The sequence below is a fragment of the Tiliqua scincoides genome, chromosome 6 (assembly GCF_035046505.1).
Source record: "Tiliqua scincoides isolate rTilSci1 chromosome 6, rTilSci1.hap2, whole genome shotgun sequence".
Lineage (NCBI taxonomy): Eukaryota > Metazoa > Chordata > Lepidosauria > Squamata > Scincidae > Tiliqua > Tiliqua scincoides.
The window spans coordinates 66,496,557-66,640,735 of NC_089826.1; the positions used below are offsets into that span (position 1 = coordinate 66,496,557).

General features: G+C 44.0%; 1 protein-coding gene and 4 pseudogenes across 1 annotated transcript; 4 read left to right on the top strand and 1 right to left on the bottom strand.

Annotated features, from left to right (window-relative positions):
• Nucleotides 1-20,931: 20,931 nt before the first annotated feature.
• On the bottom strand, nucleotides 20,932-95,057 carry KIT (KIT proto-oncogene, receptor tyrosine kinase). Its single transcript, XM_066631933.1, has 21 exons — nucleotides 94,986-95,057; nucleotides 67,210-67,458; nucleotides 59,358-59,636; nucleotides 58,486-58,622; nucleotides 54,454-54,613; nucleotides 50,965-51,154; nucleotides 49,241-49,356; nucleotides 41,563-41,677; nucleotides 38,079-38,269; nucleotides 36,494-36,600; nucleotides 36,243-36,369; nucleotides 34,972-35,076; nucleotides 33,764-33,874; nucleotides 32,087-32,228; nucleotides 30,946-31,034; nucleotides 30,483-30,610; nucleotides 28,817-28,939; nucleotides 26,307-26,418; nucleotides 26,069-26,168; nucleotides 23,000-23,105; nucleotides 20,932-21,903 (listed from the first exon to the last, which is right to left on the bottom strand). Exons 1-21 carry the CDS (start codon nucleotides 95,041-95,043, stop codon nucleotides 21,778-21,780), a joined length of 2,871 nt encoding a protein of 956 aa, XP_066488030.1. The 5' UTR covers nucleotides 95,044-95,057; the 3' UTR covers nucleotides 20,932-21,777.
• Nucleotides 48,461-48,580, top strand: LOC136656232 (5S ribosomal RNA; annotated as a pseudogene).
• LOC136656579 (5S ribosomal RNA) lies at nucleotides 48,610-48,732 on the top strand (annotated as a pseudogene).
• LOC136656511 (5S ribosomal RNA) lies at nucleotides 48,762-48,884 on the top strand (annotated as a pseudogene).
• Nucleotides 48,914-49,036, top strand: LOC136656553 (5S ribosomal RNA; annotated as a pseudogene).
• Nucleotides 95,058-144,179: the final 49,122 nt, after the last annotated feature.

The following is a 144,179-nucleotide window of genomic DNA, read 5'->3' on the forward strand; positions in this document are numbered from 1 at the left end:
TAAAAATAATAAACATTGTAGCCAAAAAGAAAATATATTATTGCTTTTATTGGCCCATCACTAGTTGGAGGTAAATGCAAACCAAATTCAAATTTTTAAAAAGTTATCCTCATCTAATCAGTAAAGAAAATGGGTATAAAGAAAAAAACTTTTATTTCAGGGAGCATCTCATGCATCTTCCAGATCCCCTTCACCACACCCTAGGGGTGCAGGCCTCACAGGCTAAGAATGTGTCATGTCCTTGCTCCCACACTGGAAACACTGCAGTGTCAGTATGATTCAAGAGTAGAACTGATGGTACTGGGCTGTGCTCAGCCATGGAGCAATCCATTCTACTGAACCCCACCTGAGTCTGCTGGAAATCCTACCATCACCACCAGATCCCTGGATTCCCCCTTTCTATCCCCAGTCTTCCTTCCCTAATCTTGAGAGCTATTCCTCAGAAGGTGGAAGAGAGGAAGTTGCTACTGTCTTAGCTCGCTTTGCATAGGAACACCTTTCTCCTCTAATCCTCCCCCAAGTTGACCATCACACAGACAATCCCTGGGATTGACCTGAAGACTGCCCTCTCTGTGCAGAGCTTCTGCACAAATCTATAGAAAGTTTAGAGGTACATGATGACTCTAGATTTTCCATTTCTTTGCACACCACAGCTGTTGTTCTTGGAAAAGGAGGGTGTTAATTAGCCAAAAGTGGGCATTAGAAGGGAGTTGGAATACTTGGATGGGACAGGCACCCACCCTGGATATCCTGCCAAGGGGGGTGCAAGATTAGCCTCAGTCTCCACCCAAGTTACAGAAAACGCTGCAACAGCTTCCTGTGCCCCATTCCAGGCCAGGACTTGGCTATGAAGCAACCATGTTCTATTGACCCCACTCCCCCTTGTGAATTTTATCATCATTTAATAATCCCTTCTTGCAGCAATACCCAAATTGTAGCCAATACTTGCTCCCTTTCTCTCCAGTGTCTCTCTGGTGTCTTACCCTGCCCCTTTAGATGTGCAGTTCCACGCTTGGGCTGAACTGGAGAGGGGCACAATGCCCACAGGTTTCCACAAAGCTAGCATGATGCTCTTGAAAACATCTGGACCTTCTGCAGTAACCATGCATTTTTAGTACAGATAGCCTGGATAGACCCTGAACGTATTTGTTAATCAAGACCAGTGCTTTCCCTCTCCCCAGTGGCAGATGAAGCAAGTGGGTGGGGAGTTCCAGGCAGCAGGCCACAGAGGATGCCTGGGAGGCTGTGGTACCCAGGAGGGTTGGCTGGGGCAGCACACCCCCCATGGTGCTCTGGGTATTTCCTGGGTACTCTGTGGGTAATTTAGCACACAGGCATGGAGGTGACATGTTAACACAGGGGTGGTGACACTTTGGCATCACCATGTTGCCCAGCCCTGGGTGCCAGGAGGCTCCAGATTGCAGCTGCCTCTCCCTCCTTTTCTGGAAAAGTCCAATGGAATTTTAAAACTGAACATGGGAATCTAGTAATCTTTTGTTCGTGTACATTTATACTTGGGTCTGGGTTATCACACAAGCCAGAAAATATGCTTTTACAGAAACATTCCCCTCTCTCCCCACAGAACATGGATTAATAATGTATAACCCTAATTTGAAGATAATGCAATAATTGCTTGCTTGATTATGTCGCCAAAAGAATCATTTCTGAGATGTTTCATTTCTACATGGTGACTGCATTCTGTATAATTTGGTGTGTGAGGAGGGCTGGTGGCACAGAGGGAGAAAAGCAGATGCTCATCTATTTGTAATGGTCCAGAAAGCAGCATTAAATTGAGCCAGAATTACTTTAAACCTTTCCAAGCACCTAATTTTACTTTAAAAATAATTACCACACAAATGGTCTGATAATACTTTGGGAAAGCATAGGTAACATTCATGGTTGAAGAGAACAATTTCCTCCACTTAATAATCAAACAGTAACTGTTGACTGTTGGCAACCTTCAGTCTCGAAAGACTATGGTATCATGCTCTGAATGGTGGTTCTGGAACAGCATCTAGTAATTCGGGAGTGACAATCCCTCCCACACTGGGAGCAAGTGCAGTCTGTCCCTGGTCTGTCTCCCTGGCTATGGGCCTTCCTTCTTTGCCTCAGTCTGTTGGCCAAGTGTCTCTTCAAACTGGGAAAGGCCATGCTGCACAGCCTGCCTCCGAGCGGGCCGCTCAGAGGCCAGGGTTTCCCACTTGTTGAGGTCCACTCCTAAGGCCTTCAGATCAAACAGTAACGTGGACAATATATATAGAGATAGAGCTCAATGTTGGTTCTTTCTTTCCCCCCCCCCCTCTTAGGAGCACATTTGTTTGTATTTAGCATGGTCACACTTTTCAGTCCAAGTGAAAAGTGCTTATGCTTGTAGTTTCCAAGTCACACTTAATGGGAAAAAAGACCTACTAAACTAGTTGGATTTCCTTCTTAGTAAACATGCCCAGGACTTCATTGTAAGTACTATCCCTTTCAGCTAGAGAGAATGATACACATCTTTAACTCCAGCATGAAGCTAATAGGAATTTAATGTGCTTAAGGCTGCAATCCTTTGAACTTTTTACCTGGCACTAAACCCTACTGAATTCAGATGGGCTTATTTCTGAGTAAGTAAGCACAGGATTGGACTATAAATTTAGCACACCTGCACTCTGGGTATTGCATGGATGTTTATACAGAAGTAAGGTTGCAATCCTATCCACACTTAGCTGGGAGTAAGCCCCATTGAATATAATGGGACTTACTTCTGAGTAGACATGCATAGGATTGGGCTCTAGATCTCACTCATGACAAAGGGGCTTACTCCCAAGTGAGCATGAATAAGAGTGTAGCCTTTTTTCTGTAAGGTAGTCATAAATTAAAGGTCAACAAGAGAATGAAACATGACCATATCTTCTTTATTACCCATTTTCTCCAATTATCCAATGCATTATCCATATTATCTAATGTCTGAAGCAGACATTGCATGGAAGCTTGATAGGTGGTACCATGGAAAAGGAAAGAAAGCAAAGACATTTCAGTCTACTTGGTCACTGTCCCACCAGAGCAGGCATGATTGGATGATTTCCCACCCACCCCATTCACCACTGAGGACTAAAAATACAGAATACTCACACTTACTGATGCCCAGTGTTATTTCTGCCCTGTCTTACTATTCAGGTTGCCTTACAAACAAAAAGAAATGCCTGTCTATACTGGGCAACTGACATAGAAGTGGGTCTGATCTATACCTGTCTCAAAATGAGATTAGAGATACAAGGTAACCTATTCCACTTCAGATTGTAGGGGTTCAAATATTGAATGCTTTTCTTTGTCAAAAAATAAAAATAAAAAATGTTGCAAAGACAGTAGGCTCTACACCCTAATGTGCTGTTCTTTTTCTTGTTGGACTTTTTAAAATGTGGGAGAGAATTTAAGAGCAGCCACCCCCCCCCCAATCTGAAGTGGCACGCTATGACCTAGTCTCAGGATTCATATTCTCTTCTCCCTGCATATGCAGAGCAGGCTGTGATTGATCTTTCTGTGTACAGGGTGGTTGCATGTGACAGCCAGTAATTGATAGTCTCTGGTAACCAGAAGTTGCTGATTTTTGTTCTTTGGATTTGTTTAACACAATATTCGCTATTTGAGACTTGACACTCAGTAGGGAAAACAGAAGCAAAATGAAACATTGATCTTGTTTGTGCCAGACCTAGGAATGATGTCAATGAATGTTGGACACAAGCGATCTGAGCTCACTCAAGAATTTGGCCACCACCATGGTGTATGACCTCTCCCCTAGGGCTGGCCCATCCATGAGGCCAACTGAAGCGGTTGCCTTAGGCAGCAGCTTGGTGGGGGATGCTCATTTCTGTCTACCTACTTGCTTCCATTGCTTCTCCTTCGACTCCCAAGAAGAAGAGGATAGAGAGGAAGAGAAAATGTGGAGGGGAGTAGAGTACTGACATAGTGCATCTGTCACATCATTGGGGGGGGCAGCACTTGGCCAGCTGCCTCTGGTGTCAGGAAGTCTTGAGCCAGTATTGCTCTCCTTTCTGTTTTTTTTCTGTTGCCTCATTAATATCCTGGTAGTTGGTGCTGTATTACCCTTTCATATAGTATCCAACTCGGTGCTGTCCACTATTCATGCTTTACTTGTATTTTGGATAGAGATCAGGTCAAGTCTACACATCACCTAGCTAAACTGTGGTCACCCAGCTCTGATCACTGGCAAAAAGATCAGCTTAGGTCAGGGGTGTCAGACAAGGCACAGGGGCAGGATATGGTCTGCGGAAGCTCTTTCTCTGAACCTTGGGCTCCCACAGCACCACCTCCACAGCACCTACTCTCACTAAGGTGTCACTGCTGAAAGGGCAACCTGCATGATAGTCAGGCTTTCCCATATCTTGGAAATATGATCAAGATTTGCACATTTTATCTTCTGTTGTTTGCAGCTAATGAGTTCCTGAGAAAACAGTTCTTATTTCTGGTCATCAGCTGTTTAATGATGTCACCTCCTGCTTAGTGGTATCACTTCCGGCCCTCAGCAGACGCCATGCATGCTATTCAGCCCTCCATATGAAAGTGAGTTTGACACCCTTGGGTTAGGTGGTGTTGAAGCCAGTTTCTGTACAGCAGATCAGTTAGATGTGGAAAGGTTCTGTGCTACTAGGGGCTGAAGAATTTAAAAGGCAAAAGCTTAGAAGAATAATTAAGCAGCCATAAAGACCTGAAGTAGTAATTAAAGTCAGAAATGAGTTTTGTGATATAAAGGAAAATGCTAGACTCAGGAAGTGGCCAATTTGGTTTCATGAAGAATAGTTCCAAGTCTGTTGTTCAAAAAGAACTTGCACTGGAAATGAGAATGTGGGTAGGAAAACAGGCAATGAATTATAGTCAACACTTGCACACTAAAGATAACAATGTCAAAAAAAAAATGAGAATGAATGCTTCACAGCTGATGGAAAACAAAGAAGTGTTTCTAGAATAGATTGTTGAAAAAGAGGCCATGGAATCTTCTTGAGAGTTCTAGATCTTATAACTCCCATTTTATGTGAATTTATATTAACATGTAATATAATAATAAAAATTGCTCCCACTCAAGTATTCTACCTTTTATGTTTTGTGGTATAAAGGAAAATGCTTTTCACAGTTTTATGAGAACAGTTGCAGTTTAGCAGATAACATTGTGGATCTGTGTGCCAGGAAGTTCAAATGTCACTTTGGCCAGCTGGTACAGCAATTATTCTAGTCAGCTAACTCTTCACTCCCACTTCTCCTCACATGAGTTATCTACTTGTCTGAGCAGTGAAAGATCTAAAATGGACCTCATAGAACAGTGGTTCTCACACATTTAGCACCGGGACCCACTTTTTAGAATGAGAAACTCTCAGGACCCACCAGAAGTGAAGTCATGGCCGGAAGTGACATAATCAAGCAGGAATATTTTTAACAATCCTAGTCTGCAATCTTCCCCACACTTACCCAGGAGTAAGTCCCATTTTCTATCATTGTTAAAAGAGTATACATAGTAGCTTGTTCAAAGTACAGGCCTATAACATTCCCCCAAATATAGTCATATACCATGGTAGCACCAAGTCTAATATATTCAAAATAAAATATTGAAATGAAAAGGGACCCACCTGAAATTGACTTGCAACCCACTTAGTGGGTCCTAACCCCGAGTTTGAGAAACACTGTAGAAGATGGCAATTTTCCTAATCATGTCCATTGTAATCTTCATGAGTCTACAGCAGGCATACCCCCCCCTCTCTCTCACACACACACACAGAGTAAATCTTTTTAACATTTGTACTGGGTCTCAGTTGCGTAGCTGAGGGGCGTCACAAGGGTGCTGTGACCCCAGGCAACACTCCATGGGGACGGCAATGCCACCACTGCCTTAGCTGCTGGGATCCTGCCCCCCCCCCGCTTGCAACCGTCCCTGTGCCCTCTCTAAATGTAACTGGAACTGTGGTTCGGTCATGTCCAGAAGGTGTTCTGATGCCTCCTGAAGGCTTTAGAATGTCACTTCCAGTTTTGGGGTAAAATCAGAAGTGACATTTTAAGGTCTTTAGAAGGCAATCTGAGGGCCACATGGCCTTCTAAAGGCCTTAAAACCACTTCTGGTTGTGCCTGAAAAATCAGAAATGATGTTCTAAGGCAGGGGTGTCCAAAGTTTTTGGCAGGAGGGCCACATCATCTCTCTGACACTGTGTCGGGGGCCAGGAGAAAAAAAAGAATTAATTTACATTTAAAATTTGAATACATTTACATAAGTATACATAAATGAATATATTAAAGTGAATTTATATGAATGAATGAAGGTCTTGCAATTTCCTTGCTGGCCTTTCCTTTGCTGCTGCTACTGCATCACAGACATGAAACAGCAAGCAGTGGAGGAAGCCCTCATCCCACAGCTCATGCAAGACATCAAACAGTGAGGTTTCCCTCACGCTGAGAGCAGTTGCATCGGGCCAGTGCAGGCTCCAACAAATCTCTGGAGGGCCAGAGGCTCATTGGAGACTGGGGGCTCCCTGAGGGCCGCATTGAGAAGCCTTGAGGGCCGCATGTGGCCCCAGGGCCGGGGTTTGGGCACCCCTGTTCTAAGGCCTTCTTTGAAGAAGACCTTCAAAGGCTTTCTGAGGCCAGGGAGGCCACCACAGTGAGGCAGCAGTTCCGGTCATGTTTGGAGGGGTACAGGTCAGACAGATGCCCAGTTCAGGGGGCTGCCCTGGAAGCTGTGCCCTGGGGCGGTATTCCTTCCAGCTACACCGCTGCTTGGTCTCAAGCAAGCTACTGTCTCTCTGTCTTAGCTCCTCATCTTCAGGAAGGGGATCAGAATGCTGGCCTAACTCATGGGAGTGAGGTTTACTAAACAAATACATGTGAAGAAACTTGCAGACTCTCAACTGCTACATGAAAGCTCAGTATTATTGTGCTTCTTTTTCCACTGCCATTTCCTCATTTATTTTTATCTCATACCTTCTGTTTTTTAACATACTCTTTTAAAATTTGGTGGGGGACATTATTAGCAATATTGGCAATAAAGGCAATACTGTTGCTCTGTTTCTGTCCCTATGGTATGTTACTTCTTAAGGTAAGAGTAGATTGGGCCCAGGAAGGAGGTGGGATTGGTGACCTGATTCATTGGTCTCCGCAGACATTGAGCTGTTGCAGGTTCAAGTTGATCCATGGTGGCTGCCTGGGGCAAGGGAACAAATGTTCCTTTACCCCAAGGAGGCCTCCAGAGGTCAAAACTCCTCCATGGGATAGTGCTACATTGCCATGTGGGTAGTAAGGACTGGGCTGTAGGAAACAATGGGTCCACTGGGCTACACTAATAGGATTTGTTCTCAGTTTGCCCTTTTTCAGTTCTGAGACATACACTGTCTTCTACTCAAGGCAGTTCCCAAGGCAGTTGGCCGGATCCCAAAGGATCTCCTCTATGGAGAACTCGTCCAGGGAAAGCGCCCTACAGGTAGACCACAGCTGTGAAACAAGGACATCTGCAAGAGGGATCTGAAGGCCTTAGGAGTGGACCTCAACAGGTGGGAAACCCTGGCCTCTGAGCGGCCCGCTTGGAGGCAGGCTGTGCAGCATGGCCTTTCCCAGTTTGAAGAGACACTTGGCCAACAGTCTGAGGCAAAGAGGCAAAGAAGGAAGGCCCATAGCCAGGGAGACAGACCAGGGACAGACTGCACTTGCTCCCAGTGTGGAAGGGATTGTCACTCCCGAATCGGCCTTTTCAGCCACACTAGACGCTGTTCCAGAACCACCTTTCAGAGTGCGATACCGTAGTCTTTCGAGACTGAAGGTTGCCTACATGTTGCCCTTTTTCAGTTCTGAGCCATACACAGTCTTCTACTCAAGGCAGTTATCACAGGTCTGTGAATAGTGGTTGATTTGCTGATGGATTCAGTCCTGAATCAGCTTACGTAAGTTCGTACCAATTGGTTTACATTACCAGTGCAACATCACAGGCTACAAAGTTGTCAAGATGCAGCACTTCTGCTGTACCTTCCTAAGGCTGCAATCCTAACCACACTTTCCTGGGAGTAAGCCCCATTGAACAAATTAGGACCTGGTTAGGACTGTGGCCTAAATTTCTACTTGCTGGTGCAACAGGTCATAGGATTGGGTCACCAGCTAATGGAATATAAATTGATTGAACAATGGTGAGAAGCTTGGAAGAAAAACATTATTACACACACAGCAATTAGAATGGTAGCTTTAGAAGAGGAGCACAAAATAATCATCCAGATAATTATTTTCCATTCACCTGTTAAAATTGGCTTCACTGCCTAATGAAAGCACAGAACAAATACTAGAAGGTGAGAAAATATCAATAAGCACACAGAGGGGAACTAAATATTGACCTGAAGGCAAGTGTTGAACAGAAAATAAAAGGAACATGATTACTCCAATGAATTGTTTGGCGATTTTGTGCATCAGGTCACCCCACATCTTCCTGTTATTTTTGTAGACTGAATAAGGCATGAGCTGAAAACAACATTATATACCCATGTCCAAATATCCCCATTGTCACCTATATTATTTGGTAGCTTCAAAAGGCTGCAATCCTATACACACTTACCTCAGAGTAAGTGCCATTGAACTCAGTGGACCTTACTTCTGAGTAGACATGCCTAGAATTGTGTTCTCAGGGCCCAATCCTATCCAGCTTCCCAGCTCTGTTGCAGCCATGTCAATGGGGAGTACAACACATCCTGCAGTGGTGGGGTAGTCACGGAGGCCTTCTCAAGGTAGGGGAATGTTTGTCCCCTTATGTCAGGGCTCCATTGCAGCTGCATCAGTGTTGGAAAGTTGGATAGGATTGGGCCTTAAGTGAAGCTAGTATACTTACCACTGGATGATTCCTTGGGCAGCATTTTACAGAAGGAGAGGGTATCGATGTAAATGTAAGTGGACAAGACTTCTCTTTCCTAAAATCAGCCTTGGACTCAAACACATCAGGGGGTGTAGGAAATATGCAAAACTTAAAACCATAAAGCAATGGTTTTCAATTGGTGTTCTGGAGAAATCTAGTGTTCCTTGGCAGCTTATTAGTTTTTTCAATCAGAAGATGAGTAATGATGCATAAGCTTCCTTGAGAGACAGCTAGGCCACCACTACTGTTTTTCCTCTGTGTTCTACGTAATACAGTGATTTGACTGGATTCTCCATTACTGGAAGGCAGTGAGGCCAAGGGGCCCCACGTGAAGTGAGCATGGTCCTTGGAATATGCCCCAGAATCTTCTGCAGTGAACAGTGTTCTTCAGCAGACAAACTAATATGGAACGAGTTCCCTGAAGATAGAGACTGAAATCCACTGCCATAGTAAGCTTATTTATTTATTCCAGTATTTATATTCCACCTTTCTCATAAATTTGAGTCTTGTAGACTCAAGGTGGTTTACATAGGCAGGCTGACCATAACAATCTCTTTTTTCAAATGGGTTTTTTTTTTTGCATGTGTTATAGAAACTCATAGGATTCTCCATTTCTCCAGATGTTTCCTTTCATGGTGTAATCATCATCCTGGCTGCACAGCTCTTCTGCTTTCCAAGCTTCCACAGGCAGCTGCAAAACATGCCTCAGGCTGGTTCTCAGGATGCTATCCGTTTCTTTCCAATCCACATTCTTTTGTCTGTTAAGCCAGTGGCTTCTTGCCTCCAGTCTGAGACCCAAGCTGCTCCTGCTTAGCTTTTTCAGGCAAGGCTATAGCTTCATCTCCAGACCTGCCCTTGAGAGTTGAGGCATGATACAAGAGTTCCCGATTATAATGGGAGAGCTATAGAACATAGAACTTGGTTTAAGGCATAAATGGGTTGACATAAGTAGTAGGTGCCAGAACTCACTAGAACAGTGTTTCTCAAACTGTGGGTCAGGACCCACTAGGTGGGTCGCGAGCCAATTTCAGGTGGGTCCCCATTCATTTCAATATTTTATTTTTAATATAGTAGACTTGATGCTACCCTGGTCTGTGACTGCATTTGGGGGAATGTTACAGACCTGTACTTTTAACAAGCTACTATGTATATTCTTTTAACAATGTTAGTAAATGGGACTTACTTCTGGGCAAGTGTGGGTAGGATTGCAGCCTAGGATTGTTTAAAAAAAAAATTTCCTGTTTGATAATGTCACTGCCGGTCACAGCATCACTTCCTGTGGGTCCTGACAAGATTCTCATTCTACAAAGTGGGTCCTGGTGCTAAATGTGTGAGAACCACTGCACTGGAAGATATCAAAGAGAGGAGCAGTCTAGGACAGTGGTTCCCAAACTTTTTAGCACCAGGAGCCACATTTTAAAACAATACTCTGTTGGGACCCACCTAGCTTTACCAGACTTTTTAAAAAGGAGGTATAGAAAGAAATAATATTTTATTATTTATTTATAAGTAATAATAACCAGAAAGAAAGACCCACAAACATTTATCTCTGCATATTTACACTTACTTGCAAACTGTAGGAGCTCAGCTCCTTTTAAGACAGCAGCTACACAGTATCTGATGTTTGAATAGCTTCAGGGCTTAGGCAATTAGACACTGATATTTTCATCACCCTTTGGTGACCCACCAAAAATCAGGTCACGACCCACCAGTGGGTCCTGACTCACAGTTTGGGAACCATTGGTCTAGAAGGTTCAGCAGTAAATAACTGTCTGGCGTGCATGAATATTTAAGGAGGATCTGGTAGAGTTAAGATTGGAAAAGCCCACAATTATTTTTAAATATTTTTTAATAGCCCATGCTTGCTAAAAGCCTATAAATAAAGCAGGGTGCTCCAGGGAGCCTAGATAGGCCTCTGTTTTCATCCATCTCTAGTGACACTGAGAATGAATCCTGTATTTGCTGTTGTCACCCTGAACTTCATTTCAGCTGTGCATAGAACTCTTACATTTCCAAAATTTTCTGACTGAAGGCAATTTAATACTGTGCAGTTAAAGCAGAAACAATAAAAGTTGCCTTTGATTATAAAGAAAATGAAGATGCCTTTTCTCTAGTTTAACACTTCAGTCATCACTTATTTTGAACAGCATGGCAGAAGATACAGTTCACAGGTTAAATTTGACAAGGAAATAGGCCATGAAGTAAAAACAATTGATTATTTGGTAAATTAGGGTGTGTTTTTTTTTTTCCAAGAGCCCAATCCTATGCATGTCTACTCAGAAGCTAATTATAGCTACTGGGGCTTACTCCCAGGTAAGTGTGGATAGGATTGCAGTCAAAGTGCTGCTTGTGATATAGAAGATTCTTCTGATGTGACAGAAGTTTCTTCCACTTTATGAAAGTTAAACATCCTGACTTTTAATTTTCTTAGAAAAGAAACCCTTCCTCTTGCACTTCCCTTCTCCAGGGCTGTGGTGCAAGTGTCAACAAATATGTGAAATAATTGAACCTGTCTATTCTCCCACTGCCAAAACAAGGCTGTCCCATGACAGCAAAGTTATCCCACTCCTTTCTGTTAAATGGGAAATGGAAACAGAGTGTTTGTGGCTGGGAGGACTGAAAGATTAGGGTTTTTCCAGATCATACATTTAGTATACTGTAGTTTAGTTTATACTTTAGTATAAAACAGTTAGGTTTGCAAGATGCAGGACTAAGAAAAATTGACAGGATTTGCTTCTAAATGGAACTAAATATTATGATTACATATTTTTAAAGAACAATGAAATCTCAGAAACATCTGGAGTATTAAAATCTAGCACAAGCCATTAAAAATGGTCTTAAAATGTGCTAGAATGACTGGGCAAATTTTTAAAAAAGGCTTTGCTTGATCCCAAAAAGACATCAGCGTCGTGCCAGGTGAGCTTCTCTGGGAGAAGAGCAGTCCATACCTGGGGCACCACAATGCCAAAGGATCTCTCTTCAGTCACCACCTGCCTAACTTCAGGGGATGGAGGGCCTAAAGGAGAGTCTCAAAAGAAGAACACAGGATTGGACATACACATATGTAAGAAGACAGCACTTTGGGTAGGGGGTGCATTTATTTTAGAACATGGGAAAAACATGTTCTAAAAACATGTTCTAAAAACATGTTCTAAAAACATAAAAAAACATGCATTTATTTTAGAACATGGGAAAAATTGGACTACGAGCCCAATCTTATGCATGCCTACACAGAAGCAAATCCCACTGTAGTCAATGGGGCTTACTCCTAGGTAAGTATGGATAGGATTGCAGCCTAAATTGAGCCTATTTGGTTCCTTTTTCATTTCTTTGCAATGACTGAGGAGAGGTCCTAAATGAAATGAAGAGATATGTGCCATTTGTTTCAGAAGCTGCTCCCATTTGTTTCTGTAATAGGATCTTACCCAAGCAGTGGTGGCCCTTTTCTTTTTTAAACTATGGTGGTGGTGACGACCGCATCAGAGCTGTCATGCACTGCCCTGGCTCCTGGGGCAGTGACATCACAATGTCATGTGACAATGTGACATTACTTCCAGGTTCTCTCCAAAGGAGAAGACTCTGGCAGCTTCACACTCCTCCTCCTGTGGAGGCTTCCCTTGAAGAGCCACCACAGCAGAAGGAACAGGGGCACAAAGTCGCCAGCACCTCTTTCTCTGAAGAGAACCCAGAAGTGACTGCCTTGCGCCACTTGCAGTGCAAGGCAATCATGTCCTGGTTCTTGCCAGAGGAGCAGCACTTGCTGTGGCAGCTTCATGTCTTCCATTCCTTTTCCTGTGGAGAATCAAGGGGAAGCTGCCAGTGCCTTTTCCATAACTAGCACCAAGCCTGAGAGGCAGTCATGGGCCACCCCTGCCCAGGGCAGGTGCTCTTCCAATGTCCCTTTCTTTCCAATATTGACCACCATGTCCATTTCTCCCCCCTCCGATGTCCTTGGTGTGGTGCCAAAGAGTTGTGAAACAAAATGGTAACTGCAAAGTTTTTGTGGCAGCCGCTATTCCCCCCCTCCCCCCACTGCTCTGGAGTAACACTGTGCCTGAGAAATTGTGAAGGAAAATGGAAGCTGTCAGGAAGATTCTCTTGCCTCTTTTTTGAAATTTCAGTGATTTAAAAAAGAAAAAAGAATATGCAACTAATTCCACTCCATAGGTGATCCCCCTCCCTGCTTATGTAAATGACTGGGGGTTGTTAATGAAAATGGATAGCATTTATAATGAAATCAATATGATTTTAATGAAAAATGAAACCAAAAGGATTTTAATAGTGAAAAAGGGGAATAGTGAAACAAACAAACACTTATGGCCTAGACTTTCCTTTAAGTAGCCAGGTCCCAAGCTTTATAGGAGTTGCTTATATAGGTTGGCTATTGAAGCTTTATAGGTAACAATCACTGCTTTGAATTGTGCCCAGAAAGAGACTAACAGCCAATGCAGCTGTTCAGAAACAATGAAGTCTGTTCCCTATTGCTGGTCCCGGTGTGTAATCTAGCAGCTGCAGTTTCTACAAAGTGGAGTTCCCAAGAAGTCTTCAATGACAGCCCCCCTCCCCCCCCCCACACACAACAGTAATCAAAACAAGAGGTTATCATGGACTGGATAACTATTACGCATTTAATGGGTAAGCATACTTGTGAACAATTCAGCACATTATCTGAGAAGGCCCTTAAACTACACTGGGAACAATTCTTTCTTTTACATCATTTTCTGAACCAGTGCAGATACGATATCACCCTTCCACACATATGATAGTCATGTGCACCGATTATAACTGTAGTTGCGCTTTTTCTCTCTTGAAATAACAGAAGCTCTACCTCCTTAAGACATTTTCCCGTCGCTTGCTGGCGTCAGTTACTTTTCCTCTAAGCAATACAAGCAGGGGCCTGGCCATATGACAGCACTGTAGTCCTGTTCACAATTCTCTCAAAGCAACCAGTGTTTGAAATCTCCACTTCCTGGAGAAATAGCACAGGAGGGAGTGAAGGGGGATCAAATCAAGCCAGTAACATTATTTGTGGCTCAAGATTTCACTCTGGTTTTATTTTCCAACTACTGTACTGTACATACACTGGGGTTGGCTTTTTAAAAAGCCCTTTCAGGAGTAGACCTGCCCATCCACCCACCTGCACACAGAATGCTATCAATCTGCATGGCTCCTTGCAGAGTCAGAACAAGAACGCATGTCCCTTCGGCAAGGAGGTTGAAATCATCTTGTCTGTAACTGACATGGGAGGCAAGTTGGAAGGAAGGAAGGTGTACATGAGAGTAAATGGGAAGAAGGATATGCATTCAGTTCAGTTAATAATAATAATAATAATAACTATTTATATACCGCTTTTTAACAAAAGTTTCCCAAAGCGGTTTACAGAAAAAAAATCAAATAACTAATGGCTCCCTGTCCCAAAAGGGTTCACAATATAAAAATATGCAAAAGAACACCAGCAGACAGCCACTAGGAAAGACACTGCTGGGGAGAGGTGGGCCAGTTACTCTCCCCCTGCTAAAAAAAAAGGAGCACCCACTTGAAAAAGTGCCTCTTACTAGTTAGCAGGGGTTATGTGTTATGTGCATTTAGATGCATTTGTGCATTTAGATGAAATTTCAAAAAGGGTGAGAATTAAGGTTGTGTCCAAAGCTTTGCAGAAAAGGTGGGCTTTGAGGAGGGATTTGTAGAAAGAGGCTAAAGAGTAAAGAACTGTCACTTAAGTGTTGTGGGAGGGATTTTCAGGCACAGGGGCAAGCAAAGGAGAAAGGAGTCATTTGATGAAGCCAGAGTAAAGGATAAAGCCAGCACGTCACCATACTTTTAAATTTACAAAATAAGGTCATTGTAAATAAGGCCTAAGGTTTGTGGAAGTTGGGTCAATGCTTCCTGTTCTCCTAAGTGGTAGAAGTACTGCAAGTGGCGGAGATGACAGTGTGTGCTACAAGGCCACCAGCTCACATGGTTGGTGGCCATACACGCACCAATGGAGGAGCCACCCACTGCCAGCACTGGTAAGTTGGTGATGGAGGTGGCAGGTGGGAAGAACTGGGTAGAAAGGATATGAATGGGGGAGTGTCTGGCGAGCAGGAGGTGGAACAGGGGAGGGAGGGGTGGATCCTGGTGGCACTGACATGTGCCAGGATCATCCCCATTCACCCCCCAGTTCCCTCTCTCTTAATCTCAGTTTTGTGTCAGCATAATGGCCGGCACAGACCAAGGAGACCCATTGGAGAAGCAGAGACGTATGACATACATTTTGCACCACTGGAGTGCAGGTTCTGGTGGTGCAGCAGGCCCATAGCACTGGCCCCTGACTGTTTGAACTGGTCCTGTGACATAGGTGCATACGTATACATGGATATGGCCAATTCTCACAAACCTAAGCTTCATGCATGTCAAGGTGCTATATGTGCATAGGTCTGCATCTCAAATACATTCACTAGTGAAAGCATGGTCACCTAGAAAATAAAGGGAGTTGTGTTCCATATTTTCATACACTATTATATAGAGAAAAACATATTGGAGAAAAATAAAATTTATTATATACGTTAAGTCAGTGCTGTTAACATAATGCTGTCTGTATGTTTGATCTATGTGCCCAAGTTTAGTTTAGGTAAAAATCCATGTTCAAGCAATAGAGAATGAAAAAAAGAAATGAAGCAGAAAATGTAAGAGGATGAGGAGTAATCAGATGTATTGTTTGGGTATATGATTCTCTCCCCAGCCCCATTGTTTTGTCCATCTCTTAGCTACTAATCTCCTAATTTCATGCCTTCTGTCTTCTCCCCCATGTTTTAAAACCTGGATGTCTTAGTGTTTCCCCTTTTTACCCTAATGTTGACATATAATTGACATACTTGTTAAACGGCTTGACCTACTTGTAGAAGATTAGTTAAGCAAGTGCTAAATAAATGGTGATAATTGATTACTTGTAATAGTCACCAGTGATACTGGGGCATTAACAGGCAGAATTGCAGCTTTTTGTCTATGGATTTTCAACACTTCCACTTGTAAAATTGCAGGATTTTCCCCATAAGACACTTTCAGAGTGACAGCATTTTCCTGTATCACCGCAGATCAGAAGTTACTGTCAGTCTCATAGCTTCCAACCCAAACCATTTGAGAGCAATTTTAGGTATTTAATGAGGGCTACATTCATTTTTTATTTAAAAGTAAAGAAAAACAATGAAAGAATGGCAACTACAACAGATCACACCAGGCAACAGACGGTGAACTTATTTGCCTGCCAACCCTCAGGGGCTCATGATACTCACAAGAGAGAAAAGCAAGTTGAGGCTAGCACAGACACTCTCAAATAAAACCAGTGGAGTAAGGCAGTGGTTCTCAATCTTATTTTGACTGGGGGTTCCCTTGATCTACTGGGCCATTGGCTGTGGCTCCCCATTAGGGCTACAATCCTATACAGTGTATAGGGCAGCAGGTTTTTTTGGCGAGGATTCCGTGGCTCTCCACAGAGCCATGGCTCACAGTTTGGGAACCACCAGAGTAAGGGAAAGAGCAAGTAAACCTCAGTCTCTAAGCCAGGGGTGTCCAACACTTTTCATAGAGGACTGAAGTTAGCATTCAGGGTGCTTGCTGAGGTCCATGATATCATTAAGCAGAAAGTTACATCATTAAGCAGATGATGACCAGAAACAAGCGCTTTGTTCTCACATAGCAACTCATTAGCTGCAAATAACAGACGAGAAAATGTGCTAACCTTGTTCATATTTTCAAGATATGAGAGCCAAATCATCAAGCTGGAAGAACCCAATTATAACTGGGACCAGATAAAATGCTTCCAGGGGCCACCTTTGGCCCGCGGGTCTTATGACATCCCTGCTCTAGGCTTTTCACTGCTCATTATCCACGATCCCTCTTGCCAAAACTCACTGGTACCTAGGCCCTGTTCATATGTTGTGACAACCATGGACAGCACCCACAGTTACGGGGCTAGTGTGTCAGAAACTGGAAGTTGCGTCTTTTTGCCTGCTGGGCTCATGAACAGACCATAGAGGCTATGAACGGACGCCTGCAGCTCAAACAACCTCCGGAGGTGAAGGGAGTAGAGTTCCCCTTGGCTCTGGAGGGTGGGGGCAGGTGTTTGCCTGTATCCATGGTTTTAAGTAACTGAAGGGGGGGGGTTCCAGAATGGACCCCCATGGATACAGGGGCATGTCTCTCTCTCTCTGTGTAATAATAACAAATTGTGTTGGCAACCTTCAGTCTTGGAAGACTATGGTATCGCACTCTGGATGATGGTTCTGGCATAGTGTCTAGTGTGGCTGAAAAGGCCAATTCGGGAGTGACAATCCCTTCCACACTGGGAGCAAGTGTAGTGTGTCCCTGGTCTGTCTCCCTGGCTATGGGCCTTCCTTCTTTGCCTCTTTGCCTCAGACTGTTGGCCAAGTGTCTCTTCAAACTGGGAAAGGCCATGTTGCACAGCCTGCCTCCATAGTCTTTCCAGACTGAAGGTTGCCAACCTATAATAACAAATTAGTCTGATGGATTTCAATGGGAGGAGGAATTAAGCATACTTTAAAATATTTCCCATTGAAATTAATTGTACTTCATAGAACTTAATTTGGGCTGGATTGTGTAGCAAGTCCTGAGATGATATGGAAGGAACTGACAGGAAGGGCAGATATGAAGGATATGTATGCCTTCCTCCGAAGGGAAATCACAGAAGACCTCTGGGGCTGCCAGATATATCAAGTAGTGGCTGGATTAGGTCACTTGGCTGAATTCAACTGGCAATCAAAGGTGACCATACTGATTTGTATACCCAGAGGAGGCACTCATTGCTGTTATGTATCTATCATCCCAAAATATGTGCTGAAATTAACAAGGATATTATGGTGGCATTATAGGCAGATACATGAACACAGATATTTATAATCACTATTTTGATTACAGCAAAAACAGGAATCTTGCAGCACTTTGTAGACTATCAAATCTATTTCAGCGAAAGCAGTTGTAGGCTAGAGTCCGATTTAGCAGGCGTGAACTCCCTCCAACTTAATATTGACATAAACTTTTAGTCTTCATGGTGCTACAAAACTGTGATTTGGTGGCAACAGACTAGCAGAGCTACACTTGTGGAAGTTGTTTCCATTGAGTTGCATTAGCTTCAATTGTACTGAAATACTTAGGTCCTACACATTATTTGAAACCCCCTTGATGCAACCCCCTTGGCTAGAACACACTTCTGTTGCCTCATTAATCCTAGGATCTCACTCTCAACTATATGAAATCCAAATACTTGACCCTGTCATGCACTACCCTGGCTACTTGACCCAAGGGTTCTCCAAACCCAGGCCCGCAGGCCACATCTGGCCCTTGACAACATGTTAAGATATAAGATGAGGCCTGGGGCCAAAGGTTTGGAAACCTTTTGGAGACCCCTGGAGCAAAGGTTCACGAAGGTCTAGTACCAGACCTTGTTTGGAATCTGAGTACAACCCATGAATATGTGCAGGAATGTTAAGTGCTCTGAGTATGTGCAGAGGGCTACTTGACCAGGATTGGCTTTCAGCTGTCTCATTTTAGAAATGAAGCATTAGTTATGCATGCAGGAGTGGAAAAGTAGGCTGGAGGTCAGTGAATGTTTTGTGTATATTTTGCAACCATGTTTTTGCAAGGCAGGGACTTGTGACACTCTTCCACAATGCCAACTGAGCACTGCTCCTGGGGAATATGTCCTAAACTGGAATATGCCCAAATCTGGTGGTTTATTTATTTTTCACATTTTTATACCATTCTTCTTCTAAAGGAGCTCAGGGTGGTGTACATAGTTCTTCCCCTCCTTTAGTCCTCCCAGCAACACTGTGAGGTAGGTGAGACTGAGACATAGTGACTGGCCCAAAGTCACCCAGAAAGTGTCATGGTTGAGTGCAGAATTTGAATCTGGATCTTCATTAATTGTTTGACTCGGGGGGGGGGGGAATATATCACTCTAACACCTATGAATGAATGTATATTATTTACACTTTTATTTAAATTTCTCAACAATGCAACTTTAAAACGTCAACATATTTATACATACAGTTGTTGCATATATATATATATATATTTATAAAAATATTTTTAAGACTGAAGAACCATAAAGAATTGAAAAGACATTATTGCTACATTCCTGCATTCACCTGAAACAACACTCTGAACAATCTGAAAATGTCAAGCTGCAAAACTAAGTTTTCAACAAAAAACAAAATTATAAAAATATAACTTTTGAGAATATTAAAAGGAAAAAAATCTTTCAGTGAAGTGCCAATGAAGTACCGCAGTAACTAGTTATTACAATAAATTTGTTTATATCAGCTATGGAAGCCAAAATATTTTTTTTTATAATGATCACATAGCCTGGGGAAGGGGATAAGAGACAAGTCTGGGTATCACTCTTTATTACACATGTATACGGAATACAACTGTGATAGGGACAGAATCATGCCCACTGAGCTCATCCCCAAACTGTGCAGTCAACAGAAATTGTGACAGGAGCTCTAAGGGCATCATTTATGCATGTGACTGGGAGTCACAATTGTGAACAGTTGCCTATCATGCATTCAGAGCTCATGCCTGCAGTTTCTTTTATGACTTCTGCTAAATCTGCGAGGTCAGGGGCATGATTCTGCTCCCCTTTCACACATGCAAATGTGATAAAGTTGAGAACAGGGCTACAGAATGACCACAACCCAGAAGCTTCAGTACCCATGCACGGTTTTGAGGCACAGAATTTTGTGCCTGCAACAATTTCCTCATTCTCCTCATAGGGGATGGCCTGCATGTGTAATAACAAATCCTGGGTGCAGACAGAATATTTCCCTTCACAAAACAGAATGATAAGCCCCTGCGTATGTGGTGGCTGTAATCAAGCCTTTCTCCCCACACCAAACCTCAGCAAAATCCAGAAAGGTGCAACAGCGTAAGCAACTCCAGTACAAGCGTTTACTTTTGAAAACTGGCAATTTCTGTAACTAGAATTCCAAGTGACAAGAAATAAAATCAGCTATATATCCGATATACAGCAAAAGCTAGTGCTATTCAGTGTAAACTGAGAAGGAATCTGGCAGTATATGCTTTATTTAAAGTTACCTTGCATTTGGGCAAATAGTTAACTCTTAACAAGGAAATGTAAACTCAACAGAAGAGGCTGGTATATTAAGTACAAATAACTGGGCAATGAAATTCTGGCCCACTGCAAATAGGGTACTTCCTCAGTACTCAGTCTATCACTTAAATGCTTTTCTTCAAGGTTTTTACTGATTTACGGAAAATCAAAGGGTTCTCAAAAATTCTAAGCATCTTTTGTGTTCAGGGCCAGTAGGGATTTTTTTTTTTTAAATCAAAAACAACAACAAATCATTCCTGAGTTCACCTGCCTGCTAAATGGAATTTTGGCTCAAACATAAACATGTTCAAGTCTCCAACAGTTACTCTTCTTATCAATATTGCCACCCTTGCAGAACACAAAAAGCTGGGGAATAAGCAAAGCTTCACAGCTGCACAGCAATGAATCCAAGAGATGCTTTGGGGAGAAAGGCAAAACTCCTTGATTTAAAAAAATTTGACAGATGAGCTTTCCCATTTAAAGGTATATAGTTCATACCATTAACATCTTGTCTATTTGCTTATGTAACCACAGCAGCTATACAAAGAACATATGATTGTCTGAAATCCAGACATATGCCTCCACCAGATCTAAAACTGAATTAGATGTTACATTTTCTTACACTTACTTGAGATGGGGATGCAACTATTTTGTTAACTTGGAAACGACCATTCAACAAACAGTGTAGTTCCCCCCCGCCCATGCTGGGGCTCACTGGAAGGCACCCAGAGTGTTGTGTTTGCAAAAGTTGTGCTGGCACAAGCCACCATCCCCAACCCCTCCTTCTTACTGAACCCACTGAGGGTCAGATGACCTTTGGCAATGGCATGACACGTCGCATGGGAAGGCAGCAGAGAGAGGTGGGAACAAATGGAAGTCAGGAAGGGAACTATCAGCAAAGTATGCCTCTGCTTTCAGTTCGCCTTTGCAGCTTCTGCTTGTTTCCCCTCCTGATGCAGCTGTCCTATTCCACGTGGCTGTCAAGCATCATCTGAACCTCAACATTGCACTGGTAAAAAGGAGAAGGTTGGAAAGCTGGCTTGCACTCATGTAAGCATAACACATGGAAATTGATGAAAAGGCTGACTTTTCATACTGGAATGAAGAAAAGTATACTGGACATTCATTCCTAAATTGTAAAATACAGGGATGGATCTGAACCTACAGTATGCATTCCAAAATTTAGGATGGGAGTAGATCATGACTGTCTTTCATGTCACCCTACCCTCACCCAGAATGAGAGCTACAGAACAGCCAAATCATTCTGAGCACCCTAGAAGGTGACCCATCATCTTTACTTGATCAAGATTATCAGAGACTGTTCTGGGTCTCTCTGTTTCCTTCCAGTGGTATCTTCTGCTCAGAATGTCATCTTTTTCTTTCGCTTGCATTTCTAATACTTCAAAGTACGGCAAGTAATTGAAAGTGACTTGAATATTTGCACTCACTCATTTTAAAACATAAACATCAGATTTCTTGAGCTTCAATTTAAAAAAAATATTTTTTTAAACCCCATCCCAAGGTTTCATTATGTTCTTCCCCACTCCTGGATCTGGTTCTATACTAATGCATATGACATAGCAACTATACACATATTCTAGCAAACAGTGTAATACCTCTGCAACTGTGATGAATAATCTACTTTTGTTTCTAACTTTGTAATTTAAAAAAGAGAGAGAAAATTACTGCAGTATTCCCACAACCCTTGATGCAAAAGTGAATAAAATGAGAGCAACCAGTAGTCATTCCTAAAATAACAGTAGATTCTCCATCAGGACTGGACTGGCCGAGTCTATCATCAAGCATTTTCGTGTGTGAGTAGGGGCTGAGTAGATGAAGCACTGCTGCCCACTGAGTTAATTCTCACCAAATGATCTGCAGCATTTCCTTGACCGCAAATGCCACTTGTGATGTTTGAGTACATCTGGAGAAGACATAATTTAAGAGTCATTACTGGATATCAAACCACCAATCAATTCCTTTGCATTTCTTTGAGGAGAGCTCAGTTACATCTGATGGATGCATGAACAAGCCCTGGATTGGGACCCAGGATGGAATGTGGCTTCCTATTCTTCTTATAAGCTATTCAGTATCAGCTAGGTACTTGCAAGCCCTAACCTGTGAGTGCCTAACCTTCCGCGCTGCTTCTCTTGTTTCCCCCTGCAGCTTTCTGCTCCTGCCTTCTGTTTCAGTCCCTCGTTCTCCAGGTTCCCTCTGCTTAGTTGCTCCATCCTAGTTCCCTTTCTCCACATCTGCCCACATCCAGGAACCCACATCCTGCACTTGAACGGCCTAATTCACCTCCCTTGGTCAGTCAAGGACTAATAGCTTCAGTAACCTCTGAGCTTTGTCAAAAAGCAAAGAGAACATCATTGGATACCAGCAATGTCCAGTCTTTTCATATCTTTCATCATCATTGAAATCTAGAAATGATTATGATTTGATGTCTACCTTGCCTTTTGATCCATATGGATCCAAGTGTGTGGCATTTAAAAAAAAAATTACATTGGGCATGCTTTCATCTCCTGACATTACTTCCATCGCATAACATTGCTCTGAGGTGGCCAACCGTCATTAGGTTATTGTGGCAGTTCCCATCTCTTTTCACCCCCCTGCATGACAACTGGATGGTCAGCTATCTGGCTGTATGCTCCCTCCTACCATCTCCCCAGACCAGCATACTATTATGATTGCATACTCTCCTGCATTAACACAGGTCAAACACTCAGGAATTTCTGCAACCAGCTAAGATGACCCCATTGTTTTAAGAAAAGCTGCTGACTTTGGACCACAGTCCATTAAATGCTGTCTGTACAGTAAGGTCCGCTGGAATGGGCAAAAGGTATCCAAGGGCCATATTTAAAGATTGCCTCCTTGCACTTAAAGCTTCCTGCAACTGAGAAAACCATGTGATGCTTATGAAATCGGAATAGAAAAATTTACAGTGTCATAACTACATTAAACAGGACACTCAACACTAATCTTCTTCAGGAAGCCAGGCTGAAAGGCTCAGTGCTTACATGGCTTGTGGTATCTGAAATCTGCTTTTCGATCAGTTGCACAATTTCCTTAAAAGTTGGCCTCTGTAAAGGATCAACATCCCAGCAACTCTTCATTATCTGATACCTGAAAATATGGTTAGAGTTTATCAACTGAGAATCTTACAGCAGAGAACATGTAACTAATTATTATTATTATTAACAGTATTTATATACCACTTTTCAACTAAAAGTTCACAAAGCGGTTTACAGAGAAAAATCAAATAACTAAATGGCTCCCTGTCCCAAAAGGGCTCACAATCTAAAAAGATGCAAATGAATACCAGAAGACAGCCACTAGAACAGACAGTGCTGGGGTGAGGTGGGCCAGTTACTCTCCCCCTGCTAAAAAAAGGAGCACTCACTTGAAAAAGTGCCTCTTACCCAATTAGCAGGGGTTAAATGCGTACCAGCAATCCACAAGTAAAGTGTACAGGACAATCTGAATCATGCAATTGCTTTTAAAACAAACCATTAGTTGGTTGGTGAAAAGTAGGAGCATCAGAATGACTGGCATACACTGTAAATATGTGCTGGAATCCCAAAGAGCTGGTGCAGCACAGTAGCTATATTGCCACCCACCAGTCCCACAGTTCCAACATATTGAATAATAGTGATCTTAGCAAGGTGATATATGCGATGCACTATGAATATGTTGGTGATACATAAATGCTAAAACTACACTCACAGCAGAGTTCCTCTGAAGTGCTTGCATGGCTGAAAGATGAGCCATTTTTAAGCTGAAAAACAGTTTGCCTCTTTAGCTGTATATGTGGCTACTGGAGGAATGTCAAAGAAATGTTCCAACAGTACATGAAACTCTTAGAGCAAGGGTGTCAAACAGAAGGCCTGGGGGTCGGATGCGGCCTGTGGAAGCTTTTTATCCGGTCCTCAGGCTCTCATCTGCTGATCAGTGCTGTGGTGTTATGACTGAAAGGGCAGGCCACGTGAAAATTGGGCTCTCTCATATCTTGAAATATGATCAAGGTTTGTGTATTTTCTCCTCTGTTGTTTGCAGCTAATGACTTCCTAAGTAAGAAAAAAGTGCTTATTTTTTATTATGACCTGTTTAATGACATCAATTCCTGCTTAATGACATCACTTCCAGCCCCCAGCAGTTATCATTAATGCTATTTGGCCCTCAGCCCTTGGTATGAAACACGTTGATGATCTATTACCCTGTACATGCCCGATCTCGTCTGATCTCGGAAGCTAAGCAGGCTCAGGCCTGGTTAGTACTTGAATGGGAGGCCGCCTGGGGATACCGGGTGCTGTAGGCTTATACCATAGTCTTTCGAGACTTGAGGTTGCCAACCATGAAACAAGTTTGACACCCCTGTCTTAGAGGATGGACTTGTAGAGTCGGGCAACCATGCAGGTGTTGTGAACTGGTTTGTCTTTGTCAATGGAATGTTTCTCTAAATGTCTCCCCAAATCCATCTCGTAGAGCTCCTTTGCGTCACTGTTCTGATCTAGGATGCCCCTTGCCTTATTCCCATTCTGCCTTTCCTTGTGCATCATCTCTCCTCGCATCTCTCTCCTTCAGGGCAGGGACTACATCTAACTCTATTTATAAAGGGCCTTGCACAGTGCTGACAGTAAATAAAAAATAAAAGCAACAGGTCCAGAAGAACCAGTTATCAAAACCAGCTGATCCTCATAGCTGGCTTCATCTGTTCAACAAAGTAAGTCAGTTAAAGTGGCAAATTAGGTCAGGTTAACTTTGGAATATCACGTTCTATTTAGCAAGTTTTCTTTATTTGGTTGTTATTTGCTTACTGCAGTTTAGAAAGTGTTGGCTGTATTCCAAATTTCAGTGGTTCAACTTTTCTACCTCAAACTCTGGGACTGCATTCACATTTCTATTCCAGATAGAACAGTGGTTCCCAACCAGGGGTACATGTACCCCCAGGAGTACCTGCCAGGTCTTTTAGGGGTATTTGAAAAAAAATTGAATAATGGCAGAAAAGGACAGATCTGTATTAGAATGCCTTGTGGGGCTGGCAAGGCAAGAAGGAAGGCAGCTAACTTGCTGTGAAAACCCCATCAACTTCTAGTTTTTGGTCATCAATTTGTGTATTATCAGACATGGATCAGTAGCTGAAAAAACAGCAACTTTATTAATTATAAACATTCTGCTAATGTGAGGGGCACAGTTTATGGAAATGGGCTGCCAAGCGAAAAAAAGTTGGGAACCACTGCAGTAGAAGACAGGCTGAAAAATTCATGGGAAATACCTGCTGAATGTTCAAGATGGTGGCGGGCCTTGCATGAGCAGGACTTCCAGTGGTTGGGATGAAGTGAAGGGGGCACAAATATATGCAGGGCCATAGCTCAGCAGCAGAGCACATACTTTGCATGGGAAAGGTCCCAGGTTAAGCCAACTCAGGTTAAGGCAGCTTCATACAGTATGCCTATCATACATCTCTAGTTAGAAGTTGGGCCTCAGAACTGGGTTGGAAAGGGACTTCTGCTGCTTCCAGAGCAGCTTCTAGTCAAAGGTAACAATACTGGGCAAGACTGACCAATGGCCCAATGCAGTGTAAATTGACTTAACATGCTCATATATAAATGTACTAAATTGATATTATTTATAGACTTTACAATCCAGCTTTACTTGGTGAAGGATTTTGTGCACCATGTTACTGGATGCTGTTTTTTGGATTTATTTTTCATAAAGGTTTGACTTTGAGTATAGATCATTACACAAATGTGATGTCCCAATCCTACATATGTGTAGTTGGGACATTGCTTTTGCTGGAGCTTACCCCCAGGTCAAATGTGTTTAGTACCAACTTTAAAGCAATGGTAAGGTTTCTGCGAATATCTACAGTACAGTTACTGCTACAATCCTAAGCACACTTACCAGGAAGCAAGCTTCACTTAGTTCAGTGGAGCTTGTTTCTGAGTAGACATGCATAGGATTTCACTGTTATTCTACTAACTGCAACTGAGGAAAGGAGTAAAAAAAAATCTATTTTTAAATTAACATTTAAAACATTAACATTAGGCATATTTCATGTCAAAATTATGACAAGATTGGTCTCTCACATTTCAGCAGGTGCAAAATCTGGGCTCAACATTCTGTATCCTTCCTTAATCTTTTTATAGAACTTGGAATCTACTGGCATTCCAGGATAGGGACTGCTTCCTGTTAACACAGAAGTTGACTGTTAATATGTCATATCTTTGGAATAAAGAAAAAAAATAATGAATTTATTCAAGGAGGGAAAGAAATGTAGTTTTAGATTCTTGCTGATTTGTGGAAGGTAAAGATAACCACATTTACCTAGAGAAAAGAGTTCCCAAAGCAATATTCCATAAGACCAGACATCGCTCTCAAATGTGTACACACATTCAAAAATACTTTCAGGTGCCATCCACTTCACAGGAAGCCTTGCCTTTACAAAGATTAAAAACAAAAACACAGAAGAGTCTCATATAAAATGTATGCCAATTATTAGCAAAACTGTCAGATTAATTCATTTAAATTATGTAACCGACTCCCTTTTAACCATTAATCAACAATTACAAGCGTGCCCCAGGATTCATGGGAGATAGGTTCCTGGGCCTTCTTGGAAATCAGAAACTACAGATATGGGAGATGCCTATCTCAAGGTCCCTGCAACCCCCCTCAAATGGTCATTAACGCAATTGTTACTTGCCCAAGGCTAAAGTTCTTCCTTAAGCCAGGTCACTCTAAGCTTAGAAGCTCATAGTGACCTTCAGGTTGCCGCCCAGCAGCCTGGTTGCTTGAAAATAATTTGATCTCAACAGGAAGTGGAAGTTATCACTTTGTATCATGATCAATCTAGTTATTTTCAGGGTGACCAGTGACCCTGAAAATGGTCAGGGTGGCCAGTGACCCACACTAGTGACCAGGGTGTCAGAAGACAGCCTGAAGGTTGCTATGAGCTTCTAGGTTTATAGCGACCTGGTTTAAGAAAGAATTTTAGCCTTGGGTGAGTCTAACAATCACACAAATGAGCATGTGGGGGGTGCATCTGCAGATAAGTGAAACTGCAGATATGGAATCTGTTAATATGGCCCCCCTGTAATTACATTTAAATACCTTTTCTATACTACCAAAACATCAACATAGCTGTGTTTTTCAGATCATGACAAAGCTGAGAAAACAATTACATCTGACTTAACAAAAGCTGACACACACCATCAGAAAGGACAAAATTAAGATCTGGCCCAGGAAGGGCATGGGTTTGGCAGCATCAATGGCAGCCGAATCTTAACTTCCCTTCCCAGACCTCCAAGTCTGCCCCAACCCACAGGATGCAGTGCAAGCTGTTTTGACACACCTGCATTGGTGGGAGGGGAAAGCAGAGGATTGGGCTGTGAGTCCAGTATCCCAAGAACTGAGCTATTAGCTTTCAAGGCAGCTTTGTGCTTGTCTTTCTTGAGCAGTGGCTCCCCATACTTCACAGTAAATCATTTTTAAAGCAGAAAAATGCTGCGAAAGCAGTTTATGATCTGGCACTTGGCAAGGGGGCTGCCGCTCCAAGGAAGAAATATCAAAAGTCCTACTAGGTTCCCTTTTAGACACATCTGAAGTAGCTCCCTAGTCTGATTCTTTCTATACAGTTGCCACAGTTTGTCTAGTTACTATACAACCAATTCCAGTTTTGACATCAGTACAGAGTTTATTTCCTGTAAACTACATGATGAACCTTCTCATCTGACATCCAGTGCACACTCTCATGTTGTTATTGCTCCACTTCAAAGGATCACACTGTACATTTCATTGAACAGCTACCACCATTGGGTAGGACAAGAACTTGTCGTTTGGTTTAAGGGAAGCAATTTGTGCCGTTGCTTTATCAAATAATGTGCAGCAAAAGCCCTCAATTAGAACAGTAACCTTAACATCACTGTATATTTGATCACCCCAAGATGACTGAATTGCTCCTGCTATAGACCAAAGTGATGGCTGCTGTCACTTTCCAGAATGATCAGAGTTCCCTTAGCATCTGGTTTGAGATTATGCCAAACTCAATTAAGGGGACATCTTCTGTCCCCAGTTCCTGACAGCTGCAGTTGATTCCTCTTCTCTTTCAGACCATGAAACATCAGGCAACTCAGGACACTGAAAACCCCTAATCTAGACAAATGGAATGTAATTACTTACTGCCCACCTGCAAGCTGTTGCCCTGCAAATATCCTAGATGCAGAAACTTAGCCTGGGGGCTGAAAAACTAAACCTGGACACTCACTTTAGTTTCTCTGTCTGAGTAGATGCTATTAGGGGACACTCAGTCACCAGTTTACCTCATCTCGCATCGCATATTGCAAGGGAAAAATCACAAAATGGAGATCAAAACTGATCTGAGAGGCAGGAATGCAGGCTTCTTTGTTTGAGCCTGGCATGAGATGGATCCTCATTATTTCAAGAGACAGCTTGAACTGCACCCCCAACGTGCAGGAAGAGATTATGGGTTTATTCAAGAGATTTAGTTGAGAGGAAGTTTATTCCAGGAGAGCCCATTTGCACTGAGCTAACTGATGACAGAAGGGTCCTCTTTTGTACCTTCTGTTTGGAAGGTCAGCTCGCTTTGTTTCCTCCGCCTGTTTCAATTCTGACAGTCCAACCCCACGTAAATTCCTGCACAATGATGCAGTGGCGCTGTCACGAGTGACGCTGCATCCCGCAGGTGATTGCTGGCTGCTGGAAATCATTTGGATTGGACTTGCAAATTGTGCTCCTTCCGCAGAAATGATTAGGTGGCTAGCAGATTCATGGTACGATCTACAGTCATGAGAGTCAATGTTTTGCCCAAACATACTTACATTTCCTTTAACCACATAATTGGAGTCATTCTGGATATCTCGTGCAAGACCAAAATCACAGATTTTTGTTATCCGACCATGAGTAAGGAGGATGTTCCTTGCTGCTAAGTCTCTGTGAATGCACTGAAAGAGCAAAACAAAATTTAATAAACCCACAAAAAATCAAAATAAAGAAAAACACAAACAAAAATAACGGTCCAGCAATGAAAATTCTAAACAGTCATGTTTTGTCCTTCCCAATTCTACATAGAGATATTTAAAAACAGTGTTATTTATTGTATTCAGAAGTAAGCCTATTGTGTTCAGTAAGACTTGGGCTGTAATCCTATCTTATTCACTGGAAACAAACACCTCAGTGGAGAATTGCTGATCCATTCTATAAGACCAGCTTGCCAAAGTTAGTTGCCAATAAACTTGCCAGCCAAAATATAACTAGCAAAAAGAAAGAATAGGAACAAGGCTCTTATCGGATACAAAAGGAATTATGCCAAGGTAAACAGCAGGATCCTACAGTTTCTACTCTCCCTTAATTGCATTAATAAGGTGACATACAGAGGGATTTGTTTCACTTCTCCTGCCCTCTGACACTGCCAGCTAGAACACAATTCAAAGCATGTTTATTTGGACAAACGTTCCATTGAAATCAATGATATATGCTTCCAGCTAAAATAGTTAGGACCTGAAGTATTTTTATTTACTTGTTCTGCTCTTAATCATTTTGCTCAGCTACAAGGAGAAGTCATAGCCCAACAAGAGTCATGGATGATCTAATGCAAATTGAACCCAAACATTTTGCATGAAGCAAATAAAGTAGGTGAAGCACTTGAACATTTTCAAAAGGCTGCCTCAGTGCAATAGAATTGACAAGGATCAATGGTATCACTTCCACTAATGACACTTGCTCTAAAAATGTGCTTTTCAACATGTGGTAGAAGGGGAGGTACTTGAGTATAACAGGTGGTACTTGGACCCACTGCAATGGGAACTGCATAAAATTGCTCTGCCTGGCCTAGCCCAGCCAAAAGTGGAGATGACTGGGGTGGAAGAGCACCAGCAGCAAGGTGTGACTGCACAGTGGCCCAGCTCTCAAAAGAGGTGTGGGCTGGGTAAGAAGAATGCAAAATGGAAGAGAAGATGAGGAGAAAACAAGGAACAGAGAAGTTTCTTCTTAATGCACAGACAACCATGAGGCAAGCTGCTCACTTCTACACATAGCAGCTGATGGAAGTGGTACTTAGGCAAGTAGTACTCCTGATGGAAGTGGTACTTAGGCAAGTAGTACTCAGTAAAGGTGGTACTCAAAAGAAAAAGGCCAACTGTATTAGGGTTAGATTTCTTGACCAAAACACTCCCTTGCTGATGCCATCACATGGCCCCCCACCTCAACTGGCTGGGGAGAATCTGGCTCAGACTGAAGAACCAATCTGGTTATGTTCCTAACCATCACAATCTCTTTTTCCCCAATGGGACGTGCAGCTGCCAGGTAAGAACTGGTGACTTGCACTCCTAATCTGGCTTGGGCAGGGGTGGAAGACATTGGAACAAATCAAGTCAGATGCAAGACACCAGTTGGCTCTCCCTCCTTTAAAAAAAAAATCACTCCTTAGTGCCATTATGCACATTTTAATATCACTCTATGCAAATACACCATTACTTCCCAACTTACATTTTTAGAGGCAAGGAAGCTCATCCCCTTAGCCACTTGATAAGAAAAACTTAATAGGTCTTCAATATCTAGAGCCAGTTCATCATCTTCTAAGATAGCAATGGTGACATCCTGATTAGCAAATGATCCTAAGCAACACAAGTGAGAATAATACATTAATGCATTAATTATGGCAGTGTGGGAAGATAGCACACTTTCTATTAACAGAGCATGGCACCAAATTAACATTGATGCGCTACTCAAACACATTATCTATTATCAAATGTGAAGTAATTCTGAACATCCTATCTAAATTCATCCAGCCAATGGAAAACTATAAAATAATTTTCAGCTTCAGTGTACATTGTTAAAAGTTCTATTGCACTGAATTAGATTTTTTAATTGGACGTGTGTTTATAGGTACAAGTAATTTTAAAACTGAAGTAATTTGCCTTTTTTCCCCCCTTTCCTGCTGCCAACTTACCTGACCTCCCTGGGCTTCTATTAGAGGCTTTGGTGTGGATGATCTGAGAAACTCCTGGTTTCATATCCATATACTCATTGCAAGCATCACTGAATGTAAAGCAGAGGAACTATGAAGTCACAATATATAGGTTATTTTTGCAACATAAATAAAAACCAGCTTTTATAAAGGAATCATCTACAGAAAATGTAAACCTCTAGGTACTAAAATATTATTCTGGATCCAGCATCTACACCTAGAGCTCTAGCTGTTTCCCCAGCTCTAGGAGTGGGTGACAGATGGGTCCTCACATACTGTGAATGATCCTGGATTGTGGGCTGATGAACAAATGAACTTGCATTTGGCTTCAAATAATCTGGATACCTGGATATCACATGACATGGTCAAGACAGGTAACAAAGCTGGAAGCCACTTGAAGAAATACAGACTGTGTGATTTCCATATTAAGCTATTATCCTTATAATTTGTATGAGGACCTGAACTGCCAACCCTGATTACTATCCCTGTATTTTCATACTAGTTCTGGAAACATCTGGCAGACAGGTAGACCACTGGTTAGTTGAAGGGTAAGGTGGAATGTTCACGTGAATCTGTAGGAGATTTAGGGCCTAGTCATAGCCAGCTTTCCAGTGCTGATGCAGCCACAATGCAAGGGAACCTGTTCCTTTACTTTGAAGAGGCCTCCATGATATCCCCCCCCCCAAAATACAGCAGGTGGCCCATTGGCACATCAACGCTGGAAAGTTGGATAGGATTGGGCCCTTAAAGACCTAGTCAAAACCCTTGTGTGGAATAATTTCAGCTCCACCAGAAACGAGAACTGGGGTGGTGGACTGAGCCATGAAGCTCAAGATTCAGATCCCTGCACAAAGTTCAGAAGAGGGCAAGGGACCATCTCTCAGTCCAGACTACCTCAGAACGTAGCTGTAAAGGTAAAATAGTGAAAAGTAAAACAAAAGGTAAAATACTGGCCTTTTGTGCACCACCGGAACTACTCAGAAGAAAAATGAAATAGAAATGGATAAATAAAAGGGGCTCCCCCCCTCAGAAAATGGGTACAAATCTATAAAAAGCAAGAACACACAAAAGATGAACTGTAATTTCCTGGCAATGTCAGAAAACACTGGCTCAGTGTCCTTACTATATGAGTTCTTTTTGATGAAGAAGGTTCTTGTAAACAGCTGTTTCTTCATGCTTTGGGCAAATAAAGGAGTCCCGTTTCCTTCGCAGAAAATTCAAAAGGTCACCATAGCAGCAGTATTCTGTGATGACCAAAGTGGGACCTGCAGATGCAGAGGAAGTTTGAAGCAATGGGTGAGTGTTGTATTATGGCTCATACATTTAAAAAAACAAATCCCTTATTTGGCTACACGTACAAAAATGGGCCCTTTCAAAACAAACTAGAATACTGTTTCAGCTTGAAAAGTCATGGTGAAATTTCATCAGCAAGCTTCTCTATTCAGAAGCTGGGCTCTATTTCTAATTAAAATGATGTCATTCCTAATTAATTATTTCCACACATCAATAGTGCTGCATTGTTGTCATTTTTTTTAAAAAAAGAATTAAATAAGTCCTGTGATAACGGTGCAAACCAGACACATCTGTTTCATTTTTGAGCTCTTCCTGAAGGAAGTTATCTGTTCCAAATGTAAGCTTCTAACATTAATCCCTTTGATTCACTCCTGTTTACAGTAGGACTTCTTGCTCTTACAGTAATGTTGTGGAAACGATCTAAAACATTATAGTCCTCAGTATAATAGAAAAAATTATTCAGACAGAACAGCCTTTTGAGACAGAATGCAAAATGCTCCAGACCTTTTAAACTATTAAAAATGAAATTTGACGGTAGGATCAATTCACCAATGGTACAAATGTTTTTAGATCAAATTTATGTTTTCTGAATGCATGGATGCCTCTAAGTCATTTGAATATCTCATAAGATTGCCTAGTATTTCAATTATAAGATTCTGCTCTAGCACTGCTTACTCTGGACAGCTCACTCCCCCACCCCCACTTCACGACTGCCTTAATTCAGTAATGTGAGTTTTTATAATAGTAAAAAACATACTTGTTTATGTCAGGTGGTATTATAAGAAGAGCTCAGACCATCTGTTGTGGTAAGGATGCATGGATCACTTACGGTCTAATCCTCTCTGCATGGTATGCCATTGCAGCAGCCTCTCTACCAATCTGCAAAGCGTTCCTGCCAGCACAAGGCCTGGAAAACCATGTGCTTCTGACAGTGCCCCACAGACCGGCCACCACCGTGGTTTTCCTGGTGATGGGAGACGATCAGGGCAGGGATCAGGGCAAGATGGGATACGTCTTGATGGTACTGGCAGCTGAGGAATGCTTTACTCCATCCCCGGTCTGACACACGCCTTCAGTGTAATGGATCTACATCAGCAAAACACCTATTTAGATCTGAGCAGGCCCATAGGGGATTAGATAGCAGCCAGAGAGGTAAGTAACATGTTTCTTTACTTACCTTTCCTGGCTGACCTGATCCTCTACTGGTGTGCAGAATACAACAGACACTGAACTGGCAGCCCTACATCCTACACACAAGCAGGGGTACAATTGGACTGTTAATCAATTGGTAAGGTTTAAACTAAGTGTGTTGGGGTCCATCAATCATCCTGATGGCCCAAGCTGCCTGTGTGGGGAAAGGGTCCCATAGGAAACAGGACCTGTTTTTTCCAAAGATTACCTGAAACCAGGCATATAGTTACACTCTTAATACTACAGACTCTGGAAGCAAACTTCACCAGCTGTCCTCTAAAGCTACCCAGACAAGGGAGTTTGTCAAAAACCATACCTCCAACAGTGCAGGCTCCAAGTAGATTCACAATGTTAATATGGTTGCCAAGGTAACTCAACACTTTCAGCTCTGACATCAATGCTTCTTTTTCGGTGAAATGGGCACTGGCTAGAAAGAAAACACTGAGGGTCAGTAACCCAAACAGGTACAATACCTGCGAGGTACCACGTATGTGTGAGGTCCTTTCAGATTGCATCCTCCCAAACATGCTCCCACATGCTTTAAGATCAATGGTTGCAATTTCACTCCCCAAGGAGTGAAATGAACCTCTATTGGTTCATTCGATTGCTGTTCAGAAAGCTGGTGAAGATCTGGCTGTAAGACAGGAATTTGCTGCCAAACTGTGCTGTAGATAACTGATTTTCATTAAACTGTGTTCAAGCTGACAATGATGATAGGTTTTATTGTATCTTTTTAAAATTATACATAATCCACTTTGGGACCACTCTAGTGACAAGAAAGTGGACCTCATTTTAGAACTAGTAGTGCTATTATTAACCCAAGTGAAGGGGAACATAGTTAGAGAAACAAAAGCCTACACGACTGTTGCCACAAGTTTAATAAGGGCTAAATAAGGGAAAGATGCTATTACCAAGGCCAAGAGATAATTCCACTCTTGATTTTTCACATTTGTTTACTGCTTTTCTTCCACGGACCTCAGGATGCCTTCTTCCCCTCCTGTGCCTCCTTATGAATTATGTTAGGCTAAGAGATGGATTACCTTGGGCTGGTCACCAATGGTTTGTGAAGCTTTGGGACCTTGCTAAACTTAATAAACTGATTTGGTATGTCTGCTCAAGAAATGAATTAAACCTGGTTAATGGATAACAGAGAGCAATGGGACAGCTGGAGCGTTTATTGGAATACTAAACAAAATTTGGTTGTAGAAAACCCATTCCTTCTTTTATGATATATGGAAGTACAGGCCTTTCTGTTCAATGATTCAGCTATGCCTATGGTTTTTGTAATGTGTGAACTTGAATACAAAAAGATGTTAATGTTATATTAATAACAGTATTAAGAGCTTTGTTCTTTTTTTAGTAGTATCATTACTATTAATTGATAATTTCTAGTACATGTATATCAACTAGTAGTTTGGTCATGTTATTTGTACCTCTCCTGTGTACTTTTGCTATTTATATCTTGTGGTTATATAAAAAAAAAATTAAATTAAAGTTAAAAGAAAACAAAGGCACAGAACTTACGTTTGAGCATTTTAACAGCTACTCTCATGGCCCCATCAGGCCTGAACAAACCATAAGCAGTTGCTTCGACAACTTTCCCAAAAGCTCCCGCACCAAGAATCTTGCCTAAAGGATTGTCAGAGAGCAAAAATAAAATGATAAGCAGCAAAGGTTCTCCCAAAATGGATACACAGTGTGATTAACTATATAATCTAAATTACTTGATCAATTTTAAAGACACTTTTTACACTGTAAAGCAGAGATAAGCTAAGATCTACAGGAAGTGTCCTAACTGCTAAGGCAGGGGTGCCCAAACCCCGGCCCTGGGGCCACTTGCGGCCCTCAGGAAGCCCCCAGTCTCCAATGAGCCTCTGGCCCTCCAGAGATTTGGTGGAGCCCACACTGGCCCGATGCAACTGCTCGCAACGTGAGGGCGACTGTTTGACCTCTCAAATGAGCTGTGGGATGAGGGCTTCCTCCACTTCTTGCTGTTTCACATCTTTGATGCAGCAGCAGCAGCAAAGGAAAGGCCAGCCTTGCTTTGTGCAAGGCCTTTTATAGGCCTTGAGCTATTGCAAGACCTTCATTCATTCATACAAGTTTGTCTTTAATATATTCATTTATGTAAACTTATGTAAATTTATTCAAATTTTAAATGTAAAGTAATTCTTTCCCCCCCGGCCCCCGACACAGTGTCAGAGAGCTGATGTGGCCCTCCTGCCAAAAACTTTGGACACCCCTGTGCTAAGGGATCATTTATAAGTGCCATCACAAACCAGGGGAACGGGTGGAGGGATAGGATAGTAAAGCGGTGAGGGTGGGAGGGACAGAAAGAGTGTTTGCTCCTGCAGCACCCTCATTTAGGTGGCAGAGCCAGTGGTATAGCCACAGGGGGGTGTGAGATTAGTACTACAGGCAGTGCAATGTGCCATGTAGGTGGCCCCTCTCACTTGCCATCAAAGCCATTCCCCAGGAAAATTTTTCTATTCTTTTTCCCAGTCCAATCAGCCCATAGCAGGTAACCATTAAAGTGCTACCTGGGCCATATGCAAGACTAGCCTTTGGCAACTGTGCAAGGTTATGTAGGCTAACTGTGATGGATCTTATGCCGTCTAGTCTTGCTCCAAAGAGGAAACAAGGTCCTTAAGCACAACACGTTCCTTAAACACAAGACATACCTCACACAACGAATTATTAGTCTCACACTTGGGGAAGGAGTAAAATACAATTTGACTGACACAGTCAGATGTCTAGAGGCTTAACAAAGTCTAATCAAGTGCACACAAACTAACCAAAACTGAGCCGGTTTCTAGGAAACTCCCATTTGTCATCGTAAGGAAGCTGCGTTGGGTCTATGTAAACATAGTTGTTTCCATTTATTTCGTCAACTACTTTCCACTGAACTTCATACTTGGGTTTCTAAGAAACAGATAAAAAACACTTTAAGTGCTATAACTGTAGATGTGGATGCGGCCAGTGGGGGGGGGGAGCAGGGGGGGAATAACAGCAGAAGGGTGCTTTAAGCTACATGTCTGGATCTTACCTGGAGATATTTATACACAAGAACTACTACTATGATGCACAAAACTCCTGCTGCTGCTCCAAAGCCACTTAACAAAGGAGTGAAAAGGGTGTGGGGACTGACTTGTTCTGGAAAGAGACGGGGCAAAAAAATAAATAAATCTCAATTTAAACACAGCAATGAACAGAATCTTAATACCAACTTGGCCTTCTCCTACTGCTCCAGAACTGGGAGCAGGAGACATTCTAGCGCAGATGCATCCATAGTTTTGGACACAAGACCCACAGCCCAATCCTAAGCTGCCTGGTGCCTAGAGAAGCAGTGCCAAAATGGGTATCTCTGCATCTTATGGGTGCTGCAGCAGCCACCAGAGGTTCCTTTCGGGGGTAGAGGACATCCATCCCCTTCCCCCAAGAAAGGGTGCTGGCCCTGCAGTGGGTCTCTTCCAGTCTGCGCCAGATTTTGCCAGCACAGACTAGAGGAGCTCCATGTCGGGCTTTTCAGGACAACAAGGAGTATAGGATCTGGCAAAGGCCTCTTCCATTGGTCTCACCCCTCTCCCAGCCCTGATCCTCCCCTCCCTTGTTCAACCCACACTCCACCTCTCCCCTACCCCCAAAAGCCTTACCTCCAGCCAGCACTACAGGAACACCGGCCAGCCATCCCATCATGCTGGGGGTGCTGGCATTCCCTACTCCCAGCGTGCTATAAACATGCTTTACGTCACATTTATGACACCCAGTGCCGGCGGTACCCTTGTACCGCCGGCACTGAAGAGCACACGATTGGGATCTCAGCCAAAAAATGAAATCTGGCTATTAGAATAGTATTATTCTTGCATAAAACATAGTTATTTTTAAATTTGACTTTAATGGGCTCTTAAGTAGATATCTGAACACTGCTTTAGGTTAAAACTATAGAAATCATGCAGATAATTACAATATACAATGTATAAAAGGAAATAAATAGTGTAACAGGTATTAAGATGAAGAAAAGTAATATAAATTTATTTATACAGCACACTATTTATATACTGATATAGGTTGGGGATCCCTCATCAGGAATTCTGAAATGCAAAGTATTCCGAATACTGTGACTTTCTGAGCACCGACATGATGCCACAAATGCAAAATTTCACACCTAACCTCATGTGACAGGCTACACAAAATTATTAAAAAATATTGTATTAAAATACCTTCAGGCTATGTGTATAAAGTGTATATGAAAATAAATGAATTTTGTGTTTAGACTTGGACTCCATCTCCAAGATAACTTGTTAGGTACATGCAAATATTCCAAAATATGGGGAAAAATACGATATCCAAAATGCTTCTGGTCCCAAGTACTTCAGATAAGGGATGCCCAACCTTTATAAATACAGGAAGAAACAGCTATTTCCTGACCTAAGGATCTTGTAGTACAAATTTTAACAAAAAAAGGGGGGAGGGGGAATAAATTGCAAAACACAACAGAGAGAGGAGAGACTGTAGGCTGTGGAGATTAGGAGTTAAATCATATTACAATGTCAATTATATACCAAAGGGTAGCATAACTAAAAGGAGCAGTGTATTAAATACATTGTTTTAAAGGTCCCACTAGCCATTACCTTTAATTGCAAAGTTGAAAATAGCAGAACTCCGGGCAACATCATTGGAAGCCTCACACGCAACGGTGCCATTGACCTTGAACATGCTGGCATCAACTGTGCTCTCAACGACTATTTTGCCAAAGGAATGAAGGGGCGGATCCTTAAAAGGCTTCATGTGCACCGGAGAAATGTTGGGTGAATCTGAACACCTGAATGAAGCAGTGCAAATGGATGAATACAACTCAGTGGGCAGCTGACGAGCTATGCAATTGGGGGTCCAATCCTATGGTTGCCCTGTGCTATGGAACTCTCAGAAATGCAAGGCACTTTCTGGCGGTACAAAAGCTGGTCTGCAGCTGCATTTATGGGTCACTGCTGCAAAGGGAAAGTGGTGCAGTGCACATAGCATTGGCTTCAGAGTCCTTCAGATGTCCCTTTAACTTGGTGGCAGAGGGATGTCATGGGCAAGGAGGGGGAGGGCAAGGGGAGATTGGGGGAGTGCATGGACTGGTTAGGGAGATTTCTTATTCCCTCTTTCTAAGCCACCCAGTCCCTTTTCTTTTCTCACATGTACGCCAGAGAAATGTCTGTCATATGTCCAAGGAGACCAATAGGCAATCAGACAGCCTACTGGGGGGTAAATAAAAATGTTTTTACTTACCTCCTGTAGGCTGTCTGATTGCCCCCTCTCCAGCAGCACATGCTTGGTCAATACAGATTCACAGTGCCAATGGTGGGGGATAGAATTGGGCAGCATATGGCTCTTCTCTAAGGACAATCTCTCCCCTCCCTTTAAAGAAGGGGAGAGATCCAAATATGTAGATCCTTATATGAATAAAAAGGATTTCATCTTGCAGAAAGTTGTTGGCATCCTTCAGTCTCGGAAGACTATGGTATCGCGCTCTGAATGGTGGTTCTGGAACAGAGCGTCTTCTCCAGTGCGCGAAGCCTGGGTAAAGCAGATATGGAGGATAGACTGTTTCCCATGCAGCAAATCCCCCCTCTCCACGTCGCTGGAATGGTCCAATGGAAAGGCAGAAGCCAATACGGTTGTTTCCAGCGGCGTCGCAGGAGTTGCCTGAACGTGACTGTGTTCAGCCATGAACCAGATTTTGCCTCGAGGTTGACTCCTGAAGCCTTTTCCATAACTGGATGTAGCCACAAGGCAGTGGAGGTTTGGGATCAGTTTTTCCTTCTCTCAGATGAGCTGCCTTTCCAGGCTAACAAGTCCCATCTACCTCGTGGCGGTTTAGTTGCCTCTTATGACAAGTACAGCCAAACTGAGGGCCTATTCTTATCCCCCAGCCCCCAGGGGTACTGCAGAAAGTATGACAGGAGATTTCATGTGCTCACCCTATCTGTTTTCAATAGATGTTTTTACACACACATAGGGGGAGAGAGGACACAAAAGTTCAAAGGCTAAAATATTCAAGGAATATGTTCATATTCTAAATTGGCACAAATGAGGATAATTTCCCAATGACTACTTGCCCTGTGTGTAGTGCTATACTGTCAACCAAGTTGGCACAGTCCACCAGGAACACCTCCTTCCTGAGCAGGTTTTATTAACAAGAGGTCAAGCAACTCTGCTGTTGAACAACTTGGATAAGTTTCAATGAATAACTTTCAATAAATATTTAAGTGGGACAAGACACTGATGAACTGTAACCAGCAAAAACTAGCAGAACAGAGGCCACAAAAGTCATCGTATTTTCTATGTAATGATACTGTTCACAGCTGACAAAACAAGCTTGTAACAGTTCACCTGTTATAGGAGAAATGCATATTAGCAGAAATTAATTTGTGTAGAGAATGCCAAAAAAAGGCAGAGCCCAGTACTGAACACTGGACTCCCAGCACCACTGCAAAGGAAGGGTCTATGATGCTGTGGCAGCAGATGGCTGGTCTTTCTTAAACCAACAGGAATACTATTCAAAGGGAGTTTGGACAGAAACCCAGCATGGGATTCATGGGAGGGGTGAGTTTCATAGCCCAGCACAAGGACTTTATTGGGGAGTGGAGCACACGTTTGAAAGATTGGTTGGGAAGAAGCACATGCTGTCTACGTAGAAGGTTCCTGGCTGGGAAAGGTCTCTCTCTAAAACCTTGGAGAGCTGCAGCCAGGTATGCAACTGGACAAAATGTTGTAGGAGGACCAACGGGCTGACTCGGTAGAACAAATTTCATATGCTGTGGTTCTCTTACATTTAGCAGGGGAAGAGCAACTGTCCCTAAGGCAATCCAACATATGTCCATCCTAGTTACCAGTACTGGTCTCTCTCCTTTGTTTCTTTTCAGTTTGTTAGCCCTTCTGAAATAAGAAACCATTTTCTTTCTCCTTTCACACACAAACACTTTTTTGTTGAAAAAGTGGTATATGGTATTCATCTACCCTGTGTTGACTCACTGGGACCCACGGACACAGGAGGGTTGATGACTAATCTTAGAAATTTTATTGTTGAAGAAGAATGTGTCTTTCAAAAGGAAACTTAGGAAAAATAACTTTTGAAAAATGATTCAGAAAGACCTGTATTATCTGCTAGCAATGTCTGGAATTCGGACAAAATATGTATTTTATAATCCAGTTTGCAAATCCTCTACCTGCACTGGAAGCACATACAATCGTCTTAGAAAGTTGGTAATTACCTTTGAGGTTAATTCTTTTTTCTTTTCCTCAAGCTTACAAGACACATTTACCATATAATCTACTGTGTGTAAATGGAAATCTAATTACCCTGTGTTCTGGAAAATTGTGTTATTACATGATAAATCCAAAAGATAATAGTCATACACAGAAGCTATTTTGTAATTGTCATTCTACAGGGTTAAATAATTAGGACCAAGAACAGTGCAGCTGTAAGCAGGTGTAAGTTTTTTTTGAAGTCCAATTTAGCCCTTAATGTCTAGTCATAAATTACAGTGACTCCTTCAAGAAAAACAGCAAAAAAAAAAAAAAAAACCCTTCTCCATAAGCAAAACTACTTGTAGAGTGTGGAGTGAGCAACTAGAGGTCCATCGGCTAAAGCCGCAACTGTTGCCCTGCACATGCCTCATCTTATCTGATCTCGGAAACTAAGCAGGGTCAGGCCTGGTTAGTACTTGGATGGGAGACCGCCTGGGAATACTGGGTGCTATAGGCTTATACCATAGTCTTTCGAGACTGAAGGTTGCCAACCACATCGACTAAAGCCAGTGGTCGTCCCCCCCCAAGGATGCTGATTGGTTGTTCCGTCCCCTAACCCCCAGTTCCAAATCTAAAGGCAAAAAGACACTTGTGGCAATGGAACTTCCTGGCAGGTTTCAGAGGACAAGAAGGATAAATTGGTGATCAACACTCCCTTGTTTGCTTCTCAGAATATACTAACTGCTGACAGGTACTGTAACCTACAAAAACCATGCATATATTTGAAGAGAAGGGGATGATTCTATTGATTTATTGATCAATTGATTCCAAATCTAATCAAAAGTCAAAACACATGTACAAAACAATTTGTCCACTCACCTTTGCTCAGTTGTTGGGCAAAAATACCATTCTATTGTAGGTGCAGGGTACCCAGTAGCCACACAGTGAAGCATCCCATTGCTAAGTCTGTCTGAAATGATAATCTCTGGCTTGACTGGAAAATAAATGATAGGCCCACAGTCAGTCCTGGGGTCTAGTCGTCTTCCACAAATTCCTACACCTTGCTCATAATTCTGCCTAATTATTTGGTCGTAAAGCAGCCATTTAATGATTTGATTTTGTCTGTAAATTGCTTTTGTGAATTTTTTGTTGAAACACAATATATAAATACTGTTGTTAATAATACTAATAATAAATGTTAGACACAGGTTGAAAATATGCGCAGTAGCAGCCAAGGCATCTGCCTAAGGTTACAAACCTATGCACCTAGGAGTAAGTAAGGACACCATGAGACCCGCGTCCAAGTACACATACAAAGAATTGCACTACACACAAAGAGAAACTAAATTTTCATTTTAAAAGTACAGTAGAACCTCTTTTAGTTGGCCACCCAAGGGGCTGGAGGAATTGGTCAACATAGGGGGGTGGTCAACATACGGGGGAAAAAGGCTCTAGAAAATTAGGTCTAGAAAAACCCAAAGCTCTAGAAAATTAGGTCAACTTAAGGAGGTGGTCATTATAGAGAGGTGGTCAACTTTGGAGGTTCTACTGTAATTAGAATTTTTCCCAAGTGCTTAAACTTTTTCACACACTTTACCTCAGCAAGATTTATAACCTTCTAATGCTTGAATGTCACATTCATGGCTACCTTGTGCATTGAGACCCCAATTTCTGTTTCTCTTTTGCCAAACAGTGTTGGCAGGGAGTAATTTGTCAAGGAGAATTAGAAGACAGGGAAGGGGGCATTCAACTCTTCTGCTGGCTTTCCCTGGTAACAGTTGTGACAGTATGATAGTGCAGGCCACTCTCCAGGCCATCATAACCATGCTGGGGATCACCTCAGTGGACCTCTTACTGGCTCTTTCTCTGTATCTCAACCCCATGACCGCCCATTGAACTGTTTAGCCCCCCCCTGCTAACCCCCATATGCCTTTCCTCCATTTTGTACCTCCTAAATATACCTGCTTTGAATAAAGGCATGATGTCCTGGTTTTCTTTGGGAAGAGACCAGGTCCCCCCATATGTTCCGTGTCCTTTATCCCTGCCCCACCCACAGGGAACTATAGCTGGCCCATTGGCAGCCTGGAGTGTGGTCTAGCCTGCAGACCTAATGGTGCTCTTACCACACTTGCAACTAGCTGATGGGACCCATGGTGGGGAAAGATGGGAGGATCCTGGCCAATGTCGCCACCCCCACCCAGGCATGGACTGTCCCCATGGGGCAAGGCAAAGAGGGAGGGCTGACCCTCACAGAACAACCCAGACTCTGTGACTGATGCTGACAGAATTCTACTGGGGCAGGAATCACAGCTGGTGGAGCATAAGGAATAGGGAGGAGGGCAGCCTTTGAGGGGCACAGATGGCTACCCATGGGACACCAAGGATTGCTGCCAGAGTGGCCTGCAGACCTGAATGGCTCCTATCAGGAGTCACTTGATTTGAGCATGTGCATAGCCCCAGGGAACCCACCAGAGGTTGTACAGCAGTGGTCACAGGGATGTGTGCTCTTGGGGGGCCAGATAGCCTGCCACCATCAACAGCAGGTGCCTAATACGGCACCTGGTCATGGACATGGGCCAGCTGAGAATGTGTTTGGGGGCACACCGCACAGCCTGATGTCTATGGCTGCCAGGTCTGTTCACTCCACTCTTTCAGCACGAGTGGATTTAAGGAAACACAGCTTTTGTTTAAACTCAGTTTCTAACAGAGGTTTTCCATTAACTGAAAGGAAGATTAATGGTTTGTTACACTGTTAGAAACCTAAAATATACATCTGTACAGATTAAGGGTTTGTCAAATTCTACTTCCTTTTCCAAGATATTGTGTTTTCTTTTATTATATTTAGGGAAACACAGCACTACTGTGTTTAAAAGATGATTATCTGAGCCGAGGGGAAGACAGCAGCAATAAATAGGATTTACAGGCATTTATTCTAGCTGTCTTTTAAAAAAAAAATTCAGAAGAACAGGTACGCCAAAAAAGAATTTTGACAAACTTTCCTATAACATCCTGTAAGGGCTTATTTAATGGAAAAGTTGGACAGCTTTAATAGGAACCGAATCCAATGGTCTAGAAACATCCACGTAAATATCTTGACATCCACAATCTTTCCAAATGCTGAGATACAAAAGAAAAACTTCAACCAGAGACAGCATACAGTAATGGTAAAAACATGAGCTATGAGCCAGGAAATCACCAGTTTGAACCTTAGCTCAATCGTGAATTGGCTAACATGAGTTACAATCCTTAGGCCTTACCCACAATCTGTAATCCAGGAATAAAAATATTGACCTATGTTACCGAATTGTTATAAGTACCACTGGCATGCGAAATCTTTGCACACTTATGGCAAATGTTATTATATATTATAAATATATCTATGGATATTTTAAATTCATTAACATGTTTTAAATACAGTTGAGTAACAAGGGCACGCCAGCTTGCTACTACATGTAAAACTGCAAAGCACTCAGACGATTTACGCTTCTTAAGATTACGGATGAAGAACAGTGGATGCCATGCATATCCTTCCTCCCCTTTACTGTCTACAAATGATGTTACAGGAACTGAAAATCCTTCCCTTTCTTCATTTGCATGTAGTGTTTCTATCTAAACATCAAGCCAGCCAACCCTCTGCAAAATTGCCAGGGTTGATTTACAAGGCAACTCAGCTGAGTGCAGAATGCAACAGTCATGCACATCCTGGTCAGAGGGAGAGTCATGAAAAACAGCTCCAGGCAAGTTTAGAACTCATTTATTAGCTACAAAACAAACACATTCAATAAGAACCATTTTTTTTTTAATTACATACTTCAACTGTCAAGTGACTCTGGCAAATTGATCTTGTACTACGGGGAAAACGGAAGTGTTTGGTCACACAGTAAAAACTAAAACTGGCATCCTATGCAAGAAAAATGGGGCAGAGATGGGAGCCCCCAGGCCTGCCCTTGAAAATGGCTCAGAACTTCAGTGAGTGCAGAATGCCAAACCATTTCAGTCTGTGTTATTAAATGTTTCCCTCATCTTATAAGGATCTCAGGAAAGTTTTAATAAATGGACAGCCTGATCCAACCTAAATCTTTACCCCGCTGATGCAGCGGCAGAAACACGAAGCAGTTCTGGGTCCTGAAACATTTGTTCCAAGATCCAGAACATTCGTTCCCTTGCCCCAGATCAAGCCTCCACTGACCTGATGGATTCTACTCGGATCTGCGCCAGATACTTTGCTGGCACAAGTCCGAGTGTACTTGGGGAGGTGACTCAAAGTTGGGAAAGAAGGCTGATTACCCCCCCTTTCAACACACCCTTTCCCTGCCTCAGCTGCTGCCTCATTTCTCCCTTCCTTGTTCCTCCCACCCACAATCTACCCTGTGCTAACTCACTGGGACCAGGGTTTTCTCAAGGCTGTTGGCACACAGCTGCATCTACCCACTTCTTGGGGTGGTGGCCTGGTTGTGCAGAACGGTGGGTCACACTTTGTGTAAAGCACACTGCTCCACCAGAATGCGCATTCCAGTGGCACAGAGGCCCAATAGGATTGGGTCAAAAATAACATAAAATAAAAGTGTCTTATGTTGAACCCCACTCTTGAGTCCTTACACAGTAATAATTTTTTTAATTACTAATAATAATTTTTATTATTAGACCAAGATGGCCAACTGTTGACCTATGAGCAAGACCTGTTCTTACCTATAAAGCCAATCTTACCTATAGAGCAACCTGTAGAGACTACTACATTTTAAGAAAAGTGCACCCAAATCTTGACCACAGTTTTGCTCATAAGGAAATAAATATTGTTTTCAAAACCTGCAGTTGACAGAGGTATCATCCCATATTTCTCCTTGATGCTTGGATATAATGCCCTCTCCATGCCACACAGCATAAGATCTGCATTTGTGAAATCTTGACTGACAGTTGGTATCAACTTTATCACAGAACCTAAGCAGCTAAGGCCGCAATCCTAACCAACTTTTCAGTCCTGACATAAGAGCAATGCAATTCCAAGGTAAGGGAACAAACGTTACCTTAACTTGAGAAGGCTTCCACGACTGTCCCCCAACTGCAGGATGCAGCACATGCCCCACTGGCACAGCTATGCCAGTGCGGGAAAACTTTAGGATTAGGTTAGGATTACGCCCTAAGTGTGGGATAGATTGTTCAGCAAAGTATACTTTGAGGCTCCCATTTCCCTAAAGACAGACGTATCAGCATGTTTTGTTAACAAAAACAAAGAATTCTGAAGCATCTCATAAAGACTATTGTATTTATCAGGAGTGCAAGTTTTCACAGGCTGCAGCCCATTTTTATCAGCAGCATGATTAAGATGCAAGTGGCAGGCAACACATATGAACAGAAATGAATAAAACAGAAACATTTATTCACTGGAGTCCAAAAGACCGAAGGCCACAACAGATAGAGCACAAATGAATTCAAAATTAATGACGTCAGACGTTGGCATATAGCAGCAGTCTCCAAACTGGACACTACTGTGGGGAAAGGTGTCCCCGGCGCAACCAGAGCTTACCATTCCACAGGGAGCCATCCTTTCCCACCACTGATCTCCCCCAAACTGAGCTCCATTCTGCCACACCTGCCCAGAAATCGGGCACAGTGGCTGCTGGGTGACAGAAACTGGAAGCAGCAGATTGGAGCTCAGTTTGGGTGTCATCAGTGGCAGGGAAGGATGGCTCCCCTGTGGAACGGTAAGTGCTATTCCCGCGGAGGAGGAAAAAGGCAAGGCACCAAATCTGGCCCACAGGACAGGGTCTGGAGAGCCCTGGCATACAGAAAGAAATGCCAGTCATATGACATTTTGATACAGTGTATCCTATAGATACAGTGACATCAAAACACATAGTGGCCAATGCAGCTACATTGGCATCCTGTATATAAGGACAGTGAGCCAAATCCATCCCGCTGAACCACTGATTACTCTACATTGAAGTATGTATTGTTGTTCAAAGTGAGTTCTTTTCCTGCTTTTTGGCCAACACAAAAAGGCTTTGGGGTGGCCCATTGCTTCCCAGCCAGCCCACTCTTGCCACACTTCCTCTCTGCCAATTTCTCAGCTGCACAGGAGCTTTAAATAAGTTTTCGTATGGTAGTATTTCCAATGCAATTTCCAACATCAACCCACAAGTCTGGCTCAGTGTGGCACATATAATGACCTGGCCAGTCCTTGCATCCAACCTACATACTTAACTTGTCAACACAGAGGATTGGGCTAAAAAAACTCCTCTCTGGAGGACAATGGCAATAACGTTCATACAGCCACCATGTAATCTTAAATATTTATCTGCCTCTAGTAATTAGGAGGGAAAAGAAATTGGTAATAAAAGTAACACAAATTGACTTGGCGCCACTAAAGCGACAGCCATTGAGATGCAAGAGTAAGAATGTAACTTCTTCAAGCTCTCTTTAACTGTGCTTGGAATCCATCGTGATAGCAGCTCAATAGCACTTAATAAACTAATGAAATTAGAGATTTAAAGCACTTAATGGCTGATTATTGACAAGAGGATGGAACTATGCAAAACAGCTTAATGAAGTGTTCAATAATTAATCTGTTGGCATTGAAGCAGTGAGCAATATATAGCCATTCAGATTTTTTTCCCCTTGATATTGAGGATAATTAAAAACAGTGGTGTGCATCAAGCCAGCCCCTTTAAAACAGTTCCCTGGATGGGGATCCAGGAGAAAAGCAACGCACACAACAGCTTGCACTAGTCCACATTTGGACACACTTTTCTATATGTTCCTTTGCATATAGATGAAGATGTCATCTGGAGAGGAAGAAGGAGAAGGTGGGGTCTAGTGAGCAGAGTGTTGGACTTGGACCCGGAATACCTGCATTCCAAACCTCACTGATCCATGAAGATCGCTTTCTGGTGATCTTGGGCCAGTTACTCTCTCTCAGTGTAATCTACCTCTCAGGGTTGTTATTAGAAGGATAAAATGGGTAACATCGTGTATGTTGCCTTGAGCTCCTTGGAAAGCATTGTTGACATGTGTGATAATGATGTGAGGGGGTGCACTCGAAGGTCAGCTGACACATAGAAACACCTTTCATTTAATATGAGAACACAAAGCAACCATTCTTTACGTGAAACACGGAAATTTAATTTGGAATGTCTTCTAGAAATTCTAGATCCCATTAGTCAGAGGAGACTTCAGGGGAAAAGTCATACCTACAACCTCACCAGCTGTGTACAAAGGATATCTTTTCAGAGAGTAAAGCAAGATGACAGATATATCTGTTAGTATACGTAATTTATTCCTGTCACAAAAATGAGCTAGCTGTTGTGCAGCATAAGTTATATCCTAGTAGTATTCTATCATAAATTAGAAGAATATTCTGGAAAAACAAAATGCATGAATTTGAATGACTAGACACTGTAGCCTACCATATATGAAGCTCAGCTTCTGGAAACCTTGAAGGTGAGTGAGATGTATTGAACAGGATCTAAAAATCCCCAACAGCAACATATCTTTGTTGATGTGCATGTCACACTCCAACCTTTTGACATTTATAAGCCCAATGCAGATATAATGCATTGGCTCTTGGCAAGTATGCTTTGTCAATCAGACGTCAGCTTCAGAAATCCATGCTCTTTCCTCTCCTTCCATGGTTCCCCTCAGCATTATGGTTTGATGAGAGTTTTCATGGTTTTAAGGAAACTCAATTAGCACTAACCTCATTGTGTATGTAATGCTAAATCATAACTGATATTGAGGAGAAAGGGGAGATGGGAACTGCTCTGGAGCAAGAAAGGTGCGTGTGTGCAGCAACTGTTACCCTGCAGATGCCCGATCTCATCTGATCTTGGAAGCTAAGCAGGGCTAGGCCTGGTTAGTACTTGGATGGGAGACCACTTGGGAATACCGGGTGCTGTAGGCTTCTACCATAGTCTTTCGAGACTGAAGGTTGCCAACCATCTCCCTATACTGAACACTATCTCCCGATCTCGTCTGATCTCGGAAGCTAAGCAGGGTCAGGCCTGGTCAGTACTTGGATGGGAGACCGCTTGGGAATACCGGGTGCTGTAGGCTTCTACCATAGTCTTTCGGGACTGAAGGTTGCCAACCATCTCCCTATACTGAACACTATCTCCCGATCTCGTCTGATCTCGGAAGCTAAGCAGGGCCAGGCCTGGTTAGTACTTGGATGGGAGACCGCTTGGGAATACCGGGTGCTGTAGGCTTATACCATAGTCTTTCGAGACTGAAGGTTGCCAATCATCTCCCTATACTGAACACTATCTCCCGATCTCGTCTGATCTCGGAAGCTAAGCAGGGTCAGGCCTGGTTAGTACTTGGATGGGAGACCGCTTGGGAATACCGGGTGCTGTAGGCTTATACCATAGTCTTTCGAGACTGAAGGTTGCCAACCAACCATGTTCCCAGGGCTAGCTCTTTGTTTTATTTGCAAATGGGGTTTTATAGGATTCTTTCAGTTTCAGCCATGAAGCACTGCGACATCTTGCATGTGAACTTTGTTTTTGTAAAAACACAATTATCTGTGACAAAGAAATATTGCTGCCTGCTCTTTTCTACTTACTGTTCACATAGACGTTAAATGCTATAGAGGAGTTGGCATCGGAATTGGACACAAAAAATGTGTAAATGCCTCCTTCTGTTCCCTTCAGTCGTGTAAGGTGAAGCTCACTGGCATATCTACAGGCACAGGAAGAAATTCAACTTTGTTACTCAGCTTACTCACAGCACATGCAGACAGCCAGGGGCAACCATACAGCACTGTGTTTGGAAGCATGAAATGGAGAAAACTGTTTCAACATAGATTCCTCAACTTATTTTCTTAATGACCACTATTCTGGTCACTGTGTTCAACCATATTTTCCTACATTACAACCACTGCATGGAAGGCTGCTTGTCCGCAAAGCTTCTTACTCCAAATAAGTTCCTTCTGCATTCCAGTGAAACACTACAAGAAGTGCACGTCTCCACACCAGTGATGCAGTATCTAAAAAGCAGTGGTTCTCATCCTTTAGGAGCTTGTGGACCACTGAGGCATAAATCAGAATCATTGTGGACAACATGCAACCCCCCCACCCCAACCCTGCACACAAAAAATACAATTAGATTTGCAATGGAGAAATTTGTTGTTTATAGAAGAGATAGAAGTTCTTTATAGAAGAGGTAGAAGTATAGAAGAGATAGAGTTGTTTATAGAAGAGATTTGTTCTTTATAGAAGAGATTTGTTGTTTATAGAAGAAATTTGTTGTTTATAGAAGAGATTTGTGGGTTGCTGCTTTTGTTGCCAGCTGAGGCTGTGGGCAGTCTGTTCTCTGCCCTCTCTGGTGGTCTGTGGGGGAGCACCTGCTTGGCGAGACGTTGGAAGTGACAGAAGGTGATATTTTTTTCTGAGACCTCGTGAACCACCTCTCAGGGTCCTGTAGAACACCTGTGGTCTGCGGATTATGGGTTGGAAACCAGTGATCTTAAGGCTTGATTGTGTGAAATTCAACTCCTCACTCAGTGCAGAGTTCCCTACCTGGCCTCCAACAAGTCACTTCTCAGCTTAACATTTCACAGATGTTGGAGGCTATGACCACCATGAATGATGGGTGGGACAGAAACAAATCTAGCAATGCCTAACTGCCCCTTAGCAGAATCTCTCTTTTTCATTCACACCATGGGCTTCGCTGTGACAAACCAGGAGGATTTTCTTTCTTAGCAATGACTTACCTTAGAGCTAATGGGAGCTGTCAGAGTGTCCTCGTCAGAGAGTGTGGGGTCCCCACAGCTTATAAACACGAAAAAAAATTGCAACCCCCCTTTCCAGAGTCACGATAGCAATCCAGAAGTGGGTTGAGATAACATTTTTTAATGTTTACAAGCCAAGGGGACCCCTGTAGAGGGCTCCGCAGGGCTCCCCACACCCTAGGGAGGCTGGGAGGGTCACAGGTTAGGTTGAAAACGCCCATGTCCCTGGTGGTGGCACGATCATGGGGATTGTGTCACTGCCATTCCCTGCCCCTGCAAACACAGAGCGGTTCTCAAACTCTGGGAGGGTGTTAAGGTGAAGATTGGGTAAGGCCTAGAGTCATCCGAAAAAACAGACACTATAACAGATCACTAGGTTCAGTGGCTGGGAGTTGTAGAAGTAGATACCTGGGTCCCCCTGCCCTTTAGACTACTGCATAGCATATATGAAGACTACTTAGAATGGTCAGAATTTGGTGCTCTCTTAGGTGCGCCTATAGAAAAGGGACAGATCCCAGAACCACATATGAAAATATTGTCAAACCATTTTACATTACCTGTATTTGTCTATATTTGTGACTCTGACAGAATGATCGGATGAATTTTGCAATGTTTCGTTCATATACATCCATATTTCTTCTTCTGGTTTTGGATACGACTCATACACCACAATTAATTCCAGGTTTTCTCCATCATCTACGCGTACTGTTGTGTTCACTGGAGGTGATAATCTGACATAACCTTTACCTGGTGGTTGTAATATGGAAAGTTTTTTTAATAATTACCTGGAAACGCACTCTCTCTCTCTCTCTCTCTAAATCAAGGTCAATGGAATAAGGAAACATTATTGACAAAATAGATTATAAATTGCAACCTGCAGAAAATAGGTCTGATCAGATAACTGTATGAATGAGTGTAAATGACATTTTAGTGAGTGAGGTGAACAAAACAAACTTCTCATGTTCCACAAAATGATAATAGATGTTTGTATAATAGGTCTGGATCCAGCTACTGCTCTCAGTGAGAACTTTTAGGATCAAAACAAACAATATGCCTATTCTATGATGGGGCATGCGTATTTGGTTTTTCTAATGTTGCTAACACACACGGGAGGTCCAATCCAGATTGGGTCCATGGTGGGGTGGGAGGAAGAATTTAAAACTTTGCTCCACCCCCCCCCCTCTACAGTCCTGATCCAAACTGCCTCTCTGTCACCCCTTATGGCTGATACTTGCCCCATTCCCACTTGTGGCACTGAGAGATTTTTCCCCTGATGTAAACAGCAGCCACAGTGGGGAACTAACATGGAGTGGGGCTGCAGTGGAAGGAAAGATTCAAGCAGCCCTCTCCCTAAAGTTCAGAAATAAACTGGCCTCTCCACATGTGCTATTCACATTAAAAAAAAACTCAACCACGCAGGCCTAATCGTGCAATCTAGCCTGGCCTTCAATGAAAAACATTCAAAAGTCACCAGTGAGGGGGCCTGACGAGGATACCTCGGGAAGGCGGTCCAAAGGACGAGATCCTCCTCACAGCCAGTGGCGTAGCTGGGGCTGAAGGGGTACTATGCTCCCAGCCAGCAGTCCTTTGGGGCAGCAATGCCACTCCTGTGCTCATCAACCATGCCGCGCAACCTGCCTACATGGCTGCCCGCTTCTTCCGCCTTTTCTTAAAGTGGAAAAAGTGGGTGGCCATCAGAGCAGCGCTCAGCCACTCCGAGAATGGCTGCAAGGGGGAGCAACAGAATGCGCCCCTCCTAACAGCCACTCTCGGAGTGGCTGAGCACTGCTTGGAGCAGCCACCTGATTCTTCAGCTTTTTTCATGGTGTGCATCCAGAAGTAACTGCTGTGACATCATCATGACACCACAATTACTTCCAGGTCAGGGGCGGCACTTGCAGAGGCAGCCCCTGGCAGCACAACAGCCAGCTACGCCACTGCTCACACTCCCAGCCTATCTTCTGAAGACTGTGGCACTAGGAACAGAACTTCATGTGCTGACCTAAGCGCATGGAAAAATTCATATGACAGAAGATGCTCCATGAGGTATCTTGATCCCAGGTCACTGAGAGATTTGCAAGGTAAGAACCAGTGCCTTGAACTGAACTCAGCAACTGGCACCCAGTGAAACCTTCAGCACTAGCACGATGCACTCCTCTCATATTTCTGGGACTGTGCTGATAATAAATTTAGTTCAACAGACTATCCATATCATTAAGAGACGTGGCATTATTATCTCTAGGTTTTCTCTAGTTCCTGTGTGAAATAAAACTATCTAAGAAGCAGAGTGCCTGAAAAACGTTTTTGCCAATTACGGATGAAGACATGTTCAGAATACGTCTGCTAATTACAGCATATGAATATGCTCCTAATCAGTTTAGCACTTATGGTAATTTTAATATTTAAAAAGTACTACGTGTCACAGGAATCCAGGCACTCTGGGCAGCTTTTCAGGGAAGCATGTTAATAAACAGGACCGAGTAAGCACCTCTGATGGCTCTTGATGGAACTAATCGGCAGCACATGAAAGAGACAATGGGGCAGGCGTTTCAAAGGGCTCTGGAAATCAAACCTTTCATAGTGAAATGCAATCTCTGGGCACAATCCAGCATACTTTAGGGAGCAGCTTCTCCCATATGTTCCTCCCTGCTCAATTTACCAGATGAGACCCTGTTTTGCATGCTTTCCATTGGGAAGCTAAAATCTGTGAGTGCACAAAGCAGTATCTTCTCAGTTGTACTTTCCATGTTCATAGATTAGTCTTTCCAAAGATGTGCACCAACCCCATTGTACATTATTGTTAAAGTTTTTAGATTTGGTAAGTATTTTTGGTAAGATTTGGTAAGTATTTTTTATTCCCCAATCTTCCTCTGCCATCCTGCAGAGTGCAGTGCCACTGCTGCTATGGGCCAAATGAGGGACCAGACCAGCCAGGAAAAGGAAGTAAAGAATTTTTTTAACTTACATCTGGTCCCCAATGGACCTATTCAGAACGATGCCATATTTTGCTGGCGTAAATCTGTCATGCTGAAGGGGGCATGTTCGGTCAAGAACAGAGGCACAGGATCCCACAGATGTCACTGCCAATGAGATCTGCCCGATCCACCATAGCTTGATCTACCCCCACCCTGCAAACACTTTACTACACCAATGGCTGGTCTGCAGCCCACTGCTGTGCTATCAGCTGCAAGCTACTGGAGTGGCTGCAGTGAGGGGAGCCTGAAAAATATACCAGCGTTTCACATGGATAGGATTGGGCTATTAATGTTTTATATGGTACAGCAGCTCAATCACTATCTCAGTAGAGAAGAAAGGGACTCAAACATAATAAATAAAACAGATTGCTCATGCAACTCTTGTTTGGATGCTACCTCCAAACAAGGCCAAGTTGAGAGTTATCCCTGGAGAACTTTCAGCTTGAAACAGCACAGCCATGAAAACGGATACCTTTTCCTCCATCTTGTTTCATGACCATCACCACTGTTATGCCTGCAAGAGATCACCTTGTGACAACGGTGGTGCTCCTCTGAGGAATTTGTGGCTGCCACTTCTTTCCCTAGAAGTTCCCTGGGAACAATGCTATTATCAAGTAACACTGCTCCCAGGTGCTTTCTGGGAACAAAAAGGCAGTCCCCAGTCACTCAGGCCATGCAGCTGGGTATTCATGTGAAAGGCATCCTAGTGCCTACTTGAAGTACAATGCATACTGCATTTACATTGATAGCGCCATAATAAGAACAATAATTATTAACTTAATCAATGGATTAATTCATTGATTACATGTTTATTGTTTTTGTTACTATTTTTACATAATCAAACTGAAGCATGCTGTTTAGTCTCACAAAACTGTTTTCAAAGATGTTTTTATGCATGCTGCTAAACAAGTATTTGATTTTTTTTTTTTTTGAACATAACATTAAAAATATACCATACAGATGTCCAACAATTTCCCCCTCTTCTGCACTGGCAGAGGCAAAGTACATGCACGTATCATTTGCCCTTCCTGGGTCCCAGAAATCTTATATGGTTGCAATATTATTATTTACCTAGTACTTTCAAGGTTATGGTGACATTGGATGTTCCAAAATTGTTTCTTCCTTGGCATGTGAATTCTCCAGAATCATTAACTTCAACTGAATGGATGCTCAACCTTAGTTTTTTTTGAAATTGATAATCACCCCTATTTTTGCTTTGCGTTGTAATATTCTGCCGACAAGAGAAAAAAAAATTAACATCCAAGATATTGTACACAGCATCTTTCCCAGATAAATTAAAAATAGACATAATTATAACTTCACCATATTAATATTCATAACTTAAAACCAGAATAATAAGCCATCATGACAAACTTGTCACTGGAACCTTTCCATACAAAACAACGTGCTCTTTGGAAAAAAATGTCCTTCCCAGAGCTGTACTTGTATGTGTGTGTGTGTCCCCCTCCCCTCCCCTTGTCTTTTTCCTTATTCCATTTCTTCAGATCCACTCCTACATTCTTGGTCTGCTGCCCTCTTTTCTACTGAAAATTAAAAAATTAGAAAAACTGGTTAGCTTAAGAGAAATGCCATCTAAGAGCCCTATCTAATATTACCTTAGCTGTATAGAAGCCATTACAGTTTGCCCTTGGGTCACTGGCGGCGGGGGGAAGAAGCCCACACACAGTTCCTTCATGTGGCCTCAGTTCTCAAAAGGAGAAAGGCTAGCTTAGGAAATAGCCATGTCACTGGCTCCTCCTACGTAACTTCAGATTTCCTGAACTACTGATTCAATGTGAGAAGCAGCGGTAGCTTCTATACTGCTAAGATAATGTCGGAAAGGTTCAGAGTTCAATCTCAGACGGGCAAAATTCAGTGCCAAAAAAACACAGAGCCCAATTAACTGCACTTTCTTAAATTATTTGGCATCAGGGCACCTGCTTAGTCTTAACCAGGTCTACGGAAGAAGGAATATGTTTGGTTGGCTGGTTTTCACCTAGCCTCCCCCCCCCCCACACACACACACAAAAAGGGGCACTCAAGGCAGCTTACAGTATAACAAATACAATCAAATCCAATAAAACAGTAAGTACAAATACAATAAATAGAAGAATCACATAAACAACAATGATGTTTCTGAGATAACTTACTGATCTCCTATCCATGGTTAGCAGGGAGTCAGTGTTACGTCTACATTGGCCCATTAAACCATGTATCCTAACAATTTCAGGCACATTTTCATTTCTCATTTCAAAATTAGTAGATTGCCTCCCAAGGATAGTTTGGGGGGGGGAATGTTTTACTGGCCAGCAGGTCTCCACTGCATTCAGAGCAAGTTTAGGGTCAGAAGAGATGCAACCCGAGGCAAGGGGAAAACTTTCCTCTTATCCCATGCCGTGCTGCACTTGCCCCAATGGGTCTACTCGGATCTCTGCCACCTGACAAGGTGGTGCAAATCTAAGCAGCCCCGGGCTGCCTCCCCCTCCCTGCCTGCCTGCCCCTGGGGATGCCTGCTGCCTGTCCTCCCCCTGCCCTGAAACACCTCCCTGCTCTCCCCACGCCTCCCCTATACTCCTGTGTCAGCCAAGCTCGACCGATGTAACTTACCTTCCCTCCAGAGCCCGCAGTGGTGTGGGAAGGTTGGCGCACGGACGTGCACCAGTCTATCTCCCTTTTGAGTGGCACAAAGTGCCTTATGACACTTGCGCTGGCCCAAGTGAAGGGCAGGATTGCGCCCTTAAAATTATTAATGCACCAAATAGTTTGACAGTCTTTTTCTTCTTCTTTTTGCACTAATGTTTTTTTAAAAAAGTAGAATGCATAAGCATCTTCTGAGTAAAAACCAATGTTTGAATAAATAAATGGATAATGACCTTGGAAGGTCCCATGCCTGACCACAAGCTACTGAGTTTTGCCCACCCTTGCAGTGGGTGAGCTGGGATTCTCCAAGAGATGAGCACTTAAGAGACTGAAACTCTGCCAGAGCCAACAGATTAGCAGCAAAGGACATGCAGGACTCTAGGGACAGATTATCCAGGACATATTTACTTGAGGTGGCGCAAATCATCTGGCACTATAGTGCCACACAGATTCTTTTTCTGTGCACATGCGAATTGCTAATGGTATATTCCAATCACTTCCATTAACAGTGGGATTGTACTTGGTAAGGATGGAAGCAGCCTTCTTAGAGGAGCTGTTGGTGGGCTGCTGTGAGATACAGGAAGCTGGACTAGATGGGCCTATGGCCTGATCCAGTGGGGCTGTTCTTATGTTCTGTTCCTATATACTGAATTTATTAGATATGCCAAAAGCTATCTGCAAACTTCTAAATTGTCAGTGATGATTCAGAGCTTGTTCTCTCAATCAAGTGGCTGCCACTGACAATAATTCCAGAAGAGCAGTGATAGGACCAAACTGCTTGAATGGATCTTTCTGCAGGTTTTAGAGCCTCACCCTATCTGTGGTTTGGATGAGCAAACTGGCTTAAGTTCCCACGAGAACAGGTCTCAGCTAATAAAGCTATCGTCCTTATAAAATCAGAACGTTTTTCAGTTACAGGCAGACCCCACATCCATGGATCCAATATCCGTGGTTCCAATTATCTACTGATCCCACCCCCCACACCCACTAATGTTCTTTAAAGGCTTACCAGGAAGTGTTTCTTGCTTTAAACAGGTTGCTATAAGCATTCAAGCTCAAATTAACCTGTCCTTCCTATTCAGCTAGGTCTAGTTGCATTAGGCATTCAGGCTGCCAGCAGTCTGCTTCAATCACACTATAAGCATGAATGCTTAAATGGATGTGCAGGGGGGTGCTATTAATATAGGCAACCCCTATCTGTAGTTTCTGTAACCATGGGGGGTCTCTGGAACAGATCCCCTGTGGATACTGGGGAACACCTGCATTTCCAAGCCCAGTGACATGTCCTTTTGACATGCTTCCAGTGATGTAACTGGAAATCAGACAGGCTCAAATCCCCTCCCCACACACCCCAGGAGCTTTCATCTCCTAACCTCTTCTTACCTTGTGGCTGATCCTGTGGCAATGGGGAAGGCAGTGACATTATCAGAAGGTCTTCTCTCCTCCCCCAGCAGCTGGCAAGTAGGTCTCTCCCTGCTGTGTGGATCACTGCTATTGGCAGCAACCAAAATGCTAAGGAAGGAGGAGCCTTGCTCTGCTTTAACTAATACCACAGTCAGGTAAAGAGAGGGGGAAGAATAAATCTGTTGTGGGTGGGACAGAGGGCTCTAGTTTCTAATACAATCCCAGTTGGAGAACTACAGCGATTACAACCTTTTCTCAGACTGAATGTAAGCGCTATAGGAGAAGGGTTGTGGCTCAAGAGTAGTGCACCTGCTTTGCACGCAGACAGCCCCAGGTTCAATCCTTGGAACCACCAGGTAGGGCACATCACAATTGCTATCTGAGAGCCACTATGGGTCTGTGTTGACAATACTGCCCTGATGGTCTAATTCAGTGTAAGGACACTTCCTATGATGAGTTGTCATGGTTCATTTTCCAAACCAAGGAATTATGAACAAATATTGGCAACACCAAAAGCTGTAGACTGAACATATTATTCAGCAAGTCTCTTGTAATTCCTTGGCGCAGGTCTGAGTAGACCCTGCACCAGAGATTTACCTCTGGGTAAGGGTATAAATATTCCCTTATCCAGAGGAGACCTCTGGAACTGCCCCCCTCCACAGGATGCAGAAGTTTTGGTACATTTGAATGTGGGGGGGGGGGAGTTAGGACTGGGCTGCTAAGATTAGGGTGATGGCTTTTAGCCTAAATGAATCACAGGAACCAAAGAAGTCATGCAGATGGAATTGACTAGCTGCTGTCAACTGAAGGGAAAGACATGGTTGATGCAATTCCACATAATTTGTTGTCAAAGGGGGTGTGGAAGAAAGGCTAAGAATCCAGCTGAGGCACCCATCTGAGACTAGTCAGAGCTACTGCTTGTAAACTACACTTCTAGGGATTACAAATACTGTTTTGTCGCAACTAATGAAGTATACACCCCCAATGTGATCCTGTGGTATTTTTCAGATTGTTCTTTCAAGTACATTAGTTAAGACTGATGGCGTATAAAGAACTCACCGCTCTGCCTTGAAAAATCCAATTAGCTTGCAGAGTGCTATCTACATCCCAGATTGTGCACACAACTTCAAAATCCTCACCTTCCTTGAGAAGCTGGTTGTCTTTGGATAAAGTGATGGTTGGAACAGATTTGTGAACTGGAAAACAATGTAGATGAGCATTAGTTTTCCTTACACACAAAGGCTTTGGAGGGAGAAGGCTCTGCATGTAATAAATCAACAGATATTTAACTTCCCAATTAAAAAATAGGCCTCCTAGAGATATTTTAAATCTATGTAATGTATTTGCATATATTTTCATACAGTAGGCCCTTGGTATCTGTGGGGGATTCATTCCAGGACCCTCTGTGCATATAAAATTCCACAGGTAATGAAATCCACGGCTGGAGGGCCTCAGAGGGCCCCCCATGCAACCAGAAGTGACTTTTAATCGCATCCAGGAGGCCCTCCAGCTGTGGGCTCATGAACTACAGACTCTGAAATCTGCAAATGCTGAGACCATGGATAAGGAGGGCCCACTGCACATCTTCTGAATGTTTGAAAACATTTATTGGCCACTACATAATATGAGCAGATAAACTTACACAAGTACTTAATCCAGCCAAAACTGACAATTAGGAGACTCATAGCATGACAATGATAATAAGGTTATGACTCTCAGACTTGACAGCCACAGAAGGAAGTTGAGTGTGCTATTAGCATGAAATAATCACCTAATTACTTTACCCTTGTTAATATGCAAACTTATATGAAAAATTAGGTTAGGAGGAAGTCAGTACATAACAGGAGCATGACAATCACTGATGAAGTGACAATGGCAGTCAAGAATATGACTTAACTAGATACTTCAGTATACATGAAGGAAAGCATTACCTGCCCTTACAAAAAGTCTAATGTTCCCTGAATTTTTCTCAACTCCATTTTGCTGAGCTACACACTGGTAACAGCCACGAAATTCTCTTTGTAAATTTTTGATAGCGATTCCTTTCTGAGGATCAGGAACTAGCACCATAGCCTCAGGAAGAGGTTTGCCATCACATTTTTTCAAAGTGTAATTTGAAACATCTGGATCTGTCACTGGACACTGAACAAAAACATCGCTGTCTTCGGTCCCAGTTGCCACAGGACTGGCAAAGAACAGGATCTCTGGATCTAGAGGGGCAAGAAAAGACATTTTCCTGATTATATATTAAACAGAGTACACACAGCTGTTTAATGAGACCGAAACCCAATATACTTATTACTGCAATCCTAAACACGTGTATTAGAGAGTGAGCCCCAATGAATATAATGAACCCTTCACTTCACTAACTGCATAGAATTGTGCTGATAGCTACATCTAGTAAGACTCTGGAATTGTTGAACTAATCTATGGCATGCTCTACTATACAGTCTGGCCCATTAAATTTTACCCAATCCGCTTGCTACTACAATGTGTGTAGTAGCAAGCTACACCAGCTTGCTACTACATCCACCAGCTCACATGGATAACAGCAAACAGCACTAACCCCATGTTCTCTGCTGGTTTTTCCTATAATACCGTGAAAGCCTTCAAGAACTCTCCCGCTCACGATAACTAGGAACAACTGCCATTATATAGGGTCACATTCAAAGAGCTTCTGGTGGGCAGAGAAAAAAAGTGCAAAAAAATTTTCCTGATGAAGATGGCTCTTATATTCCTGAATTAATAACTCAGGAGTTAGAGTATACTAGGGAAGACCTGCAACATTTGGTAATTGGTGAAGGGGATAGAAATAGGAATGATACTATCCTTCCATTTGTACCCTAGGTTTCCACAGCAGTCTGTGTATGAGCTGTCTTTAGAGTGATGGCTAATACAAGCTCTGCTCAGTCATTACTCACCTCAGAGTACTACACAGAGAAGTGTACACAAATGGCCTGGGGGGAAATAACATGGGTTGGCGGTAGTAACACCATTTCACTAAGCCCCTCAGCAAGTTATGCTTCATAGTTCTATCCTTGCTGAATCTTCACACCTGCAGCATTTCCCTGAAGAGGTAAATGCTGTTCTCTGGGGAGAGAATGTTCCCCCACCTGGATGCCCAACGTTCCAGGTCACCAGGTATCAGGAGGACATTGTCTCTCTAGGTACTGAGTTTGCCTCTTCAGACACATGCTGTAACAGTGGAGAACAAGGCTACAAATCATGCTGTGCCAGGCGTAGCGCTCCCCAGCGTAATCCTGCTGCGCCTGTCCATACATTTGTGTACATGGGGAAGCAAGGACTGAGTGTACTGTAAGCCCGGATACACTGCTACATCTTTTCTAGTCGCAGCAAACCTGCCCGGTTTCATTCATGCCCATTCCCCAGCTTCTGGACGAACATAGAAAGGTCAAACAGGAAGAGGGAGAGCAGGAGCATGGAGATGGCATGATGAGCATGCCGGTGAGTAGAGGAAGCAGAGAAAGAGGAAAAGTGAAGGGGGATAAAAATGAAGGAGGGTGGTGGGAAAAAAATGGGGGAAGACAAGGATAGAAGGCAGCAAAATGGAAGAAAGTGGTAAACAGTGGAGCACAGAAGAAAAGGTCTCTAAAAAACAATACATTCAATAACACTTATAGTAAACCAAGGGTTTGTTTACCCAAAGCAACCTTCCCTTCTCGAAGATGGTTCAGAGCTTGAGTTATCTGATGCTATGTGCTCTAAGGCAGCTTTCCAGTCATGAATCTTATTTTCTAGCACATTGTCATTCACACTATCTTATCCAGTTTTAAACAAAAGCCTGCCGGTTGCCTATTGCAAACTCAAGGACAGAGCCTGAAGGCAAAAGCTCTCCATAGTGATTTGATACTAGAATCAGGTGCTCAGGTACTCCAACCAAACATCAAGTTAATCAGATCACCAGGCCCTACCCCTGCCCTCACTCCCAACATCCACATGGGAAAGCACGACAGGAGCCCTATGCATGTACAACTGTGTTTGAGGAGACTCTGTATGTGTGAAAGGGAAGCCTTCCCCCCATACGTAATAGCAGGTGCAGGGGGCCCTGATTCAGAACTGGTCTGAGGTGCGGGTGGTTAAGCCCTGCCACAGTCCTAATCCACCAACATGGTTATTGACCCCAGAAGGGAGCTTCTATTGGTGCCAATCTGAGCTTCGCTTCTGGGGCAAATAGTAGCTGCAGGGTTTGGGAAGAGACTGGGATTGCTGGAGGAGCAAAGGATTCAAGCCTCTTCTCCATCACTAATTTGGACTGGGGGTCCTACACCTGATATTTACATTTTTAAAAACCTCAAACCATGCGAGGCTGAATCACATCATTAATTTGGTTTAGTTCGGCCCTTACAGGAATGTTATCTCTGAACATGAAGAACTGGTAATCCACTCGGTGAGCAACTTTTGGCTTTACAATTAAACTCTGGTCATTTCCTGGCTGTTTGCAGTTCTACTATGAATGGCTTGTGAAAATGTGACCTTAGCTCAAATCAGCAGAGCTAATGCAACAGGCACTTGCAGAGAATTTTACAGCACTTCGGAGATCCTTTTTGTTTTCAGATTTAGGCAATTGAGAGCTTTGCACAAAACAAGTCTTATCAATTTTTAATCATCATCATCACAGTCTTTCTTGTCTAATCAAGAAACTGGAAAATATTTTTCTGGGATCGTCGCCAAATATGATACAGCCACCTCCAGCTGTAACCGTAGAAGTGCAAGCCTGGAGAAAAGAACTGAAGTAATGGATGAGCAAGCGAGCTAATGGATCAACAGTAAACTATGCTCTGAGTCTCACTGAACCTTCCTCCTGATGCTGTTGTTATCCCCTCATCTTCAAGATTCTTCTGTCTTGTAATTTCCTCCTACGTTTCCCCTCTCTCTGCCTGTCTCATCTATTGATGTCACTGGCGTAATAACTGTCATGGCCCAATGGACCTGCATGCAAGCAAGTTGGTTTTCTGACCCAAAGACTAGACCCTCTGCATGCAAGTCAAAAGTGCAACCCTTTGGCTACTACCTGGCTCAACTATTCTGATAACACAGAGTTGATTCCAACCACTGGGTCAGATACATCAGGTCAGGGGGAAAACCTCTGTGTTTCCAAGGTCCAGAAAGAACTTCTACTAAATGAACAGTACAAACGGCTGGCATCTTATGCATGACTAATTTGCGCTGATTCAAGTATATAACATAAGAGTCCTGCTCTTCTTGCCTGCCAAAGGCCCATCTAGTCCAGCTTCTTGTATCCCACAGTGGCCCACCAAGTGCTACAGGGAGCACACAAGACACAACCTACGTCCTGGTACCCTCCTCTGTACCTGGCATTATGTGCTCCCTCCCCCCCAAAAAGAAAGAGAAAAACAAGTTTAAGTGCAGGTGATTCTATTCGCCATTCCATTTACTCTGTTCATGCCCAAGAACCAGCTTGAAAGGGGAGAATGAAGCTGCTGTTCCCTCAGTTATTGCATGTCTCTTTTAGTTCAAAAGAGACAGTATACTTTTGTTGGATATAAGGCAGTTTCAACAACTTGTAATTTTGGCTTTATGTACTGACCTCAGAACATAACTCTCGCTTAAGATGTGGGCCAACTGTATTAAATCTTGTGACATGAGCTTTTGAACCACATGGCCAGCAGAGAGAGACTTTTTAGCCAGAAGCAGGTAACTTGTTGCACACTGTATGCAGACTCTGAGACCAAAGGAAATACTAGAATTGTATATTTCCTCTCCTGGAAACCAGTGAGATATTTTTAGGTTACCGGGAGAACATAACTGATTAACTGGTGAGCGTGTTTTCTTTAAGTACAAGGACATGAATTAATTACTTTACCTACACTTTGCCACTCATCCTGCTGTTTATCAGGAAACTGTAAGGGGGAGAAATAAGATCGCGCAGCATCAGAATTCCCACCATAGTTCGATTTCTTTCTGTTTGGTTAAACCAGTGTTCTAAATGTAGCCTTGGTGGTTAAATTCACACATTAGTTCAATGCCATGAATAACTTTTCCTATCTCATTCATAAATTGGGATTCTTTCAGAAAATGCTATGAGATCAGATGTCTAATTCTTCTTTAACAAATGGAACTGAAAGAGAAATTCTTAACTGGGAGCAAAGGTTTATTCTATCTGCTGCAACGTTAAAATAACCCTAAACCCACAGCCCCAGGTCTTGACAAGTGCTTGCAGCTTCTGCATGAACAGGATTTTTTATTATTTTGAGAGGTAGAAAGCAGCTTTATAACACGTCTATTTTTTCACAATTCTATACTACCCTTCCTCCAAAGAGATCAGGGTAGTGTACATGGTTCCTTCCTTTCTTTTGCCCTCCCAACAACCCTGTGAGGTAGGTTAGACTGAGAGATAGTCCAAGCTCACCATGAAGCTTTATGGCTGAGCAGGGATTTGAACATTAGTCTTCAAGGTATACGTCCAATACCAGAACTACTACACCATCCTAGCTCTCTATTTACAGCCATTTACATGCATAGAGCAGTTTGTTCCTTAAGTGAAGAAGATATCTTATGCAGGAGGGACTTTCTGTCCAAACTGAAGCTTCCATAGTTACATGGACTCAGGATATTTCTCTGGAGTGGTCTCAATCAAGTAACATGACCTGAGAAATGCCCGATACCTACGTAAGTGATGCAGCACAGATATCACTTCCCTGTAGATGGGTGGACTTCATGCTGGTTACATCTGGACAGGACCAGATGTGTGGTTGGTCTGTGGAACTCTTTCCCACAGGATGTGGTGATGGCATCTGGCCTGGATGCCTGGGCAGGAGGTCTGGTCTAGAAGGTAGAGCCTCCGTTTGCCTGAAGATAACACCTGAAGGTCGCCAGTTCGAGGCCACCGGCACCGTGAATGGCAAGACCTTAAAGCAGCTGACAAGCTGAGTCGAGTTTTTCCATCTGCTCTTTGGCCGCCCTTCAAGTGAGATATGAAGGACTGTCAGCTTGCGTGGGAGGAAACTGGAGGCCAGAATTTGATACCAGATCATAAAAGGATCCATCTGAAATGTTGTAGTTCTTGAAAGACAAAACCTTCTTCAATTGTAAAAATCCCTATAGGGATTTAGTATAGCCTGCCTGTGTAAACCGCCTTGAAATAAAGTCTGAGGAGAAATCTGACGACCATGAAAGGCGGTATATAAATACCTGTATTATTATTAGTATTATTATTTAAAAGGGGATTGGACAAGTTTCTGGAGGAAAAATCCATTACGGTGTTACGTGAAAATCCCCTTTTTCCCTTCCAAGTTGTGATTTTGTATATATCATACAGGCCAAGCAAACAAGCCCAATTCCAAAAACCTGGTAAAGGTCACAAGTTGTGATTGCATCCCCTCCTCCAGTCTAGGAATGCCTCCTGATTATGCAAAACAAGCCTGCACCTCCAGAGGAAAAGGTCTATTGTTCTTTTGTTGTACTCTTAAGCACCTTAGGCAGACTGCCCCTCCCCCAGAGTCAGGCTTTGCTGATAGCTGATTTCTGGACCCTTCCACCTTTCTTTCACCTGGGTGTATACTGAGCATGTGCACAGCTCTGGGATACTTCCGGTCAGTTTAGGTCAACTTCCAGGTCAAAGACAACTCTTATAAGAGAGAACTCAGAGCACATGTCTCTCTCTCTGATTGCCCTCCTGCGGGAGTGGTCCTACACGGGACTCTTCCTCCAACTGCACCCCAACCGGACAGATAAATATATCTTGCGTCTAAACTCCCTCCCTTCTTCACTATCTATTCCTCCCTTCTCCCCCATCTTTAGTCAGCAACTGGGTTTAGCAGATTAAGGAACCCCTAAATACTTCCCTACACCCTATCCCTTTCTGATTCCTTTTCGGATGCACCCAAATACATAGCACATGCAGCCACCACTAGCTAGGTACACTATACACAAGTACTAGAAATCTATACTTATCAATTATCCATGTGTATTATGTTTACCTTTGTGTGTTTTTGCAATAAAAATATAATCCTTTGATTGAAAGTTACCTTTCTCCCAGTCTCCTCATTGAGCTAGGCAAGGGATCTCTTTGCTCTACGCTGTCTTGTTATCCAGCCTATGGTCCCAAAAAGTTTCCAAAAGGCTAATATACTAATTCCCCTAAACAAAGCAGCCTTTTTGGTAACAACGGGTTACAAGCCATTATGTGTATGTGCAACATCCTGATTTTAGAAATGGGCTATGTCAGAATGCCAGATGCAAGGGAGGGCACCAGGATGCAGGTCTCTTGTTATCAGGTGTGCTCCCTGGGGCATTTGGTGAGCCACTGTGAGATACAGGAAGCTGGACCAGATGGGCCTATGGCCTGATCCAGTGGGGCTGTTCTTATGTTCTTAGGACCACACGGGCCAGGCAAGTCCTGTAAGAATTCTGCTGATAGGCCTCCTGTGCTACCCCTGGTTGCAGCAGCACACTCAAAATGGTCTCTGGTGGTATGCACAGAAGCCATTTTACGACAGCCGTTTTACAAACTGCTATTGTAACCCCCCCCCCCGCACACTTTGGTCTGAATAGGACTGGGCCGTAAGATGGCTTCACACACACACACACACACACACACACACACACACACACACACACACACACACACACACATGTTCATCACTTGATGACCTACAGAAGTAAATGAAGCACGTCACTTAAGACTGCAAACAGGATATCCATGATCATCTCACAAGACAAAAGCAAAGTTCTCATATTCAACTGCCAATCACCATTTGTTAAGTAATCAAGTAATAAGAAATCAAATTATGTGGATGCGTGTGTGAACCAACCCTTAAATATCAGCAGCAAAAGATGACAGAAGTTATGGCAAAATATGCTATTTACTTTCATCAGTGTTTCCAAAAATCCCTTTGGTACTATAAAGGCCCAGAGAACAGCTGCTGGGGGTGCCAGAGGACCCATTAGGAGCCCATCCTCCAGTTTCTCAGCTCCCTTTCTTTCTTGTCAGTCCTAAGGGAGGTTTTGTCCTCACAAGGGCTGCATCTTTCCCATCTGCTGAGGGAGCCAGCCATAGCCTAAACTTCAGTAACTGCTATAGTCATATCTTAAAGGAGTCTCTTTGGAGACATGTAGCTGAACACAAATCCCACAGGTAATGTTTTGAAGGAGAGGCTTGGGAGCGCAAGTTTGACTGGAAGTTGTCATCTTGCTTCCAATTCCAGATATGTCAGCAAGCTGTAGCTATCCAGTGGCAAAGGGGCAGGCAAACTTCAGCTGCCCAAACACATTTTTGCCTTTGCTGCTTCTTCATAATGATGTGTTCGAAACCCGTCACTCTAAAACAGGTTCAAAGTTGAGCCCTGGCTCAAATTAGACCCTCTCTGTGCAGATGTCAGAGTCACCAGGCAGCTGTCAGCAGCTATCAGCTGTAGCTACCAGCTGAATCTGGCTGGACAAACAATACATGCTTGAAAATGACATTAGTCGATAACCTGCATAGGTGGCCGGGCCATCAACCAACATTACAGTCACCAAAGTTCTATCACTCAATATCACCTCCAATGCAGCGATCTTCAATACAGCCAGTTCACACATTCAGGGTCAGGCCAAAAGCAGCACACTTCAGCACTTAAGCAGACATCATACCTACCATGGTGCACACCAACATCATGGGGCACACTTTATGTCAACATCTTGATATTTTGTGCTGTGTACAAAATGTCCAGTGTAAATATAAGCATGAACCAAAACCTTCATCCCTGCAACATTGTACAGAACATCCTCTTAGAGTAAGAAGGGGGAGAAAAAAACACTTACCTTTAACAAAAACATAAACGGAGCTGTTTAAGTTCTCTTTGTTTATGCATGTGTACAATCCTGTGTCACTTGGTTTTGCACTGGTTTTGACAAATTCTCTCCCTTTGACTTTCCTTGACGCTGTGTAGAAGTCCACACTATGAAAAGTCCACATCACTGGGCCATGGTCAATACATACCAGCTTTAATTCTTGCCCACTATTCACAACCACAGGAGATTCTAATGGAGTAATAAAAGGCGTTGTGCCACCTGTCAAAAATAAAATTTCGTGATTAGTGTTTGGTTCATTTTCTTATTAAACTTTTTTATTTTTAAAAAAATTATATTGCATTTGTCATATATCAGTGGTTCCCAGACTTTTCAACTGTGGGACCCATGTTTTAAAATGACACTCTCTTGGGACACACCTAGCTTTATGAGACTTAAAAAACATGATCTAGACAGAAATAATATTTTTATTTACTTACAAGTAATAGTCTATCTGCAAAAAAACCTCGATCCATTTCTGGTAGTGAGGCAGACCTAATAAAGAGCCTCAAGACTTGAGAAGCTTAGTTAAGTGACCCAGGGGGCAATCCTATTCAACTTTCCAGTGCCAATGCAGCTGCAATACAGCCCCAAGGAAAGGGAACAAACATTCTCTTACCTTAAGGAGGCCTTTGTGACTTCCCCCCTCACTGCAGGATACAGTGCATGCCCTATTGGCATGGCTGCATCAGTGCTGGCAAGCTGGATAGGACTGGGTCCCCAGCCTTCACATGTTCCCACTACCTGTCACTGATGTACTTGGAAAAAAAACACATCAGAAAAAAGACGCTCAAACATTTATCTCCCTACATTTACACAAGCTTGCAAACTGCAGGAGCTCAATTGTTTGAAAAGCAATTAGCAGCTATCTGATTTTTGAATAGGTTCGGGGCTTGAAGCAATTATCTGATCTTTCCCCATCACTGGTGTTTTCATTGGAGGCTCTGTGGGACCCACCAAGTGGGTTTGGATCCACAGTTTGAGAAACATTGAATATACATTTAATTTCCAATATTATTTATTAAGAATAACCAAAAATATTACAGTTTTACTAATCCATGCTTCCTGACTGAATTTTCTTCGTACACTGTGAAACCAGACAAGAATCTTTGTTTCTCAACCAATGGTACTTGTACCAGTGGAGGTGGTGGCTGGTGGGACCTGTGGGACCCCCAGGTGCCCACCACCTGGCAGCGAGACCAGAAACACAACAAGCAGTTGTAGGAGGTTCAACTCAGTAGGCAAAGTTCGTGCGTGGGCTTTTTGCCTGCTCAAAAATTCCCTCCCATCCACCCTAAGCCTCCTACTGGCACTTGTTGCATCGTATCTGGCCTTCCAAGCCAGAGGTGACTGGTGATGTCATCATCACCAGTTACTTCCAGCGGTAGTTCCAATAGACAGACCATGCAAAGTGGGGGACAAACATTGAGAATCACTGTTTTAGATAACAGCAGGCTTCTAGGGGGAAAAGGCAGACTAGGCACCTTGCACTTCTCAGTAGTTACTTAAACCTTCGGTCTGTGTCACACCTCTCCTGGAACAACATCCAAGCTTGCCTTCCTTGGTGTGGCTGGCCCAGCCTAGGAGCTGTCTGTGGTCCTGACCGCCTGGATATTCCATCTCCCCTGTAAGCTGTCAGAAAGCTTAGTTCGAATGGGATTTGAACTAAGGAGGCCACGAAACTCATTGGGCTCTCGTTCATACACTGAAAAATCATGCAGCCCCATCAAGTCTGCATGAAGGAGGTAACGAAGAAGCCAGGCACACCATACTAATGCCAGATAACAATAGCCCTAGTTGTACCATTCTTTCCCTGCTATTGAGAGAGCAGTCCAGTAAATGTAAATTTCCCACACAATGTTGGCAATGAGGCTGTTCTACAGGGGAATGCTGTGAACTGGGTGACCTCAGGTCCATCTCTCACCCCAACAACCTATCCCATAGAGTTGTAATGATGGGGGGATGGACCCACTATGCTTCAGTATGATTACTTTGCAGGAAAACGTTTATAATATCAAACCAGGGGCACCAAAGATCAGGCCCAGTCCAAGCCCCATTAATGCCAAAGGCAAAGTGTACCACTCCCACCCCCATCCTTGCAGGTGGCATAGTGCGCCACACACTACTTCTTCCCAAAATGCCCTCCACCCCAACCTCCTGATCTTCCCCCAAATCCCCCCTTTGGAAGACTCTTCCCTTCACCATCACAATCTCTCCCTGCACATCCCATTATCTTCTCCAAGACTCCCATACACAAGGTCTCCAACATTCTTCAGCCTTGCAATCCCTCGCTAGTCCCCTCCTGACCATTCTTTCCTTCTTTCCACCTCCTTTTTCTGCCTCTGCTGCTCATCTGCTCCTTTCATTTCATTTCTCATTTCAAAAGACAGCCCAATCCTGAGCTGCCCGGAGCGTGGGGCTGCCGTGGTGCCAAAAATGCCTACGGCGGCATCCAACACACAACCATGCAGCTGCTGGTGGCTCCTTGGGGGAATGGGATGTTCGTCCCCTTCTTCCAGGTAAGGAAAGTAGCCCCACAACAAGACTACTCAATTCTGCAGCAACCCTTGGGCTGGCTCAGAATCAAAGAACTCCATGTTGGGCCACGTGGCCTGACACGGAGCTCAGGATCTGGTGGAGCTAAGCTCAACCAGTCCCACCCTTTGCCAACACGCTCCCTCCCCCTGGAATGCCTCTTCTCACCCTCCACCTACCTCCCCCACTCCTGAATACCTTCTCCCTGCGTCCCCTCAAACTCACCTACCTCTCTGCTGCCTGGCAGTTCGGGCGACTGCAGAGCACCGGCTATCCCCCAGGGCTAGCCCAATACCTGCTGGTCCTGGGCTAGCTCCGGCACACAGCCGGCACAAAGACCTGCAAATGTCTCTTGTGGCACGTTTGGGACAGTGCTCGCCAGAGGTGATCCAGCAATCACTGCATAGGATTGGGCCCTAAGACAACAAGCAATTGAGAGAGGAATAGAAAGAACAGAAAATGCTAGATTTCATTTACATTACAATCACTCTAGCCCACAACTCCACTTCATTTCCTCCCTCCAATCCCCACCCTCTCTGCCTTTTGAAATGCCAGGGAGCTGGGCGAAATTGGAAAACGGCAGCACCCCCACCACCCATTAAGCAAGGCATAGTGAGGAGAGGTGACCAGCAGATGTGGTGGGCAGTCATGAACTGCTGCCTGCTCCAATCCGCTATGTGAATCTGTTGTTCCACCTCACCTTATCAATAGGTTGTCCACAACTATAATGGGAAGACACTTATTTCTTCTATGTATTTTAAATTCACACGTTAAACACAGCTATTCTTACAGGAATGTTAACAGCAGACAGTTTGAATGCTAAAGAGTCATATAAACACTATACATTTACTTATGTTTCCAGGCAGGCAGGCCTTTTATTTGCTGCTCTCGCATCCATAGGGAACAATAGTCTTCTTTCACTCTATATGCTCATACAATTCCCAAATCACGCAAAGGCTACTGTTCCGCTGACAATGCATCTTCTCTTCTAAGCCAGTATGCACCTCTAACAAGGTATTCAGTGCACACTATGCCTCCTGACAATCATGAATGCCCGGTCACAGGACTGAGCTTAGCATGGGCCAGTAATCATGTGTCCACTGGTGTCTTCCGAAAAGGGAGAACCAAAGAAAACACTGGAGAATTATTAAAAATCATATGCCATGTATGGAGAGGCAATCCACAATAGACAAGCAAGTGTGCACAAGGCCTGTGCAATGAATGCATCCAGAGGAGTGGGTGCAGTGTGTGACTTACCAAAGCTGAATAAAGCTTACCAAAGCTCACCAGCCATATTTTGTGACCTGTCAGGTGCTGGACAACCCCCCCATTTTTGCAGTCCCAGCAGGCACCATTGTGTCCACTGTACCCCGAGGTACAATAGGGTCAACCACATACAATTTCCTGCTCCTCCAAGACAAGTTCCAATGATAAAGGACAAATCAAGAGTAGCACAACTGGAAGATACCACCACCCAAGTACTATGAATTACCTCCTTCCACCATTTCAGAGTGTCCCCTATTCCCAGAAGCAGTAAGTTCAGGGAGCTGCAATGGGGAGCACAGTGGGGCAGCCTTGTAGCACAAGGACATCCATTCACACTACTCTGCCCAGATCCAACTGGGCAGAGCACAGCGCACTGCAGACAGAATACAGGTACAGCGCCTGAAGAGCAAATACTGCTACATGATTCAAGAGAAACAAGCAAGTTTCACAGTATGGTGAAAGCTTGAAAAAAGCAATATGGAGAAAAGTGCTGATAAATATATTGCACAATTGTTATAGCACAGATACAACGGGCAACCTTAGCAAACACATTATATCTTTCTTTTGCTACAGACACAATACAATTGCATTGTAAAATAATAATAATCATAATACGGTGAAATATAATGGGGGTTCAATCTCGCATGTCGCTTAAAATGAACTTAATAGTTCTATTTTAACCAACGTCACCTAAATACAAATTGAATGTGTATGAAGGCAGGAAGCATTGCAGCCTTAATGATCAATCACGAAGAGCTTACTTGGCTTCCCCTCGTGAAATTCCAGTATCAAAAAGGGAGAGGACACTACATGATTGTGTGGGGAAAGCAGGGGCTGGAAGTGCGTCTACAATGCTGATGCACCAGAAGTTTGGGGGTGGTTGTGTCATGTAGTTTCTTGATCTCAGGAGCCATTTACTGCCTCAAATGTAAGTGACCAGATCAGTTCCCTCCCATCCCAAACATATCATGCATTTGCAGCTGACAAGGAGTTAACTGCACTGATGAACTACTGGCGACAGCAATTCCTGCTATCTGATTGCTGTTGTCTCCACTGTTACATGAACAATTAAAACTTTGATAATGGAAGGCAGATGATCGAACAGTGTTACTGGAGCTTCAAGACATTGGTGCCATTCAGTTGTGAGCCAGCCAGGCACTGTACCCCAACTTCACACTGTCATCTCATGCCTTGCACCTGTGCTGCATTTTGTTGTGTCTTTTACACATGCCTAAACAAAGACAATGTTATCAGGGGTGATCATCACCTGGTCTTCTCATTAAAGCAAAGGAAGAGTTTTGGAAAGATCAGGTCCCTGATGTTCCTTCTTAGTGCAAGAGGTCGAAGAGGAAAAACAACAAAGACCACAATATCTGCACTGTTTACAGTGGCACATGCCTTGCAAGGTCTTCACAAACCAGTTTTCTTTCTTCCTTCAGAACAAAGTAGTTTGTTGCCACAATTAAGCACAACTAACCTCAGAGGCTAGCAAGACTCATCAAAACAGGCCAATTATCCTTCACAATTGCAAATCCTAACCCAACTCTTCTAAAGTTTGCAGATCAATAGCGGTTTCTTTGGAAAATCTTAAGCAGAGAGAAGATAAAGGGACAGGATTAAGAGAACCTCTATTGTTTACCAAACAGGATACTCACGCCATCTGTGAAGTTAATGTGATAATGATAATCTCTCCCTCTCTTTTGCCATTAATCCCTTTATCTTTAAAACTCTAAAGACCAAGAAGCCAAGATGCAATGGACTTAGGGGAAAAAACTGACAATACGAATTTGGGGGAAAACATTGTGATGGCATTCATAAAAACAGAGTCCTTGGTTTGTCAAATGTGGCCACCAGAGCCTTCTTTAGTGGCCACATGAGCACAGAGGGGGGGAAGAGGCAAGTGGTTAGTGGCAGGAATGATACAAAACAGCTAGGGCAGAGACAAAGAGGAGCGAGGAAGAGAGGAATAGCCAGCAGGCTTCTGCACTGTTCGCACCAATCAGCCTGAGGTTGGAGTGGCTTGTGCCCACACATTATGATGGATATCAAGAAAACCATCATTGTATTGCAAGGATAGGATTGGGCTGTAACAGACTGATCCATTTACTAAACAGAATCAGTGGTGATGTGAGATGTGAAAGTTCTATCCATGGTATAATCACTTGCTGGAATCTACCTAAAATAATTTTGCTGTCCTACTGGAATATTGCAGGTAAGTGAGGCTTCCATGCTGACCGTTGTAATAGATTTTAAAAGAGTAAATACTGAAAGCAGCCACCAGGGCACAAGAAGTTCCAACCAACCAACCAACCACTAGGGCACAAGAAGTTCACAGATGCAGTTGTTTAAATCCTTGCCTATTCAGAAAGGACACAGCCAACACAGGTAACAAAGCTAAATTGGGAGTCAGAAAGGAGCGAAAGAAAGCAGAATTCTTAAGCCAAGGTATTGTGTCAGTAAATGCAAGGCACACAACTTTGGTTTTACAACCTCCTCCCAGTCTGTATAATAAGCTACAACAGTCAGGTCACCAAAGTGTACCACAAAGATCAAGCACAGGTATCTCTGGGCAGGTTTGCTAGTAAAAGTTTTCAGCGAGTAAATTTACAGTTGCAGTGAAATAACATTAATGTGCAAGACTGGCTTACTTACACCCTCCCATTCAAATCAAGGCACCTCAAAAGTACTTCACTTTGGCTGGAATGTGCCCCATGGATTTTGCTCCAGCCAAGAGCTGCCTACCGAGAATGTCTGTCAAGTATACAAACCTAAAACACTGATGCTGCTTTCTAAAAATACTCATTTTCCTTCTAGTTTAACATGTGGCTACTCAACTAATTGCTCCCACTGTGAATTTTTTGTTTTCATTTTGCAACCATTATATATTTAAGTATACAAAATATGAAATTAAGCTGGAACAATTAAAATGGATCAAAGCACAGACTAATGGAATATTCATTACTCAAGTGTGTAGATTTTCATTTATCATAACCTTTCCTGGACAATTTGCTTAATGGATTAGGGCTCCCACCACTATCCCAACTCATATTGGGGAGCACTTTGAAAAGTACATTAGCTTTTGTCTCTGCTGTCATGCTAAAGCAATGTGTCTTGCAATGTGTGATGAGGCTAGGAGGTGATGTTTTCTGGATTCCTATAAGAAAGAAGCGTCAATAAAAGGCAAGCACGAAAGCTGCAAAGCACAGAGCATTCTTCCCCAACACCACAATTTGAATCGACAGCCATTTAGAAAATATCGAATTGAATAAGAAAGTGCAGCCTTCTTGGCAATACGAATGCTAATTACCTCCAGTGCTGGCAGCAATTTAATCAAGATATTGAAGTTTCATTAAAGATATACTGATGCTCATAGATAAAGCCTTTAGAAGAAGGCGAAAAAATAGCAATAACGGCATAATTATTCTACTGTTGCTATTTTCCTGTCTCTGGATTCTTTTTTTTTTTCCTCCCCTGCAATATCGTATTTCAAGAAAAATGAAACAATGAATAAAACATGCAGATTAAAATAATCCACACAACTCAATTGAGGACAAAAGGATGCTAATATTGTCTCTCAACTACAGTTGACAATGACTGGCCTCAAAAAGGGTCAGTCTTTAATACCAGCAGGGCATAAGACACTTGGAAGGGTATGGCTTCTCCCATAACAGCAGCATGGTGATGAGAGAAGTGGAAATGCTTGATTTTTCTTTCACAGTTCCTAAACTGCTTCCTAATTTCCCTATAATGTCCTTCCCAATTAATACCGTTCAGAGAAGCCCTTCGGATCAGGTGACATGACCCAAATGCAAAGGATGACAAGGATCCTTTACCTTTAATAGTTAGGCAGAAGAGGGATTTTGGCATGTGTCGGTCGGTCATGCAATGGTACAGAACGTAAGTATCAGATGCCACCTCCACTAGCTGCCTATTCATTTCCTGGCTCAATTTAACATGCTGGGTTTAACCTTTAAAGCTGTAAATTACTTGGGATCATTATACCTCAGGCTGTCTACTTCCGCCTTAAGGGAGAGGGTGTACCTCAGTGGCAGAGAATCTGCTTTGCATGCAGAACGTCCAGATTCAATCCCTGGCCTCCCCTAAGGTAGGACAGAGAAAAATTCCTGCCCGAAATGCCAAAGAATCACCATCAGTCAGTGTCCACCACACTGAGGTAGATGCACTAATGCATGGACTTGGTATGAGGAAGCTTCCACAGAAACCTGCCTGAAGTTTAAGAACAGCATCAGAGGCTCTGTTTTCTATCTCACCTATGTGGGGGATACATAAGACAGAGTCTTCTTACAGACCAATCCTACTGAGCTTTAGAGCTGGCGGAACAAGTGTTGTCCACCAGCGCTAACTCCTGCAAAAGCACCATAAAGTATTTTTCCCAGTGTGCTGCCGGGATGCCCGTAGGAAGGCTGGAGCCTTCCCACATGTGTTATAGGCTCCCCCACCACCCGCAGGAGCATGTAAGTCAGTGGAAGAGGTGGGAGGGGATGATAGAAGGCAGAATGGAGGTGGAGAGGAGGCATAATAGTGGATGGTGAGGCTGCAGGATGGATCCACTGCCAGTAGCGCATGTTGGATCCTATCACCCTTTCCTGCAGTCACTCTTCCCCCATTCTGGTCGCCCACCCAACACGGATGCTCTTGATTCTCTGCCGACCCTTGGGTCACTGTAGAATCGAGTAGCTCCATTGTCGGGCTTCTTGCCTTACGCAGGGGAAGGGGATGGAAGTCCCCTTCTCCCGAGAAGCTGCCGGGGCTGCCCAGGTTGCACTCAGGATGCAGCAGCAGCCATTTTCTGTGCTGTTGCAGCCCTGGGTGTCGGGCAGCTCAGGATTGGGCTGCCCTTGAGTAAAATCACCCAAAAGTCTGAGAGGACGTCTTAGCTTAGGGAACCTTTCAATATTGAGCCCAGATGGCTCAGAACAAGTGACAGCAAAGCACAACTCTGAAAGTTATGTCTGTTTTACTGAAGTTTGATTTTCCTGGCTCAGAATACTGGTTTCTACAACCCATAATGCTAAGCTGTATTCTGAATCAAGCACCATGACCCTGGGAATTCTTCACCAGCTTGGAATGTGATTTCTGAATGAATGCCTACCTCTCTCAAACCTTGAGAGCGCCAATATCCTGGAAAAGCCAGATATCCTGGAAAATAAAACTTTTGCAAATCATTCAACTCCTTAGTATGAAAAAAACTATGTGCCCTAGGGCTTCTTGCACTGAAGGTACTGCTAAGTACATAATATAATAAACAAACAAAAATATGGACTCTTGGGACATGTAGTTTCCAGGGAATTTGGCATGTTGTTGTCATGCTCAAGGTGCCACTGAAGAAAGGAGATCCCAGCAAACACATCTTCATAACTGGGAAGGGTACAGAGTGGGACAAGGTCTCCAGAGGGAGCTGGGATAGGCATTTGGATCCCATTCTGCTTCTGGTGATGCTATTAGGAATTCAATAGGGTCCAAGTTATTTTTTCAATGCTTTTGGAAAATAGTTGTTTGCTGAGCCCAGTTTCAAGTTGAAACAAGAATAGTTCATTCATCATTAGAGGCTTAAAAAGAATAAAAATATAACCACAGACAAGCTATTTTCAACCGGTGTGTCACACAAGCAATTTTCACATTGGTGTGCTGCAAATGGTGGTAATATTATTATTATTAACAACAACAACAACAACAACAACAACAACAACAACAACAGTATTTACATACTGCCTTTCAACAAAAAGTTCACAAAGTGGTTTACAGAGAAAAATCAAAAATACGCAGGTATGCCATGAGAGTTTCGGAGGGGGTAATTTATTAGTAGGCCCATTGGGGGATGTGAGCCCCCTGCTGGCAGCACAGTGCACCCTTGTCAATTGTCAAAAATCTGATGGTGTGCCTTGACAATTTTAGTGACTTGTCAGTGTGCCGTGAGATGAAAAAGGCTGAAAATCACTGCCATCGGCTGTCAAATCACATAGGTATATATGGCTAAAAGTAGTTCCGTAGCCCTTTTCAACCTTCACCTTAGCCAGGGATAGCAACACATGGCCAGGGGAACCAACAGCATGCCTGAAAAGACCTGCCTCCATGCTTGAAGATGCCACTCCCCTGCCCATCCCAAGTACAGCATTTGTTTACAATGGCAAATCCTGTTCCTGGTATACAGTCTCTTCATGATTAAGAATCAGCATCAGCATGGGAGTGGAGGTGGGAGAGGGGCTTTCAGGTGCTTTCCTGGTTTCCCCAAAGTTCCTGCTCCTGCTTAAGGTAATGTCTGAAAATACTTTAACTGTACTTCTGTAAAAAAAAGTTTATACCCAGATATATGATCTTCAAGTGTAAAATGATCCTTCCATATATTCAGTACAGGTGGTGCCTGATCATCTGAGGATCTGACCTGCATTGTTCCCTGTCCCCTGACCTGTGTTGAGCCCCAAACAAGTATCACCTGAACCCTCCAAAAGTGACCAGAGCTGTGCTACTGGATGAAAACTGTGACTATTTTCGGCCCTCACAACACCTTCTGGATGCAACTGGGGCACAGGTCTGGTCATATCCGGAGGGTTCAGGTTGGGCCTGATCAGATCTCAACGCAGCTTCATTCAGAGGGTTGGATGCCAAGACCAGCGGATTTGATTATTTGATTTGATTATTATTGATCTGTTTCAGCATCTGCAGGGGTTCTAGGAATGGAACTGTATACAACTGTATAAAGATGACAATATCCCACGTGTATTATTTATTCCAATATTATTTCTTTTGTAAGTAACTTTAATAACGTGTAAAACATCTTTAACTAAAAAAGAAACCAAATGCTCTAACACAGTAAAATTAAGTTTTATATTCATCAAGATTTACTACTGCATTTAAATACCAAGGCACTTGTGGGAAAATGTTCTGTCTGTAATCAGTTCTCTCTTGACATCAGTTCTCTTTAAACAAACAGTGGGTTTAAAGTCAATCCATACGCCATGAACACAAAGGCATAGGAAGCATTTTCCTTTCAAAGCTATCACACTGCTATCCCTGGAATAGTGGAGATCAGAATCTAGCCTCTCTTTGAGAATGGCAAGTGATTAAAATGTTACTAATTCAAATACTATTTGAGTCAACCACTGAAGACATCTCTTTGTGAGGAATCTCCATTTGATTCTATTGCGTCAGGTAGTCAAAGGCTCCTCTCTTTTAGTTTTGGAAACTAACAAATCCTTATTTTGGGAAATGGACAAGGCAGTTCATGACTCATTCCCAATCTCATCACACATCTGCAACTCTACACTTCAAACAACGTATACATTGTGGATGAGGCTATTTTTTGGGCTTGAACTGAAATAAATCTGGAACGTCTCAATGAGCATTTTCTAGAGCTGCCTTGAAGCAGTGGTTACAACTAAACTTTTTAACAGGACAGGAAAGGGCCTTTTGCATTTACGAGGCTTTCTACAGGAGCCTCAAAATATCCTGGCAGAAAGCAGGCCAAGTTAATTCTGTATGGATGAGTGATGCAACTCATTCACTGAAAAGTAGATTGATTCTATTCTGTGCCACCCAAAACCACAGCAGCATGGTTCGGTTATTCTATTTGTTAGTTTTGCATGGCCCCAATAGCCTCCAGTGCAGTTCAGTAAAAGTATTGTCCCTCACTGCCACTACTAGATGTCTCCACCATGCCTGAAGGTCTTTGTTGTGACAAGGAAAGAATTTGCCATCACCATTTCCTTGTCATATCAGATGACTTGTCATATGCAAGACAGATACTTTGCACTGCACTGTTCTGGAACTGTCCTAGGTCATGCGGATCACTCACCTTTATACACTATTTGTGGATTGAATCCAAACCCCGCTACCATACAGCAGATCTTGGTTCCATTCCAGAAACTCTTCTGTCTTATCCACAACACAAAAAATTCCAAATGAAATTAACCTCAATGTCACCATATTATTATTATTACCACCAGAAGTAATAATAATTATTATTACTACTTCTGGTAATAATATTCAAATCATGGTGCATCAAACATACTTTAGGAGCATGGTGTGGATCCAGTGTATCTTGTTTTAGCATCAGTAGTAAAGAGCACTATTTCAAGTGTTTTCACATTTCTTCTAAGACGACCAACCGCTAATACAAAACCCTCAATATGGGTGTTATATATGCAAGTTATGCAGGATCGAAATCCTGCATAACTGATTGGCTCAGACTTCTGGCTGGCCAATTGGGTGGTGGATCGAAATCCTACCATCCGAATGGCTCTCCAGTTAATGTTTCAATTGCACCAATCATGGGGAGTCTGGGCGGAGCTAAAGGGTATAAAAGCCAGGGGTGTTTGCCTTGTGTCAGATTCATTCAGATTCATTGCCAGGTCCTGTTCTGAAGATGGAATAAACATATTGAGCTATCTCTATGCCTTCCTTTATTTGCATGGACCCACTATATAACAATGGGCATCACATTACGCTACACTAATAACTACTACACACCACCTGTACTCTAACAATTACCCAGCAAAACTGATGAGACGAATCCACAGATTCTCAGGCAACATTTGGAAATGTTGGCCTTATTTAATTAGCTAAGAATTAAATCCCTGAATGACTAGCATTGCAATACACAGATATCACAGGTCCACTTATTATAGAATCATAGAATGATATAGTTGAAAAGAAACTTCAGCATCATCTAGTCCAACCCCCTGCTAGAATTCCTCATGCATATTTTTATCCTTGTTTAAATAATTTCACAGTTTATTCTCAAATGCCATTTCCTCATACTTTCCCTTTTCCCTCCCAAGACTCCCAATCTGCTCCCCTCCAATAGCAAACAGCAGCAGTTCTCAACCAGTAGTATGTGTACCACCAGTGGTATGCTGGGCAGTGCTGGGAGGTATGCACAGCACCCACCACCTGGCAGTGAGACCGCAAAGGGAGCTTCCAACAGCAATAGGAAGCTCAAGCTGGCGGATAGAGCTCTAGTGTGCAGTTTTCGAGTGCAAGAAAAATCTCGCCTGCCCTGAGCCTCTAACTGACCTTGGAAGCCTGCTGCTGTGGTATCCAAATCTGGAAGTATCTGGCAATGATGTCATCACCAGTTACTTCCAGTGGTATCTCCGAGGATAGCGCAGTGGCAAGTGGTATATTGGGGGAGCAGTGTTAAACAGCTCCTTTTGACATGGCTGCATGCTATGGTGGGGAAAAGGATAAGACTGGGCTCTTAAATTCTTCGTGTCAATTATAAAGTCAACCCAAGGTCAGTACTTTTTCCCTCTATAGTGGAAGCAGAACAGGAAACCGATACTCTATATAAAGATCCTACACGGAGGAAATGCTCATTTGTCTGAAGAACACAGCTAATAGTAAAATATATGAATTTTCATCCCTGCTCTATGAGTGTGATGTCTTCCCAGCAAATTCTTAAATGTAAGGAACTTCTCATCTCCAAGATCCTTTAAAGCAATATTTCCATGGTCCAGTCCAGACAATCAATTTACATTATTCAGCTTATGCTGATATTCACCTGAATTTCTGGATACTAAACCACAAATGTGTTTCAGAGAAGATGCTGAATATTAGAACCAACGTGTTCTTGTTCTCCCAGTTTTGTATTTTTTTTTTTAAATAATAACTAGGTATTTCTATACTTCCTTTCTGGTCATCGGATTACTCCTCTGACTTTATTCAAGGTGGCTTACATAGGCAGGCATTTCTAAATCCCTCAAGGGATAGAGGTTCTCTCTTTCAAGAACCAACATTTCAGAATGGATCTTCCTAGTCTGGTCTCACTTCTGGCCTCCCACACAGGCTGACAAGCAGTTCCATCTCTCACCTGGAGGGCAGCCAAGACGCTTCTCGCTCACACCAAGAGCAGGTGGAATCACTCAGCTCGGCTTGTCCGCTGCTTCAAGGTCTCATTCTCAGCCATTCAGGGAGCTGCCGGTGTCCTCAAACTGGCGACTTTCTGATGTTATCTTTGGGCTAACGTAGGCTCTACCCTCTAGACCAGATCTCCTGCCCCCAGTTTTGTATTTTCAACAGACCTTTGTTTTTCCAAGTTCACTTGATGCCATAAGGAACATCTGCTCCCATATACTGCCAAGAGTGCAACTCAGAGGAAAGAAAAGGCAAAGCACATCCGAATCCCTTTGTTATCTCTCCTTCCAACAAGCAACACTCATTTGACACGCTTCCAAAGAGAAACATCCCACCGGCGCAGCCAACAACAAATGTAATAGATTTAAAGCCATTAAATTCCAAGCTAAATTCCTGAATTTCATTCACAGAGCAGCCAATGTCCATGCAGGACAGAACAAACTTAAAAAAAAGACTATACAGTATAGTTTGCCTGATGAGATTGCTTGATTGCGCTGTAAGTTGCTTGTTCTTTGCAGTTCCATTCTTCAAAATCAAGGTTTGCCTGATGAGGTTTTCCCAATGTCAGAGAGTTCAAATAGAAAAGAAACAGGAAAACAGACATAAACGCTTGTTCAACAAGCACTACATGGAATACCAGTCCCGGATGCTTAGCGCTAACCCTGATTAATTATGTATTCAGTTGATAGATGCAACACAGATCGTGGCATGAAATGCAGCCTTTAAAAATGTGTAGCTGATTATGTGACTAACTGAACATAATCAGTTACGCTCATAATCGGTTTATGTCACTAAATCATTTTAGTGAAACTGCAATGAAGTTAAGCACAGAGTTGCATGTTCATTATACCCAAATCTGAGGAGAGGGAGAAAAAAGTGTTGGGGGTATTTTTGCTCCGTCTCTTCACTCACAGAGTTTCATCTCTCACACACATGCAAACACACAAAAGAATTATCAGGACCTACTGTACAGTTTGCCTTTGCATAATAAGGAGAGCCCCAGTGGAACAGGTCAAGACCCATCTACAGTAGTTCAGCTTCCTGTATCCAATAGTGGCCCACCAGATGCCTCAGGGAGCACACAAGGTAACAAGAGACCTGCATCTTGTTGCCACTCCCTTGCACCTGGCATTCTGAGGTAGCCTACTTCTAAAACCAGGAGGTTGCACATACCCATCATGGTTTGTAACCTCTGATGGACTTTTCTTCTAGAAATCTGTCCTGACCCTTTTGAAAGACATCTAGGCCAGATGCCATCACCACATCCTGTGGCAAGACTACATCCTGTTCCACAGGCTAATTTCACACTAGGTAAAGAAATATTTTCTGGTGTCTGTTCATGCTGACACTCAATGTTATTGATACTCAACCAGGATGTCCCCTGGTTCCAGTGCAGTGTGAAATGGAGAAGAACATCCCTCTATCTATTCTATCCAACTCCTGCATAATTTTGTATGTCTCAATCACGTCCCCCCTCAGGCGCCTCTTTTCTAGACTAAAGAAACCCAAATGCTGTAGCAATTCCTGAATCCACAGTTGCAAGGGTCTGGGGAGGGTGGGGGGGAGGAGGTGTTCCGGAGCAGGGGGAGGGCAGGTAGAGGGTCCAGGGGGCAGGCGGGGAGCGGGAGATATGCTGGATCCTAGTCGCTGTTCTCAACCAGAGCGGCTGCAAGTCACTCCACTCTCCTCAGACTTATGCCACCTCCGGAGGTGGCACAAGTCCAAGGAGACCCATTGGGGCTGTGGTGGCTTACCCAGGGGTAAAGGGAAGAGTTTCCCCTTACCTCCAGCAGAGCTACTTTGGGCCCCTATCTTATGCTGGATACAGCACAGGTCTCCTGGCCTGCCTGTTCCTGCGTAAGGCAGGATTGCGTTGTAAGTTGCTAAATAGTCATGATAGCCAGAAATGCAATCTCAATGTTTAGGCAGCATACTTTTGAAAACCAAATACTGGGCATAAACAAGGAATGGACGAACATCACCTCCATGCCCTACCTCTTTCCAGGCTAGACACTGATGGAAAACAACCTGTTGAGTTACACAAGCAATCGTGCTATGGCAAGTGTTCTGCAGATACAATAGGATGCCCCCACAATCTACCCCAATGTCAAAAATACTGAACAGAAAAGGGTAATATAACTAAACTCGCTCTGAGAACTTTAACTATTTAGAACAGTGTTTCTCAAGGTTTGTCCTCCATCGTACCATTTCATATGGTCCACCTATCTGAAATAGCACCCGAGGTAACTGGCAATGACATCATCATCAGCTACTTCTGTGTTAGGAGGTCAGATGCGACATGACAATCACCAGTAAGAAGCTCAGGGCATATGGGAGGGTTTTTTTGAGTGCGGAAAAGCATGCTTTGGAGCTCTGCCTGCCAAGCCAAGCCTCCTACTGCTGTTTGCTGCATTGCATTCTTGGTCTTGCTGCCAGGCAGCAGGGGTCCAGGGTTCTTGCAAGTACCACCAGACCCCACCTCAAGTACCACTGGTGATACCTGTACCACTGGTTGAGAAACACTGATTTCGAATATAGGAGAAGTTGAGCAACAAAGATATCCTTCTCCTAGGTTACTGGCTTGTGATAAACTTTCACACATCATGGGATTGACTCAGAAGAGAATCTTCCCAAGTTGTAAAACAAAACAAAACTGGAAGAAATCATCCTCACATGGTCAACTGACTCAAGTATTTTCTAAGCAGACAAACAGCAAACATCAAGACTATTAACCTCATGTTTAAATGGAAATAGAAGCATAAATATCTCTGCAAAGGGATGACAAAAGCAGTAATGTTAGTAAAGACAAGCAAGATTGCCAGAAGCTATAATGTTGACCCTTGGTGACATTATGCGCTTTTATAAATCTGGTTGACTGAAAAGAGGTGATTGTATAATCCTCGATCAGGCAGAGCAACTGGAGTAGGAGAAGTGGCAGGTGTGGAAAGGAGTAAGATGAGCAAACATAACCAGAAGCCCACACAGAAGATGCCAATCCCGGGAAAATAAAAAATCTCACTCATTGAGCAGCTGTAGGAATAGGCGTTACTTTGTTAATTAAAAGAAGTGAGTGGAGAGGAGTCAACGTGATACAGCTTGACACCGAGACATAATTCACCACTGACACAACAAGGTCAAACAATGGGACTCCAACATTTATTTCTGGTTAGAAAACTATATTCTAAGGCAGTTAAGCGTATGTGTCACTTCTTCCTCTCTGAAAACTGGGTTTGTTGATGAGACACCGGTGGGAGTGCCCAAAGCAGTATCGTGGGGTTACAATTGGGTACAAACACCAAGCATGTTGACCCTGCAAGGTTTTACACAGACTTTTCAGAAATTATAGTCATGCAAGAATCTGCCTTTGAAAATATATCCCCTTTGGCCTCTAGAACACTAGAAGACAAAGCATGCAACGAAAAATATCCGTTATCTGCAATTCCACTGTGTCTCAGCAATCTTGTTTATAATTTTGTTGAAATACACAGCTCAGTCCTATGGACTGTGTGCATTTTCAGAACCTGCCTTTACAACATTGTGAAATGTGATGCATAATTGCATCAAGGTACATGCAACAGCAGCTGCTGGAGCTCAGTCGGCCTCAGTAAGATGCCAGGGGAGATGTGCCATGGGCAGGAAAGGGCAGTTTTGGAATGGATCAGAGGGTGGACAGGGGTGGACTGTGGAAGGGAGGGGTGGATCCCGGCCGCACCAGCATGTGGCAGAATCCTATCCCTGTGCCTTCACCCTGTCTCTCCTTTTTTCTTCACCACTGACGTATGTCAGTTATATAACTTGTATTCTCACATGTCTGAGGAAACCCATAGGATAACAGGGGACATATGCAAGGATAAGGGTACTTTCCCTCAAGGAGGTTTCCTGAGTGCGGGGGGGGGGGGTGACCAAGGGATGCAGTGCATGTCTCTATGGAGTGGTTGCACTGGCACCATAGTGGGGGACAGGATTGGGGCATAACTGTTTTGGTAGTTATGCATGACAGAAAATTCTGGTTAAACTTCTTCAACTATGACCAATCAAAAACACACTTACGAACAAGCCTTACTGGGCTGAACTAGAATGATAGGTTCTGAGTAGATGTGCGATTAGTAAGAATGAAAACCAGAAAACAAATAAGATTTAGAACATCTTTCTTATGTCTGTAGAAAATGAAATGGTGGGGGATGGGGAAGCTCAGATCTGTAAATGAACTGGGAGATTTCACTACACCGAGTCCTACAGTAAAATGATTTTTCAAAAGTCACTTTCCGGATATTAGAGCTAATTTCCTATTGTCCTTTCAAAACAGCTAAAAGAAACTGGAGGAAGTGAGTCAAAATCCTGGAAGATGTTTGTACTACACTACAAAGAAAAACAATATCCGTAAAGCAGTGTGCAAATGTAAAGGGAAGAATGTGTGGGTTGACACTTCTCTGGAAGAGGAAGAGTGACAGAAGGATAGGAGAAAGATCTGCTTGAAAATAAGAACCTTGAGTTATTAACATCTCTGCTTTCTAACACAACTCACAAATGTACCAAGATATATATTAGGTGTGTGTATGTACAGTGATCTTATAGCACATCTGACAGTGACAGCATCTACAGCACAGGCTGACAGTGATCTTATAGCACATCTGTAGTTCTCTATTTTTACTATTTACCATACTACTTTTAATTAGACTAATCAAATGCTAGACTGTGTTTCTGGGCCGGCGCTGAGGGCTCACAAATGTGCTTTACAGCATGTTTGCAACAGTGTGCACCATTGGTGAGCCAGCACGCACTGTTTAGGATTGAGGTCTGAACCAATTATTCAGTAAAACCATACCAAACTCCATTTCTCTTGGACTGGCAGGTGCTGGGTGTACAGTGAGGAGGCCTATCTTCCTCCTGCGCAGAGGGGGAAAAAGTCTTGCGTTATTATAGAGCTGATTGAAGGACACAAAGCTCATAAATATTGAAAGCAGCCATGTCCCTTCAACCTGGGTTACAGGTAAAATGGGATTTACGAGACATTTAAAAAAGGAGATCTAGAAAGAAACATTTTCATTTATTTACAAATAATAATATTTTTATTTCTTTATTTAGGGAGCTGAGCTCTTTGCAGGGCAATTAGCAGCAATCTTGCAAACTGCAGGAGCCAAGCTCTTTGCAAGGCAATTAGCATCTATCTGATTTCTGAATAGCCTCAGGACTTGAGGCAATTAGTTATCTGATCTTTCCATCAGCAGTATTTGCACTGGAGGCTCTGGTCCACTGAATTGTAAACTGCTGTCTTAATGCATTATGCTGAAGGAATTACCCCTGGGATCTGTTTGTCATTCTTGCAGGTTTAAAATCGAATGAGAATCACACAATTGTGTAACAGAGATGGCCTCCAAAACCCTACCTATGTTTCTTGATGACAAACATATGCTGATACAGTTGTCCCCCCCATATTCAAGGGGGATACTTTCTTGCTGCTACCAGGAGGAACTGGTACACAGGGGGAACTGGTACACAGCGAAACTGTGGATAGCAGTGAACTCTATACTTACTGTTGCTCTGTGCAAGCCCTACAAACTGCTTCCTGCTTGCATCTGCCTGTTAGTGCTTGTCCTCCAAATGGCACTGGAGGGCAAACACTAACAAGCAGGTGTGAGGAGGAAGCGGTTTGGAGGACTGCAAACACTACCCCTATGGCAGCAGAAACAGCAGAAGCAACGGAAGCAGGAAGCGACAAGAAGGCAAACAAAAACAGATGAGTCACGATCATGATGCGGGAATTTGTGAGCCATAGTTAACTGAAACCAGTTATCAAACCAGGCTCAAGTCCACGATACAGGGAGATTGTACACAGGAAGTAAGGAGACACTCAAAATACAGGTGGGGGGCATCCACAACGGATCCCCCCCCCCCCCGCAGATACCAAAAACTGCAGATAACAAAATCTGCAGTTTCGGTCACTTTTTTGGCTCTAGGAGGCATTCTGAAGCCCACAGAGGCCATGGGCAGATGCATGCAGGCTCTGCAGGCTTTAGAAAGCCCTCCAGAGGCCACCAAAGTGGAGCTCCAGTCGCCTTTGGAAGATTCAAGTTGAGCCAGGTGTGGCTCCCGAGTCCTGGAGACCCACGTTGAACAGATCCACGGACAGAAAATCTGCAGATAAGTAGGCTCAACATGTAGATGGAAAACAGGTTCCTATAGATAGATGCTTTTAAAATAAACTGGGGAATGGACAAAGGCCAACATTAATAAATCCACTTGTTGGTGTGCCAGATATAAGCAGCCTGGCCCTCTGGCAAGATGAACGCCCAACAGCATGGTTCATCCATTGTATATCTGGAAGTGCAAACAATGGTTTCATGTTATGCCTGAATCCAGCCATAGTCTTTTCTGCAAAAGAGCAAAACACAGCCTGTTCTGTAATTTTCAACAGTATTTCAAGCAACACAGCAGGTAAGATTACTTCAGATGAATTCATCACCACCTGCCGGAAATGTCACACTGGGACTGCAACTTACTCAGGATCACTCACTGAGGTTTCTTGAGCAAATGGGGATTTGAAGAGCCCAGATTTCCATGATCTTAGTCCACCACCCTAGACACAATGCTATCCAGTATGACAAACTAGTAAAGGAAGGTCATTGTATGCGACCTTTCAGTAAGGTAGCATCTTATACCTTATACTGATACCTTCGTGAATCCAAGGCCACAAAGAAGACACACAATGTGAGCAAGGAAATGATGAGACTTAAAGATTTCAAGTGCCTGATTTCACTGGAAGGTTACCTTAAAAGTCAGATCTGGTGCCATTGGAAAGAGTGAAGCAGAACAGTAAACAAAGGAACAAAACCTAATGTAAATGCCTGCATATGTTTACCCAGGTAGGGACCCATTAGGACAGGATGACTCTGTACTGCACACTTCTGCTCAATATTAATAAATTAATCCAATGTGTCGCTCAGAGCCAAAACAAATAACGCTCTATTCAGTGAGAATCAGGAGAACAAGTTCAACGTCTGAATATAATTAAACAAAGAAAATAAATAATCATGCTGGCAACTGCTAGTCCCTTGCACACCAGTGATTGAGTGGGTGTGATGACCTTCCAGGTGAGCTGCAAAACTGATCTGTTTTCCCAGCTGTGTGGGGGGTGGGGGTCAGAGCACTCCATACCCTGTCCTGTACCCTGCTCCATCCAGCACACAGCCGAATCCATCCACCGAATGAGCGGAACACTCCATTCCACCAGGGAGCCTCCTTACCATGCCACCAAGCATGCTGGTCAGCCGCTTCCAGGGTCAGTCAACCCACCAGACTTTGAGCCCAGATTTCCAGGCAGAAGTGGCTGGCCCACATGTAGTTTGGGGGAGACCAACGGCACAGTAAGAAGGCTCCCCAGCAGAACGGAGCATTCCGTTTGCACCAGGAAATCCTTTTTCAGGACGCAATGCAGCCGTTCCCAGTTTGGAGACAGCTGGTGTAGGCAAATTATATCCCCTTGCAACTACAAATGATGATGAGCTTATCCCAAGCATGGAGAATGACCAGAGAAAGGTAAATCTGATACCTCTAATCTACTGGCGTATGATTTTTTTTTTTATTTGCAATAAGCAGGCCATTATTAATATTAACAATAGAGAGGAGGGCTGAAGTTCGGTGGCCAAGGATATGCTTTACATTCAGAGGGCCCTAGGTTCAATGCCTAACATCTCCAGGCATGTCTGGGAAAGACCCCCAGCAAGCTACTACTACTCAGAATAGTCAGTATTGAGCTAGATTGACCAATGGTCTGACTCAGTTTAAGGCAGATTCATGTGTTTGTTAATGGAGACTGAGGGCCCAGTCCCAACCCTGGAAGACCACAAGGTTCACCAGCATATCCTGTATCTGCAGAGCTCAGCCACCAGAGTAAAGGCCAAAAGGTCATGTGGTGTCTGCAGTGCCCTGCAGACCAGTTGCCAATCCAGGTATGCTGGCAGTGGGAGCAGCCTGGGAAGGAGATCTGCAAGTGTATCCCACCGCTGATCTCACCCCCTCCCAGGACCCAATCCATCCCTCCCCACCCTGCCTTGCCCCTCCCTTCCCACTACGTCCAATGACTTACCTAAGTGCCCACTCCTATCCAACTTTCTAGCACCAATGCAGCCATACCAGTGGAGTGTGTGCTGCATCTTGCAGTATGGAGGCAGTCACAGAGGCCTGCTCCAGGTTTGTTCCCTTACCACGAGGCTCGACTGCAGCTGCACCAGCACTGGAAACTTGAATAGGATTTGGCCTTAGGTCATCCAGTGATGCGAGACACATCATCACTGGCGGGAAAACACAGGTCTTCCTGCTGATGCTGTCAGCGGTCCCACGCTGTTGGAGCAGCTTTTGCAGTGTTAACTGCTTAAGTGTGGACTGCTTTACAGCACTTAGCACCATTGCAAAGGAGGACTTGGCATTGGGCAGATTACAGCAGTAAATTTAAGATTGTGCTGTCAGTGAGTTAAGCCCCACTGAAGAGTTCAAGTTTATACACACTTATCTGGGAGTTGGACCCAATGAGACTTATTTCTGAGCATGGTTGGACCATGCATTCCAACAGGAATTAAGGGTAGTTTTGCTTCCTCTGCACTGTATCCCTGGTTTTGTTGTGGCCCTTTTTGCACAGCTGTTGCTACAGCAGCATCCTGTCAAAAACAAATATTGTTATTGGGGTGGGGGGGTAGGAACTGTCTACCTATACCACTTGCAAAGTTGCAATCCAATTTTTCAGCTCACTAAAATACAGGAGATAGACATTCATGGTTATACTGACTTCGCCAAACGCTGACCAAAGACTTTCAGAAAGTAGATGGTAGTTTTAGATAGCTCCACCACCACTACCATTGTGCTGCAGAAACACAAGAACGACCTTGGTGGTCGGGTTAGGCTAAGGTTCATCTAGCCTAGCATTTGCATTCCAAGAGCAATCAGTGAGGAGCCTCTGGTCTGGAAGTTCAGAAGCTGAGCACAATGATGGATTTGGCCACTGCCTTTACTCGTTTTCAGCATTTGGAACTCAGAGGTACAGCACCACTAAACATTTAGCTACCAAGGCAAATAGCCATTTATAGATACATCCTCCAAGATTTTGTCTAATGCTTGGAGAATAAAGGCAAACATTTCCAATGTAGCATTACCAGTCTTCTGCTATACCAGTGCCACATCTTGCCTGTAATGGTGCAGTACCACTGTTGGAATGGGCTTGTAGCCACTTGAAGAAGCAGCTTGGGACTACTTCTGGATTTGGCCTTGCCCAAGTACTTTTTCCCAAGCTAGGCTGGTGCACCAGCTGAGTCCTTTCCTGGAGATGTCAAACCTGACTATGGATGTCTATGTATAGGCTACATCTCACTGGATTACTACAATGCACTCTGCATGGGACTTTCCTTGACAACAACTTCGAAACTTCAGCTCCTGCAAAATCCTGGTATATAACTGCTAACTGGCGTTTGGTGTAGACAGTATAACATGCCCATGTTGCACTATTTCTGCTGGTTGCCACTATAATTCCATGTGCAATTCAGGGTGCTTGCTTTTGACCTTTACAGCCCTAAACAGCTTAGGGTCAGAGCATCTGAAGGACTGCCTCCTTCCTCATGAAACTGCTTGACCCCCAAGAGCATTTCAGAGGGCTCTTCTAGCTGACTGTCAAGAGAATTAAATCTCACGGTGACATGAGAAAGGACATTCACTGTGGTGGTACCAGGCTGTGGAACTCCCTTCCACAGGAGTCAAAGTTGGTACCTTCGCTATTTCAATTTTTGCACCAGTTAAAGACCTTTTTGGTCCTCTCTGCCTTCTCTTTATGGTTTACCATTGCTTATTGTTTTGGTTTTTGCTGGTCCTACTGTTTACTACTGTTATTGCTTTTATGATTTTTAGTTTTGCTTCAATGCAGTTTATCTTTTGCTTGTAAGCCATTCTGCTTGCCTCCGTAACAGGATGCTAAAGTGCCAGGTAGAAATTCCTTCAGGCATTTTGCTGCTGAGGTAATCTATGCAATCATCATATATTTTCTGGTGAAACCAGATCAAGCTATTATACCGGGATATTAAGCACACTTTCTGCTTCATACATTTTTGTTGGTACTTGGAACCAACTCCACAGGTGAACAATGCAATTTATAACTTCCATTCACAAAAGACAGAAAGCAACTGGTACCTCCCCCCACCCCTGCATCACACGCATTTTGCTGGCTAAAGCTGCAATTCACAATTGTGTGTACCAATAATAAATTGTGCTGCTTCTATCTCTTTTCAATTTGCAGATGAGCTTGACACTCAGTAACGGAACACTTGCTTTGCACACAAAAGGTTCCAGGTTTCATCCTTGGAATATCCAGGTAAGGTCAGGGAAATAATCCCTGCCTGATTTGTTGGAGAGCCACTTGTGTCTTTGTGCACACAGTACTGGGTGAGAGAAATTAATGGAATGACTCGGAATAAGGCAGCTTTGTGCAAGTGTTCATAAACACAAAAAGTACTTTATGGAGTGGCCTTTACATCCAAGTTATTGATTTTAGATTCGGGATCTAAATCAGCATTTCTCAGATTGGCTTTGTGCAGCATATCATTAAGTTTTGTACAATGGGAACTGAGCACAAAGCAACACAAGACACTCAGAGGAAAGAGGTTCATTACAAGGTCAGGCGTGGAACCCACAGGTAGGATCAAAAGCAACAGGTGGAGCAATTACACTGCTCAATAAAGCCATTGGAGGGAAACGCTGATTTATAAATTGCTATGCTGAGTTAGACCACAAAACCATTACTGTCTCCAAAGCGCAGTCAAATAGAGAACAAATAACCAACCCATCCACATTAAGAAATAACAGACATAAGGTTCTGGTTTCACCTCTGCTGAAAGAGCCAAACGGCCTCAGTCCTATGCACATTTTCATTGCTGCTATACATTTTTAACCAATGCTTGAAACCACAAGGACATTTTGTGCGGATGGAGAAATAACCTAGTCTCCAAAAGCAGCCCAGAGAGATTCATGCCCCCTCCCAATGACAATTCACACTCTCTCCCAATGATCTCTGAAACCAGTTTGCAGATAAATAAAGGTCTTAAAAAGTCAGGGTTAGCGGAGGCAGATGGGTAGACCTTTAGGACTGATCCATATCTCTGGTTGCTGAAGTCTCCTCTCAGTGGCAACTGCAGATATTGCACCTACTTCATGCATGTGGCGCACACTCCTTCACATAGAAAAGTACAGCATGTAACCATGACATAGTTTTGTCTCATGTATTTCACAACCTGCAGAAGAGCACCTTGGCCAAAATACAGAAAGCACAAGGCTCCAGCTGGAGCGGACTGATTTGAGCACACTTAACATACTATTCCTGTGTAAGAAGCAGGTTGTGTCTCCAAACCCTTCGGTTATACCACACCTACTTCTCTGTACCGAGAGAACATGCCCAGGTCTCTAGAGAATTCTAAGCCAGATTCTTGCTAATCCTGATCAAGCTTTATATTCACTACTGCACTCTAATAAAACACTGCTTTCCAATAATTCTTTCAGTGCGCTTTTTGCTGCTAATGCCCTGATCCTAAACATTTCACCCAAAGAAAAGGTGATCTTTGAATGCATGTTATTTCCTAATCACTACAGCAGTGTGTGAGGTGACTGCAGGGTTGCTTCTCAGAGTCATGCCACATTTTGCATGCAACCAGAACCACAGATAAGGTGCTTCAAACATGTGCTTGCTTGCATGATAGAGAGCAGCATGCATATGATGAACCACAGACTTTTCCCTTCATAACTGCATGCCCCAAACCACTCCAAATCTCACTGCTTTCAGTCACGATGCTGTGAGATCATCGTGGAACTAAGTTGGTGGAAAGACTCAACCACACAGAACTCACTGCAGCACGTGGCTGAAATAATGAAAATCTGGTTGGCTTCAGACATGCACTTACCAAAGGAAAAGGCTACAGACTGCAAGCTAAAAATGCAAGTTCACATGCTGGTCCACATTTGGTGATCACCTGCACCTATGTAACATGTGAATTTCATTGTAAGGTTATGGGGGAAATCACCTTATTGTGGAGGGCTGATCTACATGACCAGGTGGCAAAGGTAGTCACAGAAAACCACTTCAAAGTAATTCTGCGCATGTCAGTTCTCAGCACCAGGCAGTCTATTGTGTGTATCCACCACCATGTGCAGGCTCAGCTTTGAGTATGTTTTGGCAGATGTTCAAAAAGCAGGATTTGCAATGGTGAGCCAAAAGCTGGATATCGCACGTGGCAAGTGAATGCACAGACATGAACGAATTTCTTAAGTGGCAAGCCCCCTCCCCCCCCCCCGGTAATTGCATGAAGCAAACCCCAAATATTATCTGAACACAGTCTCAGGACTATGCATAGCGGAGCTGACAACCATTCCGCAAACTTAACATATTTGCAAAGTACAAAGGCTTGTAAAAATTCCATCCTGCCGTTTTCATTTCCTAACTTTCCACAGTTGAGATTTTCCACAAAAGAAATGTCGTTAAACGCAATGGAATTAATCTAACTTCCGAACAAACATGCAAACCAAAGTGGGAAAAGATTCTCCTTCTGTAGCTTCCCCAGGCTAGGTTTGCAGAGTCACTGGGACATAGGAAATTGCTTTCTACTGAGCCGGATATCAAGCTTGTCTTGCCAACACTGACTGGCAGCGGCTCTCCAAAGCTCCAGACAAAAATTCTTCTCTGTCCTGGGCAGCACTGCTGGGGACTGAACCTCAGGTTTTCTGCATACAAAGCAGGTGCACTACCATGGCTAAATCTGAAAGCCTGGCTCTTTATTTAAAAGCATTAGCAAACATCACTCAATCCTGGACCTAAACACTTTTATTAAGGCTACAATCCTACATGCTGATTCTGATTTGGGAGGAAGCTCAAGTCCACTGAATCCAGCCTGACCCAATCCTAGGCATGTCTACTCAGAAGTAAGTTCCATTATAGTCAACGCGGCTTACTCCCAGGTAAGTGTGGAGAGGACTGCAGCCTTACAGCCCAATCCTATGCATGTCTTCAGAAGTCACTCACACTGAGTTCAATGGAACTTACTCCCAGGTAAGTATGCATAAGACTGCAGCCTTGCATAATCCTGCAGAGGACCAGGCTGCATCTGCCAGTCCCACAAATTTCACTAGAAAATGTCCTGAATCTTGAACGGGAAAGTTTCTTGCATTCTTTTCCACGAACATTCAGGACAATGTTATTTCAGGGACCAGTCAGCAGCAACCTGCATTTCCACACCTATTGGGAAAAGCTCCATCGAAATCAATGGAGTTTCACTCAGCAGGAGCGTGTTTAGGGGCTGCTCTTACAGGAGCTATGTGTGGATCGGAGCTGAGCATTAAAGGCACCGCATCTCCAGACAGCATCGCAGGGCTCGAAAATCCTTCTCAATGGAAGGGGAGAGAGAGATCCAAGCCCCCCCCCCTTTCTGGGAAAAGACGAAGTGTTTGAATCAAACTTGCAGCAACTCCACCGAAACCCTCAGGCTGCCATCTTCTCTACATTTACCTGGAAGTAAATCCCATTGACTACAGTGGGACTTACTTCTGAGTAGACACGCCTAGGATGGGGCTGTAAGGCTGCCATCCTATCCGCACTTACCTGGAAGTAAGTCCCACTGACTATAGTAGGACTTACTTCTGAGTAGACATGCCTAGGATTGGGCTCTGAGGCTGCTATCCTGTCCACACTAACCTGGGAGTAAGCCCCATCGACTATAATGGAACTTACTTCTGAGTAGGCATGCATGGGATGGGGCTCCGGCTGCCATCCTATCCACACCAACCTGGGCGTAAGCCCCAATGGGACTTACTTCTGAGTAGGCACGCCTAGGATGGGGCTGCCAGTAGCCGGCGATACCCCTGGCAGAAGCAACGCCGGCTGCGCCCGCCCAGCCCCGCCTCTGTGGCTGCCTCCCCGGTCCCGGTGGAGCCTCAGGTGGGCTGCGCTCACGGCTCCACCATCCCCGGCCCCGACCTGGGGAGGCGCGCGCCTCTCGCTAGTCCCCCCGCAGAGGGTACCCAGGTAAGGAGGCGCACAGCCGCCCGGTGCCCACCTGTTGGCTGGCACAGCAGCGCCAGCAGAGCGAGTCCGAAAGCCGCGCAGCGCCTCATGGTGCCCGGCTGGCTGGCTGGCTGGCTGGCTGGCGGCGTCCGAGCCTCCCTGCGAGCGGACCTTTCGCGCGAAGTGTCCCCAGCGCGCATCCAGCCAGAGACGCACGCAGCAAACCGCCACTCGGCGCGAAGGAGCCCAGCCTGCCCCCTCCTCCTCCGGCCACGCCTCCGCCTCCCCGCAGCCCACTGGCTCAGGCAGGCAATGTTCAGGCTCCCTACTCGGTGGCTGGGAGGGGAGGGAGGCAGACCTGGCCAGGAAGATCCCTGCAACGGGCAGGTGGAGAACTCACAGCCCAAGCCTAGCCACACTTCCCTGGGAGTAAGCCCCACTGACGCTAATGGGACTTACTTCTGAGTAGACATGCCTAGGGCCGGGCTGTCAGTTTCCTTTTCTATTGAGTAAATTAAAAACGAAAATCCAACATCTCTGAAAAGTCTTCTGAAACTCTCAGAGGGAGATTTTAATTAAGATGATGATGATGATGATGATGATACAGGGGCACACATATGCAGTAGTGCCACTCATACCATGAAAGCAGCCCTTACTTCCCTCTGTATATATATATGATCGTGGTATATCATATATATTCCAAACAACACAGTCCTGGAACGTGCTGGAATCCCTAGCATGTATGCACTGCTGAAACAGAGACGCCTGCGTTGGCTCGGTCATGTCGTGAGAATGGATGATGGCCGGATCCCAAAGGATCTCCTCTATGGAGAACTCGTGCAAGGAAAGCGCCCTACAGGTAGACCACAGCTGCGATACAAGGACATCTGCAAGAGGGATCTGAAGGCCTTAGGGATGGACCTCAACAAGTGGGAAACCCTGGCCTCTGAGCAGCCCGCTTGGAGGCAGGCTGTGCAGCATGGCCTTTCCCAGTTTGAAGAGACACTTTGCCAACAGTCTGAGGCTAAGAGGCAAAGAAGGAAGGCCCATAGCCAGGGAGACAGACCAGGGACAGACTGCACTTGCTCCCAGTGTGGAAGGGATTGTCACTCCCGGATTGGCCTTTTCAGCCACACTAGACGCTGTGCCAGAACCACCTTTCAGAGCGCGATACCATAGTCTTTCGAGACTGAAGGTTGCCAATACATACATTGTGTGTGTGTAATGATATATATATTATGATAGTATATATTATGATCGTGGTAGAGGAAGGTTTAGCCGTTCTTTTATGAGATGCTCAGCTGGAAACCATTGCAGTCTGTGAGAAGCTGTGTACAGTCAGTTCTGGTTATCTGCCAGGGTTAGGTTCCTGGAAAACCTAGTGGGTACCAGATTAGTGGGTACTGAATCACTGAGCCTATGAGGAAAATGGGGTCAGGTTCCAGGAGTCCCTCCTCACCATACACTCTATGAACTTTATGAACCTGAATCTTACCTTGAGGTCTATGGAGCTGGGTCATAGTGAGGGCTCATCAGCATCTCCAGCATCCGATGCTTCCTTCACTGTGTTGATATCCCTCAGTGTGTTGAAGGTTGTGGTGATGGTGCTGGCCCAATCATGAGGCCTCAGAGTTCAGCAGTGTGGAGGGAGTTGCTTCACCCTTTCTCCTCTACCACATGTCTCTTACTTGCCCCAGCCCTAGAGCTGCCCTCAGGCAGCCTTCCAAAGACCTCTCATCATCGCCAGAGTTGTGAAGCTTCAGCTGGAGTCCCTGAGATGGTGTACAAGATGACAGGGCAAGTCTGAAAGTGGACACAAATGTGTCTGACAATTCTCTACCGGCCAATATTAAAACCCATTTGATGTGGAAGATTGATCCAATCCAGACAACTGTCAAAAAAACGAGGAATTGGCTGGACACGATAACCACAGAGGTGTGTATAGGTGCCTCTTCCTCTCCTCCCGTATGACACTGGCTCTGCCTTCTCTTTGCAAGAAGGCCACTGTCTCTCCTCATCCTCCTCCCACACCCTTGCCCTCCTGCCTGCTCATAGCTGCACCAAGCCACCACCACTCCCCTGAGTGCACCAGTACAGTATTCCTCCTTAACAAGAATAGATTTGCAGATAACGAGAGGTGGATGACAATTCTGTCCCTTTCATTTAAGCAAATTTGCACATAGCAAATTCACACATAAAGGGAAATGACTGTAGAGAAACAGATATTTAGTGGCATGACCCAGCCAAAATTAAACACAATGAAATCCCATTACAATGGCACAGCTAGGTGACTCACTGAAATCTGTTGGACTTAAAGGCAGGATGGGCACTCGATTCCTGACGACTCAACTTGAGTTGCAAAAACACGTCTTTTCCACGACTCGTGTCAACTCAAGTCATGGACCTCATTGATTCGGACGTGACTAGAGACTCTGGGTCAGCGACTCGGAAAAGAGTCATGACTTGAATTAACTTGAGTGATAACTTAATTTGTGTGTGTGTGTGTGCTTGCTGACTTTTTTTCCTGTCACTTCTGTGCAAAGACCTCATGGGCGATCCAGAAGCTGGCATTCAGACTGGTGGCATCAGCAAACTTGGTAGGAGGTGGGTAGATTGGCTCCAGGAGGTGGGGGCTGGAGGAGAGGGGGCTTAAGGTTTGTTTTTTGTGTTTTTTTTTGGTTGCCCAAGGCTGAGGGAAGGAACCAGAAGAAGGCAGGGTTAGCCAGGAAGACATGGGAAAAGGCTCTCTTGGTGATCTGTCTGTTCCCTTCCACTTTACTAAGCTCAGAACCTCCCTGTTGCTCTGTGGTGTGCTGTTCGGCACTCTTTCTGAAGGCAGAATTGGGAGTCATGATGTGAACAGTCATCAATGGTGTTTATGTGGATGGAACCAATCGTTTTTCTGCACTGCTACACTCACTTGAATAACAGCACAGCTTTTGTTTACATAAATGAAATTAAAATGGTGGTTGAAGTGAAGGCCTTTAACACATTCCTGTCTGCAGATGGAATTTGAACATCATGGGCATGTTAAATCTCTCTCTCGTACCTGACTCAAGTAAGAAAGGGCTCTATAAGCATCTCAGGCTGAGTTGTGACAGCTGCCCATTATGACTTGTGAGTACAGTAGAGTCAGGTGACTCGTAACTTGACTCACAAGTCGGGTGCAGTGACTCCAGCATATCGCTGCTGGATATGGCTGGATTATGGTCATTGTTTACAATGCCTATTATAGCATTTTTACTTTGCAAAATATTACACTGTTTGTATCTTCCAAAGAGCAGCCAATTCCCCAGACGACCAGATGGGTAGGTTTGAAACTGAGTGAAGACCTGATGTGATAAAGCTGTTGCAGGTGATAGCTTGTGCCTTAAGCTTGCAACAAGTGAAGCAACAGGCTGTACTCTTGGCCCATGGTGAACTGGTCACATGACCACCATACTCCATGTCAATTCTGAGAATTAGACCCAAATTTATTCTGTTTGGATCATGCTCGTTCTTAGAGCTGCTTTAGTTGTTTCCAAAAAAAGGAGCGAATAGGAGCAGTGGGTGATTCTTGTTTCTGTTTCACACACATCTCTGGGTATAGATGCATGAGAAGAACCAAGCGTCCACTTCTCTCACCACATCTGTAGCAATGTCACAAGCACTCTCAGCAGTCTCCATTTTAGTAGGCAAAGAGATTTCACTGATGCATTGGCAAGATTCACTGTGAGGTGCAAAGGCATTGATACGTTACAGATTAAATGGCCTTTATATTCCTCATAAATAATAATAGCAACATTAAGTCTTTTACTCATACCGTTACTTCATGTTGAAGCTATGGGATTGTGCCTTTAACATGGCTACCTGGTACATGTCATTTAATTGCTTATTACTGTGTTTTAACAGTGACCCTAAGAACTGTGAATTCCTCAGAGCGCATTTTCTCAGAAAGAAGAAGTAATGAACAATAAGCTGCCTGAAAGAGAGTTTGTCTCCTATTACAGATCTTCCTCTGAAATGTGTGACTGCAGAGGGACACTGAACTCAAGTAGGCCAAATGCTACCATATTGGTTTTGTGCCCTGGGTGAACTGAGGCTACAGCCTAGAGTGCACCCCAAATCCTTTGTGATGTTCTTCAGCATACAAACCCACACGAAAAGGGGTTTCCTGAGGGCCAGCATTTGAAAACCACTGTTGTCTAACAGTAATAACCCTTGGAAGCTGCCTTGAATGTTTTAACAGAAAGGCAGCTTAGAAATACCTTAATAAATACATTAAAGTGTAATAAATAATACTCACTCATGCATGTGCCCAGTGATATATGAGGTCTTGATATGTAAGCACACAGGGTACAAAGCAGGGGTGTCCAACTAGTTTCATACGAGGGCTGAAGTTAGCATTCATGGTACTTGCTGAGGACTGGAAATGTCATCATTAAGTAGAAAGTGACATTGAGCAGATGATGGCCAGAAATAAGCACTTTGTGCTCTCATATGGAAGCTCATTAGCTGCAAATGACAGAAGAGAAAATCTGCAAATCTTATTCATATTTTCAAGATATGAGAGAACCCAATTATCAAGCTGGGAAAGCCCAATTATAACAGGGGCCAGATAAATTGCTTCTGGGGGGCGTATTTGGCACACAGGTCTTATGTTTGACACCCCGATGTAAAGTTTGGGGGGAGCAAGGATCAACTTCTTCATGTTCCTGAAATGGCATTGATGGCTCTCTCAGGCCCAAATCCTAACCAATTCTCCCACACTGACACAGCCGTGCCAATGGGGTGTGTGCTGCATCCTGCAGTTGGCTAGCACTCACGGAGGCCTCTTCAAGGTAAGGGATTGCTTGTTCCCTTGCGTCGGTGCTGGAAAATTGGTTAGGATTGCACCCTCAGAGTTGTAAGTCGCTGGAGTGGGTGAACCCCTTAAGCCATTGTTAACAATCCGGAGAAAGACATACACAGTCTCTGTTCACGTAATGAATATTCCAACGATAGCGCATCGTTTATTCATTGAAGAATTCAGGACAATTGCCAAAAGGAAATCCATACACAGATTTAGAGAAAGACGTATTACTGTTCATAACAATGCAGCTGCCACCAGGAAAAAAAAAATGAAGATTTCTCTGTTTTTTTCTTCTTTTTTCATTTCTCCAAGGGTCTCAGCTTCTATAAAGAAGTTGCCAATGGCGAGATGTTAGGTCTGCTTCTGCCCCAAACTGTCATTTTTTTTCCTTCAAAGGTTAACAGTCTTATCCCTTATGGTCTGGCAGCATCAGATGAAAGTCTTGCCTTGTATGTTTAAAATGGCTGTCTCGCCAATTCTTTGCTTGCTTTAATCTTTGTGACAGTGAATCTGTTTTGCCTGGTACAGCCACTTTTCTCCTCCGAAGCAGAATGCAGCCACTTGTGTTCACAGACACATTAACATCAAATAGTTTACTTTAAAAGATAGTTTCATTTTAGGGTCAATCTCATAACATATTTGAGGGGGAAAAACCATTAAAAGAACACAAGCACACACATATATCTCATGATTAGACTCCATTTTGCGGTTACCTGACCTTGATTCTGTGTAATTATGTGTTCAGATCTACAGTGTTTCTGTAGTGTTCTACAGTGTTGCAGTGTTTCTCAAACTGTGGGTTAGGACCCAACAGGTGGTTCACAAGCCAGTTTCAGGTGGGTCTACATTCATTTCAATATTTTATTTTTAATATAATAGACTTGATGCTATCATGGGAAGTGACTGCATTTGGGGAAATGTTACATTTAACAGGCCTCTCTGTGTATGCTTTCAACAATAATAGTCAATGGGACTTACTCCTGGGTATGAGTGGGTAGGATTGAAGTCTAGGATTGTTAAAAATTTTCCTGCTTGATGATGTCACTTCTGGTCATGACATCACTTCTGGTGGTCCTGACAGATTCTAATTCTAAAAAGTGAGTCCTGGTGCGAAAAGCCTGAGAACCACTGATCAACAGGATTCATCAGAAGTTACAATCTCCTGGAATATTGTCTTCTACGAAGCATGTCGCAATTAATATCTGTGTTCGGTTTATACCACTGTTTCTCAAACTGTGGGTCGGGACCGCAAGCCAAATCAGGTGGGTCCCCATTCATTTTAGTATTTTATTTTTAATATATTAGACTTGATGCTACCATGGTATGTGACTGCATTTGGGGAAATGTTACAGACCTGTACTTTTAACAAGCTATTATGTATATTCTTTTAACAATGATAGTAAGTGGGACTTACTCCTGGGTAAGTGTGGGTAGGATTGCAGCCTAGAATTGTTAAAAATTGTTAAAAATTTTCCTGCTTGATGATGTCACTTCCGGTCATGACATCAGTTCTGGTGGGCCCTGACAGATTCTCATTCTAAAAAGTGGGTCCTGGTGAGAACCACTGGTTCATACAATTTAAGTTATGCATTTCAGCTAATTCTATTTGTAAATGTAAGCTATTAAGTGCCTTTTTACCAAAATGTATTACAGTATAATACAAGCAGTACTGCCAACCCTCCAGGACTTGCATGAAGTTGGCACCAATCTCCAGTTGTCTACTAAACATTACACAACCATGGAAATTTAAACAGGATATCCTTGGTTTCATGATATTATATCATGATGGTGGTGGGGGGGAAGATCTCTAGGAATAGATTCAGTCAAAATTGGGGATACAAAGCACTTGGATTGGGAAACACCACCACTCTTCACCACAACCTATGCCCAACTGAGCCAACTCATTATGGAATTCATGTATGAAATTCCCTACCGGGAAAATTAAGAGCTACCCCCTCCTCCATGACTTTTCAGCAAGGGCTCAAAACATTTCTGTTTAGTCTTGTGCATGTGGGATGTGTCATCTCTCTGCCCCCTGTATGTCCTTATTTTGTTTTTATTTTTAGCTTTATTGTTGTTATATTGTGGTATTTGTGTTTATCTGTTTTTGTTTCAATTTTTGAAATTGTAAACCGCCTTGCACATTTGCTCCAACAGAGGAAAGGCAGGGTATGTATAAATGAATGAATGAATGAATGAAGGCAGCCTTGCAATCCACCAGAGGCTCAGTAAGCTTCCTGTTTTTGCTGCCTGCCTGGGTAGGCCATAATATACAGTTGGTGAGATGCATTCTGCTTGCTGGGTCCTGGGTCACAGAGGTCACATTAGAGCAGTACAGAGTGGGGATAAAATATCACCCAATAAGACAAGTAGCTCATGATTATAAAAAGATAAGCTAAAAAGACCAATATATTGGGCTCTACAACACTAGATACCACAGGGAAAACACCAAAATAAAATTAAGGGCACAATCCTAACCAGGTCTACTCAGAAGTAAGTCCTGTTTTGTTCAGTGGAGCTTACTCTCAGGAAAGTGTGGTTAGGATTGCAGCCTAAATAACCACAATAAAATACAAAAATCAAACTGGCTTATTATTATTATTAACAACAACAACAACAACAACAACAACAACAACAACAACAGTATTTATATACCGCTTTTCAACTAAAAGTTCACAAAGTGGTTTACAGAGAAAAATCAAATAACTAAATGGCTCCCTGTCCCAAAAGGGCTCACAATTAAAAAGATACGGCTTAGATACGGGATGGGGGAGTGTAGAGTGCAGAGGTCTTCTCAGGTAAGCTTCTGTGGCATGAGGGGAGACGTATCCTTCCCTCAATACAACCACAGTGTTAAAAACACTACTGCAGTTGAAATGGTACTTAAAATGCTTGTGTTTGTATTAATGTTCACATCGGCTATAGCCTTTCCTCCATACACACAGCAATGATGTTAAAAACGTTGCTATTGACTGAGATGATACTAAACTCTTGCATTTGCATCACTGCTGGCTTTTCTGCCACCCATGATGTCCTGTTGGTGGCAATCATGAGCGTATCCACAAGCAAGGTGACCAGACGTCATAACTGCAAGAGGACAAGGTACCCCAAAAAGAAAAATGTAAGACATGACAAAATAAAAGCTAAAAACATTTGCACACTGATTTTATGTGGTTAATTTAAACATTATATTACTTATTAAATTTAAAACTATATTACATACAATTTATTACACATAAATTACAAGAAAGTTATGCACTGCCTAAGGAAGTGGTGAAAATCACCTGTTACCCTGCACATGCTTGATCTTGGAAGCTAAGCAGGATCAGGTCTGGTTAGTACTTGGATGGGAGACCGCCTGGGAATACAGGTGCTATAGGCTTATACCATAGTCTTTCGAGACTGAAGGTTGCCAACCAACTATGCACTGTCTACAGGGGCCCTCTCACAGGAAAAAGGAGGACATTTAAGTTCATTTCCAGGACATGAGGCTAAAAAAGAGGACCTGGTCACCCTGATCATAAACTCTCAAGATGAGCACATCTAGGTAAATATTGGTTGGGGCTTTTTCTGCTGAGCCAGTCTGCCTTGGTGTTGGCTAGTCCTGAAATGTGTTCTGCCCTGATGTGAATGGAGATGCCTCCCAGCTGATTTACACAGACTGCACACCTCCTTGTGAAGAGACAGGGACCTGGTCCCTCCATGTCTGTTCACACAAGCCTTGGCCAAGGTATTCTGGTGCTCCACTTGCTGCTGGAAGGTCTTCGGGGCTAGAAATATTGCCCTGAACTCAAGGAAGTTGTTGCTTCTTCCAGACTTGGAGACTGACCAAAGATCTTGTGCCACGGAGTCCCCTTGATGAGCTCCCCATCCCTGGAGACTGGCATCTGTAAACACTAAGATCCAGGTCAAGTCTTGAATAGGAGATCCCCAACCCAGGCGTTTCTTGATGAGCCACCACTGGAGGTCACGTAGTATCAGCCCTGTGCTGCATTGCGTGATGAATTTTGTGGGCAATCAGGTTCTGGAACAGCAATAGCAGGTGCTAAAGGGTCCTCAGCTGGAATCTTTCCTACAGAATCATGTCCTGGCACAACGTCAGCATACCCAGTAGCTGTGCCAGGACCAGGATGTCCAGAAGTGGAATCTTCAAAATTGGCAAAGTGTGGGTTGCTATCTTGAATTGCTGGATTGCTGGTGCTGCCCACCTTCTGGCTACAAGATCTGGGAATTTTACAATTGAGGGGTTGCCAGGCTCCTGTGGAAAGGCTGGGTTTGAACCTTTGAGCTTTGAACATTTATACATTGATCACTGCATCTGTGAGTGGGATCAAGATTCCCAATAGAGTCAGAGCACCCCCCCCCCCCGGTAATACATTTCTGCAATTCAGTGGCCGAAAGATTCTGAATCCACTGTGGAAGGGTGCTTAAGTTAACCTGGGAGTCAGAGCCTGCAATTCTGGGGAGGGTTGAGGGGTCCAGCTGAAGTTGATCAGACTGCTTCTTTTTCAAGCAGTGGATCAGCTGAGGCCATCCCAGATTGTAGCATGACATCCATGCTGCATGGCATTTTCAAAAGTCTTTTGAGCAGAAGCTTATAAATACATTTTTGCAGAAAGAGTGTCTCTAATTCCTGTGTCCAATTGAACCAGGCAGCAGTGGATATTTTTCTCCTTTAAACTAGAAATTAATGTGTGATTGTGACCCAGGAATATACAATGCAGAATTGTAAGAGCCTGTTTAGAAAGATCAGATTATTTCAAAATGCTGTCTGAGACCGTAAACACAAAGCTCCTAGAAAATTCAGAAGTGTATTTCCTTCAGCAACTGCTAGGCCCATTTTCATATTTTATGTGCTTGTAAATATCAGGTGTGCTCACATATTAAGTTGCTGGAAATGGATTGATGGTAGGAACCATTACATTTTTTTAATTTCCTGACTTCAGTGTTATTAAATGTTCAGCTTGTGTCCTTCATATATTCTATAATCCCATTGGAATTTGAAAACAGCATAGAAGAGACATATCAACAATCTTTAGGTTTTATGAGAACTCGTTTTTGTTGATGAGGCTGAACTGACTCAGTTATTTTGCCCAGTTACTGGTAGAGCCGGGAACTCTGGGAGAGGCCTGAGACTTCTTCATTGGTAGAAGAATCACTTGTATGATACCTTTGCTGCTTCCATCCCTCATCTCTCCTTTCCCCATTGTCAAACATCAGATTTGATGCAGGGATCTTTCTTTCTTGCTCACAGCAACAAAGCCAACCAAAAATAACCACCACAAGTGGTAGAATTTTAAGGGAAGCTCTAACACCGGAACAAGACCCTTTGCTTTTCTTGGATTCTGAAGAGTTGAGAAGCATGACAAGACTTTTTAGTGAACCCAACAATACCTGGGGCTTAGTCTTTCAAAATTAATGCCAAGCCATTCAGCATGCCCCCGTCCAAGCCCCCGCCTGCTGTTCCGCAGCCCGGCTGTCTGGGAGACCACCGAGCTGCAGATCTTGGGCCACCACCCGGCACTAGCCCGGCACTGCCCGGCACTGGGCTAGCACCGGCGGGAGCCCAGTGGTGAGCCCTGCAAACGTGCCTTATGGCTGTGGCCATTGGGGTCTTTGTTTCTTATTAGATCAGGAGACATTTTACATGGAGTTCCACAGTCATTATCTTGGCTTGTGATCTCTGGGAGGAGATAAGATGGTGTTGACGCCTTTGGAGCTGCTACTTGATACCACCCTTGACAGCTTAACCCTGAGGTGTTGGTGGCAATTGCTCATCATGGTAAACAGAGAGTTATCATGCCATCCTTTCAGCTACAGTACTTTTGTTCAGCTTTTGAAACGGCCCTGTTTTGCTTAAGGTCTTCTCATTAGCTGGAGCATTGACAAAAAAAAAAAAGGCAAGTTGCCTGAAGACAACACATCCCTTTTCCCTGTGTTATGAATTAGCTGTCCTCACTCCTGCATCAATAGAAATGTAGCTGAAATGGAACCAACCACATAGAAGATGAAGGTTTCTGGGCACTCATTGAGCTTCAGAGGTTTGCAGAGGTTTGAAACTTAAAAAAGGAAAATCAAAGGACAGCAAAAGGGGAAAAAACAGCCTCAGAATACTGTGCTTCCAAGATAGTCTAAGGGCTGAAAAGATAGCATCTAGATTAGCAATTTTCAACCATTTTCATTTCAGGGCACACTGAGAAGGCACTAAAATTGTCAAAGCACACCGTCCGTTTTTTGACAATTGACAAGGCACATTGTACTGCTGGTCGGGTGCTCACAACCCCCAATGGCTCTGCTAATAAAAGACCCTCCCCACAAACTCCCACAGAACACCTGCAGACCATTCTTGGCATACCAATGTGCCAGCCCTGCAGCACAGTGGTTGAAAATCAATCTAGATTGCTAGAGAAGCTTCTACCAGGGTGGGAAGACAATGACTTTTGGTTTCCTTTTCAATGGCCAGATTCTAAACTGCATTTTACACTTGACTTTGCAAAAGATGTGGAGGCAGAGGGGAAATGACACATTCAGGACAGAGGAAAGAAATAAGGAGATTTGAAACAGGCAGAGAAAAAGGTAGGACTTTCTGTTCAATACTGAAAACTTAAGCGTAGCCCCAGCAACCTAACAATGTGACCCAGAGTGTGGTTACTCTAAAGTAAACTCCATTGATTGCACGATGTCTTATTCACAGAAAGTTGCGCATGTTGCAACAATTTGTTGGGAGGGGGACCCCTTTTTTTCTTATCCATGAATTGTTTGTTTAAAATATTTATATCCTGTCCTTCTGTCTCATTGAAGGTGACTTCTAATGGACACACATGTTTTGCTGACTTGGAATTACTTTGGGGAATATGAGATTTAGCAGTCAGGGTATAAGAGGACAGATTCTTTCATGAACTGGTAACTAGTTGAAGACAGGAAGCAGAGGACTGAAGTGAACTGAGCATTTCACAATGAGAAGGAGTAAGTAATGGGGTCCCCTCAAAACTGGATTGGAATTGATGCTATTTAATTTGCTCAAAAATGTTACAAAAGTTCATTTGGTTAGAATGAATGTATATGGGGTGAGTAGCATCATGGCAATATACTCCATCACCATCCCTTCCCCACATGCATTTATCTGAGTATCAGAAGCGAGCCTACACATGTGCACCTGACCACACATAGGTTCACTTCTGCAGTGGCATAGCTAAGGGGGTGCAGGGGGTAGCAATTGCACTGGACAACAAGCTTTGGGGGGCAACAACCTGAGCTTGCCACTTGTGGCTAAAATGGTGAAAACCTTGGTATTCTCTAATAAAAGCATCATGTTATATACCATTTGATGCAGAATTTAATGCCAAATGCAAAGAAATAAACCATGTCAAAATATCTCTGTTCTATCAAAAGTTATAGCCAAATAAACAGAAAATTAAACACAACTTCATTATGTGACAAAAACTGGATTATCTTAACTCAAAACTGACTAATGAGACTGTTCCGAGAGCCAGTTAGGTGTTGTTATGATACTGCAAGGAATCAATAAGGTGTTATTGAGGTGATACAGCACGGAATCAATAAGGTGGGCAGGAGGTCTGGTCTAGAGGGTAGAGCCTCCATTTGCCTGAAGATAACATCCACAAGGTCGCCAGTTCGAGGCCACTGGCACTGTGTGACCTTGAAGCAGCTGACAAGCTAAAGCCGAGCTATTCCATCTGCTCTGAGCGTGGGAGGATGGAGGCCAGGATGGAGGCCAGATCAGAACGAAACATCTGAATTGTTGTGGCTCTTGAAAAATAGAGCCTTCTTTCAATTATAAAAATCCCTACGGGGATTTAAATAAGCCTGCCTATGTAAACCGTCTTGAATAAAGACCAAGAACGGTGGTATATAAATACCTGTATTATTATTATTAATTATTATTATTATTTTATATATATATATATATATATATATATATATATATATATATATATATATATATATATATATAAATTATATTTATTAAAAATTATATAATTATATAATAATATATAATAATATAATAATATAATAATAATATCGGGGAGCATCGGGGAGGTGGCAGAGCAAATGAGTGGGGAGCTGCTGGGGAAGGAGGCAGATTTTCCCCCATTTTCACTTTTTAAAAACCCAGGTGTAACGTCACTTCTGGAACATCATTTTGAGCTTGGCACTGGGCTGCACGATCATTAGCTATGCCACTGACATACAAATGAATGTGCACAGGTTGGAGCAAAGTTCAGTGCTGTGATTCTATTCACTTTCATGTGTCTTTATTTTATCCAAATTAACAAGGGGTCCTGAAATCAGGGAAGAACAGTAAGGCGGCCAAATCTGAGGATTATCAAATTATTCAGGATGGTGGAAACACAAGCAGGCTGTGATGAGTTCCAAAAGAATCTCTTCCTGTTGGATGAATGCACAACAAAATGGAAAATGGAGTTCAGTATAATTATTTATTTTAGTAAGCATAAAGTCATTCACATTTGGGCCAAAACTAACATTGCATATATCCTGATATGAGCTGCGCTTGTAGTGACTAACCAGGAAAGGTATCTTGGGGTCACAGTGGACAGCAAAAGTGTCACTTAAGTGGACAGAGCTAATAAAAAAAAAGGCAAATTCCATACTAGGAATTATTAGGAAAGGGACTTAAAATAAAATGGCCAATAATATCATGCTTGAATAAAAATCTCTGTGGTGGTCACATCTGGAATACTGTGTACAGTTCTGGTCATCCAATATTATAGAGCTGGAAACATTGAAGCAAAAGGAAACCAAAATAATTAAGAGGTAGGAGCATCTTCTCTGTGAGGAAGGGTTGAAGCATTTGGGGTTTTCTAGGATAGAAAGATGATTAAGGGGAAGCATGTTCCAGATTTATAAAATAACGCACAATACAGTGAAAGCAGACAGAGAGAGCTCAGAGCCGTATTTGGACAATTGCAACATGGATATTATCTAAAGTGGTCTCCACAGGGCTATGAACACAGAAGCAGAGGCATTGCTGATTGGGTCTCATTGATGCTGTAACTATGAGTGGTGGACATGGTGGTAGCCGGGGCAGTGCAACTCAGAACACTACCTAATGCCATCTTGGTTGGCCACCTCGGCACTGAAGAAAAACAAAACACAAAAACAAAAACCAACCATATCCTTACTATGCTCCATCCTTACCATGTTCCTCATGCGCTGTCTTGAAACCCAGAAGTTCTGGACTTCCTGTTTCATTTACAGGGACAGTTCCCTGTAAATTCCCCTGTAAATTCCCCAGGGGAATATCTGCTTGTGCTTGAGTGAGTAGGAAGTAGAACATTTTGGATTGATTGGAAGTTATCAGAGAGATGGTAGTGGAGGTAGCAGACCTGGATTGAAAAGGCACCCAGAATCCACTGCTTCCTCAGACCCCTCACAATCTGCTGCCAATGCAGCTCACTTCTGGTGGCTGCATGGATGGTTAGTATGTCTGAACAGGGCTAGGACCACACAATGAAACTGATTGATAGTATATTCAGAACAGACAAATGAACTGGGCCTATTTATTATTATGGTCCAGAGAATAACAATACCATGTTCAGCCCAGCGTTTGCCAGACAGCAAAATAAGTATTTATTTATCCCATTTCTGCCTAGCCCACAGGTGTATACATTTCGTTCCTGTTGCGTATACGCAAAGTTGGGCAGAAATGGCTTTAAAAAGTTTATATAGAGAGGTGTTTCAAAACAGTGTTATTTTACTCAGAAGTAGTCCCATTGTGTTCAGGAAGACTTGGGCTGTGATCCTGCTTTACTCATTGGAAACAAACACCTCTACCATCTTTCCTAAGCTCAAAGTGGTATTAATATATTTTTATAATTCTAAGTAAACATTAGTGATTGGGAAGACATGGAAGAATTCTCTCTTTTTCATGATGAATGTAAATAGACTGATTTTAATTTTCTGAGTAAATTTTGCATTCCTTTTTTACCAACTTGTACTCTCTGTATTATCTTTCCTCATCTTTGTTTTCTTGGTTTGCCTCTGTAAGCCACTGTAAATAATGATTTTACAAGCATACCCAATGCCATCCTTTCATGAGTTCATGTTCTTCTGACTACCGAGGAAATTAAAGACAAATGAGCTTGTCAACAGATTTGGCTACTTCTCCCTTCACCACCAACCTGAGGAACTCTAGATCTCTTATGAAGATTTCAGTCATATGGTTGGATAGACTGCTTTTTTAATACCAGACACTGTGCTTTTTTTTTTAGGCCTGACTCCACAAACTAAAGTTTATTTCCTTGTTGTGCACGGAGAAAAGAGTTGTTAAAGTGCAGCCTGCACCAAAAGATGCATTCACATTTGCAACACAGCAGAAGGGTCTGTGTGTGCGGATTGGAAGGCACTGATCTCTGTTGCTGGATTGAGGGTGATGATAATGTCACAAGCAATCAAAGAGACGATGGTTTGATTATGTAGATAATTGCAAGATAAGGTAAAAGCTCTAGAGATCTTATTTCCCCATGACACCAAATATATAAGTGCTTGCTGGAAAAACACACACAGAAGCATGGTAGCACACAGCAAATTGCCTGAGGGCATTTCTAACATATCAGCATAAGAAAGCAGGGAAGTATGTATAAATGTCAGTAAAGCAATAACCCAAATTAAAAGAGCGCACATTGTATTTTAAATCTTTCAGAAAATGTGCTAAAGATTAAGTTGCATACTAATAAATAACATCACCCATATCTGACATTGGAGATGTGTAAATCAGGCCCCAGGAAAGGAAAATGGCATTAAGCAGTTTTAGGCATAAATTATCAGTCAACTAGCCCATTCTTCTTCTGATCCACATTGGAATGCCTGCCAATATCCTAAAAGGGATGTCAACTTAGGGACCACATTGTTGTCATTTTTCCTGAAAAATAAAAATAACTGAAGGCCTGGAAGTCGGATTCTGCAAGGGAACTCTTTTTCGTAGGATCCCAGCTCACATTTGAAGAATCAGTGATTCCTAAAGCGTACTGTATTTGCAAAAATGACAGCTTATCCCATTGTTTCCAATATCAATATTCTGGATCCTCCATTTCATTATTTCTTCCCTATGTTTCTAAGTGAGAATCTCGCTCTTGATCTCAGCAGCAGCAAATATTGTAAAGGATCGTGTATTTGCTATGATGTCTTTTATAAAACAAATGCTGTCTGCGGATGCTATAAAACTGTTGCTTAAATTGTTCAGATTTTCAAGGAGCTTTGTCTACTGAGTTGGAATAACTGGCTGACCCTGATGGCAAACACTAAATTTGCCTGCAAATATATTGGATCATCACAAAACAGATCAGAAATAGTGGTGAATCTTCTTGGATAATCTTATCTATTGGCTTTGAAAAAGAAAAAAAGAGAAATTTAACTCCAAAGCCTGTCTCCCACTAGCTCCATATGAATGGGAGAAGTTTGCTTCAAATTTACAGAAAACATTTCCAACCTTGAAGCTTAAATTAGTTTGTGCACAGAACCATCTATGGCCCAGATCATGCTCACGAAACATCCTACCTCTCCAGATATACCATCCAAACAGACATGCAAGTTCTCTTGCAATTCTCCCAGGCTGCAAACCTAGCAGCAGCTGTCTTCACTCCAGAGGCAACCATAGCAGAACAGCACACATGTACTAATTGGGCTATAATGCAAATATAAAGCCAACATCAGACAGCATGCATAACTGATTTTTCTCAGTTATGTAATATGTAATATTTAATGCAATGTAAATTAATGTAATATTTACATTAACAATATTTGTATGTGCAAGAGAGGCTCAAAAGTATTTCTATGCTTGGTCTTACCACTTTTACATATATCTTTATTGGTATGGTTGTTGCCACTCCACAGGTGCTACTATGGTGGTCTGAATACATCTAAAGACTTCCACCGGGTAAGATGGTGGAATGCCTCATCAAAGATAGGATCTCAAAACACATAGACGAACAGGCCTTGCTGAGGGAGAGTCAGCATGGCTTCTGTAAGGGTAAGTCTTGCCTCACAAACCTTATAGAATTCTTTGAAAAGGTCAACAGGCATGTGGATGCGGGAGAACCCGTGGACATTATATATCTGGACTTTCAGAAGGCGTTTGACACGGTCCCTCACCAAAGGCTACTGAAAAAACTCCACAGTCAGGGAATTAGAGGACAGGTCCTCTCGTGGATTGAGAACTGGTTGGAGGCCAGGAAGCAGAGAGTGGGTGTCAATGGGCAATTTTCACAATGGAGAGAGGTGAAAAGCGGTGTGCCCCAAGGATCTGTCCTGGGACCGGTGCTTTTCAACCTCTTCATAAATGACCTGGAGACAGGGTTGAGCAGTGAAGTGGCTAAGTTTGCAGACGACACCAAACTTTTCCGAGTGGTAAAGACCAGAAGTGATTGTGAGGAGCTCCAGAAGGATCTCTCCAGACTGGCAGAATGGGCAGCAAAATGGCAGATGCGCTTCAATGTCAGTAAGTGTAAAGTCATGCACATTGGGGCAAAAAATCAAAACTTTAGATATAAGCTGATGGGTTCTGAGCTGTCTGTGACAGATCAGGAGAGAGATCTTGGGGTGGTGGTGGACAGGTCGATGAAAGTGTCGACCCAATGTGCGGTGGCAGTGAAGAAGGCCAATTCTATGCTTGGGATCATTAGGAAGGGTATTGAGAACAAAACGGTTAGTATTATAATGCCGTTGTACAAATCGATGGTAAGGCCACACCTGGAGTATTGTGTCCAGTTCTGGTCACCGCATCTCAAAAAAGACATAGTGGAAATGGAAAAAGTGCAAAAGAGCGCGACTAAGATGATTACGGGGCTGGGGCACCTTCCTTATGAGGAAAGGCTACGGCGTTTGGGCCTCTTCAGCCTAGAAAAGAGACGCTTGAGGGGGGACATGATTGAGACATACAAAATTATGCAGGGGATGGACAGAGTGGATAGGGAGATGCTCTTTACACTCTCACATAATACCAGAACCAGGGGACATCCACTAAAATTGAGTGTTGGGCGGGTTAGGACAGACAAAAGAAAATATTTCTTTACTCAGCGCGTGGTCGGTCAGTGGAACTCCTTGCCACAGGATGTGGTGCTGGCGTCTAGCCTAGACGCCTTTAAAAGGGGATTGGACGAGTTTCTGGAGGAAAAATCCATTATGGGGTACAAGCCATGATGTGTATGCGCAACCTCCTGATTTTAGGAATGGGTTAAGTCAGAATGCCAGATGTAGGGGAGAGCACCAGGATGAGGTCTCTTGTTATCTGGTGTGCTCCCTGGGGCATTTGGTGGGCCGCTGTGAGATACAGGAAGCTGGACTAGATGGGCCTATGGCCTGATCCAGTGGGGTGTTCTTATGTTCTTATGTTCACCCAAATGGTTCCTTCAAAGTGTGATCACACAAATAACACACCTTCTAATGTTGCACCTAATGGATTTTGTTCATTTGGGTGGTAAGCACACAACCCAATCCTATCCCCCACCGCCAGCGCCAATGCAGCTGCATCAAAAAGGCACGCACTGCATCCTATGGTGGGGGTAGATCCAAAGGCAAAATGGGAGGCATAAGTCCTGGGGCCATTTGTGGGTCTCTTCAGACAAATGTCACCTATTTTGGTGTTGAGAAGGGGAAAGGGGCAGGGAGTTTTCTGAAGAAAGGGATGAGATCTGGCATGTGCAATTTCCACCAGATCCACCATCTCTTACCTTCTCCCCACCTCTGGTCCCTTCCTTGGAATGCCCAGTTCCCCCACCCCTGTCACCCCTCACCAGCTTACCTGTGGCTTCAAAAAGGTTGCCAGCGGTGCACTCCACATGCTGTTGTATGGACTCTTACGACAACAGAACTTTGTTCTACTGCCATAAGTCAGTAGATTGGGCCCATAGTCTCAGTTATCTCAGATGAGCCTATCTCATAGTTTTATCTGTCTGATTAGATGGGGAGAAAACAAAAGGGCTTTAATCATCCTTATGGCCCAATTCTATATAGGCGCAGTACACTGACGGATTGCACAACCTGTTAGCATATATGCGATCTGCTGTTTCTTCAGCTTTGCTGCCATTCTGTGCACCTCTAGTGACAGCACAGCAGCTGGAAAGCTCCATGTCCCCAGCAGTGGGCCACAGATGGTGGTGGTGGCAGAACATAAGGTGGTGACAGAACATATTCTAGAGTAGCTCAGTCTGTAACTACATGCGAAGAAGTGGTTTGAAGGTTGGTCATCTTTGACAGAGAAGGAGCATACTCAGTAGAGCACATACTTTGTCTGATGGATGGTTCAGTCCCTGGTATCTCCATGGGAAAGTCCCTGGTATCTCCATGGTATCTACTGGGAAAGACTTCTGAAAACTTAGAAGGTCACCACCAGATGGCATAGACAGTAGCTAGATGAACCAATAGTCAGACTCATCTTAAAACAGCTCCATATGTAGACTAGCATATTTTGCATGAGTTAACTGCGACAAGTTATTAAGCATTAATCGGATTTCACCTGAGCAGGCAACTGTGACTTGTAACCTGATGCAAATAATTGTTCTTGTTGCTGTTATGTCTTGAAGCAATTCCTGAGTTATTTTGGTGCATATTTCACTATCTTTATTTTAGAATGTGGCTTCCTGCCTAATACAGCAGTAGGCCAAGCATGAAGCATGACTAAAGTACAATTGCTGTAAAGATCACAACTCTGTGTTTTGTCCTCAAAACTCTCTTTGTTTCCAAAAAGCACACTGGAAACCAAGGAAATATAGATGAATTTTCATTATCTTTGGGTGCTCAGTGGCAGATCATATGAATGCATGCTGCATGTTTTTTTTAAGCAGCAGCTCTTGACAACAACAACAGTATTTATATACCGCTTTTCAACAAAACGCTCACAAAGCGGTTGACTAGATACAGTCTATTTTTTACAATAGTATTTGGTAAAATGGAACTGATTACAATTCGAGTAAGAGGAAGAGAATACCATATCTCTCGTAGGAATTTCAATAAAACATTGGATAAAGGTCATCACAGCACCTTTCTTTCAAAATGTACTTGATCCAGAATGTGCCTTGCAAACTGAAAACTGACTAGCACAATTGATCAAGTCATTTAAGAGCAGTTGCTTCTCCCCTTCTTAGGAGAACCTTAAAAGACTCAGCTCCTGACAGTCCGTGTAGCTGAGTGGCTAACAGCCCAATCTTAACTGAGGGCCCAATCCTATCGGGCCAGTGCTGGCCCTTCACCAGTGCTGAGTGTCACAAATAAGGCATGTGTCAGACCTCCAGGTATTACTTTACTCTGTGTCAGCTGTGGGGCCTGCTCCCTTATCTGGAAGAAGGGAATGACTGTCCCTTCCCCCCAGGAGCTGGCAGTGCTCCCTGGTGGCTATTGGATTCAGTGGCAGCCATTTTGGCACCACTGCTCCTCTGGGCAGCTCAGGATTAGGCTGTAACTTTCCAACACTAATGCAACTGCATCAATTAGGCATGCGCTGCATCCTGCAGTGGCGCTGGCAATCACAGAAGCCTCCACCAGGTAAGGGAATGTTTGTCCTCTTACTTTGAGGCTAAAGTAACCAACCAGAAAGTTGGTTAGGATTGGGTTGCAAGGTTGCAATCCTATACACATTTTCCTGGGAGCAAGCCCCTTTGAATACAATGGAACATCCTTCCATTTGTTCTTAAGCTGTTCATAAGTTTGTGCTGTATGAGCTATGAATGAGGGTTTCCTTGGTTTGAGTCTTGCCTCTTTCCTGAGCTCTCTAGGTAGCCTTAGGCAAGCCACTTCCAAAGCAGTAATACGGAAATAATAATAATAGCTTACCTTACAGGATTGTTGTATGTAAGTTGTATATCAACATGTGCAGTGCTTTACACACTCTGAACACACTACTCAAATGCCAAGTATTATTACAGGTACCTATGTTGGTTAGCTTGTATCTCATGATTTTACCCCATTCTTGAGCTCCACAGCAATTCTTCTGAAAGCAAAAAAAAAATTCAAGGAAAAACAAACTTGTGAATTTAAAGCCAGCCTCTGGACACGGGAGTGGGTCTCATTTTTCTGCCTTCAGGCTAGCTTCTGCAATATTGGATGATTGCAAAATGGGACTGTAAGCATATGGGTGAGGAAGACTGGAGTTCAGCAAAGCATCCTGAGCCCTGATAAATTCTACTTGTCCTTAGGGTTCTGTTTATATGATCACAAACATTTGGGAATTACATACATTTGCATATGAACCAAAAGCTCATCAGAGGCCTTGAAGAAACAGATGGCCGTACTGGATCTCAACTGCATAATCAACGCTAGTGATATGTAGATATAACCTATGATGGAGAATAGCACTTTTGCCCTCTCTTCCTTGCACTTTGAATAAATTTCTTCACTGAGCTGTATGTAGTATGTTTTTTGTTTTTTCCCCACAGTTCAAATCTATATAGCAGGCTCCATTCTGGGATATACATGTTGCATTTACATATGCCCAGTGTCAGTTCCCAGTATATTCAGTAATGGGGATCTCACAGCAGAGAACATCTCCGCTTGTACAATTGTAGAGTGTTCCGCACCTACTAATTGTAATTGACAGAATTAACCATAATGAGCCATTGGTATGACATTGTGTACAACAGTTCCTTATAGACAACAAGTTACGTTACCTGGTTAGAAATGTGAGCATTTCACATTTGGGATGGAAAGACAGGATTTTTAAAAAGCTAAAATATTTTGTGGTAAAGGATGTTCAGGCCAAAAAGACACTATATGGTGTCTCTCCCCAGCCCCTTTCCCCATTTCCCTGGTAATAAGTGTGATATGACTTCATCATTAGAGTTTCCCCACTTCCACTGTACTTAATTGGTCTAACATGAAGTCAGCCAATAATATTGAGCAAGAGTACGGCAATATACAACATAATGACATTAGGATTTGCGCTAAGTTGTATTACATATCAGGAAGAGAGAAGTGAGGGATTCAGCTACCATTGCTGGTTTCTTGTAACACGTAGTTTCACTTTAAATGTATAAAATGTTTCCTGAACCCTGTTCCCTGCTACACTTCCCAGACTCTCTCTAACAGCACCTGTAGTTTAGGTCTCAATGGTTCCCACAAGCATGGGTCTGCTAAACCCAGAAACAGAGCTTAGCTGATCATGCTTCATATTCAGCAGTTCCCCGTTCCCTTAAACGTTACGGATGAAACCAAAATCAGCAATATATATTTTAAAATGGTTGATGTTTTTGCAATCCCCCCTTGCTCAGGAAGAGAAAAGTATATAAAAAAATTAAAGGCTTTGACTGTAACAAAATATCACTTGGCATTTTCATGCACAAAAGTGCCTTGAAGCTTAGGATTGCCATTTTATCTAGATGACTGGATTTGGCTAGGATTCTTTGCATGCCACACCCTGCCCGATTGGATAATTGGTGGGCCCAGACTGCAAGCTTGCTTCCTTGGTGGGCTGAACTTGAGCAAGAGGTGGCCAATGTGTTGCTTCTTTTTTGGCTTGTTAGAGAGAGGGACAGAGCATCAAGTGACTCTCTAGCACAGGGGTGCTCACACTTTTTTGGCTCGAGAGCTACTTTGAAACCCAGCAAGGCCCGGAGATCTACCAGAGTTTTTTTACAATGTTCGCACCATCATAACATATAACATTTATGTGTACAATGTATGTTGGTGTACCTTGCATAACCACATGAGCCAATATTGCACAACACAACATAATTAACTAAACATTTTTTTGTAATTACTTGAGTTTACTTTGATGACTTGCACTGAAGTAATCACCCAAGGATGCATAGTCCTGACAGTAGCTGCTGACAGCCAGCCTCAAGCACACTTCCAAATGTTCATCAGTCATGGTGGAATGGTACTTGGACTTAATGATCTTCATGTAGGAAAAGGCTGACTCACATAAATGAGCCCTTCCTGCCTCAGGTGCTCTTATATCCCTGAGGGCCCTTTTGCCTTCAAGTGGCTGCAGCCGTGCAGCATACTCTGCTGGATGCCCAGGCCTTACCCTTAAAGGGGCCACTGCTGACACCACATCTACCTCCTCACCAGATCTTCCTCGATTCCAATACAAGTGGAGGGGGGCAGATCTCCATACATACCAGTGCAAAAGCAGGGGAAAGGTGTGGGGGAGGGAAGGTCTCTGTATAGACATCACAGCAAGACCAGTGCAAAACCCCTTGCACACAGAACCAACAGATGGAAGTTGGGGGGGGGCAGATCTCCATACATACCAGTGCAAAAACAGAGGAAAGGTAAGTCAGCCCCAGTAGAGTCAACGGGGCTCACTCCCAGGGATGCATGGACAGGAGAGAAGCCTGCCAGCGGCTCCTCTCCCAGGGAGGAGCCTGCCAGGGGCTCACTCCCTAGGCTTCCTGGGCTCACAAGCCTGCTAGGGGCTCACTCCCAGGGATGCGTGGACAGGAGAGAAGCCTTCGATCGACTCATTTTGCCTTGCGATCGACTGGTAGATCGCGATCGACATATTGAGCACTCCTGCTCTAGCAACTAGGTGGTGACAGAGCTAGGAAAGAATAGCCAGCCACAGCAACAAGTGGGAGCAGTGAGGCATACTGCCTACCTGCATGCCTGTCTGCCCAGCATTGATCTACTCACTCACCATTATGCTAGTCCTTGCAGCTGCCCTCTGACACACTCAGAAAAAATAACCTTGTAGTATGGTGAACAAAGGGATGAGAGCCAGGGGTAAGGCTTCTTGTTCTTCCTTCCACCAACATCTGGCACAAGGAAGTGGTCACCTTTAACATCCACCTTTGACTCCTGTGCTGCTTTAAATATGAAAGATTGTAGGCAACTGTGTTCATCCATTAGAAACCTCTGACCAACTGTCCTATCCCAGTTTTCCCTATCCTGCCGACTATGCCAATTTGTCTTGTCTGATTAATTTCTTACCCTTGGGCCTTCATGTGCTTTACTAGGGTGACTAGCCCTTCCTGCACATCTTTCTCGGTGGGGCCCCAAGATCAATCCCCAAGTTGATGAGATCCTTCTCCAGAATGGTTAATGAGGTTTCATATTCTATATCTGACCCTTCACCAGTGTTGGTGGGCATGGTTTGCTTCACCTGGGCCTTTCTCTTCCCTTTCCCCTCTTCCCAGAGTTTATACAGCTCTGGTGTAGGGTTACCATCTATCTTTTCCCTCTATGTATCAGGTCTGCCCACAACTTCCACCTGGGAACCGTTTGTCCAGGTGCATGCAGGAGGTTCTTATCCAGGGTTTTTCCTGCAGGCACCCTCTCCTCTGTCCCGGGGATACCCTTCCCTTCCTTAACATTCCTGGCTTTAGCGTACCTTCACTGGGCATATCCTCCAGCTGCCCTAGCAGGAGGGCCACAGCCCCCACAGGCCTCACATCCTTGGCCAAGTCTGACAACTCTTGTACTGTGTAATCCCTCACTGTTCAAATTATTTGGGAGGGGGCTCCTAAAGGTCCTTTCGCCTTATTTGTTACAAGGGGGCATGCCCGAACTACAGGCTGTGCCCCTTCACCTCTCCCTTGTCTGGCTGGAGCTTTTATGCCAGCATCTAGACCTGTGCTACTATTAGCCTGTAAAAGGCCTGCATATCAGTGAGCATGCTTATGCTCCTCCCTTACCTCTGCCTTAAGTTTTCCCTTGAGCTCTGCCAACTGGGCTGAGAGAGTCTCATTAAGACAGTCCAATACCCTTGTCTGCTGTTGGGCGTTTGCCAAGGCATAAGCTGAATTCTGTTCCTTTAAGCAGCAGATTAACCCATTCAGCTCCCGTTTTAGTTATGGTATCTCCACACTACCCCCTCCTGGCAAACAGAGTTTCCTCAGATAGGAGAAAACAAACTTACCAAATTTCCAGGTATGGACAAGTGCCATAATTAATGTCCATACCATTCCCAGTATACTCCATGCATTCAAAAACACAGCAGAAGTGTACATGTCCTTTACTACGGGCTCCATATCCCAGATCCAGAAGGAGTCCATTCCTTTGCACACAGCTGTGTCCCTTAGTCAGTGGTATTCAAACTGGGGCATCGTGATGCCCCAGCCTGTGGGTCCTGTGCCCCCTTAAGGGGCGGGGGCAGCCAGGAGACAGGAGGAAGGCAGCAGATCACACTCCTCAGGGGGGCTGCAGGGGCTTGGGTGCACTTGCCCAAGCCTCCTGCAGCCTCCCGGGGGTGCAGGGAGCCCTGCGCAACCTTCGGCAGGGCTCCCCAGGTCAGGAAAAGGGAAAGCGGAGTGATCGCGCCCTATTCCGCAAAACCGGAAGCGGGGCACGCTCGTTCCGCTTTCCTTTCTGACGGGGCTGCAGGGACTGGGGTGTACCCTCCAGGCCCTGCAGCAGCCAACCTGTGTGTGGGGAGCCCTGCACAAGTACCTGCAGGGCCCCCCAGGTCAGGGAAAGGGAGAGTGGGGTGATCACGCTCTGCTTCCGCTTTTGCAGAGGCAGAGCGGATCGCTCCACTCTTCCTTTCCCTGACCTGGGGCACCCTGCAGGCACTCACGCAGGGCTCCCCGCACACAGGGACGGCTGCTGCAGGGACTGGAGGGTGCACTCCAGTCCCTGCAGTGACACGATCCTGGGGAACACATCACTACCTCCCCCCTGCCACCTACCCCCACCCCCACAAAGACTTACTGCGGGTTTCAAACTCTCAGAGAGTTTGAAAACTGCAGCCCTTCATATTAATTGCCTCAGGCTTTAAATCCCACTCCTGGTGCAAATTTTCCCTATGCTGCCAACTACACCAATTTGTCCCAGCCAAATATTCCAACTCCCTTCTAATGCCCACTTTTGGCTAATTAACACCCTCCTTTTCCAAGAACAACAGCTGTGGTGTGCAAAGAAATGAACAGAACTCCTTATCAGTTGAGCAATTAACAAGAATTTATTGCTACCAACACACACACTCCCTGCAAGTCCTCTTGTCCACTTAACTCAGTGGGTAAAGGTCTGAAGCCTCCAGTCCAAGTCCATGGTCTAAGCTCCCAAGCACAGTCCAGTCTTCCCAATTCAGTCTTCTGCAGCGGAGTCCCTCCTCTCCAGCAGTGTCCTCTCCAGCAGAGTGTCTCCTTCAGCAGGATCCTAGCAGTCCTCTCTTCTGTGTCCTCCAGCAGAGTCCTGGCAGTCCCCTTCTTCTGTAGGTCTGGGTCAGGTTCCCTCTGGGTCAGGTAGCTTTGCTCCTTCTGAAGCTGCCTTTTATCCTTGTATGTCCCATTAAGTCCAAATTAAGCTCAGGTGAGCCATCTCTTCAGTTCATGTCCATTCAAAGTCACATCAAGGTCAAATGAAGCTCAGGTGTCCATCAGAGTCTCCATTGGCCTTGATTGATTACAGCTGTGGAGCCAGCCCTGCCCTTCCCAGAGCTGTCAAACAGCTGTCAAAACATGGAATTGCTGTCAACACCATCTTCTGATCTTCCATGACACCAATGTATGCAAAGCAGGTTTTACATTCAAATTACAAGAAATGCCAAAAGTATCAGCTCCATTCTAGCCATTGATTCCATTGGAGGGCCTTGAGTAAAAGCCACTGATTCTCAGCTTGCTATTTGCTCAGCTACTGATTCTCATCTATTTACTACATGGAGAAACCAGTTGCCATTTTACATATGATCGTAATAACACGAGATTTGAATATTATAATAAAAGCAATCTAATGCTGTTCCTTTTTTTCTCCTTGAGAATTAGATATAACATTTTCATATGCCATACTTCATGGTGTAACCTTGAACTCTTGAACCCTTAAATAGACATATTCGTTCACTACCATTGTTTTCCAGAACAGCTGCTGATCTCACACTTTTTATTTATTTATTCAGGCTTCTTGCTTAGTCCTCCGGAGATTCTCACCAATAAGGAATCACACTGGGAATGCCACAGAATCAGACATTTTTGATTACAGCTGGTGTCACTGAAGGTAAAAGAAGCCTATTTGGAGTGGGTCAAAGCATCCTGAATAGGCTAAATCAGTGTTCCTCTACGGGTCAGGACACACATGGTGAGTGGCAACCCAATTTCTGATGGGTCCCACAGAGCCTGCAATAAAAACAATGGTGATGGAAAGAGAAGGTGACTAATTTTTTCAAGCCCTGAGGCAGTTCAAAAATCAGATAACTACTAACTGCCCTGCAAAGAGCTGAGCTCCTGCAGTTTGCAAGCTTGTGGAAATATAGGGAGATAAATGTTTGAGGGTGCAGTCCTAACTTGCACTGGAAACAGGCAGGCCAGTGAACCTGTGCTGCATCCAGCGCAAGCGGTGCAGCCCAAAGCAAGGAGAAGCTCTTCTCCTTATCTCATGTCACACTGCAGTGGCCCCAAAGGGTCTACTTGGATCTGTGCCACCTGACAAAGTAGCGCAGATCTGAGCAGAATAGAGCAGCCAGGGGCTGTTCTGCGCAGACCAAGAATGGGGCTAGGATCCAGCATAACTGCCAGATCCTGGCCCCATCTCCCACTCCCCACCTGCCCACCCTTGGGATCCCTTGCCGCCAGCCCTCCCCCCATCCTGAATCCCCTCCCTCTTGCCTCCTCCCCATGCCCCCCAGACCTCTGTGTTGACCAAGCTCAGCCAATGCAACTCACCTTCTCTCCGGGGCCCATGCTGGCATGGGAGGCCAGCGCGCATCTTTGCGCCAGCCTATCTCCCCTCAGAGTGGCACAAAAGTGCTTTACAGCACTTTTGCGACACTTCCAGTCTGGCGCAAGGAACCTGCCTTGACCCAAGTGTTTGGATTGCGCCCTGAATGTCTTTTTTTCTGGTGTGTTTTTTTCCAAGTCAAGGTCAGGTAGTGCAGGCAGGTGAAGGCTGGGTCAAATAACTAAGCACCTCAAGCCTTGAAGCTCTTCATTAGGGCTGCCTCACTATGAGAAATGGATCGTGTTTATTTGCAAATAAATATATAAATAACATATTATTTCTTTCTAGATGACTTTTTAAAAAGCTTTATAAAACTAGGTGAGTTCCAACAGAGTGTCATTTTAAAAAGTGGGTCCCAGTACTAAAAAATTTGAGAACCACTGGGTTAAATATTTGTCCTCTTTTGCAGCAATTTTCTCCAGTCAAATATTCAAAAGGGGACACCTGCACCACTGATGAAAATGTTCACACACACAAAAAAAAAAAACCCTTTCACCTAACTACAGAACAATATTTAACAGTATCTAGAGGAGGAACATTTCAGTCAAATGCTATTAATGCATTGTTTTCAGAATTTGACAAGAATAGTACGGCTGGCAAGGCTGTCCTGAGATCAGTTAGCATTAAAGAATATTTGCATAAGTCAGGTAGGGCTTAAATGACAGCAAGGTACTGCTGGATACTGGTACTTGGCAATACCAGCAATGCAAATATAGTCAGGTCGTGTCAACAGATGAATAAAGGCCAGTAACGGGTAATCTTTGTTTAATCTGTTTTTTTTTTCTCACAGTTTCTATTAAGATGTCAGCCTGTGGCATTCTGTTCCAAAACAAATAGGCCGTGTTTGTCTGTTGCAGTTCGCTGATATGAACCAGCTACTTGAAGAGTGTATGTTAAAATTGCTATTCACGCTGAGCTTTGTTATTGAATAGAATGAAAACCTTGTAGGCCAAATGAAAAAGTAAAAAAAAAAATTGCTTATTTTACTACCTGTTATGAGATACACGGATCCCTAAAACATGAAAAGGCAAGACTAGAAGCAGATTGCTCTTTGCTTAAAATGTGATCCATTGACTCACACTAGAACCCAGGGTGGCCCATCCAGAGATGGTGCGGGTTGCATTAGGGATGGATTGTGGAAGGATGAGAGGATGGCAGATTTGGGTGCCCCACAACCAGTAACAGGCACAGCAGCAGCTTGTTTTTTCTGCTAAAAACAAGCGGAAAGTAGATCATCTGCCTCCTTACCTTGCTCCTGGAGCAGTTGCTTCCGACACAGTTGAAGTGCTTGAATGCAGGACTTCCTGTTTGATTTACTGGGATCACACAAACGAAGGGGTTCATTCATTTGCATGGTCCCTTGAAATCAAACCGGAAGTCCTGCACTTTGGAATTTGAAGAAACTGTGCCAGAACTAAGGAGCTTTTATTTTATTTTTTGTGCAGAGATGGCAGTGGCAAACCTGGGGTGGCATTCTGGGTTGTGCCACCCCTGGTGAAACCACAGTATGAAAAACTTCAAAGATTAAAATTGGAAGATGTTCAGACCTGTGGAGAGAATGAGCAGAAAAACAGGCTCCTCCATTATCACAGCTGAGCAGAAGGAATGACAAATGAAAAATACAAGAACATAAGAAGAGGACTGGGCTGTCCAGTAATGTAGGCTTGAAATGCTTGCAATTTAAACATGGTTTGGTATAATAGTGTGGCTGGGGGGCGCAAAATGGTAAGTACTGCAGGGGCTGCAACAGGCCATATAAGCGGCCACTCCCACTTGCTTGTTAGAGCCATGTTGGGCAGTGATGCCATTCACTGGGGAGCTGGACACAGTGAATGCCATTTGGTTTGGCAATGAGGAGGAGGAGATGCCATTTGGTTTGGCAGGCACCTGTACATTGCCATAGTTGCCTGGAATGGCTCTGATGGCAGGGCTCCTTACACAGCAAGTTGCAGCACCTTTAGTACTTATCATTTTGTCCCCTCCCAGCTATGCTACTGGTTTGGTAGACCTGCTTGTTGACTGTGCCTTGGGAGCCTCTTCTTCCTCATGCTGTTCTTGCAATTTTGCAGACCATTTGAAAACCATCCTATGCTTTCTCTTGGAACCTAGACTGGAACAAAGACTTTGGATTTCCTGTCCTCCACCCAGCAATGTCTGGAAATCAGTGCAAAACTCATATTTGCCTAAGGCTCATCCAGCAGAAACTCTTGCTCTCCAGAGACCTCATCTAGGCTGACAGAAACTAATAACTACTAGAGATGCAAACAAGGTAGGGGGGATGAAAACCTAGTTTGCCTGTTTATTGCTGCTCAGTGGACTTCAGTTTTTGGTCAAAAATCAGGCACCAGATTAATGTCCTAAACACAATATATATCCAGTAATAATGGGAGAGTTTTCTGCAATTGGAAAATGCATAAAAGCAGAAAATAACATGATTCCTTCATGCTGCACCTGTCCTGAAATGTCTGATACTTCTGAGTGAAAGGGCAAGAAAGGCCCTTCTTCAATAGAACAGTGGACTGAAGATCTAGTAAACCTGTCAATAAAAGAACGGAAAAAGTTATGTCAACAGAAAAGACACAACACAGGCTGTAGCGTAAATCTGGTCTCAGTTCATGAATCTTCATGCCAAACTTTTCCCATCCCTATTGCTTTCCTTCTTTCCTAGTCAATCTCTGTCATTTTCTTCTCCTTCCTTATACTTCTTTATTTTCTGTTTTAAAGGTTGCTTCATTTTGTTTTTGACAGATAGGTTGTTCTAATAATAAATAGATATTTTTTAAAAAGCTGTGGGGGGGGGGGAATGCAAATGGAAGACCATCAAATAAGAATCCAGGGTAGCAGGAAATGTTTGGGGCCTAGAGTTTGCATGGCAATTTGGCCTAGGCATTAACACATGCCCCTAGGCTAGTGTTTCCCAAACTCTCTGGGAGTTTGGGAACCACTATAAGTCTTTGTGGGAGGGGGGGGATTGCCAGGATCACACTGCTGCCAGGGATGAAGGGGGGGGTTGTACTTACCAGGGGCACCGCTGGTCTCCTGTGGGGTGCGAGGAGGGCTCCCCAAGCCTCATAATATCTAAAAATAGTAATCACGACTCACTTCCGGTTAAAAGCCTGGAAAGACACAGGTCACTGATAAGCGTTCACAGTGCAATCCTGTGCTAGTCTGCTTGTACTTAAGCCTCATTATCTTAAACTGAATTTCATCCCAGGTCATCCTGTTTTAGATGGCAACCTAAATGGATTAGTCTCCAGTAGGCAGTAGCGTAGCTGGGGGGGGCAAAATGGTAAGTACTGCAGGTGCCACAATACGCTGTGTAAGTGCTCCCTCCTACCTGCCATCGGAGACATTCCAGGTAGTGATGACAAAGCACAGGCACTTGCCAAACCAAACGGCATTTCCCGCGCATGACCGTCGCTGCTTGGAATGGCTCCAGCGAATGGGAGGTACTGCTTACACTGCGCATTGTGGAACCTGCAGTACTTACCATTTTGCCACCCTCTTGAGCTGTGCTACAGCCAGCAGGACTACATTTAATTCACTTTCCTCAATTCTTCCCACTGATTGTGTAGTCAAATACCCAATCCTGAGCTGCGTGGAGCGCAGGGCTGCCAGGGTGCCAAAATAGTGGCTGTGGCATCCAATGCGCCCTGGCAGCTGCTGCCACCTACTCAGGAGAAGAGGACTTTTGTCCCCTTCCCCTGCATAAGGAAAGCAGCCCCGCAATGGGGCTACTCAATTCTGTGCCTGCTATTGAGAGGGCACAGAGTCACATGTTGAGACAAGAGGGGCTCCACCAGTCCCACCCCCTTTTGCCACACCTCCTCCCTGCTCTCCGCCTGTCTCTCCCTGCACCAGAACACCTCCTCCCCACCTTCCCCCACAGCCCCACTCACCTCTCCACCGCCAGGCAGTCCGGGTGACCATTGGGTGGCGTACTACCAGCATCCCACCTGCACTGGCCCAGCACAAGCTCACACTGCGCTAGCTCTGGTGCTGGGCCAGTGCAAAGCCCCGCAAACTTGCAACAGTGCGTGCCAGCAGTAAGCCAGCGTGCACAGCTCAGGATTGGGCTTTGAGTCCTTGTTCCCTACAAAAACTAAGTATGCAATCCTATGCATTCTTTCCTGGAAGTAAGCACCACTGAACGCAATGGGACTTACTTCTGAGTAGACATGCAGACGATTGTACTATAAGTATCTTAAATTTGAAAGAATGGCATATGCTTCCCTGTTACTCCTGCCTGCACTCTCTTCCCTTCTCTGTTGCCTCCCTAGTGTTAACATCTGGATTGTAAGCCCCTCGTTGCAGAGACTTGTCTTTTTACTCCATGAAAAATGCCCTGTACACTGATGGCATTGTATACCACCATCACCATCGTGATCATCATCATGGAAAAAGTTGCTGGTGAGTTGCTATTTCTTACGTTGTTAACCCAAAGTTCCTTTTTCTAATAAAAAGGTTTGACTCTCAGAGATAGCTACACTAACCTCCCCATATCTATTTGAAGATTTCTTTTCAGTTCAAAGAGTTGTTGGCAACCTTCAGTCTCGAAAGACTATGGTATCGCGTTCTGAAAGGTGGTTCTGGAGCAGCGTCTAGTGTGGCTGAAAAGGCCAATTTGGGAGTGACAATCCCTTCCACACTGGAAGCAAGTGCAGTCTGTCCCTGGTCTGTCTCCCTGGCTATGGGCCTTCCTTCTTTGCCTCTTTGCCTCAGACTGTTGGCCAAGTGTCTCTTCAAACTGGGAAAAGCCATGCTGCACAGCCTGCCTCCAAGCGGGCCACTCAGAGGTCAGGGTTTCCCACTTGTTGAGGTCCATCCCTAAGACCTTCAGATCCCTCTTGCAGATGTCCTTGTATCGCAGCTGTGGTCTACCTGTAGGGCGCTTTCCTTGCACGAGTTCTCCATAGAGGAGATCCTTTGAGATCCGGCCATCATCCATTCTCACGACATGACCGAGCCAACGCAGGCGTCTCTGTTTCAGCAGTGCATACATGCTAGGGAGTCCAGCACGTTCCAGGACTGTGTTGTTTGGAACGTTGTCCTGTGTTCCAAACAACACAGAGTTCAAAGAGTATCCCCACAGAATCTGGTCAAATAAATAGTACCCCCTGACATATTTTTGTATCCCTTATTCCCTGACACCAGCATGAAAAAATACTACATATTTGTTTCTCATTTTCTGTTGATTTAAAATATAGGTAATTTAAACTGTAGACAATTTTTAAATTGGGATTCAACCTCCTGGCTGCTTATGTTGCAACCCAGAATATTCTGGAGCCTAGAACATGCAAGCTCTTGTGTCACAAGACTATTGTTTTTCCTTTTCAGTTTACTGTTGGTTAGCTTATAATCAAAACAGTTTCTCAACTGCAGTGCCGGATAAGAGGCTGGCAGTTATTAATTACAATGACATATCATTTGGTTTTATACCACACATGACAATAAACACCTGCACAAGTGAAAGAACACAATGTTGTCAATTAAAGGCAGGTTACGCTGCAGTCAGATGAATGCTGGCTGGCTAGGGAGACTGAACTTCTATCATCTTGCAGCTGTGGGTAGTGGCATAGCTGGGGGGGAAACACTAAGTTTTGCAGGGAGCCTCACTGAAGCGTGCAAGCAACCCCGTTCCCTCCCCTTTGCAGCCATTCCGGGCGAGGGGAGCAAACACCTCCATTTTGCTTCCCCACCTGGAATGGCTCTGAAAGGGAGGGAAAGGGGCCGCTTGCACACTGCGGTGTGGCTCACTGAAAAACTAAGTGCTTTGACCCCCCACAGCTACACCACTGGCTGTGGGGGAGCCCTCTCTGTTCTAAACATTGGTGTAGGAGCAAGAACTGCACATTGCAGCGCAACTGGGCTTTTGCACTATACTGTGGCATTACAGAGGGAATTCAAAGAATGATATATTACTTTGGGCACAATCCTATCCAACTTTCCAGCACCAATGCAGCTGTGCCAATGGGGGTGTGCTACATCCTGCAGTGAGGGGTCAGTCACAGAGGTCTCCTTAAGGTAAGGGACTATTTGCTCCTTTATAAGGGGCTGCAGTCTGCTCAGCTCCATGTCGATGACAGCTGTTTTGCGTGTGTCGTCTATTGCTTGCAGGTCATCAGAGAAGCCAGGTGTCATTGTCCTTACGTTCCAGGTGCCCAGCTTTAGGGCAGGAGTTTTCTGTTTTCTATTGCATGGTGCAGAGTTGTCGATCCGCTTGTCGGTTTTCACCCTAAACCCCACGCACCCCGTGAAGTTAACGGACCGTGGCGAGGCAACACCTTACTGGCTGGGGACTGCCCAGCTTAAGGCGGGCGGTAGCTGCCCAATGAGATGCAATGATCTCTCCTACTGTCGGAAGCAGCCCCTGGCGTCACGCCCTACGCCAATTGAGCAAAGACTTATAACCGGTAACTGCTGCTTCCAGTGTTGTGTCGACGCCGCATGGTGAAGTTGGAGTGTCCTCTCCAGTGCGCGAAGCCTGGGTAAAGAAGGTATGGAGGATAGGCTGTTACCCATGCAGCAAATCCCCCCTCTCCACGTCGCTGGAATGATCCAATGGAAAGGCAGAAACCAATACGGTTGGTTCCAGTGGCGTCACAGGAGTTGCCAGAGCGTGACTGTGTGCAGCCACGAACTGCCTCAGGGACTCCGGCTCCTGATTTTGCCTCGAGGTTGACTCCTGAAGCCTTTTCCACAACTGGATGTAGCCACAAGGCAGTGGAGGTTTGGAATCAGAGTTTTCCTTCTCTTAGATGTCTCCCTATTCAACTTCCTGATACCCACAAACCCCTCTTGTGCCCCTCCCCCTGCATCCCGTTTGCCTCACCACTGCTCCCTCTTCAATTTCCTGATACACTGCAGGTCTTCCGAGCTGCTCGCAGCAAAGTCCAGCAGATTGCCAGGAGATGTGCTAACGACTACTGGCTCCAGCTCTGCTCCCAGATTCAGATAGCAGCTGACACGGGCAACATCAAGGGGATGTATGACGGTTTCAAGCAGACCCTAGGTCCAACGCAGAAGAAAATTGCCCCTCTGAAGTCTGCCACAGGCGAGGTCATCCAGGATCGGACGCAGCAGATGGAACGCTGGGTGCAGCACTATTGTGAGCTATACTCCAGAGAAAATGTAGTCACCGAAGATGCGCTGAACAACATTGAGTGCCTGCCTGTGCTGGAGGAGCTTGACAGTGAACCAACCCTAGAAGACTTCACGTGGCCCTGGACTCCCTTGCCTTTGGCAAGACACCTGGAAAAGACAGCATCCCTGCTGAAGTCCTCAAGTGCTGCAAAGAGATCATCGTCACTGAGCTGCATGAAATCCTCTGTCTCTGCTGGAGAGAAGGTGGAGTACCTCAAGACATGAGGGATGCAAACATCATCACGCTGTACAAGAACAAAGGCGACAGGGGTGACTGCAACAACTACCAAGGCATCTCTCTCCTTAGCGTTGTAGGAAAGTTGTTTGCCTGAGTTGCACTAAAGAGGCTCCAAGTACTTGCAGAGAGCGTTTATCCAGAATCACAGTGCGGATTCCAAGCCAACAGGTCCACCACTGATATGGTATTATCCCTTAGACAATTGCAGGAGAAATGCAGGGAACAACGACAGCCACTCTTTATAGCCTTCATAGTTCTCACGAAGGCTTTTGACCTGATCAGCAGGGATGGCCTCTTCAAGATTCTCCCCAAGATTGGATGTCCACCCAGGCTCCTCAGCATCATCAGATCCTTCCACAAGGACATAAAGGGCACTGTTGTCTTCGATGGCTCCACATCAGACCCCTTTGACATCTGAAGCGGCGTGAAGCAGGGCTGTGTTCTTGCACTAACCTTGTTTGGGATTTTCTTCGCTGTTCTGCTGAAGCAGGCCTTTGGAACTGCAACAGAAGGCATCTATCTCCGGACCAGATCAGACGGAAAGCTCTTCAACCTCTCCAGACTGAGAGCAAAATCCAAAGTCCAGCTGAAATGTCTGCGTGACTTCCTCTTTGCTGACGATGCAGCTGTCACTACCCACTCTGCCAAAGATCTCCAGCAGCTCATGGATCGTTTTAGCAAGGCCTGCCAAGATTTTGGACTGACAATCAGCCTGAAGAAAACACAGGTCATGGTTCAGGATGTGGACTCACCTCCCTGCATTACAATCTCTGCACATGAACTGGAGGTTGTCCATGACTTTGTGTACCTTGGCTCAATGATCTCCGACACTCTCTCGATACCGAGCTAAACAAATGCATCGGTAAAGCAGCTACCACGTTTTCCAGACTCACAAAGAGAGTCTCTTCCAACAAGAAGCTGACAGAACATACCAAGATCCAGATCTACAGAGCTTGCATCCTGAGTATACTTCTGTACTGCAGCGAGTCATGGACTCTTCACTCACGAGAGGAAACTGAACGCTTTCCAAATGTGCTGCCTCCAACGCATCCTCGGCATCACCTGGCAGGACAAAGTTCCAAACAACACAGTCCTGGAACGTGCTGGAATCCCTAGCATGTACGCACTACTGAAACAGAGACGCCTGCGTTGGCTCGGTCATGTTGTGAGAATGGATGATGGCCGGATCCCAAAGGATCTCCTCTATGGAGAACTCATGCAAGGAAAGCGCCCTACAGGTAGACCACAGCTGCGATACAACGACATCTGCAAGAGGGATCTGAAGGCCTTAGGAATGGACCTCAACAAGTGGGAAACCCTGGCCTCTGAGTGGCCCGCTTGGAGGCAGGCTATGCAGCATGGCCTTTCCCAGTTTGAAGAGACACTTGGCCAACAGTCTGAGGCAAAGAGGCAAAGAAGGAAGGCCCATAGCCAGGGAGACAGACCAGGGACAGACTGCACTTGCTCCCAGTGTGGAAGGGATTGTCACTCCCAAATTGGCCTTTTCAGCCACACTAGACGCTGTTCCAGAACCACCTTTCAGAGCGCGATACCAGAGTCTTTCGAGACTGAAGGTTGCCAACTAATATAAGGGGCTGCATTGGAGCTGCATTGGCACTGGAAAGTTGGATAGAATTGGGTCATTGATCTTACACCTCAGTAATATTATTTTTATAATTATGCTTTGTTTCACAGTGGGCAGAGCCAACAGGGGCCAGATAAAATATCCAGAAAGGGTGGCCACCCTTGGTTGGAGACTATACTGGAATCTTCAAAACAGGGCAGGAAAACTCTTATACACTTGCTCTGTATCCTATAGCACAGTGGTTCTCAAATGTTTTAGCACTGGGAACCACTTTTTAGATCTGTTGTGACCCACTGGAAGTGATGTAATCAACCTGGAAGTGATGCCATGACCGAAAGTGACATCATCAAGCAGAAACATTTTTAACACCTCCATATGAAAAACTCTGACTAATTAAAAGGTTTCAACAAACATAAGTTTAAAAATTTATTTAAAATAAAGAAGAACACTCTTAACCCTCCCAAGCAGTTGATGATCTATTTACAAAGGCTGCAGTCCTATCCACAGTTACCTGGGAGTAAGCCCCATTGACTATCATGGTTAAAAGCATATATAGTGGCCTATTAAAAGTACAGAACTGTAACATTTTTCCAAATGCACCCACATACCATGGGAGCATCAGGTCTAGTATATGAAAAATACACATTGAATTGACTGGGAACCAACCTGAAATTGGATCATGACCTGGGTCCCGACTCATAGTTTGGGAAACACTGCTGTAACAGCATCAATGCAGAGAATCTCAAGAAACCAAAATATTCCTTGAAAGAATTACAAATTACTGAAGTTCACGTACTTAGGCAAACTGGTCCAGCAGCCTAAAACTCTAGAGTAGCTTCAGCTGCAACCACACAATTATTTCTGCCACCGGAGCTGAAGCAGGATCCCAGGTTGAGTAAGCAAAGCAGAATGCCTCCTCAGTGGAGTGTATCCATGCCAGCATAAATTATGCAAATTATTCATATTTGCATAATCCCTCTCATTTGTATAATTCATTTGCTTTTTAAAAAACTCATTTTGCACAACAATTTGTTCTCATTTTGCTACAATTCATAGGGAGGGGCAATAAACCAGGCCTGGCGCTGAAGCCCCCTTCCACCCAACCAGCAGGTATGGACTTTCAAGAAGCACTTGAAGGGGAGAAATATAGTGACCTGCTTTCAGAGCCATCTCATGAAAGTTACAGTAATTAGCTACAGACTTGTGTTGTTTGCTAGATGCTAAGTCAACAAGGAGATTCAAAACAGTTCCCAGGTGCTTAGGGGAGTTTTCCCTCCTGTTCTGCTTGAAAAGGGGCAGGAGAAAAAGGAAAGGAAGCAGGTGAGCTTAAGGCTTGTGGCTGCCTATGCACAGAATGATAAACCAGGGTTTATCTTTACATCTGAATCAGGCCATTGTACTCTTCTCGGGGGAGAGGACAAGTATTAGAGTATAAGCCTGTAGCAAAGACAGGCTACAATGTTGTACAATGCTGGGTTTTTATTTATAGTAGGTTTACTATTTAACATCAACAACTACGGAAAGCGTTTATTTTAAATGAAATTCTATGAATTATATTTCTATATGTTCAGTGCACAATCCTTCTCTATACTATAGACCGGGGTGCCCAAACTCTGGCCTGGGGGCCACTTGTGGCCCTCAGGGACTCCCAATCCAGCCCATGGGGAGCCCCCAGTCTCCAATGAGCCTCTGGCCCTCCAGAGACTTGCTAGAGCCCATACTGGCCCAACGCAACTGCTCTCAGCATGAGGACGATTGTTCAACCTCTTGTGTGAGCTGTGGGATGAGGGCTCCCTCCTCTGCTTGCTGTTTCACATCTGTGATGCAGCAGTGGCAGCGAAGGAAAGGCCGGCCTTGCTTCATGAAAGGCCTTTTATAGGCCTTGAACTATTGTAAGACCTTCATTCATTCATATAATTGCCATCTCTAATATATTCATTTATGTAAATTTATTCAAATTTGAAATGTAAATTAATTCTTCCTCCCCCCCCCCACCCGGCCCCGACACAGTGTCAGAGAGATGATGTGGCCCTCCTGCCAAAAAGTTTGGACACTCCTGCTATAGACCATGAAAGTACCTGTTTTTGCCCTTCACCCTCCCCAACCCTGACAGGCCGTGCCAGGGAATCGGAGACTTGTGCATGCCTCCCATATCCCTAGTCACCCTAGCTCCTCAACTCAGTCAAGAAAAAGGAGCTGAGGGCGGGGGGAAGCAGTCACGTAGAGTCCTCCTAGTCCCTGCAATGGCCTGGCATGCTGAGTGCCCATGCAAGATTAGGAGGTGAAAACAGGGCTCTTTTATTAGTTGGTGGGAAAGCTGAAGCAGGTAAGCCCACGCAGAGGGTTGGAGGGCGGTGGGGAGTTGGATGGGATGGGATGGACAGAACGAGGTGATGACCGGGTGGGGAGGAGAGTGGATTAGGTCTGGGAGGGGCAGGTTCGATGGTGGCGGTGCACACCAAATCCTGACGCCTTCCCAGACCTGATCCACCTGCATAGATCAACTCTGACTTGTTGGGTGTAACCATCCTGGGTGCTGCTGGGCACAGTGGTTCTTGGAGGGAAGCTGGAGTGGGAGTGCTTAATGCAGCACCAGTGGATTAATGCCCTGCACTCAGCAAGGCTGCATCCAAATGGAATGCAGAGCAATGGATGTGAACGCAGGAGCGAGGGACAAACATGAGGCCCCAAAGCCAAAGGTTTGGACATTTTTGCCCCATAGAATCCTGTAGTGGGTAGGGTTCCTATTGTTAGGAAAAGACCCATGATGAATAAGTTTAATATATTTACCACACTTCAGATTTCTGGGTTTATTGTTTTATTGCTATAATTTTTAAATTGCTTTTATGTTCTTATGTTCTTGACCATGTTTTTATTAGTCTATCTTTATGTGATTGCAAACTGCTTTGAATGCTCTGTTCAGCAGAAAGGTGAATTTATTTAAAATAAAATAAAATGAATGAATGAATAACCCTCTTCTTTTGAGGCCCGTTACCTTTCTGTAACTCCCTTGAAGGAACAGAGCAATCTACCAGTGTGCGGTCCTTTGATTGGTGTATGGGAGACAATCCCATTGATTTCAATGGGAATTACTTTCAGCAATATGTTCAGACAGCAGCTTGTGGCTGATAAACATGTTTAGGAGGGATATAGAGAAAAAGAAGAAAAAACCTCAGGCTTCCTCAAGCACTTCTGTCAATGAAAGGGGCATATTTCATACAATGCAACAAGTGATTCAAGGGTTCAGCACCATTGTACCCTCACATACCTGACATTCAATCACATACCTGATTGTCTGCTTTCCAGTACAGGACATATTTTAGTCTGCCAAGCAGCCTTTAATGTGGTTGGCTGCTTGTGCTTTCAAACTCAGCAGACCTTCTCAAGGAAGCATAATAGCAAATAGAGTGACTCAGAAGACTACCTGGTTCACAGACTGAAGAAGTTTATAAAGTATGCCTAAGTGTAAAAAATATATGCCTGTGCTTGCCACTAAAACAATTTAATGGAGGGGCAGAAAGTGGGCAGTGTGTGTGATGGCAGGTCTGCACAACATGAGGTTTATGGGTTAGTTGTAGCCTCCTCCCTGGTTGTTTGAGGCCCCCTGGAGGACCTTCAAATACCCACTGCTTCTGGCTGTGTTTCACATCTTTCTGGAAGTGGGAGCTGAGATGAGAAAATGCCTGTGTCTATCACTTTGTCTGCATTGCTTTTCCTCCTCTGCCTGGCTTCAGAGATGTATGCTAGAGTTGGTAGCGGCACCACTTCTGCCAGCCTGTTGAAGCCGGCTGCTCAAGCTGCATGGCCCACCTAAATTTGAGATTCACTCAGGGTCTGAATTGTTTGGGGAGTGGAAGCCTTGTGTCCTCTTACCACAAAACTGAATGGCGATAGAGAGACAGGCTGTAGATCAGTGATTTTCAACCAGTGTGCTGTGGCACACTGGTGTGATGGGGAAGGCCTGCAGGTGTGCTGCAGGAGTTGGGAGCACAGTGGTTGAAATAGCTGAAAAACTCTTCTGAGTTTGGCGGCTCAGTTTCTAGGGCAACTGGAAGTGCAGAAAGACTCACGGGGTGTGAAAAAAGAGGGTTAGCAGAGAAAGGGCTACTGCTGCATCCAGTGGCACAGCCGAGGCCACTGGCAGCCTCCTCAGGGGAAGGGGACTTTTGTCCCTTACCCCTGGGAAAAGCCCCAAGCCCTGCAATGGGGTTTCTCAAGTCTGAGCCGGCTATTTTGCTGATGCAGAGTCCCACCCCTCCCGCCACGGTTCCTCTCCTGCACTGACATTCCTCTACCTCCCCTCCCCAAAACTACTTCTTGCTGGAGTGTTGGCCAGTCCTCTACATGGCGCCAACTGGTACTGACCCAGTGCCAGCGGCCCCTCCTCTGGGTACAGTGGATATGCCTTATGGCACGTTTGTGAACCAACACTGGCTTAGGATTGAGTCCATAAAATTGTAAGAAAATGTGTTTCAAAGGGTAATGTAGCCCATGTGACTCTGATTAGTTTTTTTAAAAAACAATATAAAAGTTGCTCTTGAAGTGATTCATGCAACTCTGCTTTAGAGAAACAACTTTTGTTGATTTAATAGAACCCACAATAATAAAATGTTGAGCAGGCAGCCATTGCCCTGAACACTGCTTTTCACCCCAGGTTTGTGTTGTATCAAGAATATGTTCTGTCTCCTCCTCATTAGGCTGATAATCTTCCACTGACCTCAGGTAGTCTGCTTCGGAGATCTCACAAATGTTTTAAGTTTTGTTAGGAGAAAGGAACAGGGCATAAGATGGGAGGGGAGAGGTGCTGCCCAAAGGAAAGGGAAAGAAACAAGAGGGTTTCCTCACCCAACTTCCTGTCTGGGGGGAGCCCAATTACCAGGGTTCCCGCAGCACAGAAACCAACTGCTAAAAGAGTGATCCATGAAGCCAACTAGCTGCGCTGACCTCACATTTGCCCCCATAACATTAGCCTGCAATAACCTTTCAGGGGGTGAGAGGCAACAGCTCTTATGTGGTCAAAAAGAAATAGGCAAGTAACTTGGAAACCAGATAAATAACTTTTAATAAACAAACAAGTGTTTCTTAAGAATGAAAAAAGCGAAAGGGAAATGGGCAAAGGACAAGTACGTTTTTAAAATTTCTATTTGCCTCTAAGTGTCTGTTTTTGCCCAATGCCCAGACATCAGCCCTGCCTAGAAGTAACTTAGTTGCAATCCCTTGTTTGCTTGTTTGCTTCCAGAGACCAAAGGGACAATCACCTATGTACAGATGACCTCTGCAAGTGCTGGGACAAAATGTACACTGGTTCAAACTAGCCAGCTCTTTTTATGGTGATCAAAACTCTATTGTTATTGTTGTCAGTTGCATCTTTTTTAGCTTGTGAATGGCAATACATATACATTAAGATATTTGACACTTGGATATTTTTGCAGTCTAAAGAGGAAACACACTTAAACACTGAGTTGTTAATTTAATTAATTATGTTTCATTGTTTTTATCTATCTTCAAATGTTAGACCTATTCCTGGTTATATTTGGGGCATTGATTCAAAAAATTGCACCAGTTTTGCCTTATCATGTCTCGTTTTGGAGATACAGCATAGCCTCATTAGTGAATGGTTCACGCAGCTTCCTGGTAAGGAAGCCTATGCCATGAGGAAGCTGCTTGAACCATTCAGGAACAAAAAAGCTATGCCATATCTCTAAAACTAGACATAACAGGACAAAACTTGTGCCATTATTTGAATCAGCACCCCAAATTGATGTAAAATTTGTACCAAATTTGGTATTTGCTCTCTATCTGAAAAACAAAAATAAAGAGTTCCTAAAAAAATTATATTGCTCTGATCAGCTGTAAAAAGGCAGGAAACCCTAGTTCAACATCCTGGATCTTTACACAGCCAAGGTCAGGTGGATGGACTTGACCAATGACAGGGGTTCGCAAGACTCAGCGGGATGCAGCTGTTTTTCTCTGGGGTCTTTGTGCCACTAGGGACAGGTGCCAGACATTCTGACACATCCAAGACACCTCCAAGTTAAGTCACTTAGGTGGATGTGCAAGTTATAGGAGCAAAGGTGGGGAAGCTGTACAAGGTCCTCCAGGCAATCACCATGTTGCACACATATAGAGGCTTCCTATTAAAGTGAAGCATTCCTGTTCACCTCTAGAGGTCACTGAGGTTACCCCCTGTGTAAAAAGATGTGCAGTGGCTCCTCGCCACTTTGGGCCGCTGTAAACAATACCTCTTTGCCTGGACCAACCCCATGCAATAAAAAGCATGGGTGCTCAAGGTATATGCATCTCCTGGCCCTTCCCCTTTTACTGGAGTGAATTAGGCCAGTTCCCTTAACCAAGGGGTTTCATATGTAACCCCCTTCTCCAGCAGGAGGCCAGATAACCAAGGATGATGATGATGAATATTAAGAGTTTGGAGTATTGCCACGTAGGGTAAGAAAGGAGCAATCTTGTGGAGAGCCAGAAGGCCTTATGCAGCAGGGCAGGGCCTCAGAGAGAAATTCTATCAGGGGGTACAAAATTTCTTTTGGGCCCATTCCTAAAGGGGGAGGAGGGCCAAACAGAGTGGGGGGAGGCTGGGAATGGGGATGGACATAATGGGGATGAAACAGGGCAGGGGGAGGGTGGTGACAGCTGGACAGTCTTTGCAGCCCAGGTGTACTGGACTTCCCCAATGCTGAGCCCAGTCTACCTGAGCATTGGCAGCTAGATACAGAAATACGGAAAACCAAACACACCCCTAAGTCCCTCTAAAATCTTTTAAATATAGAAAGTCAGAAATATAGTGTCCTATTTAGGCTCACATTAGAATGAAAAGTGTCCTCTGTGTAGACCAAATCTTACTTCTGCAGCGGGTGCCCCTGAGTTCCTATATACTCCTTCCTGGTAAGCAGAACCCTAGGCCAAAGAGCTACTGTAGCAGGCCAATTTCTTCCCAGATTTGGCACTGTATTAAGGTGTGCTTACTGTAGTTCCCCCAGCATCACATGCAGGCAGCAAGTTGGGGTGAGATTGGAAAATGTAAGATCCCAGGAGGGCCCCCCATCTTTGGCTCCTGGACCTTCTTTCTGACCCTTGGCCCAGGTATAAATTACCCCCTTTACCCCTCTTGTTGGCATTGTTGGAACAGCAATTTAAAACATATGTATTCTGATTATTGTACTGTCCTCATTTACTGTTAATAACATAGGGGACATAATGTGGGAATTACATTGCCACTGTCCTCGTTTTTCCCATTTAAGTGTGGCTTATGGGAATGCCTCTCTGGCTCACATCTGTGCCAAAGTGCTCAGATCCTCCTGCAAGGGACTGGACACTGAGCATCCTTTCTTGTGTAGGGCCAGTAGGATGATAAGGATATATTGCCTGAACAGACCCATATTCACTTCCTCAATTCTCCATCCAGCCACCTCACTAATTTTCTCAACTCCAGGAGAGGAGCAGAAGGGGATTTGTGATTGCTCTGCCTCTGGGGCCTCTGCTCAGCAGCACTTCAAACATCAAGGGGTCCTGAGCAGTTACCTGAACATGTCAGATGTAGTCATCAGCCGTGCCATGAATATGCCTTTCAAATTTACATCTTATCAACATTTTCAAGAAGGAAATTGTAGGCCTTGATGTTGTCGTCTTCCTTGATGTTTTCTGTCGTGAGTGCACACTTGTTGTCAATCAATTGGCATAACTCTGTGTCAGTCGGGGGTTTTTTTTGTGGCCACAAAGTGGAGGGTGAATACCTTCATTTGTATTCACTCACAGCATTTGTATTTTTAGACAAGTCTCCAGACGGACTGAAGTATCCGTTCAGACAAATAGAACCTAGAAAGAAAGAAAAAAGGGGCTTCCATTTTAGGGGCCTGACCACAATCTGTGGGCTCTTAAGCCAGGGATAGCCCATCCATTAGGCAAGGTGATGCAGGTTGCATCAGCAACAGACTGGGGGGAGGGGCAGAGGGGGTGCCCCTTACCCTGAGTCTGCTGCTATCACTGCTTCTTTCCAATTTGTAGCAGATGTAATCCACACTGTTCTGGTTTCCACCCACTAAAGAGAACAGAAAGTGGATCACCTGCCTCCTTGCCTTGCTCCAGGCATGGTTTTTTCCAACATGGAAGTGCAAGGCTTCTGGGCTGATTTAGAGGCACCATGAGAATTAAGTATCTCCTTCATTTGTGTGGTCCTTTCAAGTCATCCTGCACTTCTGCAACTGAAAAAAAAACTGTGCAAGGAGCACAGTAAACAGTGCAGTGCAGTAAATAGCTGCTATTTGGGCAAGGGGATTGTGCAGAGGTGGCAGACCCAAAGCAGTCTGTGTTTCTCTGTGCCCATTGAAGAGAGAAAGGTGTGTCGCTACTCCTCCCATCTCTTTCCCTACACTGCCCCTTAGTTTAAAACAGCAGCACCTTAACTCCTTCCCCATCACTTGGAGAGAGAGCTTGGAGTGGTGGTGCAACAGAGAGAGCAGAAGGCCAGGAGATGTGACTTCCCATCTTGGTGCATGTTCACTTTGCTACCTGCTGGGGCCACTGCTAAAGTGTATGCACAAAGGCATTTAAATCCATTTAAATGCTGCTGCAGCATACCTAGAATATTTTAGGTTATATTTATATTCAGAAAGGAATCATAAACTTAAAGAAAATTTCAAATCCCTTTTCTCAAAGTGGGATCATCTTGATATCCTAACGTGTAGACCAGTGCAGGAGGGCAGGGTGTGTGGGAATCACAGCTTGAAAAAGAGGCAAAGCAAAGGGGAAAAAAATTATTTTAACCTGTCTCTCCATTGCTTTCTGTCTCCATTACCCTGTCTTTACCTATGCTTCCATCATGGAGAAAACAGTCAACCAAGTGCTCCTCTGTTCAAGCCAGAGCACAGAGTGGCTTCAGTAGATCTCCTGAACAGAGGGGAGAAATGGACTAGAAGCAGGTATTTAGAAAAGAGGAAGCTCTTGTGCCAATTTCCTTTCAATTATGTTCTTTTTGATCATGAGGGCGTAGTACCCCTCAAAGCTGAAAGGATCCTATGTGGAAAATTAGGCTTGAAGTTCCCTCTTTCTCTCATCCAATCTGCCTGTGTCCCTGATAATCTCCAGCGGGGGGGGGGGGGGATCACAGCTTTAAAGATTGGCAAAACAAAGAGCATATTCATCCTTTGACACCCCCTCTTTATTCCCCACCTCTGCTTCCATCAGGGAGCTAACCTTAGAGACAGCCAGGAACGTGCTCTGTCTATCCTTCACTTTCCTTACTCAACTCATCACCCTTTCCATCTTCCTCCTCCCTGTCCTTGCTGGACAACCATTAAAAGATGCTGTTGGATTTTTACCTGTACAGGAAACCAGGGCAGCCTTTTGCAAGGGAGGGAATTGTCCTCCGGAGTGCTCCCGAGGAAATACATCCTTCCAGTCCAACCCTTCCCCACTCTGCAGACTTTTCAGGGTCCAGATTCCAGTCCCTTAAATAGACTTAAAGCTTCTTATAGAATCCCATGAGAAGAGTTGAGTTTGGGTCAATTGTCCCCTTCAGGCCCCAAGCTGAACACACCAAGGCAGACTGTGGAGGTTGCATGGCGGCAGGGTTGCAGCACACACATGCAGCCTATGGTCTCCAGCACTTTCGGGGCTGAGATATGGATAGAGGTGTTTGAAACAGTGTTGTTTACTCAGAAGCAAGCCCATTGTGTTCAGAAAGGCTGTAATCCTATATTACTCGCTGGAAACACTCTAGATACAGGTCATTCAAAGAAGAAAAGTCATGATTTTGCAGCACAACTTGAGGATTCCTCCTATCAACAGTGACCCCATCTGCCTTCTCTCTGGTGACATTTGGGCTCACAGTATGTCCCATGCAGTATGCCCCTGAGTCAAAAGGGAGAGAGTGATGCTGTGTCATTTATCTGTAGGTTATCCACATGAATATTTATTTTTGCAATTTATGTGCTGCTTAAAACAATACAGTATATAACTTTCACAAAGGCGGGTTACAACATAGAATGGTCTGCTTTCAAGTAGGACAATGCCTTCTTATCTTCTTGTGTCTGTCATAGTTGTCCCATGCGGCGAGCCAGTAAATGACTAGACAGAGAAAAGAGATATGGATGGTGCCGCTGAATTCATTATCTAATTCAATAGTATAATGGCAAGTGGTTTGCCATGGTAACTTACGCCAAGAGGTTCCGATCTGTCTGTAGTGCAAGCAAAAAAATAATAACAATACAATCGTTGACATTTAAAGAGCGCTTGAAAACATAACATTCACCTGTTTGGCTTAAGGGAATATTTGACACAGCTTTCACACCATCAATGGAAACTTCATCACAAGTTAGAGCAGAAGTGAAGCTGAATCAGTCTTGCAGTGTCAACCCTGAAAACAACTATGCATTTGTAAGTGTACTGGTGCAAGGTGCTACATTTGCCTGGTTCTGGAATGTTCAGTAGTTGCTTTTAATTATTGAAAAAAAGTTTTGCCCCATGTTAGAAACTTAGCCGCTGGTGGCTCCTCGTGTAAACTGAGTAGCCCCGCAATGGGGCTACTCAATTCTCTGTTGACCCAAAGGTTGGCAGAGAATCAAGAGCCTCTGTGTCGGGCAGTGAGCCTCCTTTCCGCCCGCTCCACGCTCTCCGCCTGCCTCCCCAGAATACCTCCTCCCCCCCCACACCCCCGCTTACCTCTCCACTGCTCTGAGGCCTGCATGACCGCTGAGCAGCAGAGCTCCAGAGGCCGTCCAGCAGTAGGGCCTGCAAACGTGCCTTATGGCACGCACTGTTCAGGATTGGGCAGTCAGTGGTCTTGAGGAAATCTGTCAGCCTGCTCTACCTCACAGGGACGATGCAAATGTAAAATGGAATCGATATTATGGTCTACTTGTAGGGAAGAGCAGGATATAAATATTGTAATTGTAATAATTACATATTACAATATATTTAAGGATATAAATATTGTAATTGTAATATTGTATTGTAATAATAGGGTGTATAAATTTCACCCTATTTCCAATCTCTGCAGCTTCTCTGACATTTGTGTAGATATTGGATCTCCCAAAGCTTTTGATTATACACTGCAGTAGGAACCTTAAGTGTTCATCCTATAGGTATATAACCTTGCTTATAACTATGCTTATTCAAAGTGACTTCAAAAAAAAAATTAAAGTGTTTTTTTAATCATACAGAGGGAATGAGGATGCTATTATGGTAATTGATCATTTCTAGAGTCATTGGAGGAAAATGATTGCTTATACTTGCTAAGGAAGACTGTTACATCTGCTCTGAAGTTGCTCTAATAATGTATGGAAGCTGCGTGGGTGCATAAACACCCAGGCTTGTGATATCTTGGTATATGAACCAGTTATGATTTCTCCTGTATTTGGATGGAAGAGTTTGTTACACACGGTGACTAGAAGTTTCTTACATTATATACATCTCTTACATTCATGTGGAAAAGGATGAGGAAAAGAACAGGGGACAGATGAGCCTGAGGCCATGCCCTGGCTTGTGCACATAATGACAGAATGTAACTTGTTGTATCTGAAGGCAAATTAAGCATGATTTTATAGATGTTTCCCTTCCCCCCCCCTTTTCTTAGGAGCTGTGTGTGGACTGAATCTAGGTCCAGATCAAGTCTGTAGTGTAGGAGAGGAGAATGGGTTTAACTTTATCCCCCTTACATCAGTGATGTAGCTAAGGGGGGCAGGGGGCACCACAACTTGAAGAGTACCATGTCTTGAGGGGCTACCAACCCATACACCCAACTGCATACCTGTGATGAAAAAGTGGCCTTCTCAATCAGAATACCAGATGCAAGGGAGGGCACCAGGATGAGGTCTCTTGTTATCTGGTGTGCTCCCTGGGGCATTTGGTGGGCCGCTGTGAGATACAGGAAGCTGGACTAAATGGGGCCTTGGCCTGATCCAGTGGGGCTGTTCTTATGTTCTTATAAGGCCACATGTGGCCTTCACATCTTTCAGAAGGCCTCACCGAGGCTTTAGAAAGGCTGAAAACAAGTTTTTGCCAAAAACCAGAAGTGTCTTTCTGGGACTGAAACTGGGACCTTCTGCGCCCAAAGGAAATACAGATCTCTACCATTAAGCAGTGGTGTCACTAAGGTTTGTGTCACCTAGTTCAGGAGGCCTGAGCATCATCCCCATTAGGAACCTCCTTCCATACAGGGAGCGAGGCAATGCCCTGAGCAGTGGGCTTGGTGATGAACCATCACCATTCCTCCTGCTGGTATTTTGGCTATTACTTTGATAGACTAGAGATATTTCAATGGATATTGAAATGGTTTGTTCCATTGCATTCTGCATAAAAATACGCATTGAGTGATACATAGCATGATGGAATTATTTGAAAATACCAAGATTTAAAAAATTTTGGCCAGTAGTTGTGTCGCCCCCACAACTCCGTGTGCATCACTCGCTGCAGCCCACATCCCCCTAGTGACACCACTGCCATTAAGCTACTACCTCATCCCTATGACCCCATTTATCAAACATTTGGGAAACAATTATCTAGAACAGGGGTGCCCAAACCCCGGCCCTGGGGCCACTTGCGGCCCTCGGGGACACCCAATCTGGCCCGCAGGGAGCTCCCAGTCTCCAATGAGCCTGGCCCTCTGGAGACTTGCTGGAGCCCGTGCTGGCCTGATGCAACTGCTCTCAGCGTGAGGGCAACTGTTTACTCTCTCACGTGGGCTCCCTCCACTCCTTGCTGTTTCACATCTGTGATGCAGCAGTAGCAATGAAGGAATCCACAAAGTTTACTTTTCTTGACTATTATCTCCTCTGTCTTCACTGGAACTCCTCCCATAGTAAATGATGTTGAT

Bases quoted from the DNA above. Each gene is read 5' to 3' on its own strand.
- KIT (XM_066631933.1), bottom strand. From the start codon at position 95,043: ATGAGGCGCTGCGCGGCTTTCGGACTCGCTCTGCTGGCGCTGCTGTGC. The intron at 32,229-33,763 runs GTATGGTTTTTG...CTGCATCTGCAG, and splicing joins TGGAGCCTGCACTGTTGGAG to GTCCCACTTTGGTCATCACA. The intron at 26,169-26,306 runs GTAAATGTGGTT...CTGTGTTAACAG, and splicing joins TTGGGAACTCTTTTCTCTAG to GAAGCAGTCCCTATCCTGGA.